The sequence below is a fragment of the Cibotium barometz genome, chromosome 27 (assembly GCF_041138505.1).
Source record: "Cibotium barometz isolate CiBa-2024 chromosome 27, ASM4113850v1, whole genome shotgun sequence".
Classification (NCBI taxonomy): domain Eukaryota; kingdom Viridiplantae; phylum Streptophyta; class Polypodiopsida; order Cyatheales; family Cibotiaceae; genus Cibotium; species Cibotium barometz.
This window is the reverse complement of record NC_141072.1, coordinates 51,205,997-51,350,175: the sequence shown is the minus strand read 5'-3', so window position 1 is coordinate 51,350,175 and position 144,179 is coordinate 51,205,997. Positions and strand designations below refer to the sequence as shown.

The 144,179-nt window shown below is 43.4% G+C and overlaps 1 protein-coding gene across 2 annotated transcripts; it reads left to right on the top strand.

Moving 5' to 3' along the window:
• Nucleotides 1–74,573: 74,573 nt before the first annotated feature.
• Nucleotides 74,574–125,753, top strand: LOC147623498 (uncharacterized). Of its 2 annotated transcripts, none has more exons than XM_086821670.1 (7): nt 74,574–74,873; nt 74,960–74,979; nt 80,680–80,778; nt 80,877–80,972; nt 81,226–81,325; nt 81,431–81,547; nt 125,303–125,753. In XM_086821670.1, the coding sequence occupies exons 1-7, from the start codon at nt 74,630–74,632 to the stop codon at nt 125,563–125,565; spliced, it is 939 nt and encodes a 312-aa protein (XP_086677796.1). In that variant the 5' UTR covers nt 74,574–74,629; the 3' UTR covers nt 125,566–125,753. The 2 variants fall into 2 exon arrangements, with proteins under 2 accessions (XP_086677796.1, XP_086677795.1); XM_086821669.1 differs by having other exon boundaries at nt 74,585–74,873; nt 80,650–80,778.
• The last annotated feature ends 18,426 nt before the right edge of the window (nt 125,754–144,179 follow it).

Genomic DNA, 144,179 nt, shown 5'->3' with positions numbered 1-144,179 from the left:
TCTAGAGTGTAAGGCCCTGTTCACATGTTTCTCAAGGAAGGCGCTCAGCTATGGCGGCAGCAGAAAGATGAGAAACAAGTGCCCTCGATCCTCCCCCTTTAACGTCTCTCCTGTGAGCACCGCCACTTCGTACACGTGGCACGATCCAATTGGACCTGTCTGAAAAAAGATTCCTTCCCACCAAGTCTTTCGGCCACTTGCTCGTTAGGCCTGACATCTAGAGTGTAAGGCCCTGTTCACATGTTTCTCATAACTTGTTAGTCTTCCCTTATGCTAGACAATGTGAGAAATGGGGAAAATTGTTCACGGAACGATTCCATTGGATTTACTTGGTCCATCATCAAACACCTTGCGTGTGTTGCATTCGTGTGTGTGCCATGGAAAGCTTAAGGCCCTGTTCACATGTTTCTCATGCCTCTGAGCAAAGTCTTCGTTTTTTTTTCTAACTTGTTAGTCTTCCCTTATACTAGACATTGTGAGAAATGGGGGAAATTGTTCACTTAGTTTACATAGAACGATTCATTGGATTTATCCGAAAACAGATTCGTTCCCACCAAGTCTTCTAGCCACTTGCTCAATTATTGGTCATCCCTGACTACTATCTAACACCTTGCATGTTGCATTTGTGTGTGTGACATGGAAAGCCTAAGGCCACGTTCACATGTTTCCACCCAAAAACACCCCACTTAGGACCTATTCTCATGCCTCGGAGCAAAGTCAGAGTGTAACAATCTTAAAAGCTATGCGCAGAGTTTTTTTTTTTTCTTGTTAGTCTTGCCTTATGCAAGACATTGTGAGAAATGGGGGAAATGTTCAATTGGGTTAATCATCAAGTGATCCAAGGGTGGAGGTTTATTTTCTAATTTTTGCTTTTGAATTTTTTTTGGATTTGGTGTAGATATGTTTTTTTTTTAAAATATTTATTATTTTTGTAAATATGGTTATTGTTTACACTAAAAAGTCAATCATCAAGCAAGAAAAGGGTCGAGGTTTCTTTTACAATTTTGTTTTTAAGAATTTTGGATTTGGTGTACATACGTTTTGATTAACATTCGTTGTTCATGTAAGTGTAGTTATTGTTTATAATAAGAAAATACATACTGGCATCGTGGTAGACACACCTTTGCAAAAGGGGTTTTGCAACTTGTTTTAGTATATATTTTCTCTTTTTTAAATAAATACCAAAATTCAATGCCTAACCTAAAATTTTAAAGTTTTTGCTTCTCAAAATAAGATGGCTGCAAATTTTTGGTGGAGTGACTATTGAAAGTAGGCATTGCAAACCATCCTTATCCTCAACATCTCCTCACAAGCTCTCCTGCTATCCTCATACTATTTTTCCTAGAGAAAGCAGGTGAAAAAGCTCTTGAAATTAGGGACCATTAAGTTTTATTTCAGATTCTAAATAACAAAAAGATACAAGATTGTACCCTTACCATACCATTTCAATAGAACAGTGTGTTTCAATATACATTGTGCATTGAAAGTTAAGGGTGAGAATGCAATAAATTAAACCCCTTAAACTAGTAATTTCATTGGGTAGATTAGGTTGGATAACTATGTAAAAAAAGGACATAATGTTCACCTCCGATATTCAAAACCACCCAAATTAAATAGAGAATATTATTTGGGATGATTAAAGTGGTTTCACTGAAAGGGACGTATTGATTCGATCACTCTTGGTCAATACTAAAAGCAAGCATGTATTGCTCCTTTTTCATTAATACATGTTTTTTAAAAGAGAATAATAATACCAAAAATTATACTTGACAAGCCCAAACACCTCCTAAAGGAGCATGACCACAAAGGGAGTGGCTTTTGGGAAAACACGATCATTGTCATGCCAAAAGTCGCTTGCTTGTGAAAAAATATATTTTTTCGCTACCTTTTGACCCTAAAAGCCCAATTTTTTGGACTTGAGAGGTACCTGGTCCATATGTCTATATGTTGGGCCCTTTGATTCATAGTTTTGTAATGGATACATCGAAGAAACCATTGAACTTGCTTAAAGCTTTTGCCTAAAGTATGTATGCATTGTGAAAGGTGTCATTCAAAATGATGGGCATAGCAATTGGATGTATTAGGTTGCATTGATACATTATAAAGTTTTGTTCCACCAAAATGTAGAAGAGAAAAGTTTAAACGGTGGGTTGCAATTTTATTAGTAAACAAGGGATTTTATGCAGGGTCCTAGCATCATTTGGGCTTGAATTGTGGTGATATTTCCAAATGATTTGAATCCTACATCAAATCTTGGAAGATTTAGAGTAGGGTCGAAATGAGGAGCAAGATGCACTTATGGTTGGGTGGTGAAAAAGAGCTCTATCCCCTCTCTGGCTATGGTGGATGCATGATATTGGTATCAAAGCCGCGTCTTGCTCCAAAAACTAGATAGGTTTTTCTTTGTTCAAATCTAATCGTTTTTTGGTTCCTCTTCTTCTTGGCTATTTGGATAATGTTGACACAGAAGGAGATAGGGAGTGTGTTTTTGCTTCAACGAACTGTGAGAGGGAAAGGTTGGAGCAATGTGGGCAAGGCTAGCATGATAGCACTAGCGCCGCTAACAAGAAAGCTTGTTTACTAACTTCAGTTGAGTTGCTTGAAGTGCAACTCAGCAACTCTTCATGGCAGCAGAAGCAGCTGGCTGACATGGCTCAGCTGTGCCAAACGGGAGTAGAAAGGCGGCCGTCATTGTGATGGAGATGCACTACAACAGTAGAAGAGATACTCCTGCTGGCCATGGCCCACGATAAGCTCTGAAACCCTAGCATAGCACCTCAAAAGACTCTCATGGTGGCCTGTCGTGTGGAGGCACAGTGAAAAGGTGAAGGTAGGTGGTCATCATCGAGCACTCAGAAGGCCCTCATCACCCTGCATGTGAAGGTTGCCTCATAGAAGCGGGAGGACAATCGACATCACACGGATGTCCATAAAAGTATACATCAAAAGGAGAGCGCACATGCCAACATCACAACCAAAACAAGGTACCGACACCGGCACAGCACATGAGGGCGCATAGGCATGCGTGATGAACGGCACGAGCCAGCAACAGCCGATGGACTCCGACAGAGCGGAGGTAATTAGACGACATGACGATTGATGGATGGACAGCAGAGCAGACATCTCTCTTGAAGCGGCAGCGCCTGACCTACTATTTGGGCTATGTGGGCCTTGTGTCACGTAACCTACCGTGGCGAATGTGTGTGCCCTGTGACTAGCTGTGTGGTTGGTCGTGTGTGCCTTGTATTGTCAGATGTGGCGGGCCAGGCCTCTTGTGCACCTATGTGCTGTCGGACTGCCCACACTAGCTAACACCACACAAGGTGAGTGTTTGAAGCAACATCGCTCATGGTAGTGCTCTCCAACCTAGCTTGTGGAGGCATGTATTGGTTGGCAGAAAAATTGTGGAGGTGGCCACGGCATCCAAAACATTCGGTGACTAGGTAAGCGGGTGGTACCAACCATAGCAACACACAGTCCGCCAAAGGAAAGGACACCCACAATGATGTAGCCCGTCCTTGATCCCAAGACGATGTAGTTCATCCTCGGCATCGACATTGCAGTCGGCCGGTGCACTCGCAAGAGAAATTTGGTAATCCGACACGTGTTTATTTTCACATCATTCTTTTTGCATCTTCGTCATTTGCACTCATGGCATCGAGTGATAGCTCAACTTTGACCTTAGGGGGTGTTCCAGGATTTTGTCACCTTTCTCCGGCTTTCAGCCGAGCTTGCTCGTATGTGTCAAGGAATACATGCACATTAGACAAAGGCCATTTGACAACCCCACTTAGCATGCACAAGCTTGACAGTTCTCATGGTGCGACCTAGACCTTACCATTATCCTTTGATAACCCCATAGATCAATCCGTAGCGGCTGAAGATGACCCACATTTAGGAGCAGACGATGTAGATCTAAACAATGCCCAACAAATGAACTTAGACACGAACAAGGACCTCTTAGACATTGAGGAGGAGGAGGATGTCGTAGATGCACAACCTGATGAGGTTCCCCCCCGCACATAGGAGGTTTCACATGAAACCCTCTTGGAGTTGTTTAAAAGAACCCAAACTTGAGAGATATCTTGAAAGTCCTTTGAGACATACACCACCATTTGGGGGGCCAGCCAATAGCCCCACCATTCCTGTTGAGTTCCCTCAATCGAGTAGAGTGAATTTCAACTCTACTCGACGAGATTCCGTGCGATCCGCACGAAGGCAGTCCATGGCGTCTACCATGTAGTTTGGAGCGGCTACGAACATGTTAAAAGATAAAGCACGAGTCTTTGGGGGGGAGGAAAAAGAACGTAATAAGGATGCAATCAATATATTTTTACAAAAATGGTCTACCCTACATAACCTTAGGCATACACTTGAGGAATATAGAGTAGTTAAGACCAGCTCGATGTTGTTGGGCAAGGCATACAAATGGTGGACAAGCCTAGCCGCCCGATAGTGCTAGATATCCTCGCACTTGAGTCAAGTTTGAGAGAACATTTTAGAAGGAATTTTGAACAAGCTTCTTCAGAGGTCATAGCATGAGTGGGATAGATGCTACATGGTGTTAGAGGATATGCTTCAAGCAATCCAATTGGGAGAAATACCTACCACATTAGGAGATTAGTTATAATAGTTTGAAACATTTAGCGAGATTCATGTTGACGTATGGTTTCTAGCCAAGATCTCCTGTAGTCGTAGGGCTAAAGAAGGAGAAAATTTAGTCTATCAAGGATTTACTTGAGGGCATGCAAGATATGCTAAATGCAACAAGAGATAGCATAAGATCGTGTAAAAAATGTATGCTGCTAACAAGAGCTGTAGAGAAGTGACCTTTGAAGAGGGTGACTTTATTTTCTCAAAAGTACCTCCAAAGTCGGACTCTCAAGATAGAAAGTGTTAAAAGCTTTCCTCTAGATATTGCAGTCTATTTAAAATCCTTAAGAAGATTGGTAGCGTAGCATAAAAACTTGAGTTGCCGAAGAGCTCTCCAGTACATCCTGTTTTTCATGTCAGTAGGATACGAAAAATAGTGGGTCATTAGTATAACATAGTTATTTCTGACAACTTGTGTTGAAATATGTGGTGCCATGAATTCAAAAAATTGAAAGGGAATTGCAGGCTTGGTTCAAGGTCTTTTCTTCAAGTTACATCAAAGAAAACTCCAATGGATAAAAGCTTTATCCAAATTTGGCCCGGCTTCAAATTGGAAATATTTTCAGTTTATTATTTTGGTTTGGCTCAGAAAATTACAGCAATTCAAAGTTGCGGGATTTTCAAATTTGGTCATTTTATGCCTTCTCGAAGCTTAAATTTACTCTCGATTCTCAATATTTTTCTACCAGACAACCTTCTGACGTTTCAAGACTACTTTAAACACTTTGGTGATTGCGTTGGATGGCCACACCACTCTTCTAATTACCACGTGAATCGTGATTCAAGATCTTCAAAATCATTACCACAAATGAAAAATCATATAAGTATTTCTAACTTTTTCCTATCTTTTATTTCTTTTTAGCATTCATTGGCTGATCTACTTGCACTTCCATCTATTCAAGAGCAACTCACAGCTTTACAAGCACAATTGGTCAAGGAATGAACTCATAGACTTGCATTAGAAGATCAATTGAAATCACGTAAGAACCATAAGCATGACATTGAAGGCGATAGTGATGAAGATTCTATTCTTCGAACCGTGAAAGCAACTCTAGATGCTCAAAGAGCTCGAAAAGAATCTCCAATTAGTCGCAAAGCTTTTTCTTTTCAGAATTTTGATGGAAAGAAGGATGCACGCATTCTTTTGGCTTGGATTAGCCAATTCGATGACTATTTTTCGAGAGAGAAATTTTTCGAGAAAGGCAAGGTCAAGTGTGATGCGAATCACTGGATTCATAATGCTGCTTTATGGTGGAATGCTACCAAGAATGGTAGGTATAAACCTCATACTTGGGAGGATTTTCAGCACAAAATTAAGAGACATTTTGTACCTCCTCAATACAAGGCTAAAGCTCGACAGCATTGGGATACTCTTAGGCAATTGAAAGGAGAGGATGTTTAGACCTATATTGAAAATTTTTGGAATGCTCTCATTCAAATGCAACTATAGAAAAAGTGCATGAAAAGCATCTTAAAAGGAAGTTCATCTCAGGATTGGCTCCAAAGACTAGAGCGGAGGTTAATATGTTTCATCCTCATTCACTTTCCTCTGCTAAATCTCTTGCTTTAAACTGTGAAAAGAAAAATGGTTTGCCCAGGTTCCAACAGGAGAATTGTACTTCTAAATTCTCCAAAGATTCGACATCTTCAAGTGGTTTTAACAACCGTTCTTCATTCAAGGGACCTTTTAACAAGGGTTAAGATCAAAGAAGCCAGCAATACAGCAACAACAACAACAACAAGCCAATGGCACGGCTTAACATGGTGGATGGAGATGAAGACACTAGCAATGGAGAGATGACGATGATGCTTTACGAACGACGACTATGAGCCAGAGTCTGATGGTAACGAGTTCAATGGTAAATCTGATCAAGAAGGTACTTCTAACCTTGATCCTCATTCTTTTTCACCACATACTTTACTTAAAATGAAGGAAAAAATTCAAGATAAAGAAATCACAATCTTGCATGATGATGGTCGCACACACGATTTTATTTTTGAACGTCTTGCACATGCTCTTCATCTTGACATGATTCCTTCTTGTTTTAAAGTAAAGGCTGCTTTTCAAAATCAAAAGTATAATTGCACTAAGAAAGTAAAGAATCTTTCTTTTTCTATTGCACAATTTTCGGATCAACGTACTGTCTTAGTAGCACCTTTACATGGTATTGACATGATTTTGGAAATGCCTTTTTGACATGAGTACACACCACAAATTGATTATGCAAAGCACATAATGTCTTTTATGCATCATGGAAAGAATGTTTGTTTGCAAGGAATTTCTGAGGGTAAGGACCAACCACTTTTGAGCCATACTCAAGCAAAAAGGGCTTTGAGAAAGAGGAAGAAAACTTTTCTAATTTTGGTTAACCAACTTAGTGCTCAAGAACCACCTCCTAGGGATACATCCCATGACTTTTTCATTTCCAAATTCTCTGACTGTTTTCTCAATGAGTTACCTCCTGGACTCCCTAGATCATGTCCTGAAGATCATCACATAGATATTATTCCAGGTAGTGCACCGCCTTGTAGAGCAACTTATAGAGTTAACCCTCTTGAGCAAAGAGAAATTCAAACTCAAATCGAGGAATTACTTTCTCGGGGACTTATTAGACCAAGTAGTTCACCATACGGAGCACCAATTCTTCTTATAAAAAAGAAAAATGGTACTTATCATATGTGTGTAGACTACTCGGGGGGGTCACTATATGTAGAATACCCCTATCACGTGCGTTCAAGGCCTTTATTTTAAATCCCTTATCTGTGAGTTTTTTAATCTATATAATATCCCCTTTTCTTTATGAATATGTAATTTTTTTAAAAAAAATTAAATCATATCCTTATATAAATATATTTCTGTAAGTTTCATAAATTAAAAATATGCTTCTGTTGAACGCACGTGATATTCACATTTTTTGTGAGTGACCCCCCCGAGGTAGACTATAGGTTTCTCAACAAGAATACTATCAAGAATAGATTTCCAATTCCTAGAGTTGATGATCTACATGATAAATTAAGAGGAGCCAGTATCTTTAGCAAAATTGACCTAAAATCTAGATATCATCAAGTAAGAATGGCCGAGCAAGATATCTATAAGACTGCTTTTAGAACTCAGACTAGTCACTTTGAGTTTTTAGTAATGCCATTCAGTCTTACTAATGCTCCTACGACTTTGTCGTATGATGAATAGAATCTTTCTAGAACATCAAAACTTTGTGGTTGTCTTTTTCGATGATATCTTAGTTTTTAGTAAATTTGAAGAAGAGCACGAAAAACACTTGGAAATTGTATTTAATTTGCTCAAGGAAAATGAACTTTACATTAATCCCGAAAAGAGTAGTTTCTTCCCGAGTGAGATTGAGTATTTGGGGCATATAGTTTCTGCTAAGGGTATACATGTAGATCCCAAGAAAATAGAAACTATTGCAACATGGCCACGTGCCAAGAATCTTCATGAATTACGATCTTTTCTAGGGTTGTGTAGCTATTATCGCAAATTTGTCCGTAATTTTGCATGTAAGGGGCACTATCTCATTGAACTTCTCAAGAAAACCAATAAAAACTTGTTTGTAATTTTGTCCGTAATTTTGCATGTAAGGCACACTATCTCACTGAACTTCTCAAGAAAACTTCTCACTGAACTTCTCAAGAAAACCAAACCTTATGAGTGGACCAAACTTCAAGAGAAATCCTTTCTTGCATTAAATATGCACTTACTCATGCACCTGTGTTACAATTACTTGATTTTTCATGTCCTTTCTTTATGGTTGTAAACTGATGCTATTGGTAAGGGCATTAGTGTTGTATTAATGCAAGACGGTCATCCTATTACTTTCGAGAGTAGGAAATTTCGTCTTGCTGAATGTAAGTATAGCACCTATGATAAGGAGTTGTCTGCTGTAGTCCATGCATTGAAAATTTGGAAACATTATTTGATGGACTCAGAATTTCTTATAAAGACTGATCAGCAGAGTATCAAACATTTGCTTTCTCAACCACTTATTTTAGATAGACATATTAAATGGACAGCATTTATTCAAAGTTTTCAGCCTATTATTCAATACCAGCTTGGTAAAGAAAATGTAGTTGCTGACGCTTTGAGTAGAAGAATTTCTATTCAAAATACTTCTGTGATTGGGAATACATCTTTTGATTCTATGTGTGACACTTATGACTAAGACCTTGACTTTAGTGATATTTTGTCTAGATTGAGGAACAATCATTGGACACTTGTTGCTTTGAGAGTATTCCTACGATGATGGATATCTTTTCTTCAAGAAAAGATTATGCATTACTCGACCCTTTAGACATTCTATTTTAGAGATATTACATCAGCCACCTTATGCAGGGCATCGAGGTGTTTCATCTACATTTCAAACTATCTCTAACGATTTTTATTGGCCTAAAATGAAAAATGATGTAGCTAAATTTGTGTCTGAATGTGATGTTTGTCAAAAAGCGAAAAGTTATAAGGGCAAGAAACTTGGTTTACTCATGCCACTTTCTATTCCTAACAATCCTTGGGAATAGATTTCTATGGATTTTATCACTGGTTTTCCATTGACTACTACGAACTATAATGATATGATTTGGACCATTATTGATAGGTTTAGCAAACAAGCATATTTTCTTTCTTGTAAAAAGACTCTTACTGCACATCAAGCTGTACATTTGTCAAACACATTTTCACACATCATGGTTTACCACCACAGGTGATTGTTTCTGATAGAGATTCTAAGTTTTGCAGTGATTTTTGGACTACATTATTTGATAATCTAGGCACTAAATTGGATTTTCCACTGCATTTCATCCTGAATCTAATGGTCAAACATAAGTGACAAATAGCACAATATTGGATTTACTTTGTGCATACGTTTCATCACAACCTAAACAATGGGATAATTATATCCATATTTTGCAATTTTCATATAACAACACATCGCATTCATCCACTGGAAAGGCACCTTTTGAAATTGTGTATGGCAAAGCTTTACCTACTCATATCACTCGTTTGTCACACACTATTGAAGCTGCAGATCAATTCACTATTGATTTCACTTCCATTCATGATCATGTTCGCAAAGCTATTTCTAATGCACAAGAGAAATACACTAAACAAGCTAATAAGAAAAGGAAGCACATGGTTTTTCAAGAAGGTCAATATGTTTTGCTTCGTATTGAAAAGAGACATCTTAAAAGTGTTGAGACTAATCCTATTGTTAAGTTAGCTCCTCTATTTTATGGTCCTTTTAAAATTACTCATAAGATGAATGACCTAGCATATAGGCTCTCGCTTCCTTCTCATTGGAGAATTCATAATTCTTTTCATATTAGTCTTTTGAGGCCTTATAGGGGACCAATTCCTACACATCCTATATAATATGAGGAAGCACCCAGTCTTGTTGACCAAGTAGAAGAACTTCAACCTGAGGCTATTATTGACCACCATGAGACCACTACTACTCGCACAGGTACTGTACATAATAGATATCTTTTGACCTTCAAAAATCATCCTCACGAAAACCCTTGCTTTCTTCTGTTTGTATCTATCGCTTGATGGCAATATGGCTACAACACTTTCTTATTGATGTTGTGTTCTTCTTGCTAAATGTTTGCTCTTGCAGTGCTCTCCTTTTGCTTCTAGGATCCCCTTGACTATGTGATGTCTTGCTTGGTATGCACTTGTTACGTGCAATGCTGAGGTGTGAGTCTCTTATGCTTACTATGCTTGCCCACTCTACTATAGTTGTGCAATGTCTTACAAGCCCGAACAGCCTATTGCACTTGCTTTAAAATGGGCTTAAGAAATGGGCAATAAGATTGATAAATGCTACAAAAATAAGAGAAGTATGGAATCATAAAATAAAATTGGCCTTAACTCTTACTAAGAGCCATCCCTAGGGGCTATGATACCATGTTAAAGTTGAGTATCTAGGGTGGCTCATAGCAAGTTGGATACACCATTATTTAAATGTATAATCAAAGGCTAAATACAATTATTGTAAACTTAATGGACACTTAAATGAGATAGACACATTGTTTGATTCAATTGCTCTCTTGAAATACAATGATTCATGCCTCTTAGGGTGTATACAACCTTTGGTAGTGTGAACATGGTTTCCCAAATGGCTAGTTCCTATATGATTCCAAGGAGACAAGACTACCCCACCTATGCAATCCATGTGATCTCTTACATATTCTCTTTGGCTTCACCCACTCTTACTTTCACATGCCCTTTTATGTCACGTAGGCTGTAACGCCTGTGGACCGACGGCGGGGTAGACCGGATGGCCAAGGACGTGGCCATCCGGGGTTCAGTGGGAGAGGACGCCCATGCGGAGTCATGGGCGGCCAGGCTAGTGTGGACGGCAGGCCACACACTATATAGCCTGGGGGATGAGGGGCAATCCTCATTCTTCCTCTATGTGGCTGGGTGGTGAGCCAGAGGCCATCCCCTCCTGTGGTAACACCCGTAGTGGTGTTACAGCGATCTAACATTGGTATCAGAGCCAGGTTACGATTTGCTTTGTTTTGCTTCTCGCACAGGAATTTTCTCCGGAATCATAAGAGCTAAGTCTTTTGATTTCATTTTTTTTAACACATTATTTATCTTGTTTGTTGTGTGTGTAAGAAGCAAGAAGAAGGAGATAAGAGTGTGTGGAGTATTATCTTTCTTGGATTCAATTTCTTGCATTAGAGGAAGATAATGTCATGTTAGCAAGATATGTATTGCTTGAGGAAGATAATGTCATGTTAGCAAGATATGTATTGCTTGAGGCAAAGAAGTTGGTGTGTATGCACCAAATACTTGGTCTTTTGGGCCAAGGAGTAGATAGTTTGTGTGTGTGTGCGACAGTCACACATGGAAGCCCTTTGGAAAGAAGACAACGTAGGGCATGGATTAGTGTGTGTGTGTGTGTGGAGCATACACACAACTCCTCTTTTGAGAAGAAGGCGTTGTGTGTGTCTGTATGGTGGCGTAGCCCACCAACTCGCACCAAAGGCCATAATTGCCTTAGCAGCGTTTTTGGGCAGCGTGGAGGCTAGACCCATGACGAGCAGGTCAGTGCATAAATCGCACACACAAAGGCTAATCGGTCTCTCCCTTGGCCTCTCTGTCGTAGTGATGCAATACTACAGAAGTTGCTGGAGATGCAGAGAATCCATGGTCAAATAGTACAAGAAGAAGAGGGGAAGCTATGCCCAGCACAAGTGCGCAACTGTGTGGGGTGGTGTGTTTGCAGCAGAGCATGGTAGACGAGCTTGGATAGTGTTGCCCTTGATGATTGTGGGCTGCAAAGCCTGTAGGGCAGTTGTGGTCTGCAAGAAGAACCCATTTCTCTCTCTCTATCTCTCTCTCTCTCTCTCTCTCTCTTTGTTTTCTCAGCAAGGGCTGCGTGCAATAAACGTAGACGCACCAGCTGGTTTAGAAGAGAGAGCATTTGCTGCTAGGGCACCGTGGGTGCAGGCAAGCGAAAGTAGGGGAGAAGGGGCAATAGGCCTAGAGCTGCATAGACGTTGGCCATAACATGACAAACACTAGGGCTTGAGAGGCGACCTCCACCTGGGAGCTGGTGAAAGCAAGCAAGCAGCTCACATGGCAGGCACGCAGGTATCGTGTTAAGTAGAGAATGGGCAAAGGGCACTCAGCCTGCGTAGTTGTCACGCTGAAATGAGCGTGGTATGGCTTGCCTTGAAACTGCGCATCACTGCCAGCAGATGCGCAACAGCAGGAGCGAAGGTTTGTGGCTGTAGGCTATTTGGAGCAGCGCCCTAGATGAGCTGAAGGACCCCCAAGCTATGGCCATGGAAGAGACTAGCAGAGCGGAGAGCCGTGCAGCAGTAGACCGCAGTAGTAGTAGCAGGTCGGGAGCAAAAGGAACACCACGCAGCTCGTGAGCAAAGGCAGCCGAGCAGGTCAACACATGTGTGCACATATTCGGGGGCTGCAGGAAATGAAGGTCGTGTCCCACCTGTGCCGGGCTGATGTAGATAAGGAGAGCTAATGTAGCTTGCCACCGTGTGGTCATAGAAGACCCTCAAGGAGATAAAGCTGGCGTGGCGCAGCAAGAACATAGGGCCCATGAACCTTGTTAAAAAAAAATATTTCCTTCTTTCATTATTAAGGCTTTAAGCTTAAGCCTTGTTTCCACCACTCAGCACGTTCATGCCTAAGTTCAATCACAATGTGCCATAGAGCACTTTACCAGCGTGGGTGTAGCCCATTTTTGCAACGACTATTCTTGGCGCTTGATTTTTTCTTCTCTCGTGTTGGTTTAGCTCTTTTAAGGGCAGTTCACGTAGTAGAGATGTGCCGTTGCGCACATAAACTATGGGATGGGTAATGTACGGCTATGATGTTGGACACGAGACGTGGGTGTGATATGACCAGAAAGGTGCTATGCTTTCTTAGTCTTCAATTTGCGATATGTGTGCGTAACGTGTGCGTAGTCGAGCATTGATGCTCATGCAGTGTCGTAGCACACTCGGTTTGCTTCCATTGGATAGCCCACACCTATTCGATGTTCCATCCACAATGTGTTTCATCTATGACGGAGATAGGCCAAGCTGAACCATGCAAACCCATGCGCCATGTCGGATGCATCTCAGTGGTGCCGTAGAGCACCCCCATTTGACGACGGTGCCATAGTGCCCTTCCGTTTACAAATTAGTTTGTGCCATAACACATTCAGTTGTGCAACTGTGCCGTAGAGCATATGTACCTATCTGCTTATATTTGTGTCGTAGCGCACTCGTGGCCATGCCGCCATAGCGTACGCATGCTTGTGTACGTGCGTAGGGGTCAAGGGAATATACACAATCTTATTTGAACGTAAACAGTTCAAATCAATGCATGCTCATGTGTTCTTGCATAACCATGTGAGAGAGCATGTTGTGTGTGTTCACACGTCATGGCAATTTTTGGGTAGCCATGCACTCGACATACTGTTTGTGCCATTGCAATTAAGATGATCCTATGTAGATTAGGGTATCTTAAATTGTGACAAAACACACAAGCCAAATATATAAAATTGGTATTTCACGTGATATTCTGACCATCTCGGTGTAGAAGCTGGTAACCTTGGGCGTAGCACCCAAGGTGCATATCACGAGTCGAATATCATGCATGGCTGGACTTGTCTATAATTCTTTACACACCCTGCAGGGCGACCGTACTGTCCCCACCACACCACTTATTTCCTCTAGAGAAGTAGACCATGGCATCGAAGTTATGCTAGGATCAAAACCTATAAGCAAACCTGCTTATAGATTAAGCCACTCCGAGGCACAGGAGGTGGAAAAACAATTAACGAAATATTTGAACAAAGGCTTTATTCGGCCTAGTTCAAGTCTGTGGGCATCGCCTATTCTTCTGGTAAAGAAGAAAGACGAATCTATGCGGATGTGCATAGACTATAGGGCTCTGAATCAGATAACGATTAAGAACAAGTATCCAATGCCACGCATGGATGAGTTGTTTGATCAACTCTATGGATCGAGATATTTCACAAAAATAGACCTGAGATCTGGGTATCATCAGGTTAGAATAAAAGCAGAAGATGTTGCGAAGACAGCATTTAGGACCCGTTTCGGGCATTTTGAGTTTTTGGTTATGCCATTTGGGCTAACCAATGCTCCAGCGACGTTTGTGATGCTGATGGACAGCATTTTACGTCCATATCTGGGAAAATTCGTAGTAGTTTTCCTAGATGATATTCTTGTGTACAGAAAGACACGAAAAGAACACATAGAGCATTTGCGTCTAGTGTTCGAGTTGTTTTGCGAGAGCACAAACTATTTGCAAAGAAGAGCAAAAGTGAATTTTTTGAAACAGAAATTCACTACCTTGGCCATATTATATCCGCCAATGGTACGCGGATGGAGCCAGAAAAAGTAGAGGCTATTCTTAAATGGCCAGCGCCGAAGAATCTCGAGGAAATGCAGATTTTTCTTGGCATGTCGGGGTTCTACCGACAGTATGTGAAGGACTACGCGAAGATCGCAGTCCCTTGAATGACCAGTTACGGTCCAAAACAAAAAACATTAGTTGGGGGGAAGCCCAACAGCAGAGCTTTGATAAGCTCAAGGTGACCGTAGGCAGCTGCACCTATTTTGACTATTGTCGATCCAAATGAGCCGTTTGTTTTGGAAACAGATGCTAGTAATGAGGCCATTGGGACTGTACTTATGCAAAGGGGACGCCCAATTGCATTTGAGAGTAAAAAGTTAGATCGTGCGCAGCGTAACTACTCGGCTTATGAGCGAGAGTTACTAGTGATAGTTCATGCGCTGAAAAAGTGGAGATACTATTTATATGGTGCTACTTTTGAGGTCCGGACGGACCATGAAAGTTTGAAATGGCTTTCAACTCAAAATGAATTGAAGGGTAGAAAAGCTCGGTGGGCGGAGATTCTACAGGAGTTTGACCTTTAGATACGTTACCAGAAAGGTAAGTATAATGTGGTAGCAGATGCACTTAGTCGCATGCCACAGATTAATGAACTTAGTTTCACAATCTTCAAGAATGATTTCTTGGAGTCACTACGTGGTTTATGTGAGCACGATCCATCTTTTATAGAGGTCTGGGATGCGTTGTACGCGTACGCACTTCTTCACAGACGCGACCACCTCCCTCGTTGGCACATATTGCTAGTCCGGAGAGACTGGCCGAAGGTGCAACGGGAAGGGAAGGGAAGCGAGAGTTAGTCCGGAGAGACTAGCCGTGTCTTCTGGGTATAGTTGGGAGCCGAAGAGCTCTGACGTAGGCCCTTCATCACCTTTGACTGCCATGGCTTCAAAGGGGAGTGATAAACTTCGTCAGGGGGAGAAATATGCTAATTACTCCATTGACGACGGGTACTTACTCTACAAGGGTAGAGTATGTGTACCAACTATTGGTGACTTTCGGGCCCAAATTCTTAAAGAAAGTCGTGATAGTCCAAGTGCAGGTCATCCCGGGATTCAGAAGACCTATGCACTAGTAAAAAAGACAGTTTTATTAGCCTAGTTTGTTTAAGGACGTCCAGACTTATGTGCTGAAATGCAGTAAGTGCCAGGTCAATAAACATGAACATCTTAAGGTTGGAGGACTACTCCATCTGCTGGAGATTCCTCAAGGGAAATGGGAAAGCATTTCCATGGATTTCATTACCGGTTTACCCAAGACGAGTCGAGGGAATGACTCGGTGTGGGTGGTAGTGGACAGGTTAACTAAAATGGCAAAGTTTATTGCCACGAAGAAAACTGTTAAAATGCCAGAGTTGGCAAAACTCTTTATTGAACATCTCTACAAGCTATATAGCCTGCCCGCAGATATAGTGTCGAATAGAGATAGAAAGTTCAACAGTCATTTTTGGAGGGAAGTCTTCAAAAAGTTGGATACTACTCTGAGTATGAGTACGGCAAATCATCCGGAGTCTGATGGTCAAACCAACTTCAGATGTACTCTCAGTTTTGGTCTCATAGGCCACTATGGCCTCTTAGAGACGTTAATATATCATTTCATTTCATTTTCTACTGCGCTCCCTCTCTCGCTCCTCTCTGCTTGTGGGAAGCACTGCAGAGTAATCTCGAGGAATGGCTCCGAGTCTCCATGAGAAGCTCGAGGCCCTTGTTGCGTTCTTATGTTAGTAAGAAGCAATCTAATTGGGAAGAGTACTTGCCCTTATTGGAGTTTGCCTATAACAGCTCCAAACACTCAGCGAAACACCATTCATGTTAATGTATGGATTCCAGCCGAGATCTCCGATGGCTGTAGGCCTAGAAAAGGAGAAGATTCAATTTGTCAAGGATTTCCTTGAAGATATGAATGATATGCTCAGAGCCGCACGTAAAAGCATTCGTAACGCTCAGAATCACGCTAAAACTTATGCGGATAAAGGACGTAGAAAGGTGACCTTTGCAGAAGGTGACTTTGTATTCCTCAAGGTTCCTGCGCAGTCAGAAACCATGAAAACGGGAAAGTGTGATAAACTTTCTCCAAGATATTGTGGTCCTTTTAAAATCCTTAAGAAGATTGGGGACGTAGCTTATAAACTTGAGTTACCGGAGAGTTCTCAACTCCATCCTGTCTTCCATGTCAGTAAACTAAAGAAATCAGTTCACGGGTTAGAGAACACAGTTTCTCCAGAGATTTTGGTGGACTTGATAGAGCCACCAAAGATACCACATGAACCTGAAAAGATTCTAGAGTATCGTAACAAACAAACCCGACATAAAGTGTACCAGGAGGTACTTGTTAAATGGACAGATAGGGATGAGGAGGTAGCTACCTGGGAACGCCGTAGTGCAATTTCCAAGACGTTTTCCTAGTTTGTTTTCGAGGACGAAAACTCTTCTTAAGGGGGGGGCAATGTCACGTAGGCTGTAATGCCTGTGACCGATGGCAGACCGGATGGCCAAGGATGTGGCCATCTGGGGTTCAGTGGGAGAGGATGCCCATGTGGAGTCATGGGCGGCCAGGCTAGCGTGGACGGCAGGCCACACACTATATAGCCTGGGGGATGAGGGGCAATCCTCATTCTTCCTCTATGGCTGGGTGGTGAACCAGAGGCCGTCCCCTCCTGTGTGGTAACACTCGTAGTGGTGTTACAGCGATCTAACATTTTACTAGGATGATTTGCAACCCTTCAATTTATGCTTTCTTCACTCACTCTACAGAAACCTGAAAATTGTACATACCTGCTCTCTTTCTTTTGCAAGTTTACCTTCTTCTCTTTGATTTTTCTCAATATTTTTCACCTTCTCTCCCCCCTTTGCTCTGATACCATTGAAACCACTGGGATCATGGCGAGACAGACCCTCCAACCAAAAACCAACTAGTTCATCTCTTCAATTAAATTACCATAACCGAAATATCAATAAATAACATAAAAACATAACATAGCATAAAGAAACAAGAGAGACTTAGGTGCAATCTATCCTCCCTCAAGAAGTGTCGGCTTCCTTCCACTTCTTGAGTATTTATGCTTTATTATTCAAAAATAGCCCATAAGCCAAAAATAGATGCACGCTTATGCATGGGCTTGCCTTTTACAAAAAGTGGGGTTGCATTTAATACAAGATTAGCTAGAGTGTTCCTATCTAAACACTAAATGATATTTACAAAAGAACCCCAAGGGCTAATTCACGTGCAAATAAATAAATCCACACCCAATATAACAAAAACAAAAGTGGGCGGCTCAATAGGTCCATGCCCGAATACATCAAAATGGGCGGCCAAATACAAAACCTCGTAGTAAACACTATGGCAAAAATATCAAAACCAACAATAGCTCACATCATATCGCCGCCATCACACCAAACTCACCAACCTACAAGGTTGTCCATTCAAACACACTACGAGTTAGCAACACATGCCACAAGTCCACGACGATAGCTCATAAGTAATAAATCCACACTTAGTTCCAGCTATCCCTAATTTCATATGTCTTACACATGGAAATATTTGGAATCACCCAAGTGCCATGCTTTAAACATAGTGGTAATTAGGCATCCCCAATTAACCACAGAAGGATGGACGGACAAACCGTGACAATAGTCATCTACCTGCAAGGAAGAAACTGCAACCGCATAGGGGAGTGAGAAGCCACTCAAGCGGCTTGCAAAGGTGCTGAGAGTAAGAAACAAGCAGAGAGTTTCGCACACACTACACAGGCTCCAACGAGTTCAACAAAGCCACTCACTGTAGAGGCTAAAATTGCACGAAAGGAAGAGCTTCTCCAAAATTGAGGGCAGCACACACACACACACACACACACACACACACACACACAGAGAGAGAAGAGGTCCATCCGCCATCGCTCTGCAAGAGAGAACAAGACACTTGTTTTCATTGAAATTATGTCCATTGACAACTTATCTCTCTTAAGGGTATGTTCACACCACTTGTTAAGAGCTAATGCACCTTAAGTGAATCTTGTACACACAGAGCTCGGGGGCTTCACCTCAAAAAATGTTAGTGTACCACATGAGTTCAACAGGAGAGGTTTTTTAATTAGATACATTGAGAAAAATTAACACGATTACATTAACAGGAAGGGTTTTTTAATTCAACTTTTAAAAAAAATCATTTAGTTCATAATTAAAGAGGGGTTGTTTTATTGGAGAAAAATTTTTAGTTAAGGGGTTTCTTTAATACCTCTTGAACGCACGTGATACCTAGGGTTTTCTAGTAGTGCACCCCCCGAGACACAGAGGCACTTACTTGTCATTCAAATATGAGCATGTTGCATGGGTGTTTGTAAAATACACCACAGATTATCCAACTTAAATTCATACACAAATTCTACAACCATGGTTATCAATTGTAAATTTAAAATGGTGTCAAACCAAATCCAATTGTTGTAAGCGGCCAAATGAGCACACAAATCAAAAACCCTCACTACCCACTATAAAACCAAAATCCATTTTTTTGTAAAATCTCTACTCCCTACAAAACGTGTTATAAACTAGCCTTTGAGACCGATGATGTACTCATGCTGAGAATAAAATCATAGCTAAAGTAGCTATATCCCTACACCTTAATTAACCTCTGAGCTAGAGAGTGTCCAAGTAACTAAGGCCTTTGAGTCACCCGGCCAAGTTAAAATTGAGGGGGGAAGTGCCAAAGTAGCACATGATGTTATGTGGATTAAAGTAATCAGAGCACATAGGGGGAATAAGGAAAAGTGAAAAATATGCACATCCAACCACCTTGAGTAGCCCAACAGTATGGGGTGTTGAAATATGTGGTGCCATAAAGCACAAAATAAGGTTTGGGAGTGAGTGAGAGAAGCATAAATTAAAGGGTTGCAAATCATCCTAGTAAAAGGGCATGTGAAAGTAAGAGTGGGTGAAGCCAAGAGAATATGTAAGAGATCACATGGATTCTCATAGGTGGGACAGTCTTGTCTCCTTGGAATCATATAGGAACTAGACATTTGGGAAACCATGTTCATACTACCAAAGGTTGTATGCACCTGCCTATATAAGAGGCATGAATCATTGTATTTCAAGAGAGCAATTGAATCAAACAACGTGTCCATCTCATTTAAGTTTCCATTAAGATTGCAATAATTCTATTTAGCCTTTGATTATACATTTTCATAATGGTGTATCTAACTTGCTATGAGCCACCATAGATACTTAACTTTAACATCTTGGTGGAACCGATTGAACCACCGTCTCTTCCACATGAACCCGAGAAGATTCTTGGATTTAGAGATTGGAACACAAGGCATACTGTGTAGTACCGAGAAGCACTTGTAAAGTTCAAGGACAAAGACGAGGAAGCGTCCTTTTGGGAATGCATATGTCACGTAGGCTGTAATGCCTGTGAGACTGACGGCAGACCGGATGGCCATGTCCGGGGTTCAGTGGGAGAGGACGCCCATGCGGAGTCATGGGCGGCCAGGCTAGTGTGGACAGCAGGCCACACACTATATAGCCTGGGGGATGAGGGGCAATCCTCATTCTTTCTCTATGGCTGGGTGGTGAGCCAGAGGCCGTCCCCTCTCGTGGTAATGCCCGTAGTAGCAGCGTTACAGGTATCTAACACTGGTATCAGAGCGTGGTTCGATGGGGTCGTCAGGGTCCGCGCGTGACCGGAGGACCGGAGCCCACTCAATGGTTTTCAACCATTCATCTCCTCATCCTTATCTCCAATGGAGAGTGTGGAGGGAGGCGGCCAAGACAGAATTGGAAGGGAAGAACTCTTTCTCTCTCTCTCTCTCTCTCTCTCTCTCTCTCTCTCTCTCTCTCTCTCTCTCTCTCTCTCCCCGTCACACACATCAAGCAAAACGCAGGTAAGCAATTTTTGTTTTTTTTCTTTTCTGCGTTGAAATTGTCTGCGAATCAAATTCGTTTCGTAGAAAGAGAAGTCGCCTCTATACTGTGTGTGGGGGAGGTGGGGGGGTGAAGACCAACCCCATGACTTGTGGGCAATGCAACGTTTGGGCTTGCCTTGGAAACGCCAGGAGCAGTACCGTTGACTGGAATGATGCCCACCACTCGTAGTCCTGCATAGGCGGCGATTGACGGCATTGCGGGCAAACCTACGGCTGCAATGCCACCACTCGTAGTTCTGCAGCCGGCGATGGCGCTGGTGTTGCTGGGCGGGTGGATGGCGGGCGGGCGGAGTTGGAGCGCCATGCGGAGACCCGGCCAGGTGTGGATCACCCCAGGCATAGCCAGCAGCCCAAATGGCCAGCCCAGGCAGGCGGCCAGCCTTAGGCGACCGGCCCAGGCGGCCAGCCCAGTGGGGGCGGCCAGGCGAGCGACCAGCCTAGGTGGCCAGCCAGGCGGTGGTGGCGGCCAGAATCGGGCCCGTTGTGGACACTCCCCACGGGCAGGCGGCCACGCCCGAAGCGGTGAGGGCCGGCCCGGCCCGTTATTTTTTTTTTAAAAAAAACACAAACAATGGTACACCCCACGAAACAAACCCAACACGGCCGTCGCGCCGTGTGGTTGTAGTGCCCGTTTTCCACGAAAGAGACCCATCGCACACGGCCGTAGCGCCGCGTGCTAAGAGAGAGAGAAATCCCACGACCGTAGTGCCGAGTCCTTCGAGAGAGAGCCGTTCTATGGCTGTTGTGCTTAGTGAGTGAACACTTCTATGGCCGTAGCACCTAGAGGAAATTTCATCCAACACGTGTGCAGCACTGCACGTGTGCACCTAGAGGAGAAAACATACGGCCGTGGTGCCTAGAAATTCCTAGGCCGTAGTGCCTAGAGCAAGTGGTCGAAAGCCATTGTGCCTTGTAAATTGTTTGCAAAACAAAAACCGTCTCCTCGACCGTAGCGTCGAGTAACTAAACTTGTACAAACACGTTCTTACCTTGTTTTTTCAAGTGTGTTTGTTTTTCAGTTTACTACTTGCTCGTGTCGTCGACCTTCGTGGTTCTAGTTTATTGCATTGTTTACATTGCAAGTAAATGAAAATGTCTGCCCGTCCCAATGTGTCCCCACCCACTAGTCTGGTAGGTTTTTTTCAGGACTTCTCTCCTCGGTCGCGGGCCTTATCCCGATCGAGTTGGCTGGTCGTAAACGCCAGGCCGTCTCCTATTCGGAGGGGCGCTCTCCGGGCATGTCTTGTGACCCGCAGGCACCTTCCATGTCTCACGACCCTGCCCTTAATCTTGGCATGCCCGTGGAGGCTGCCGACCTGGCTGACCCCGCTCCAACCGATGAGCTGGATTATATGGACACTGACGTCGCTGAGGGGGACAATGACCTCTTGGCAAACCACGACTTTAACAAGTACTTTACTGACCCTGCCGACATCCTCACGGAGACGGAGCGCTCTAGTGATTTGTTTAGATATGTTAACACGCAATTGATGACCTTACAGAGGGTCCAGGATGACGTTGTCACGATGCTGCAGGGCATCTCCACACGCCTAGACGTGTTGTCCGCTATTTCAACATCTTCTCCTTTTCCTCGTGATAGACGCCTGCCTGCAACACGCGTCAGCGCAGCCTCACCCATGGTCCCGGGAGGACAGGCCGCAGTGCCTGCTATGCGAGGTCGCCATTAGAGGCAGCCTCGGCGTTACTAAAGATTTGGCGGCGAGGAACGAGAGCGTAATAAGGATTCTGTTAATATGTTCTTAGCGAAATGGTCGGCGGACATTCATGAGCTGCGTAAGCAGCCTAGTCATGTGCAGCCCGTAGAGGCTAGTTTCTTATTGTCTGGCAAGGCATACAAGTGGTGGATGAGTCTTACCACGCCCTACCACTTGGGCAGCTTTCGAAACAATGTTTCGAAAGGAGTTTTTGGTAGGCAATGAAGAAGAGAGAAGTTGGGATGCGTGGGACAAGTGTTCGATAGAACACAAGACCCTCACCCACTGACTACAGAGAGCTCATACTCAAGTTGAAGGGAATCGATGCATTTCAAACATTGAGGGGCTTCAAACGAGGCCTAACAAATGATTATCTTGAGTATGTAGAGCCCTTGCAGCCTAAGGACCTCTCTCAGGCCATCAAGTATGCACAAATCTATGATGACATCAAGCACCGTGGTGTGCAAGATGGGACAGGGAGATCAGTGGATAAAGAAAAAAAGGGGTCGGGGTTTAAAAGAAAGGGGTTTCCGTGGTGAAAAATCAGGGGAGAGGACGGAGGGGAGTCAGGGGGTCGTTGGTCTAAAAAACCAAGACCCTTCAAGAAAAAACGAAGTTCTGAAACCCACAAAAAGGAGCAGTACTTGCAAGCACAAAAGGAAAATCGTTGCTTCAACTGCAATGAACTAGGGAACAACAAATTTGCCCAAAGTTAAAAGCAAGCACTAGTGGCAAGGCGCCTAAGAGCGATGGTAAATCCTCTAGGCAGTTGCACACACGGTGCAGACCTACCTCTCAGTGCCGGAGAGTTCAGAGAGGTTACAGTGAGTCATTGTGACGAGCGTCACGCTTGTTCAGTGACACTTGCTATGTGGCAGCCTAGTGTTGGTCCGTATGACATGGTGCGCATGCATGGCACCATAGGTGGCCGTAGAGTCACTATCTTTATAGACGATGGGGCTAGCCATAACTTTTTGAACTATTCATTGGTCAAGAAGTTGAAATTAAAAGAGACCGCAAGTGATCATGAGTATACCATTGGTTTGGCCAATGGTTATGATAAAAAGGTATGGAATACCGTGGTCTTGGGAGTCCCTTTGATCATGCAGGACTATGAGGCCGTGCTTGACTTCTAGGTCATGCATTTGGCTAGAGCACATGTTGACTTAGGCAAGGAGTGGCTGTATAGCCTCGGTCCTAGCCTAGTTCGGAGTTATTTACACAACACATTACAGTTTGAGTCTGGGGGTAATATCATCACCCTACAGGGAGACCATAGTGTCCCCTTTTCACCACTTATATCATCGCTCGAGTTATGCCATGCGGTCCGCAGCAACCAGGTAGCACAAGTATACGCTTGTTACCTTCTTGTAAATTCTGTTTCCATAGCTGAAACTGAAAGTAATGTTTGCGTAGACAAACATGGAAAACAAAGCCTTGGAAGAGACCTGCTGTTTTCTGAAAACCCTGTTTGGCATGCATGTGGTGATGAAACAACAAAGTCCAAGGCAAAAGAGACTCTAAAAACAAAGTACGTAGATGCTTTGAAAAGTTTATTGCAGGAATTTCAAGATGTCTTTCCTACAGAGCTTCCAGATGGTTTACCACCATCAAGGAAAGTAGACCATGGCATCGAAGTTATGCCTTGGTCCAAACCAATAAGCAAGCCTGCTTATAGGTTGAGCCACTCCGAGGCATAGGAGGTGGAAAAGCAATTGACCAAATACTTAGAGAAAAGGTTTATTCGCCCTAGTTCGAGTCCTTGGGCATCACCGATTCTTCTGGTAAAGAAGAAAGATGGTTCTATGCGCATGTGCATAGATTATCGGGCTCTTAATCAAGTCACGATTAAGAATAAGTACCCTATGCCACGTATGGACGAGTTGTTTGATCAACTCTATGGGTCGAAATATTTCTCTAAGATAGACCTGAGATCTGGGTATCATCAGGTTAGAATTAAGGTCGAGAATGTTGCGAAGACAGCATTCAGGACATGATTCGGTCACTTTGAGTTTGTGGTTATGCCGTTTGGGCTAACCAATGCTCCAGCGACTTTTATGACGCTGATGGACAGTGTTTTACGTCCATACTTAGGAAAATTCGTAGTAGTTTTCCTAGATGATATTCTTGTGTACAGCAAAACGCGTAAAGAACACTTGGCACATTTGCGATTAGTGTTCCAGTTATTGCGACAACACAAGCTATTTGCGAAGGAGAGCAAATGTGAATTTTTTGAAAGAGAAATTCACTATTTGGACCACATTATATCCGCCCATGGTATGCGGATGGAACCTGAGAAAGTGGAAACTATTCTCAAGTGGCTAGCCCCGAAAAATCTCGAAGAACTATAGATTTTTCTTGGCATGTCGGGGTTTTACCGATAGTATGTAAAGGACTACACGAAGATCGCAGTCCCGTTGACGGATCAATTGCGCACAAAAACAAAGAATATATGTTGGGAGGGAGACCAACAAAAGAAGCTTCGAAAAACTTAAGGTAGCCATAACAGCTGCACCTGTTTTGACTATAGTTGACCCTACTGAGCCATTTGTCTTGGAGACAGACGTTAGTGGTGAGGCCATTGGAGCCGTGCTTTTGCAAAGGGGACGCCTTGTTGCATTTGAGAGCAAAAATTAAATAGGGCTCAGCGTAACTACTCGGATTACGAGCGGGAGTTACTGGCCATCGTACATGCACTTAAAAAGTGGAGACACTATTTATATGGTGCCACTTTTGAAGTACGTACGGATCACGAAAGCCTGACATGGCTTTCGAGTCAAAACAAGTTGAAAGGTCGGAAAGCTCGTTGGGCGGAGCTCCTACAGGAGTTTGACCTTCAGATTTGCTACCAAAGGGGTAAATATAATGTTGTGGCGGATGCGCTTAGCTACATGCCACAAATTAATGAGTTAAGCTTTACGGTTTTCAAGAATGAGTTCTTGGAATCACTCCGTGGCTTGTGTGAGCATGATCTTTATAGAGGTCTGGCGTGCTGTACGCGTACGCACTTTGTCACAGCCACGCCCACCTTCCTCGCCGGCACGTAATGCTAGTTCGGAGAGACTCGCCGTAGGTGCGGCGGGTAGCGAGGCAAGAGTTAGTCCGGAGAGGCTAGCCGAGTCTTCGGGGTATAGTTTTGAGCCGGAGAGCTCAGATGTAGGCCCTTCATCATCACCTTTGTTTTCCGAAATGGTTTCAAAGGATGATGCTAAACTTCATCGAGGGGAGAAGTATGCTAACTACTCCATTGACGACGGGTACTTGCTCTACAAGGGTAGGGTGTGTGTACCAACTATTGGTGACTTTCGAGCATGCATTCTTAGAGAAAGTCACAATAGTCCAAGTGCTGGTCATCCCGGGATACAAAAGACCTATGCACTAGTCAAACGACAATTTTATTGGCCTAGTTTGTTCAAGGACGTCGAGACTTATGTGCTGCAATGCAATAAGTGTCAGGTCAATAAGCATGAAAGGCTAAAGATTGGGGGCTTGCTCCAATCCTTTAAGCATTCCTCAAGGGAAATGGAAAAGCATTTCCATGGATTTCATCACCGGTTTACCCACGACAAGTCGAGGGAATGACTCGGTCTAGGTGGTGGTGGATAGGTTAACCAAGATGGCAAAATTTATTGCCACTAAGAAAACGGTAAAAACACCAGAGTTGGCAAAACTCTTTATTGAACATCTCTACAAGCTATATGGCTTGCCCGCAGATATAGTGTCGGACAGAGATAGAAAGTTCAACAGTCATTTTTGGAGGGAAGTCTTCAAAAAGTTGGATACTACTCTGAGTATGAGTACGGCAGATCATCCGGAGTCTGATGGTCAAACTGAAAGAGTTAACCAAATTCTAGAGGATATGTTGCGTTCTTATGTAAGTAAGAAGCAATCAAATTGTGAAGAATATTTGCCCATATTGGAGTTTGCTTATAACAACTCCAAGCATTCAGCGATTGGATTTACACCATTCATGTTAATGTATGGATTCCAGCCGAGATCTCCGATGGCTGTAGGCCTAGAAAAGGAAAAGATTCAATCTGTCAAGGATTTCCTTGAAGATATGAATGATATGCTCAGAGCCGCACGAGAGAGCATTCGTAGCGCTCAGGATCGCACTAAAACTTATGCGGATAAAGGACGAAGAAAGGTGACCTTTGTAGAAGGTGACTTTGTATTCCTCAAGGTTCCTGCGCAGTCAGAAACCATGAAAACGGGAAAGTGTGATAAAATTTCTCCGAGATATTGTGGTTCTTTTAAAATCCTTAAGAAGATTGGGGACGTAGCATATAAACTTGAGTTACCGGAGAGTTCTCAGGTCCATCCTGTCTTCCATGTCAGTAAACTGAAGAAATCAGTTCAGGGGTTAGAGAACGTAGTTTCTCCAGAGATTTTGGTGGACTTGATAGAGCCACCAAAGATACCACATGAACCTGAAAAGATTCTACAGTATCATGACAGACAAACCCGACATAAAGTGTACTAGGAGGTACTTGTTAAATGGACAGATAGGGATGAGGAGGTGGCAACCTGGGAACGCCGTAGTGCAATTTCCAAAAGGTTTTCCCAGTTTGTTTTCGAGGACGAAAACTCTTCTTAAGGGGGGGGGTAATGTCACGTAGGCTGTAATGCCTGTGAGACCGATGTGGCAGACCGGATGGCCATGTTTGGGGTTCAGTGGGAGAGGACGCCCATGCAGAGTCATGGGCGACCAGGCTAGTGTGGACGACAGGCCACACACTATATAGCCTGGGGGATGAGAGGCAATCCTCATTCTTTCTCTATGGCTGGGTGGTGAGCCAGAGGCCGTCCCCTCTCATGGTAACGCCCGTACAGCAGCGTTACAAGTATCTAACAGCATAAGTGTGCTTACCAAAAACTATCCTGAATTTGTTTTGCCGAATGAAAACTCTTCTTAAGGGGGAGGTAATGTCATGTAGCTTGTAACATGTTACGTAGGGCTCGACTGGACATGGAGCCTAATCGTTGTAGAGCAATCGACACGAGTGTCCGGGGCTCAGGGGTGAGGCACCTGGGTTGGAGGACCATGGGCGAGGACCACGGGCGACTGTGCAAGCATGGGCAGGTAGGCCACTACATAAGCCCAATAGTCTGGAGCTTATCCACATTCCTCTATGGTTGGGTGGTGAACAAGAGCTCTATCTCCTCTCCGGCTATGTGGATGCGTAACAAAGACTATCTAATTTGGATGATAACTTTTGCTAATAGAGTTTTCTTACAATAGTGCTAAGCATCCTACTGCTAAGACAAGTCCTTTTATGCTAATGTACAACTATCATAGTAGAGCCCCATGGATGATTAGCTAAGAGAAAGCTTGAGTTGGCATTGCAACTAATTTCTTCCAACAGTAGTAAGAGATATGAGGGTTTGCAGCATACAGAGTGCACAAGAAAGGGCACAATTTTATGCTAAACCAAAGTGACCAGCTTGAATCTTGGAAGAAGGCCAATGGATTTACTTGAGGATTCCAAAATATTCTTAGGTAATAAGGACACAAAATTCAATATGTTATCTTTGAGGTATTTGAGACCTTTTTTTGAACTTCCAAAAGATTAATGGGATGCTTTACAAATTACACCTCCTAGGTGGACACCCATATGGAGCTTGTATGTATTTTGTCTTTCATGTTGGTAGACTAAAAGAGTTTATGTGTACAAGAGATAGCTTGATGTTTCTAACTAGGAGCTTACGTCACTTGAGGATCTATCTGTTTATATTCCTCATGAGACGATTGCGGTTGGTGATTATAGTAGGGAACAAATCCTTATAAATAAGTCAGCTTCTGAGTGAATGATTAAATGGAGAGTGCCTGCACATGAAGTTCTTATTGTTTTTGTGTAGATGACCATACATTGCAAATGCTTGGATATGTTTCACTTGTATGTTTATGCCTTTTATATGGATCTTGGGTGAACACATAGGTAAGTGGAGTTCTTACTTGGGGTGTTCCATGTAGGGTATAACACATTATGTTACAAATTAAGCAACACATTGAAAGAGAGATTCTGAATAAAGATAACCTTTTGTAGGTTTTAAAGTGATATTAACTATAACTTATAGATTTAAACAATAAATAAGGGTGTCTCAAAAAGGTGTAAGTGCATGATGGCAAACTTTATGACAACGTCTTTGGACTTTGGTAAAAGAGAGAGAAACACTTGTTAACGAAATACGGCTCACTTAAATGGTTAATCAAAATATGTATGTACCTTTTTTATCATACTTTTAGGAAATCTATCTATATCAGGTAGAGGGCCTCTTGGTGAGAAAGAAGTTATGCATCAGGAAAGGCTGATATAGCCACATCAATTTCATATGTTTCACTTGATTTTTGTTTTTATATAAGGTATATCACATATGTTGCAACTTAAATAAACAATCTAAAGAGATATTTGGACCAAGACTACCTTTTATAGGCAAATATTTAAGTGATGTTACTATAACCAAAAATAAGAGTGACTAGAAAAGGTTTCAAAAGTAGATGTAAGGTAAATTGCATTATGTTACAACTTAAACCACATGTATGAGAGATAAATTCTGAACCAAGACTACTTTTGATAGGTTTTCAAGTGATGTTATTTCAATTATTAGACACTTACACATCCAAACTAGAAAGAAGGGTGATTGGCAAAGTTTTGGGAAGTGCATGGTAAAGTTTATGTCAAAGCCATTGGGCTTTAGCCGAGGAAATATAGATAATTATAATGAAAATGTGCTCATTTGAATGGTTAGTCAAAATGATTATCACTTCTCTTTTTCTTAGTTTTAGGAAATCTATCTATCTCATGGAGAGGGCCTCGAGGTGTAAGATATACATTAGGATAGAGAGGAGGCCAACACAACCACATCATTATCTTATGTTTCACTTGATTTTTACTCTCTTACTATATTGATTCCTAGATGTAAAGGCACACTACATTTCATTGCAATGTAAAGAACATATGTTAAACAAAATATTCAAAAGAGATTTTGTTTGAAGCAAGTTAACTTTTTGTAGCTGTTCAAGTGATCTGATTTCATCTATTAGTTACTCACACATCCAAACCAGAAATAAGGATGTCTAGAAAAGGTTTGGGAAAATCGACTCACTTGTATAGCTAGTCGAATTTATTCTCTCTATTAACTTACAATTAGGATATCTATTATATGTGGGGGCAAATATTTAACTAGTTAAAAAAACGTTGTTTTTGCTTAATGTGGATGTGGATAGCAAAAATAATGTGGACGAAGTTAATGTGGATAGCAAAGTAACTCACTTTATTTTATTGAGGAGGTGGGGCAATATGACCCCCCCCCCCCCCCCCCAAAAAAAAAAAAATTTGGTCTACAAGGCCAACAACGAGGGCACCCACAAGCCAAGGCCAAGAAGAACAAGAAGGCACCACCACCACCACCTGCAAGAGAAGAAAGCCTCCCCAAAAACAAGACGTGGGATTCACTGAGGTAGGAGCACTTGCTGCACGAGGAGGTTAAGACAAGGGTGACCTGAACATGGAAGTGGGAGACGATTCACCGTTGTTGGAGCACTTGCCTTCTTGAAGTGAGCTTTGGGTGGCGTAGATCTCACTCTCAATAACGCAGGATTTTGTTCTCGCCATCTCCACTTTCTCTCTCATCTCTCTCTCTTCGTCTACCGAAAGCATGTACGCAGACGACCAACCGGTAGAGCTGGGGCCCTCCTCGTCAGATGGACGGACGAAAGGGGAGCATGTGCACATTACATCTGTGTTCAACTTGTACTATGTGTGTTGGAGAGAAGATCTGCATACCCTTACCTTTCTCTACATGGTATCATGGGGACCCTCGAGCCTGTTGGGGGGCTCTACCCCTAGCATTCTTCCGATGATGATGACAACCCATAGCCTCTAAAACACCACCCTACCTTGGCTAGATGGTGTCGACAATCCTTCAGGACTCAAGAGGCCGTGGACCGATCTCCCTCCCCTAGCTGTAGCCCATGACGCAATCAATAAGCTCGCCATGCAAGCCATGCTTGAAACAGTAGCCCAAAAGGCTTATGAAGAAGATGTAAGGATTTGGGGTTGAGCTAAGGTTTCCATAGAAGCTGTGTGCACAGAAATAGAGATGAACAGAGAACAAAGGAACAAGATGACAATTGGTGCAAATACCAAGTATTGTATTGGTGCAAATACCAAGTATTGTATTGATGTATGTACGACTGCGGGTGTTACAAGAAGTAAGCCTCTCTAAATACAAGGAGAGGTATAGGTACTAGTTACAACGGATTCCATAACAGACAAGTGTCCAGTGAGTGGTTGTTACATGCAGTTAGTATGGTGTAGACCATACTCCAACACTCCCCCGGTCTAAAACCGAATAGTGGTTTTGTGAGGGAATATGCACAGTGTATTCTATAATGTGCAAGTGTGTTTACATTGTTTGCCCGGATCAAAAGGGGCATGTAAGTGTAAAATGAGAGATGATGTGTATGTTGGAGAAGACGTCAGTAGTAGCTTCATCTTCATCTTCACGCGTGAGAAAGAGGGTGCGGTTGTGTGACAGTTATGTCACGAATAAATTGGAGAAGATTAAAGGTTAACAATGCTTCCGGGGCCTCGTCTTGTGGTTGGGGAGGGACGAGTCACCTAAACCAGATTGTGAAGTCCGCCGAGCGCGAGTGTTGCTCGTCTGGTTGGCTCTCAAGATGTTGATGAAGTTGGCCATTGTTAAGGCCGAGAATGGGACGGTCGTTGAAAGACCATACACATGCAAGAACCAACGAGGTTCAAGTGAGAACCCATAAAACCAGAGTAGATAAGAATCAAAAGATGCGAGCTGGCTACACAGCTTACCTTTGGGTGTGGGTGGGGATTGGTTGAGTTGGGTGTCCATATAGAGATGGACAAGGCTGGATAGAACATCGGCGGTTGAGCATGGAGTTGAAGCAAGATGATCAAATAGGGGAATTTTCACCCCTTCCTTGTATGCAGAAAGCGAGGTGTCGATGATGATAGATGGCTAGGCTTGATAGGTTCTAGTCCCCCTTACTCGGAATAATAATATCATCATTACACAACAAAGTATATCACCTGCTGCTGCTGAAGGATGGAGTGCCCAAGGTACCCGATACGAAGGATCAGATTTTAAGTTCTCTAAAGAGACATATCTTGGCCATATTAGTAAATCAAGGACACAATCACAGAAACATAAAGAAACCTCTTCAAAGTATGTCATGGTGCCTCTGGGGTAGGGTCTCCTTCACGCAGAGACAAAAGTGGTTTTAAAGCCTTTCAAACGCTTGATGCAAAGGCAGTATTCATGAGTAGATCGACGGTTCACGGTGGAACCTGTTGTGTTGTGAGCACACAGTGGTGTTGATAATGTTGTAAAATGAGGGTGGGACCTTCGAACAGAGGTCCATCATCTTCATGAGATGCTGATGTCCCCCCAAGATGTCGAGGGGGGGTGGCTGGATGATAAGGCTAAGGGGAAAAATATACCTGGGGTTCTACCACATGGAGGCAAGATAGAAAGGTCCATCAAGGAAACTGCCAACGGGATATGCTACAGGACTGTGGACCTCGCTGTGTAGTTAAGAGGCCGGATGATGTGCTTTGAAGCATGAATTCCCATTTGATTGAGGGGACAGGTTTGATCAAAGACCCATCTGCCTATGTGTTGAAGTAAACATCCTCGTCTGTGCAGGGGAAATCAGAGAGCCCAAACATGGGCATGCAAGATTTCATGCGAGGTAAAGCCTATGGAAGATACACGGAGTGGAGAAAGGGTAGGGGCAATGCATGCCTGGCTTTCTTAGAGAGCCACAAAGGAGTTCTGTTGTCATTAGGAAACCTTTGGACATCTTTTGGGCCCTTTGCTAATGCACCTTCATTAGCAATGGACCAATAGGAAGAGAGGAGTGTGCACATTTGGTCTCCTCCAAAAGTAGGGGGCAACTAGGCTTGTCTCCCTCATTACTACATTTGTGGGGTTCAAATAGTAGGGAGTGGCCGTCATAAATTAGGGAGGTGGAGTGCAATAAGTAGGAGGGTGCCATAAAGCAAGGGGTAGCTTCTAAAAAGTAGAGGGCTCCACCGATTTCAGTCCCATCAATCTCGTGGGTCAAAAAACCCTAAAAAATAGGATTTTTCAAAAAAATATTCAAAAATGCATTTTCCCTCTCAAAACCCAACCCAAACCATATTCTCAATTGCACCAAAATACAATGATTAGCACTGATTAGCAAATTAATCCTCTGTTTTGTGTGCAAAAAACAGAGTATGCGGGGAGCCCAGATCTGAGGCCTTAAAGTTCAAATGAGCTCAAATCCTTTCAAGGCCATCAATAGCAATTAGTCTAGTAGAGGATTAAGCCAAGAAACACAAGATTAGACCAAACATTGAATGCTTAATCTCTGTTTTACCAAAGTCACCTGCAGATTTGATGAAGAGCTTGGATCTCACTGTAGACTTGATCAAATCAAATTCTGACTACACCACCTTGTAGAGCATGCTTGAAAACCCCTGGGGCTAAGAGGAATTAGGCTGATTCACCTTGAGTGAGTGTAGATCTGAGATCTCATGTAGAAAAACGGTGCTTCTTTGTCAGGACTATGGTCCTACGGAAGTCGAACCCTAGCATAAGTTAATAGCTTTCAGAGTCTCGAGAGTATTATTAGTGCTAGCGGGGTTCAGGGGTTAATGGGCGTTAGGGTTTGGTCGATGTGTGTACACATCTAAGTTAGCACGGCTCTTAAGTAAGATGGGCGGCCGGGCTAGGAGGTGTGGACACAGGCCAGGGTTTTGGTATAAAACCCAACGAGAAACCCTAACTCGTCATTATATGGTTGGGAGGTGAACCGACTTCCACCCTCTCTTCTTCTCCACGCCTAGGCTATGGCGGCTTGAGGAAGACGCAGCCGTATATCGGAGGCGTTACACTGGTATCAGAGCTAGCGGCGACCGACGTGACCTGCACGAGAAAGAGCTCAACGCCGCAGCAAAAGAAACGAGCGCAGTCGCAGCGCGCCTGCGTGAACAGCCCACAGCGAGCGTCTCCGCCGCCTACCCGTCGTCCGTACGGCCACCTAAGGCGACGACCAAGGCAGACCGGCAGTCCTCGAAGGCGATCGGTGAGCGATCGTTGGCGCGCCGTTGGCGAACGCGCGAGAATTCTCCCTTACTTGAGTGGCACAAGGGGGAGGCTTCACCATCCAAGGAGTGGGGTTTTGAACCCACCACCTCAAGCTCCAAGGCAAGTGTGCTAGCCACTTCACCTTTTCACTTGTGTTGTTCTTCTCTTCAAAAGAGCTCTACTTATTCTTTCAAGGGAGGACACAAACTACAAGGAAAGTGACACAAACTACAAGGAAAGTGACCTTTTTACCTTCAACTTTCCTTCTTTCAATTTGTGAGAGGAGTTTTCTATGCTCCAAGTTTGGAAGTTTTTGGTGGACGGATCTTCAACGACATGCTACATGCAACACACTTTTTTGCATGCATGTGTTGATTGACGACTCAAGTGGTGATTTCTTCTCGATTTTCGTGCATGCAAGAGGAATTCTTCTACGACGCTTCAATTGGAGTTCGCTTTTGAAGGTAATCCGTTCTCTATTTGTAAGCACGTGCATACCATGGCCTCAGCGGAACCGTCTCATGTTCACTTCGATTTTGAGAATGATATGCATGATGTTAGTGAGGCACACCCTTTGGGTGGTGGTGTGGGTGATTCGCGACAGGCCGTTGCGCCTGATCGGGATGACAACATGACCGATGCCGAAGGGGGTGCGAGTCCAATAGATGATTATGGTTTGGTAGACACGGTAGAGTTTGGGCGTCGCACTTCAAGGGTAGTTGCACTTGAGCGCACTATAACAAATGTCAATACCAATCTCACAAACATGAGCACGCTTTTTACTGAATTTATGGCACGTTTTGCAAGTGGATCGGCGGCAAGTGGAGGGCCTATTCCGATAGTTATGCCTCCTCTTGTTCCAAATCCTATAGTAGAATCTATTGCACCATCTGCAACGCAGGAAGGGGCTATGTTGAAAAACGTGAAGTCGCCTGTGTTTAAGGGAGAGGAGCGCGATCGTAACAAGGATGCGGTCCATACATTTTTACACAAGTGGACGGACTTGCATCGCTTACGCCGCACTCCCGCTGCTGTTATGGTCACTGAGACGAGTCTCACACTTGAAGGTAAAGCCTACAAGTGGTGGATGAGTCTACCTATTGAAACTCACCCTAAGACTTGGGAGGAGTTTGCGGCAGCATTTAAAAAGGAGTTCTTACCGCAAAACGAGAAAGATCGGAGTTGGACAGCCTGGGACAAGTGCAAGATGGAAGGTCTTACACTTAATCAGTATGTGTCCAAATACGGTGAAGTCATTCTCAAGCTAGATGGTTTGGACGACTTTCAAAAGGTTCATGGGTTTGTTAGAGGCCTTGATAAAGAATATCAGGCAAAGGTTAAAACCCAATATCCTAAAACTTTGGAAGCGGCTATCCAAAGTGCCCTTATCTTTGATGACACCATGGATAAGAAGGGCATGGATAGACCGGCCAAATTCAATGGCTCGCAATTTAATGCTAATAAGCGTAAACTTGCCAGCAATTCTACTAAAAACACAAAGAAGTCTAAAGGGTCAAGTGGTCCGTTGTCTCCACAAGACTTTGAACGGGCCAAGAAGGAGAAACTATGTTATCATTGCTTAGGTAGTGATCATGAGAAGAAAAATTGTCCACAGTTGCCTCGCAAGAATAAGGATAAGGAGAAGGTCAAGGAGAAGGCTGTACACATGGTGCAAACACTTCCCTTGGATGCTGATCCTAAGTATTCTGCGGTAGAGGTTTCGCACACTGCCGAGATGCATGAGTGTAATCTCACTGCATCTATGTGGCAAGAGACAGTTGGACCACATGATTTGGTCCGTATGCATGGCTCCATTTATGGTCATCGAGTACGTATTCTCATTGATGATGGTGCCACGCACAATTTCTTGAACTATGCATTAGTTAAGAAATTAAAGTTGCCGGAGACAAAGAGTTCTCATCGTTATGTGGTGTCCACCATTCAGGGGGATGATCACGATGTGTGGGATACTCTAGTACGGCAAGTGCCTGTGTTTGTGCAAGAACACACTATGGTTCTTGACTTCCAAGTGATGAATATGTCTCGTGCGGATGTCATCTTAGGACGGGAGTGGTTGTATGGGTTAGGGTCATCACTCAAAAGGAGTTATGAACATAATATGTTTACGTTTGAGGCCAATGGTAAGCATGTTTTACTTATTGGGGAACGTGATGTACCCCCAACACCACTCATATGTAATGCCGAACTCTCTTTTTTGGAGCATAGTAATCAAATAGAAGAAGTCTATTTTTGTTATTGTGTGTCTCAAACTAGTGGGTTTGATGTGCATGATGTTTCTTCTTCAAATGAATCTTCCTCAGCGATGCCTTCTTTCTCTTTACCTTCTTCTAAAATCTCTTTAAATAATCTTAAGCAACCAGTTAATGCTTTGTCTTTGCAACAACTGTTACAAGAATTTAAAGATATTTTTCCTAATGAATTACCAGAGGGTTTGCCACCTGAACGAGCTTTGCCTCATCGCATTGATGTCGTTCCGGGCACCAAACCAATTAGTAAGCCGTCGTACAGGCTTAGTGCGACTGAAGCAGCTGAGGTGGAACGTCAGCTTGCTGACTACCTTAGTAAGGGCTTCATTCGCCATAGTGCTTCACCATGGGCATCGCCCATTCTTTTGGTGAAGAAAAAGGATGGATCCATGCGCATGTGTGTGGATTATCGCTCCTTGAATGCGGTAACCATTAAGAACAAATACCCGCTACCTAAGATAGATGAGTTGTTTGATCAACTCAAAGGTGCGAAGTATTTTTCTAAAATTGATTTACGTTCAGGATATCATCAAGTGCGTATTAACGCTGATGATATAACCAAGACTGCGCTCCGAACTCGCTTTGGACACTATGAGTTTTTGGTTATGCCGTTTGGGCTTACTAATGCCCCGGCAACGTTTATGACGCTTATGGATAGCGTACTAAGGCCGTACTTAGGCAAATTTGTCATTGTCTTTCTTGATGACATTTTGGTCTATAGTTCGACTTTAGAAGAGCATTTGGAACACTTACGAAAAGTTTTTCAGTTACTACGCGAGAATGCACTTTACGCGAAAGAAAGTAAGTGTGAATTTCTCAAGGATAGCATACAATACCTAGGTCATGTAATTTCTGCAGACGGAATTGCTATGGATGCTAGTAAGGTTGATGCTATTATGCGATGGCCAACACCTCGAAGTAAGGAAGAACTTCAAATCTTTTTGGGAATGGCAGGATTTTATCGCAAATATGTGAACGGTTATGCAAAGATTGCCGCTCCCATGACTAATCAATTGAAAGGTGCGGCAATTACCTTTCAATGGCATGAGGAGCAACAACGTAGCTTTGATAAGCTTAAAGTTGCTTTGGCTACAGCTCCCATCTTGGCAATTGTGGATCCTCAAAAACCATTTGTGATTGAAACGGATGCCAGTGCTAAGGCAGTGGGTGCGGTTCTCATTCAAGATGGTCATCCTGTTGCCTATGAGAGCAAGAAGCTCAATCGTGCTCAACAAAACTACTCAGCTTACGAGCGTGAGCTCTTTGCCATCATATATGCCTTACGAAAATGGCGACATTACTTATATGGTGCGCAATTCGAGCTTGTTTTTGATCACGAAAGCATAAAGTGGTTTATGAACCAAACAGATTTGCAGGGTCGAAAGGCCAGATGGGCTGAGATCCTTCAAGAGTATGATTGCAAGCTACGCTATCGCAAAGGACGTTACAATATTGTAGCTGATGCTTTGAGTCGTATGCCAGAGATTAATTCGCTGCTATTCACAGAGTTGAAAAGCGAATTGTTAGAATCTTTACGAGGCAAATGCAAGCAGGATTCAACATACTCAAAGGTGTGGAATCATGTTCAAATGAGGGGTCCCTCTCACTCAAACGGTAGTGTTTCCAGTTCTTCCACACATGGTTCTTCTTTATCACAAGATGAACTACAGCGATGGAAAAACTTTTCCATCGATGATGGATACTTACTCCACAAGGGGAGAGTTTGTGTTCCATTGGACTTAGACACTAGGCGCCAAATTCTTTTTGAGTGTCATGATAGTCCAAGTGCAGGTCATGCGGGCATTCGCAAAACGTATGCTCTCGTAAGAAAGCATTTCTATTGGCCTGGACTTCACAAGGATGTTACTGACTATGTTCTGCAGTGTTAGAAGTGTCAAGTGAACAAAGCAGAACGTCTTAAAGCTGGCGGGTTACTGCATCCATTAGAGATTCCTGACGGAAAGTGGGAAAGTATCTCTATGGATTTTATAACGGGCTTGCCCACAACGAATCGTGGACATGATGCCATTTGGGTAATCGTGGATCGATTAACCAAGCTTTGTCGGTTTGTGCCTACTAAGAAAACAGTTACAACTCTAGAATTGGGATGCCTTTTCGTGGAGAATGTTTACCGACTTTATGGCTTACCATCCAATATTGTCAGTGATCGCGATCGCAAGTTTAACAGCCATTTTTGGCGAGCAGTATTCAGTAAGTTGGGTACTATGTTGAACCTTAGTACAGCTGATCATCCGCAGACAGATGGTCAGACTGAACGGGTTAATCAAGTGCTGGAAGATATGCTTCGGGCATATGTCAGCAAAAAACAATCTGATTGGGAGTCTTATTTGCCTATTCTTGAGTTTGCTTACAATAGTGCAAAGCATGTCTCGACAGGCTTTAGCCCTTTCATGTTGATGTATGGTTTTCAGCCACGTTCACCAGTGTCGGTGGGACTGGCGAATGAGAAAATCAGTCAGGTTAAGGATTTTATCCAAGACCATATGGATAAGTTGCGCCTTGCACAATTAAATGTTCGTCAAGCGCAAGATCGTTACAAGAAGTTTGCGGACCAGAAACGTAGGCCACTTCACTTTCAAGAAGGTGATTGGGTGTTTCTGAAGGTACCAGAAAACTCCACCAGTTTAAAAACGGGTCCTGTACCAAAATTGTCGCCCCGATTTTGTGGACCGTTTAAGATACTCAAGAAGGTGGGCCCAGTAGCCTATAAACTTGAGTTACCAGCACATTCCAAGGTTCATCCCATCTTTCACGTAAGCCGTTTGAGGAAACGCCTTATGGGTCATGAAAGGCCGGTGGATGATTCTTTCTTGGTAGAATATGTGGAACCCCCAATACTGCCTCATGAACCAGAAAGAGTATTGGATTATCACATGTTACGTACTCGCCACCAAGTTCGGAAACAAGCTCTTATCAAGTGGAAGGACCATCCAGAGGAAGGCTCCACTTGGGAAAACATAAGTGTGATGAGGAAACGTTTCCCCACTTTTGTTTTCGAGGACGAAAACTCTTTTCGAAGGGGGGAGTAATGTCAGGACTATGGTCCTACGAAAGTCGAACCCTAGCATAAGTTAATAGCTTTCGGAGTCTCGAGAGTATTATTAGTGCTAGCGGGGTTCAGGGGTTAATGGGCATTAGGGTTTGGTCGATGTGTGTACACATCTAAGTTAGCACGGCTCTTAAGTAAGATGGGCGGCCGGGCTAGGAGGTGTGGACACAGGCCAGGGTTTTGGTATAAAACCCAACGAGAAACCCTAACTCGTCATTATATGGTTGGGAGGTGAACCGACTTCCACCCTCTCTTCTTCTCCACGCCTAGGCTATGGCGACTTGAGGAAGACGCAGCCGTATACCGGAGGCGTTACATTCTTAATCAGCGAAAATCGATGACTTGCGCTGGTGGTTTGAGGTGTTTCTTGAATGGGCTAGAGCACAGCTGAGTTAGCTATGTTGGGCTATAAGGGTTTGGGCTAATTTTGAGCCTACAAGGAGAGGGAGCTCCTCCATTGGCTGGGGGTGCAGAGGTTAGTTGAAAAAGAGGAAAAAATATTAATTAGCTACTAATCTTAATTAGCAAAGTGATTAGCAAGATAATGGGCTCACAAATTGATGGATTCTAGGCTTGGCTTTGATACCATGTTAAAATTACAGCAAAGTGATGAGCTATGGTGGATCAAATGCTAGAATTAACATCATTAATAAAGAGATTAGATGATAATTAAGATGTGATTAGTGAGTAATTCATACAAAGAGAGAGTGTCAAGGACTATGAGTTTAGGGACTTGAGGCACTGGTCGCGGACTATCAAGTAAGAGGGAAACTTGGTATAGGGTCTAGGTGTGCTAGGAGTATTCACTTGAGGGGAGGTGTTGAAATATACACGTGAATAAGGTGTGTACGGGAACAAGCCCTTAGCAAGAGGCTGTAAAAGAGAATCTGTAAATGTGAGAGAAGCTGAAAAGGTGAGAAGTATCTACTGGGAGAGAATAAAGGGTAGCATGAGGAGATTTAGGAGGTGTGGAGATATTCTGGGAAGAGGTAGAGAGAATCAAGCAAAAGAGGTGGAGTGAATCAAGGAGAAATCAGTGGGATTGGATGCTTGGATGTAAACTCTATAAATTGAGGCATTGGCCTAATGAGAATTTACTGGTTTTTTATTATCCATGCCTACATTAAGCTATCAGTTAATTGCTCACTAATCATGTCTTAATTATTATCTAATCTCTTTGTTAATGATGTTGATTCTAGCATTTGATCCACCATAGCTCATCACATTGCTTCAAATTTAACAAAGGTGCCATTTTGGAATGACCCTAGGGCCATTCTAACCTAAAAAGAGCATCAAGAATGACCTCATTACCACTGTATAGCAAGTGAGCATCAAGAATCGTCCTAGGGATTCTTGCATGGCCTTAGGCACATTCTAACCCTATGGCACCAAGCGCACCAAGAATAGCCCAATCCATTCTGGCATGATCAAGAACATCTAGACCATGTAGAGTGGCCTTAGAGCCCTGCTAAAATAGCCATACATTATCAAGAATAGCTAAAGAGCACCAAGAATAGCTCAAGGGCCATTCAAGCACTCAGGGGGTTCACCTAAAAATATGTAAGTATAGCACGTGAGTTCAAATGAAGGGGTTTTTTAATTCAAAGTTTTAAGGTAAATTTATAGAAATATATTTACAAAAGGGGTTTTTGTAATCGATTTTGAAAAAAAACCCATATGTCTATAAAGAAAAAGGGGTCATTTTATTCATGAAAAATTCACAAGTAAGGGTTTTGTTAAATACTCCTTAAACGCATATTGATACATAATATGGTTTCTTAGTAGTGCACCCCCCGAGTGTTAGAGTGGCTATAAGGCCATGCTAGAATGGTCCTTGGGCCATTCTTGAAGATCTTATTCATGTTAGAATGGCCACTGTATATTCTCTTGAGTATTCTATAATGGCCCTAAGGCCATGTAAGAATGGCCCTTAGGCCATGCTTGATGCATTTGTGCATGTTTCTAGCATGGTTGTGGGGCTCATTCCACGAGCTCTTTAGCATGCTAGGATGGCCCTTAGGCCATTCTTCTACTCTTGAGCATGCTAGGATGGCCCTTAGCCATTCATATGCTCTTATGCATGTTAGAATGGACCTGGGGCCATTGTAACAGGGCCCAAGGCCACTTTAGATACTCATATGCATATTAGAATGGCACTTGGGTGATTCTAGCATGGCGTTGGGGCCACTCTAGATGCTCTTTAGCATGCTAGAATGCCCCTTGGGCCATTCTTGATAGTTTTGTTCATGTTAGAATGGCCTTGGGGCCACTCTAAAAACTCCTAAGACATACTAGAATGGTGCTAGGGAGATGATAGAATGGGCCTTACGCAAGTCTTGATGCTCTTGTGCATGTAGCATGCTAGAATAGCTCATTGTGCTAGGATGTTCCGTAGGCTATTTTTATGCTCTTGTGCATGTTAGAATGGCCCTATGACCATTCTTATGCTCTTGTGTATGTTAGAATGGCCCTAGGACCATTCTAGATGCTCTTGTGTATGTTGAGATGACCTTAGGGCCATTCTAACATGGCCCTACCGGCCACTCTAGGTGCTCAAGAGCATGCTAGAATGGCCCTAGGGATATGCTATAATGGCCCTTGTGTAATCTTTGATGCTCTTATGAATGTTATAATGGACCTAGGGCCATTCTAACATGTCCTTAGGGCCACTTTAGATGCTCTTGAGCATGCTACAATGGCTGTTGCGCCATTCTTGATTCTCTTGTACATGTTAAGATGATCCTAGGGCCATTTTAGCCTGGCCTTGGGGCCGCTCTAGATGTTTTTGAGTGAATTTTTCCCTTGATTATTAACTTCACTTTGATACCAATGATAGGCTCTTGGTATGAGAGATCTCCATGACTCACTTGCCTTGGAAACTAAAGTTAAATGAAATGTGCAAATAAATCCACCATGGAAAAAGAACATAAATCCATGAAGAAAATGACACAATGGAAAAAGCACATAAATCCATGAAGAAAATAATACAATACAAAGCATCGGGTGAAATCTCTCTCTCTCTCATGTGGCTCCACTTTTCATATGTTGGTATTTTTGAGTAGCACATCGAGGCATAAATAGTTATTTCCTTACAAGTTGCCTCAAAAAGTTGGGCCACAAAGAAACAATTAGAATGGATATCCATGCCATGCTGTTTTGAAAAGGACCACCTCACGAAACGTGCCCAATCATTCTAGTTTTGGCACCCATAGTGGATGGAGAGACCTCCCTTGCTAGCCTCAGCTGCTTATCCTTCAGTCGGTTAGGAATTCAATACTGCAAGATCAAAGCTAGTCTAAAGGGATTGATAGTCTAAAGGGAATTAATCCAGTTAAATAAATATGGTTATCTGTAATTGAGTCTATCGAGAATTTCAAGGTTGCGAGCTCATTTATCATAGCCTCACTAGCAACGTCAAGATTTTGGCCGCTCTTTTGTTAGCTTGATGAATCGGCTTCTTAAGCCATCCTATTGTTACTTCCCCATTCCATGAAACATCCCTTGCCTTCTAGAGGTCCCCGTGTAAACATATGTGTCATGATGTCTCCACCCCCTTTCCCTATCTCTGTTTCATGCCACTCAAGATTGTAGATTCAAACAAAAGAGATTGCACATTCATTCAAGAAGCTCAATAAGAAGCCTACTCTCATATAAACTTAACCTAGAAATAAATATCAAGCTAATCACACTCAATCTCATGCAAATCACATGAATATGTGAATAAGTTGAAGGGAAGACACAAATGAATGTAAAGCTAATCACACTCAATCTCATGCAAATCACATGAATATGTGAATAAGTTGAAGGGAAGACACAAATGAATGTAAAGAAGCTCATAATCATTGTGAGAAATGCACTATTAGAACATAGCAAGAGGGAATTAAGGCTAGAAAATAGTTCAAAGTTTAAGATAATGCAATGTGTGGTCCATTAAAAAGTAAAGATGAAATTGACTTACGTACATGAAGTGTGGGCGGTTCACTAGTTTTCTACTCTAAGTTCTTAAACTACTAAATAAATAATCTTAAGGCACATTATTGGGCATACCTTAGTGTCATCAAATGTCAACAGGCTTCTAAGTACTACAATTTTTTGTCATTTTACACACCAAGATGAAACATCATTATACCATCATGTAGTCTAGTTCAACACATTTGCCATTCAGTGATTGATGTAGATAATCAAACCACCTCAGTTGTGTTGAATTTGCAATGTGGATCCATCTCTGGTGGCAGCCTGTCCTTTGATGTTATGGCACCCACCATAATCTTAAATTTTTATTGTTTAAAATTTTATCTTAACTACAAGTAGACACTTCATATTTAAATGTTTATCTAATTAAAAGGTTAATAAAATCGATTTCTTTTCATCTTATTTTTTTCAAAATAATACAAAGTTTATAAACTAAATGGAATTACCAAATCTACCAAAAAACTTCATGTAAAATTGTTTAAACCTAGAAAGAAGGTAAGAATATAATAATAAAAACTCTAAAAGATGATAAAAATTAACATATAGGAAACTCAGATTCTGTATGAAAGAAAATTTGGCTATCCCATATAGTGTATAGGAGGTCATTTATTATAGGTGATCATGTCTATGTAAGGAAGACAATTAATTATTATTTTCTTCATCTTGCTTTCTATGAAAGAAAAGAGGTTATTTTTATCGTGAGCTTTTTAGAAAGCTAAACTAATCTTTGATTTTCGTGCATCCTCGTCATGTCTTGCTTGTGATTCAATTGGAGAAGGCGACTTCATGGAAACTGTGTCAAGGCAAGGCATGAAAGATATGGGTTTGTAAAGCTACGGACCGTGGATTTTAGCACTAGAAAAAGGTAGCACTGGTAAGATCTTCATGGTGTAGCACCGGTAAGAGCTTTTACACCTTGTGCCCAAGTGCTGAATGTCTTGAGCTTAAATCGCATAGCATGCACTTTTTTCCATATATACAATATATTTCTAGTATTTATTTTCTTGGTTTAATATCAGAAAGTTTTCTATCATGGGGCAAAAGAAATTTAAGAAGTAAGGAATTCCAGATTTGTGCTACTTATGATGTTGCCTTGCTCTCTTATTTCCAATACAATATTCAAAGTTTGGAGACTTGGGACAAAGATGTCAGAGTACATCTAACTAAAGGTGTAGTATGGATACCAAGAGATTGTGGACAAAAGAATTGATATTAATGAATATATATTCTTGGATTGTTCAAATAGGAAGTCTTTTGCTAGCTCATGTTTCAAGAAGAGGATTTTGACATTGACTTATTTGAGTACATGGAACAACATCGAGCTTATCTCATTGATCCATGAGCATTTAAGGCATGCTCGAAGAGCTTTTGTCACATTGATTCATGAGAATATAAGGCATGCTTGAAGGGCTTGCTGAATTGATAAGTGCATGAGTAGTTATAAACTTAAGGGAGTGAATGCTAGTTTTTTGTGGTCTGAAATTTTGGCCTAGGTTAGGAGTCCCACATGTTGAGTATTACTAGGCTTATTTACCGTGGGCTGTCCCTTATAGCATGTAGAAGGTCATTTTATTGTAGGTGCTCATCTTTATGGCAAGTTTCAAAGGAAGGCCATTAAGTTTTTTTTCCCTCTTGCTCACTGAGAAATCACATCTTGCTTATGAGTATACTAATGCTTTTACCAATGTCTATACTGACATTTATGCCGACATCTACACCGGTACCTATATTAATGCTTATACTGATGATGGGAACTAGGAACAAAAAATATATATCTCCCCTAAAAAAAACCATCGATAAACGGACAAGCACTTAAAGTGTGGTAGTACAATCAAGGAACTAGAGGCAAGGCACAACAAGGGATGTAGTTCAATCACCCGTAGAGAAGAACAAAGACAAGAGTACTCGGTTCAAGATAAACATACAAATACTATCAAAACAAAAACCTACTTAGAAATACACCTATGGTTATAGCATTAGTCTCAACACACTATCACTTCTGTGAACCCCTCTCAAGGTATAGTCTAGGCTTATAGGTAAAATTGCTAAGTGATATATTTATAAAGATTGATTTTCCAAAATAAATAAGTAGTAATACGGCACCATCCCACAGAGACCAAAGCAATGGCCTAGAGACCACCGTCAAGAATATCCAAGAATCACTAAGTACCTCTTGATTATGATGAGGTTGTAGTCTTTTATGAGCACCTTTCAAGCACAAGGTCCCATAAAGGTGAAGGCTATGGCCCCAAGGCGCCTATATTAGGAGATAAACCTACCAAGATCTAACATGGCAATGGTTACCTTCTTGGTTCTTCTCTTTTTTTTTTCTTTTTGGTTCTAGATTTTTATTTTTTGTGCTTTTTTATTTTAAATAAAATTATTCTCACCTTTGCAACTCACCTAGAATCCTACACACTCTAACTAGAGAAGACACACTAAAGAAAGGTGGAGTACTCATCATACTCTTTTGGCATAAATTAAGGCTAGTGTAAAGATTGAACAAAGACCATGTCTAGAATAGGAACTTAGCAATAATGGTCATCTAAATATTAACTAGAGGAAATTTGAACCAGCTATATGAAACATAAGTAGGCACTCACCACCACAAGAAAGGAAAGTAAGCTACCTTTTTGAAAGCTATCAAGGAAATCACCCACTATGCTCAAAAAGGGATAAATGGTTTGCAACATTATTTCATAAAATGATGGTGTGAGTGCATAATATCATTTCTTTCTCCATCGTTCTACTACAAGTTCTTCTTGAGAAGTTCTTACTAAAGAGGATTCGCTATCTAGGTAAAGCACACTCAAGTCATCATCATGTGGTTATGGGGTTTCTCCTACCAAGGGACTGAAAGAGCCCTTTCCCATATCACCTAAAGTAAGTTCCATAATGCCAACATAAGTAGGATGCTACGGAGAGCATGTGACGCTCACATGCATGACATGGTGCAATGGGGCAAAGCTGTAACAAAAATAAGTTAACAAAGGTAGTTCCACAACATTTCTCTCCTAATGATGCATAAAAATAACACGAATGCATTTGGAAAGGTGGACTAATTAAATTCCCTTGATAGTACCAATGTATAAAATAATTCATGTCCAAGATAGGGGTGCCCCTTTTAATCGATGATTAAAAGTCCATGCTCAAGGACTACACTAAATAAAAGTAATATAAGACATCTCTCTCTCTCTCTCTCTCTCTCTCTCTCTCTCTCTCTCTCTCTCTCTCCCCTCTTTCCTCTTTTTTTGTTTTGTTTTTTTTTGTATGTGTGTTATCCTATTGTACATGTGGGTACAAGACATATTGTTATGGGGGTAGATTTTCCCATCAAGCTTCCTCTCTATATGGGCATAAAATTTTTTAAGGAGAAAAAACGTGAGGGTAGAAGAAAATAGCATGTTTCACCCCTTCCTACCATCCCCTCTAGCTTTCCTCTATTAATGTTAGTTGTTTAGAGGCACATCTCATTACTTATTAATGTTAGTTGTTTAGAGGCACATCTCATTACTTATTATGACATGATTACTTCTAAATTCAAGGGTGGTAGAAGGCTTTCATAAGATCGGATGGGGCTTATGGGTTTTTCCCCATCATGAATGAACAGTGAAGGTGGTGCTTGTTGTGTGGCAAGGTGAGTTTTGTTTGTGTCATGGGCTCTCCTTGGGACGTGAATGGGGTTTGGGTTGGGATATTTAATGAGGCTGTTGTTGTGACCTTTTGCATCATAGAAGTAAAAGATTTCCTAGACATTTCCCTTTCTGAGGTACTTTGGGTATGTTTTAGGGATCCAGATTTACTAGGGTGATGATGGTGAAGGTTGCAACTAGAATCTTCTTCCCCTTGTTTGATGTTGAGTTTTTTAAGCTTGTGAGGACCACTAATGAGATAGGATTTAGCTAGGGTACTTAATGATTCTTAGCGCCAAATCCAATGGTTACCCTTATAGAGGGGGCGAATTTTTTTTTAATCCAGGATGTTTCCTTGGTCGTTGGAGTGTAGACCATTTGTCAATCGGACGCCCGGTCGTGAATTTATTAAGGTTTAAATGTCGTCGCTTTTTAACTAAAAATAACCAAAATTTTTGTATAAGCTTGATCCGGTGTCCGTTTTGGATGCTGCAAAATCCTATATTAGGGTAAATCGCACGCAAATTCCAAATTTGGACTTGGAATTTGAAGATTCTAAGTAGAAAAGACTCATTTAATAAAATCATTGATTTTTATACCATAAAAACTCATGAATTCATCTATTACACGGACATTTCTTTATTAGTGAAGATGGGTATGTTACATCCTTCCCCCCTTAAAGAAATGGAGATGTCCTCATCTCGTCATGAATTGGGAATAATCCTTTAAGACTGTAGCTTCATCTTCCCAAGTTGCATCCTCTTCAGGGTAATCTTAGGCACTTTTATCTAGACACTTGATAACTATATAGAGACCACAATACCTAGGGCTGAGCTTCTTATATTTCCCAAGTGATAGAGAACTTCATTTGGATCGCACTCATAGAAGAACTTTGTCCCCTTCCTTGAAGATCCTTTCAGACCTCTTGGTGTCAGCATAATGCTTTTGTCGATCTTGAGCAGCTTTAATATCCTTTTGGATTGCCTTGGTTTGTTCCTCCATCTCTTCGAGCATTTTCCTAGATGCCTCAACTCTTATGGTCGGATCAGAGAAATTTAGAGGAGATAAGCATTCTTTCCCATAGAGTGCTTTGAATGGTAACATTCCTATGCTCTGATGATAAGATGTATTGTAGGCAAATTCTACCAGAGGAAGGTATTGAATCCATCTTCTTGGTTTCCATCCACAATATGCTCTGATGATAAGATGTATTGTAGGTAAATTCTACCAAAGGAAGGTATTGAATCCATCTTATTGGTTCTCGTCCACAATATGCTCTGAGAATGTCTTCAATCACCTGATTGACTCTCTCAGTCTAGTCTCTGGATGATAAGCTATGCTAAGCAAAGTTGAGTGCCCAGGGCTTAAAATAAGGGCTGCCAGAACTTTGAAGTGAAGTCAGAATCCCGATCACTTACTATCCTTTTTGGGAGACCATGAAGTTTGAAGACTTCCTTGATGAATATTTGAGCAACATCAGAAGCTTTGAAGGTCTTCTTTGGCTGGTATTGGCTGGTATAAGGTGAGCTACTTTGGTAAGTAAGTCCACTACTACCAAAATGGAGTCATATCCTCCTTGGACAGTGGGGAGACTTGTGATAAAATCCATACTAATGCACTCCCACTTCATTTGGGGAATATCCAAGGGTTGAAGTTTCCCACCAGGCATCTTGACCCTTTCAGCTTTGATCCTTTGGCATGAGAGACATTGTGCTTCAAGTATCGAAGGACATCATTTTTCAAGCCTGTCCAATAAAAGCTCCTTCTTATGGCATTTAATGTTTTTGCATAGCTTGGGTGTCGTGCAGTAGGACTATCATGAGCTTCATGGAGGATTAGTTTTTTTAAAGCAGGATCCTTAGGGATACATAGCCTGTGATTGAAGTAGAGGCTTCCTTCATGAGTGGAGTATCCCTTGATTAGATTCTTCTCTTTCTCTGAATTTTCCCCTTCTTCTACTAGCTTCATCATCCTCTCCTGATAATCTAAATCATGAGATGAGACTTCTTCCACCTTGACCAGTATGGGATTATTTGGCATTGAAATTGCGCTTAAGAAAGATTTGTGGCTAAGTGCATCTGCTACCACATTATCTTTCCTAGGGCAGAATTTGATGTCGAAGTCATATTCTTGTAGAATTTCAATCCATCTCCTTTGCTGCATGTTGAGGTTAGGCTGGGTGAAGATCCACTTCAAGCTTTTGTGGTCAGTTTACAAGCTGGAATTTACCCCCAAGAGATAATGTCTCCATAATTTGAGGCAATGAACAACTGCTAAGAGCTCCAAATCATGAGTGGCATAATTTTATTCATATTGCTTCAGCTTGCTGGAAGTATAAGGGAGTGGTCTTCCTTCTTGGCCTAAGACACCACCAGGTGCTAGACTATTGGCATCAGTATTCATTGGTGAAATCAAGAAGTTTCAGGACTGGGGCAGAAGTAATAATGACCTTGAGTTGATCAAAACTGTTTTGATGGATTGGCAGCAGTAGCCACACTATTTTGCAATCCTTCTTAAGAAGATCCGTCAAAGGTGTAGCTACCAAGGCATAATCTTTGATAAAAATCCTATACCATCCCGTGATTCCCAAAAACCCACAAACTTCACGAAGTGATTTAAGGGGTGGCAAAAGTGATACTCCCCTGGTTACAGCGAATGCTAGCTTTGCAATTATCCAGTCCATCCCAAGGATTCCATCATAAATTCCTAATGGCAAGACTCTAAAGTGGCCATGAGTGTGCTCATTACCCAGCTCAAAATCAAGGTTTCCTACAGAGTGACGAGATCCTTCTTTCCCACTGGCTAACTCTACAATCATTCTTCTAGCTGTTTTTTGACCCAAGTTTAATTTTTACAAACACCTAGGAGAAAGAAATAAATGGATACTGCCACAATCAATCAAAAGCTGGAATGGCTTACCATGATGAGTGGCTGGGGTTTGGATTACACCAAATTGTTTATTCGGACCTTGGTGTTCTACTGCCTCATGGATGGTGGCGTGCTCTTCTTCAGCCATTTCCAAGGTCAGTTCTTCACTTATAATACAAGCGGTCCTAGCAACTACTCCTCCATGGCCTCTGCCACGTCCACCGCATTTTGCACCTTGGTGGATAGGGGTTCCACGGCCTTGATTTCCTCTGCCACACCTTGGGGAAATGATGTTGCCATCTTGGGACAGTTGGCCCTAAAGTGTCCTGGCTCATTGCATTCAAAACATAGAGGGCCTTCTTTGGAAGAAGCAGCATACGAGCGGGGGACAAAAGAGTTGCTTTGCCGCCCTCTATTGTAGTAGGGGAAATTTTGTTGGGGTTTCTTGTAGGGTTGATCTTTAGGATTTGCCTCTCAGGGTAAGATCTCTTTTGAGGCTTAGCCTTGTCAGTCCTCATTTCTTTCATAAGGGGCTTTGCTCGTATGAGAGCATCCTGTAATGTGCTTGGCCTCATTGCTTCAAGGGCAAGAATCTAAGGGTTCATTTAACCCTTGGCAAAAACGAGCCACTTGCTAGTAGTCATAGCTGGGGCATACTTCCGAAGAGTGATAAATTTGGAATAGTAGTCCTCAAGAGTTAAGCTGCACTGCCTAAGACTAGAAAATTCATTCATCTTTATGGATTCATGGGATGGGGGAAGATATCTTTCCTCATGGCCTGCTTGATGTCTTCCCACATTTGAGAATGCTCGGTGACTCCCTTTCATGGCAGCACTATTTCCACCAGAGTTTAGCATCTTCGATGAGGCGAAACCGTGCAATAATAGACTGATTTGCTACTCCAGTACCGGCAGCCAGCAGAGCAATAATCGTCCATCACTTCAATCCAGACTTCAGCATCCTTCTCAATCTTTGAACCTTCTCCTTTAAAGGAGGGAGGTTGCATTTGCTTGAGCAGGAGCTTCTTCTCTTGGATATCAGTGTAAAGTGCATTGGGAAGTGGAGGCTGATTGTCCTGGCCATCATTGTGAAAACAATTTTAAGATTACAAGATTCTTACTTGCACAATATATTTTGGAGAGTAAAACATTGAAATCATTTTATTTCCAAATATTTACAAGGACGAGTTTTATTACAAAGATCTGAGACTAATATAATTAGTCTTATTTTCCATCAAGGGAAATTCCTAAGCTTGACTATGACATAAGGGTAGAGCGGTCCACATAGGTGAAGTATGGGGGTTCTGCTATAGTTTCTAAGACTAAAAAAACTGATGGGGTAAGGGTGGTAGACTCTGGATTGGGGTAGGTCCCAACACAACTACTCTATCAGGTAAGTAAGATCTGCATCACTCAGTCATACACCCAGCGATCCTGAGAGGTATGCGACCGTCTATAGTCACAGAGGTGTCGGCCCTAAGAGTACCGAGATGAACCAAAATAAACGGATCATCTTCAACTTTTCGATCCAACGAATCCGCTTTAGGTCGGGTGGGTAAGGTTCCCAATTTGATCCGCTCAGATGAAGAAATATCTCGGCCCACGAGACTCCAGAAATCTCTACCCTATCCTCTTTTGATATACGAGAGAAATGGGGGAGGGACATCTTCTCTAGTATCTGCACCATGGTGTCACAGAACTGGAAATTTGAGGAGTGACTTAGCAGTCTCGAAGATGCATTGGAAAACTAGAAACTTTGAGTAGCCATCTTCCTCTTCTTACAATCATTCAAACATCAATTCAACTTGTTTTTAGTAGGATGTTTTTATTAATTAGCATTATGCTAAGTAAAACATACATTGCAAAACAGTCCTTAAATGGTAAGTCCTAGGAGCTAAGATCGGCCTTGATACCAATTGTAAGGTTCCCCCCTTCCAAAATAGGGGAAACACTTAAGATAGTCCACTAAGTCTTAACTTGGAGAAAATTTCATATTCATCAACACCTTGACTATACAGAGATTCAAGGATACGATTCATAAGTAAGACCTAGTCCTATCCCACAGGGGGAGCATGATCTTCTAAAATCAAATCACCCATAGGGTAATTGATCATAATTTGGGCAACTACTAGTCTTGATTCCTAGAGACAACGCTTTTTTCCTCATCCATGCAAGGCATAGCTGCTGGCCTAGTCTTCTAGAATAGAATTGCTTTAGAACCTATTTATCTAACGTAGGGCTTTCACTTAATCTGTTGGAAAGCTACCCGACTAATCGGGTCCACCCGTCCGTAGGATGGTGCCATTGGGGCATTCCATCCTCCCACTTTCCACCCTACTCACGCGTCAATTTCGTTTTTTAATTAATTCTACCACACTGTTTGACATAAATAAACATGTTCCTTAATTAAGGCGCTTTTCACAAGGTCTGTTAAAACAACCTTTTTCCACAGTACAATAAGCCAAAGATAAGATTTATAAAAAAAGTTTATATATAAATCAATTCCATACAAGCCAAACCTGCTCTCTTATTCTTTTCCTTTATACTACCGATGATCTAGAATTCGGCCTTCCAGCCTCTACATGCTGGGCAAAACCCTACGGGACCATACACCTCATCGTCGGCCTCTGGGTGGCGAGGACTCAAGCCGGCGTGTCGCCCTCTCACTCTCTGTCGCTCGATCCTCCCACCCCTTAGAGGGATGTCTACGCACTAGGGTGGGCTTATTCACCGCACTAGCCTGGGTCCTCAGAACTAGACAACATCATAATCTCTCACCTCAATCTCGGCAAACCTTATTCTCCCAATGGTATGAGGGATACCTTGGGCCATTCCCAGGCTTTGCTAACAATGCCACCCGGCTACACAAGCATGGAACAGAGTAAGCATTGAAGCCAGGAAAAACTCGCACTCTTTCTCTTAAAGATAACAATTTCAATACAATTCATTAAATATAGCATCACTTCAAATCGTAGCTTCATACAATTTTATTTGATTATTTTAAAAGGAAAAGATACACATTTTTATTAACATTAATATTAAAGAAAAAAACACTTCTTTAAAAGATAACCAAGCTAACCTAGCCACCATTTCCTTGAGGAGCTTGTAACAAGAGGGTTGGGGCCGCAGTAGGAGTATCTTCTCTAATCTCATTGTTGCGCGTTCCTCCCAAGGTAATATTCTAGTGTTTCTGGGATGGGGCCATCTTGGACATTGCCTTATAGGGCTCGTTGTCACGGTCGAAATGCTCCACTCAAATCTCAACTCCGAGATCGTTTTCTCACCGTATGAGCAAAAGACCACAATGTAGCATGAACCCTCTCTAAGGCCAAAACCTCTTGCTAAAGTCCACGCAAATGGGGGGGGATTTATGAGATGTCCTTAACAAAAAAGTTTTGTTAAAATAGGGGAGAAGGGTGTTACTATAAGTCTCTTCACACACAGGGGGCACGCGGGGGGGGTTGGGGGGGAGGAGAAGAGCTAAGGACACTGCCTTCTAAGAAGGGGGGGAGTACAGGAAAGTTACCTTATCTGAAAAGTGGCAGATGAGGGGGTGTTGAGAGGGGCGGCAGGCAGAGCAAGGAGCGACTACACTACAGCAAGTACACTGCGCAAGAACAGAGGGGAGTACAGACGACGACATGACAGAGTATAGGCTATGTAGAAATGCGTGTTGCTATCCATGGAGCACCCCAGGGGTTTATAAAGTGAAAAGATGCAGGGGAGAAGAGAGCTTGAGCTCTTGCAAGCACACACACACTCACAAAACCCTAAAAGAGAACACACAAGGTGAGAGGCTGAAAATCTTCTTCTTCTTCACACAACACTCAACACACCATATACAAAGATAAGAGTACACAACCAAATACATACTAGGGTTCTCTATAGTGTGAACCCAACTAAATGGGCTGGCACTATAACTATGCCAGTCTCTAGAATGGCTATCACATAGCCTGTTATCCCACTGGCCGCATATCACCCATGATCTCACCAACCATGCCAGTGGTGTAAGTGTGGGGCCTATCCCCCAGGCGGGTCATCATTGTCCACCGCCTCACTAGATGAGCTCGATATCTCAACACTCCCCCTCGAGCTCAACTCCATCTCATGTACACCAAGTGAAGCCCTGAATCTGCGGAGCTTCTCTGTACCCAATGCTTTGGTGAAGATGTCAGTGACCTGATCCTGTGTGCTGACATAAACAAGGTCAATGTCTCCTGCAAAAACCTTCTCTCTGACAAAATGGTAGTGGACCTCTATATGCTTTGTGCGAGCATGAAAAATTGGATTCCTGGCCAACTGTATACTGCTAATATTGTCATAGAAAATGACAACTTGTCTATCCAACTGATAGACCCAAATCTGCAAGTAGCTTTCTCAACCAAGCTACCTCACATGCTATCATAGCAGCACCTCTATACTCGGCCTCTGTACTAGATAGAGCAACCGTAGGCTGCTTCTTGCTACTCCAAGTCACAACAGCACTCCCCAAAGAAAACATGAAGCCACTAGTAGATCTTCTATCTGAGATACTACCAACCCAATCATCTTCTGTGTACCCATGTACACATATCTCGGTCCCAATTTCATAAAATAGTCCACAATGCAAAGTAGACCTCACATACCTTAGTATGCGTTTCAATGCATCCAAATGCGGCTTCCCAGGAACCTGCATAAACTGACTCACCAACCCAACAGCATAGCTCAAATCTGGCCTGGTGATCGTCATGTAGATCAAGCTTCCTACTATGCGCCTATACATAGTAGGGTCCTCCAGAATCTCTCCTGAATCTGCTCTCAGCTTGCCATTCTGATCCAATGGCACTGAGATAGGCTGGTGATCGTCATGTAGATCAAGCTTCCTACTATGTGCCTATACATAGTACGGTCCTCCAGAATCTGAATCTGCACTCATCTTGCCATTCTGATACAATGGCGCTGAGATAGGCTTACAGCCTGTCATACCATACATGGACAACATGTCCAAGCCATACTGTCTCTGCAGTAATCCAATACCATGTGGTGACCTAATCACCTCAATGCCCAAGAAATATCTGAGCTCCCCCAGATCCTTCATCTCAAACTTCTGTCTAAGCAAGATCTTTACATCAAAGATCTCTGCATCATGGTCCCCCGTAATGATCAGGTCATCCACATAGATGACAACAAGCACAACCCCTCTATCACTGTGTCTCACATACAGCGAGAAATCTGCATTGGCTACATGAAAGCCAATAGTGACAAGATATTCAGAAATCTTGTCAGACCATGCTCTTGGTGCTTGTTTTAAGCCATACAAGGCTTTCTTTAACCTCAAACATGCAAGGCTTGTTTTAAGCCATACAAGGCTTTCTTTTACCTGCAAACATGCTCAGGGTGACTCACATCCTCATAACCAGGTGGTTGCAACATATACACCTCTTTTTGCAAATCCCCATGCAAGAATGCATTCTTTACATCCATCTGATATGTAAAGACCATTGCTTTGACGCAGCCACTGCTATCACAACTCTCACTGTTGCCATCTTGGCAACTAGGCTGAAAGTTTCCTCATAATCAATGCCATATGTCTGCGCATATCCTTTGGCTACCAATCTAGCCTTGTACCTGCTTATGCTTCCATCACTGTTATGTTTTACTTTGTACACCCACTTGCATCCAATGGCTTTCTTGCCTTCAGGCAATTGCACTAAATCCCAAGTCTCATTTCCATATAGTGCATCCATCTCCTCATCCATAGCTTTCTCCCAACACACATTTCCAACAGCCTCATCAATGCATGTGGGCTCTATAACCTGTACAACTTTTGCCATGTATGCATAGTGATGTGCCACATAACCATCATAGGTAAACCTCTGCACTGGATTCTTCACTCTCCCAGATCTTCGCAGCTTTGCATTCAAGGTGTTCTCAAGCTGGTATCCCAAGATCCTCATCAAGGCTTATCTCTGAGCCACTAGACTCTCCATCAACATGAGAATGCCCTGCAAAAATGTCAGGCATACTAAGGGGCTCAACCACTTTCTCTTTGCCTTTATGTGATGTACTAATCACATTTGCAGGACTGGTATTATGACACAGCCTGCCACTCCATGGTCTATCAACTAAACCACTAGATGAGGACTCTCATGGTCCACTCAAAGACTGTGATTGCTGACTTGCATTCTGTGCAACCACATTTCCACTCACATCAGTCCCAACAGCTTCTTTTTCAGCAGCATACCAGCTAATCATCTCATAAAAAACAACATCCCTGCTTACCCTCAACTCACGTGTAGCAGGGTTATAACACCTGTATCCCTTTTGCTCAAGGGAATACCCAATAAACACACATTTTTTAGCTTTTGGATCCAGCTTAGTTCTCATCTCATCTAGCACATGCACATATGCAATGCATCCAAAGACTTTCAGATGAGACAAATTAGGTTTTTTGCCAGTAAACCTCTCCTCTGGTGGAGTTACATCATGTATGGCTGCACTTGGAGTCCTATTCATGATGTAAACTACTGTAGAAACAGCCTCAGCCCAATAGCTATGCGGCATATTCTTCTCTCCCATCAATGCCCGTGCAATCTTAGCAATGTGCTTGTTTTTTCGCTCAGCAACTCCATTTCGTTGCAGAGTGTATCTGCATGTAAACTATCCCTGAATACCATTCCTCTGCAAAAATTCAGAGAACTCATTGGAGAAGTACTCTCCCCCTCCATCATCTGACCTTAGGCACTTTTACATGTTTCCCTGTTTGCTTTTCAACCATAACTCTGAAATTCTGAAAATGAGTGAACACCTCACTCTTCTCCTTCATGAAGTATACCCACACTTTCCTTGTGTGGTCATCAATAAATGTCACACTTTCCTTGTGTGGTCATCAATAAATGTCACATAATACCTGCAGCCTCCCATAGACATGGTCTTCGTAGGACCCCATACATCTGAATGCATAACATCTAGTACATTTCTGTTCACATTTCTATCACGTGGAAATACATGCTTTGTTTGCTTTCCAAATTGGCCTGCTTCACATATTTTTTGCATACCTTCAACTTTAAACTTTGGCAGCCCTGTCACAATTCCTTTAGTCTGCATAGACTTTATTCTCTGTGTTGAGAGGTAGCGATTGCGTTTGTGCAATGCTGCATTGATATGGGTGATGGATGATGGGTGAGTTGTGGAACACCTCGATTAAGAGGGGGTGATGGATGATATGGGTGAGTTGTGGAACACCTCGATTAAGAGGGGGTGTTGAAAGATGTAATCGCGGTGATGTGTGTATGTGGGAAAGCACCCTAGAGGTGCAAGATATTGTGGTGAGATAGGAATGCCACATGTAATATTGTATGGTGTGTGAGTGTTGACCAAAAGAGTGGAAAAGGAGTTGCCACACGGGTGATGATGTGTAAAGTGGGATAAGGCTAGAGAGCCTATATCATTGTATGGTTCATTGAGATATGCAAGTGAATAGAATTGAGTGTTGAGTGTGCAATCTCCCTCTCTCTCTCATGGGGTTTTTAGTGTGGTTTAATCCACCTTAATCTTATGCTTAATCTATGTCCTTCACCATGATCAATCCCATTTTAGGATTGTTAACATGGTATCAGAGCTTGGGTGGGCTCTTGGTTATGGTGATTATTATGTATATTATCTTGGTTGTGTTTCTATGATTAAGCATTATTTTCAGTTTATTATTTAAAAAAATATGCACTCATATTATCATTTGGATTTGCATTTGTGAGGATTTGAGAGGATATTTGCAACAAGGAGGTTGCATAGAAGCTGCCCAAGAGAGTTGCAAATGGGGGTTTGCAACATGGAGAGCTTGCTCATCATCAAGGAAGCTGAAAATGGAGATTTCAGCATTATGAAGGCTATGGAGTCTTCATCATCGTCAAGGAGAAGCTGCCAAGAGAAGATATGCTGTTGATTATGCCTCAAGAAGGTTGGTTTTGTAAAGTTTGCCTCAATTTTTTGTTTTGGGCATAGGAGAATGCTCATTTTTTGATAAGGGTTGCTTGATGGGATGGAAGAATCCCAAGGTTCTTTGCTTGTGGAGGAGGTGCATGCTTGTCAAGATAATGGCAAGTGAGATGGTTGCTATGTATGGGATTTGTGTATCCCATGAATCTTGTGTGGAGGTGCATGCTTGTCAAGATAATGGCAAGTGAGATGGTGAATTCAATGGAGTTCACATGTGTGTGCATCAAGAAGAGGATGCACTTGTGAATGTTTGCTCAATGAAGGAGAGCAAAGAAGGGGATGGAAACCTTGGCAGTTTCCACATGTTTATGCACCTATGGTTTCATTTGAGAGACCATGTGAAAAGCACCCTTAAAGGTTCAGCATGTAAAGAGAAGGAGCATGTAAGCTATGTGCTCAATGGGGAGCTTTGGATGGCTAGCGGCATTGGATTAGGCCAAGAGTGAATCTTGTGAAGGGATTAGGAAAATTGCAGCAAATGGAAGGTTTTGAAAAGCCTTAGCAAGCTTAATGTGGAGATGGTAGCTATAATAGAAGAGCAGCATAGATGGCAGCTAAATGGACAAGACAATGGCAGCCAGCAGAGGGAATCACAACCAATGGCAGAGAAGCAAGTCTATTTAAATAGACAATGGAGTACAGTGCTAGAAAAAGCAGATAGCTGCCTTTGTAGCATGCTCCAAGAGCAGATCTGGGAGATAAGTCGACAGCAGCAAACTGTAGAAGCGCCATTACTAGACTCAGACTGCCTGTCATCGCCCAGTAGATAGGCAGCGCAACACAATAGAGCAATGGAAAGACAAGAAAGCAGTGAGGAATAGCAAGTAGACGTCCAGCAAAGCAGTCATCAGAAGAGGTAGTCGTCACCACCAGTCAACAGAACACTCGCAGGCAAGAGGCGGCAGCAGTCCATTCGAACAGTGAAAAGGCAACTCGTGGCAGTGTGGTAGCGAGGCAAACACAGCCACTGTTGCAACAACAGGAGATGAAGGAGGCGTAGGCGGATCAGAAGTAGCGTAAATGAAGTAACAAGGAAAATAGCAGCGTGTCAGACGGCGGACTGATACAGGATGATTGACGCCCAGGACAAGGCGACGGAGACTGTTGTGGAGACCTCATGTGACAGTAGCAGCACAAGTCAGAGGAAGATGGCAGTTTCACGCAATAAAAGAATTCCCATAGAAGAGAAGATGTGGAGTGCAGGTCACCATGGAACTTGCGAGTGCAGGTCAAAGTGTAAAAGGCGATGAAGATAGAAAGATGAAGAAGATCAGTGAAGGAGAAGACCTTCCACATGCATGGAGCCCAATCCTGACAAAAGAGGCGGCGCGTTGTGTATAGATGTCGTGTGGGCAAGCTTGGTGCTATGCACTATTTGCAGACTTTGCAAGATTTGTTTTTTTAATAAATTAAAAGCCTACCCTTAATTGTATGAGAGGCATTTCACACGGTTTCATACACACGTGAGGGTCCGCTGCTTGGCTTTGCCCAAAAGAAAGGCTTTGTAATTTTTTTATTTCACCCAAACATAATGATGGACAAATGTCCACGAGCACATGTGCTCAAAACGATTTTTTTTTTGTATTCACCCATGGTATGAGGGTAACCATGCCCGAGCTCACCGAGAAGCTCAAATTGGTTGTTGTGATGTGTGCATGAGCGATGCACGTGTGAGGTGCATGCGCATGGGTTGGTTCCCACCCAAACTTTCATGTTCAAATCGGACTCAGTGGTTCCGCTGTGAGCGAGTTGGCTCAAAATGGACTAGGTGTCTAAGATGGTAGACACGGGACACATGTTTGGTTGATGACACTCCAATGTATCATTGAGGGGGAGTGTTGAGAGGTAGCGATTGCGTTTGTGCAATGCTACATTGATATGGGTGATGATGGGTGAGTTGTGGAACACCTCGATTAAGAGGGGGTGTTAAGATGTAATCGCGGTGATGTGTGTATGTGGGAAAGCACCCTAGAGGTGCAAGATATTGTGGTGACATAGGAATGCCACATGTAATATTGTATGGCGTGTGAGTGTTGACCAAAAGAGTGGAAAAGGAGTTGCCACATGGATGATGATGTGTAAAGTGGGATAAGGCTAGAGAGCCTATATCATTGTATGGTTCATTGAGATATGCAAGTGAATAGAATTGAGTGTTGAGTGTGCAATCTCCCTCTCTCTCTCATGGGGTTTTTAGTGTGGTTTAATCCACCTTAATCTTATGCTTAATCTATGTCCTTCACCATGATCAATCCCATTTTAGGATTGTTAACATGGTATCAGAGCTTGGGTGGGCTCTTGGTTATGGTGATTATTATGTATATTATCTTGGTTGTGTTTCTATGATTAAGCATTATTTTCAGTTTATTATTTAAAAAAAATATGCACTCATATTATCATTTGGATTTGCATTTGTGAGGATTTGAGAGGAGATTTGCAACAAGGAGGTTGCATAGAAGCTGTCCAAGAGAATTGCAAATGGGGGTTTGCAACATGGAGAGCTTGCTCATCATCAAGGAAGCTGAAAATGGAGATTTCAGCATTATGAAGGCTATGGAGTCTTCATCATCGTCAAGGAGAAGCTGCCAAGAGAAGATATGCTGTTGATTATGCCTCAAGAAGGTTGGTTTTGTAAAGTTTGCCTCAATTTTTTGTTTTGGGCATAGGAGAATGCTCATTTTTTGATAAGGGTTGCTTGATGGGATGGAAGAATCCCAAGGTTCTTTGCTTGTGGAGGAGGTGCATGCTTGTCAAGATAATGGCAAGTGAGATGGTTGCTATGTATGGGATTTGTGTATCCCATGAATCTTGTGTGGAGGTGCATGCTTGTCAAGATAATGGCAAGTGAGATGGTGAATTCAATGGAGTTCACATGTGTGTGCATCAAGAAGAGGATGCACTTGTGAATGTTTGCTCAATGAAGGAGAGCAAAGAAGGGGATGGAAACCTTGGCAGTTTCCACATGTTTATGCACCTATGGTTTCATTTGAGAGACCATGTGAAAAGCACCCTTAAAGGTTCAGCATGTAAAGAGAAGGAGCATGTAAGATGTGAGCTCAATGGGGAGCTTTGGATGGCTAGCGGCATTGGATTAGGCCAAGAGTGAATCTTGTGAAGGGATTAGCAAAGAGGTAGTCGTCACCACCAGTCCAACAGAACACTCACAGGCAAGAGGCGGCAGCAGTAGTCCGATTCGAACAGTGAAAATTCAGTAAGAAAAAAGGCAACTCATGGCAGTGTGGTAGCGAGGCAAACACAGCCACTATTGCAACAACAGGAGATGAAGGAGGCGTAGGCAGATCAGAAGTAGCGTAAATGAAGTAACAAGGAAAATAGCAGCGTGTCAAGTAGCGATACTTTAGCACAGCCTGTGTGTCACCAAATGTGACCAGAGTACATGTACATACACCCAGTATCAACAATACATGTGCAAACCCTGCCTGCACTTCCAAAATACACTGATGCACTGCAATAACTTTCGAGCAAAAATAGTTCTCCACCAAAACTTCCAGAAAACTGTCGGCAGCAGTGATGAAACGGGACTCGTAATGCACCTGAAACGCGAATCTAGCTGAAATTTTTTTGTCTACTAGGTGTCCAATAGGAAATTATACCAGCCCTGTAACTCCGCTCTCCTGCGAAGACATCTCCTCAATCAGAGATATGTAGCTCCCAGAGCTATTGAGGGGGTGTTGTACCTAAACCAAGAAGGGGAAAGAGATGATGGTGCTCTTACCTATGTAGTACCGCTTCCTTTCTTGCTTGTTCTTGCCTCTTTCTTGCCTCCTTAGCTCTCACACACGAACCAGGCTCTGATACCATAAAGAGAAGGTGGGGGAGAGGGAGAGCTTCAAACCCTAGCAAGCAAAACACATACACACAAGAGAGAGCAAGACACAAGAGAGATAGATAGCTGAATTTTCTTCTATCTTCTTCTTCTCTACTCAACCAATATTACATAAAGATAAGAGCACACACTATATGGGTTAGTACTCAACTACTACAACATAGAAGGGTCGATCCATAATGTGAACCCGACTAAATGAGCTAGTGCTATAAGTATGCCGCCAGTCTCTAGTAATCCAAAACACAGCCTGTCATCCCACTGGCCGCATATCACCCATAATCTCACCAACCATGCGAGTGGTGTAGATGCGGAAGCTATCACCAAGGCGGGTCATCAATATAAAGAGAGAATGTGGGGGAGAGGGAGAGCTTCAAACCCTAACAAGTAAAACACACACAAACAAGAGAGAGCAAGACACAAGAGAGAGATGGATAGCTGAATTTTCTTCTATCTTCTTCTTCTCTACTCAACCAATATAACATAAAGATAAGAGTACACACTATATGGGTTAGTACTCAACTACTATAACATACAAGGGTTGGTCCATAATGTGAACCCGACTAAATGAGCTCGCACTATAACTATGCCAGTCTCTAGTAATCCAAAATGGCTCACACAGCCTATCATCCCATTGGCCGCATATATCACCCATAATCTCACCAACCATGCTAATGGTGTAGATGCAGAAGCTATCACCCAAGCGGGTCATCAATGTCTACCATAACATTAGTTGAGCTCGATATCTCAACAAATGGGTGGTTGTTATGGCAATGCTAGAGGTGGAGGTAGCTGCGGAACCCGTAGCACTCCTCTTTAAGAAAAATAATGCCTTATGTGAGGTGCATTAGCAAGCATGGGTCTTGTTTTGGTGGTACCATACAAATCTAGGTGATGAATAGATGGAGCTAGTGTAACTAGCAGTTTGTTACCTCTGAGGTTGATTCTTGTAGTAATGGGCAATGTCGAGTTTGCTACCCTCATGTAGTATGCGCACAACATTCCTCCGTATATGTGGGTCTTAGATGGGGGAATTTTGTGCTTGTGTGGGTTAGTACAGCATATTGGATGCCAAACCAACTCACATCTAGGGTATAGATGTGGTTGTCCTATGTTGTCTTTTCTTACCCCAACTTTCCATTTCTCAATCATTTACTGCATGAGTGTAGCTACTAAGTCTTCTACGTTAGGTGTGGCTTATGGTTCTTTCCCTTTGTCACCGACCATTGAAGATACTATGCCAAATGATACTTTAGATGGGGTCTCTTCAGGGAGATTCCTTGAAGAAGTTCCAATGAAGTCATCGAAATCTCTATAACATGGCTTGAAGTTTTTATGTTTTTCGGAGTACAAGGCTTTATGCAAGGTTGAATCAAGGATTCCTTCTAGGAATCTTCCAATTAGCATTTTCAACACATCAACAGTGGAGGTATCTCACTCTATTGATGTGGTGTGTGATTCTTTCTCTTGCTGCTTGACATGGTAAAGCTGGTCGACTGGATTCCATCAAGTTCCTTGTGTGACGGGAATACTCAATTGTGAATGTGGTCTTCGAGGTGTCAAAATCAACCTTGTCTTCTGGTTTCAACAATCAAAGCCACTATCCCACATTCCCTTCCATGGTGAGACCGAAGGCACTCACCCTTAGGTCATCAGGTCACATGTGTTGCACATTTGATGACACACTTCTAAATGTGTAATGGGGTCTCTAGTCCCATTGAACTTTGGCATTGACTTTGCAATTTGCATTGGTTTGATTGTATTTTTTTGTCTAGGGTTTGGCATCACTGCCCGTTGTGCAGCTAGTATGGAGTTGTTGGTGAGTCCTGTTTTGCTACTATCCCCCTCCCTATTTGGGGCTATCCTCAAAATATCTTTAGTGGTTAGTGTAGTAGGTAAAAGGTGTAGAAGGAGGTCAAGGTAATGACTGGGAGGTATTGTACTACTGGTAGGTTGGTGGCAACATGGCATATATTGGATACTGCCCTTGCCCTTGTGGTAAGTTGGGGTACTGCTGCAGACGATAGTTGTGTAAGGAGTCATATATTTGTGGGATGGGGGCTCCTCCCAGTGTTCGATCTATTCCATAGCTTCCAACTCCCCCTGATGTACGGTTCGTACTGTAGTGTACCCAACAACTTGGGTTCGACCTTAGTAGCCAAGGTTGTTGTGTGACAGCCTAGTGGCAAAATTAAGCTTGAAACCTTTTGCACTATCGGGGTCTAATATTGTAAAGGTATCCATCCTTATTGAATCTGACTTGCAGATTCTGCTCTGCCATCTATCCAACCGACAAAAGATTTTTAGTGATCGATGGTACATGAAGCACATCATGTAGACTCTTTTTCTTACCGTCGGGTATAAGCAATGGGACCACACCTGTATGCTGAATATCATGCTAGGTATCATCCCCAATGCAGACATATCCATGAGAACCTACAACCAACTCATCAAACCATTCTCCGTGGGGTATCATATGATTAGAGGCCCCTGAATCTATGTACCATTTCTCATCTCTGCCTTGCTTAGGCACATTCTTTGATACATGCTACATAGCAAACAACCTGTCTCCCTGATCATCCTGAGCACCACTGGAAGATGCATAATTTCCATGTTGTCTGCCTTTTGCTTTCATGTCTGCTTGCTTCTTATGACAATCTTTGGCAATATGTCCATATCTGCCCACAATAATGACAGTCTTTGTCCCTGTTAGGCTACTCATTTGACTGCCAAGATCCACTACCTCTGCCTCTAGGTGATCTCCCCCTGCCTCTAAAGCCGCCAGATCCTCGCTGGCCCTGCATATTCGAGCTACTCCATGCATTCTGCTAATGTCCATAGGTATTTCGAGTGTCTCCTCGACCTCGAAAAGAACCATGGCCTCTGCCACCTCTGCCACCTCTGCCACACTGGCTAGAGTAGAGAACAGTGTCTCTGCCTTGAGACGAACTAAAACCTGTGTTAAGACCAAGCTTTACTTCTTCGTGCAGCAGTAATGCAAGCAGTTCATCCCAATCAGGGGGTTTTGCTCTTATAGAAATAGAAGTATCAAATGCCTTGTACTCCTTGCCAAGTCTATTTAATGTCACTGCAATCATATCATCCTCTGAAACACATCCTCTGAAACACTAGACCCAATAGTAGCCAGCTGGTCGGCTATGGTCTTTATCTCCGTCGTGTATGCTTGAATGCTCTTGCCATTTCTGGACATATTATTAAATTGCTGCTTAAGCTGTATCTTCCTTGCATGGGTGACATTACCATAATTTTTCATGAGTGTATCCCAAGCATCTTTCGGGGAATGACAACTAGTAATATGCATAGCCATTGAATAAAAAATGCACAAAGAGAACCAATGTAGTACTTTGCTCGCTCTTTTCGACCACTGTCGGCGGTGAGCTCTTCGCTGATACTGTGTTGGATTCCGTTCAGGTAATTCGGGTTTAGCTTCAGTCCCGGTGCATAAATCCCAGTATCCTCTCCCAATCAGAAAATTCTGCATCCTGAACTTCCATAGTGCGAAGTTCTTGTTATCAAGCTTATCATCGACAATTTGGGTGATGTTATCAGTGCCCTGAGCATTTGCCATATTGCAGCAAACAGTTTTTAATCAATACCTGACTCCCCGCAAACCAAGATGTCGTACTGACCAATTTCAACCTTCAACTTTTATGATAGTTTTCTGCAACAAAATCCTTGCTAAAATCACAGTATTTCAGCCCACAAACATGTCAGATACATCCACAATCAAGTGGCACAGGATGTAGGTACATCAGCCAGTTCATAGAGCATGTAGTTGCTGCATACCCTGTGTACATTCAATCTTATTAACTGACATTAGAGAAACATATAGTCTGCAATCAACAACCAATAAATGACCCCAGCAGCCTTTTCTCAGTCAAAACAGAGATATTTATGTGTCAAACATGCCCCAAAACATCCTAGACATTTGCCACTATATGCGGGAGTCCATACATGACCTTTCGGGCACACTGTAGTACATGTACAACAAGTACAAATGCCAAATATCTTCCCGGCTGATAACAGTCAGCCAATATGCAGCCAAAACAAGGGCAATCCAAGCTCAAAAGCTTCCCGAATCATACCATACATATGCCAACACATGTAGAGACCAAGACATGATCATACCGACATTCATACATGCCCTGTCTTCAAGAACCAATGTCATATAACTCTTGTACTGTTCATGTATAGCCAATAATCATGTCAATGCAGTTGATTTTCAGCTCCAAAAGTCAGCATTCAATGCTCTTTTCAGTTCATACAACATCCAACATACATGTGCCCATAATCAGGGTCCACAGATACTATCCAATGTCATAGATTGCTTCAAGAAGTAATGGATGCTTGCTGTCCACAGTTCAGGACAGATTTCCATCCTGTTGAAACCTTCCAAAGCTGAGCATTTGACACTCCAGAACCATTCTCAAATGCATGAGAATAAGGGCATATACATTGTTAGGATGAAAGCCACTAGTGCCCTGGAACCACCTGCTGTTTACTGTAGTAAACAGCCAGTCTGCATAGGTCTGTGCTAAATATCTCAAAATCTGTGAAGAATTTGAAAAAACTTTCTTCTGTAAAGTTGTAGACCACGTCGAAACGGTCAGGAATCATGGGCCGTTTCTCTAAAATCCATTTCTGTAGCAAGATATGGCTTTTGCAAAAAAAACGGGCTGCAGGCCCTCTGATGACGTTTTTTCAGATCTGATGGTGGCCACTCACAGGTGCTCAATGAAGACTTATGAATCTCCCAAACAAGCCACAGCAAGCTCTTGCACAAGCACAAAGCATAAACCTTGATGCATACCTTGACAGAAACAATGGCAGCCTTTCTTCTTCAGTAGAGACTCTTATCTTCAAGCTCAAGATCCAGACTCCTTCAATGCCATGCTCTAGAGAGCCCATTCATGTTGGCTCTGATACCATGTTGAAAGATAAGAGAGACAGAGTGGAGCCAAAGAGGGAGCAGTCAGCTCATCTCATTCATCTTCATTATTCAATCTCTACTACAATGAAAGAGATAGTACAACTAGGTTACGGTTACCACTAACCACCATGACTAACTGTGGTTAGGTCAACACCGACTTATTTAATGTCCCACACATGAGTACAACTGGACACAGCTGTACGTAATGTCGGTCACACACACATACATATGAGCAGTTGAGCTTGAAGTCTCAACAATCTTAGGGTTTTAATAGTGGTATCAGAGCAATCTCTAGTTAATTGTTGTTGATTTTTTCTTATTGTAATTTTTGGTATTTTTTTGAAGTAAATTTTAATATTTACTAATAAAAATATTATTTTGTTGATAAAAATGTTAGTAAATTTACACATGGATCATCGATATGGCGATTCGAACGCGTGTTACTACTATTCAATGGACGAATCGACGTTGCAAGGGAATTCCTTGAGTTTAATGATATTTTTTCCTATTTTTTGTGGTTTAAAATAAGCATTAATAGAAATTTTTACAAAAAATACCACATATTTAACTGTGGATTTTTTTGGTAGAATGGATTCCTTGAATTTTTTAGAGCATTTTTATGTTTAGAAATGTATTTTTTATACATTTTTGCGGGTTTTCCCGCGAGTATGCGTTCAAATTTCCTATCGATTTTCTACTGAAATTCAGTAGGGGCAGCATGTTGATACATGAAATGCTTTCCCGTGTGCGTGGGACCCTCTCCACCTCTCGAATATGATTTTTCTTGTTTATTTTCCTCCTGCATGTGCGAATTTCTCTTAAAAGGGATTTTTAATTAAACATTAATCATAATTAATATTAATTATGATTAAGTAAAGGTTTAATTAAAAACTTTAATCAAAAGATTAAAGTTAAGCTCTTTGTTAACAGAGAGAGAAGGAGGGGGAATTGAGTGGAGAAGATGGGAGGAGAGAAGGAGTGGAGATGGAAAGGAGAGATGATCCCTCTCCCTCTCTTGGTTTTTGGCGCACGTAGGGAGGGGGGGCTGCGTTGTAGCCCGCCGGGCGAAAATCGCCCCCCTCCCCCCCAGCTTTTAAATAAATCTTATTAAAATTGTTTTTTTATTTTTTATGAAATCTGAGGAAAAAAAATTCTCAGAAAATTTTTGAAATTTTTTTCTTGGTGCCTTTTGGCTTTTCATCTTCCGGGAAACCTCATGGCTTTCTACTTTCCCAAAACCTTTTGGCTTTCCGAATTCCGGAAAATTTTTTGACCTTTCACATTCTGATTTTTTTTGTCTTTTCATTTTCCTGAAACTGTTGGCTTTCCATATTTCGAAAAAACCATTGGAATTCCAAAATTTTTTTACCGTTCATATTCTAATGCGTTCGGGATTAATTAAAAATTTTAAAAAATTCTTGAAAATTAGTGGAAAATTAGACAAAGGTTATTTTAAATTTTCAAAAAATATGGGGTTAGTGTTTGGCATGTGGTGTGTCCATTCGGGCACCCGTGACCATTCAAATTCCTTTTTAAAATATATTTTTTGACCTAGAAATTTAAAAAATCCATTACAATTGTAAATTTTCATTAGATTTGAGAATTGTCGGGCGGAATTGGAAATTTCATGAACGATGGGATTCTCAGGAAAAATTAGGAATATTCTAGAAATTATTTTTAGAAATCTTTAAAATTGATATTTTTAAAATATTAATGGTATTTTGGAAAAACTAAATTGCTGAAAAATTGCTGAAAAAATATAGGTTTGGAATGCCATAAGATAGGTTTGGTGGAATTCAAAATTATCATATTTTGAGGCCCTATAAAATTAGGGAAAATTAGAAAAAAATCATGATATTTTTTTTTCTCGAGAATTTAATATTTTTGAGGGTTATTTAATGTTGAAGTACGTTTTCTCGTGTTGACATTAGATAGATGCGGGTTATTCGCATATTATTAATACGATTGTACCTCGTATTAGTAGATATTTTTGTTTGGATTAATTCTAAACGATGTCTTCATGATTTTTTGCCATTGTTTAGCCATTCTTTTTGGACATGTTCCTTAATTTCTTTTGATGGCTATAAATTGCATTCAAAGCGTGTTTCACCTTTGACACTTTTCCATGATAATTTATTTTGCACTTATTTAAGTGTGGTCTATGCTTAATTTCTTAAGCCTACGAGACAAATTCTATCATGGGTCAATTGATCAGTTTGTTTTGGTGGATTTTATTGGATGTTTTCCAAGTTTTATATGGACTCATCAGGTTCTACCTAGATCACTTGTGTCTAGGGGTTTTTAATGAGTGCTACACCTATGTGTTTCACTTGCTTAGTTTGGAGTTAAGTTTGAACAACACCACGTTCATATGCTCCGGATTGATGAGCACCAATTTTAATGCTTCTTTTGGCATGATTAATGACCATTAAATGGTATGCATTGATTTTTATGATCAACTATGATGCTTTTATCCATGGTTTTATAAGGATCTTTTGATCTTTTGGATAATTTCATGTGCTTTGGAGGTAGCATTTGCCTTCATTTTTTGCACATAATTTTAGAGTATATTCCTTGTACTTTTGTACATATTCCAACTCAGATACCTAATTGTTTATGTATCTAGGTGAGTTATTTTTCTACCCTAGGTTTATTGTGTTTATTGGGTAGTTATCATTAGAAAGGCGCCAATAATTCAAAATTCTTTTCTAATGATGTACTCGGAAAGAGTTATTCCTTGATGTGGTCTCAAGAGTGGTCTCAAGAATATAGAGACAGGTTTTAGTATGTGAAAGTCTAGGATAAGCCATCTTATTTCTTTTATACAGGATTTTATTCATTTTTCCTAGACGGCATACTAGGGAGTTTTCAAATTGTTAAGGTATGTATGGGTGGTATTATGGTGGTATGGGACGCTAGTGATTCCTCACATATATTATCTTATGGGATAATTTGGGCTCAAGATTGTTGCTTTGCTTACATCACTTAGCATGTTGACCTCAACATTCAAAGACAATCTCATTTTCTAAAAGAAGTTATAGTGTGGGCATTCTCTAGATAAACTTCTTTTATCTATAGCCTGCATGTATCTCATCGCCGCATTTTCATTTGTTGAAATCTCTTTCTTTAGAGTTCAACGAGTTTATCTTGTTGTGTTCGGATTAAGGAAATTTGGATTTTTCCTTTGTTGGCATTTCTTTCTCTAGTTCCGTACTTTAGGTGATTTATACAATCAACCTGATGGTTTACAGATGGACATATGTGACTCATCGAGATGCTGATGACTCTTTATGTTGATATGGGTAACTCGGGATGTCGATTAGTCCATGTGCAGATATGGGTATGTTGGGGCGCTGATGAATCCTTGGTTCTTGCTGTTATAATGCCATGTTTTCCTACTTTATTCCGAATGGTTTACAACGAGGAAATTACTTTGAGTATGAATTCTTATGATCATCCGCAGTCTGAAGAGCGTATGAATCAGATTGTAGAGGATATGCTTCGTGCATATGTCTCTGGAAAAGCATCAAATTGGAAAAAATATCTTCCAATGATGGAATTTGCCTACAGTTTTAACTATACGGCTATTGGTTTTTAGTATGTTCATGCTTATGTATGGGTATCAACCCAGGGCACCTATTGATGTCGGTCTTAAGGACATCGAGCTTGATATGCAGGAAATGCTACCCGAAGCTCGGGATTCTATCGAGTGTGCTCAGGATAGAGCATGGTTCTATGCTGATAGAGGACGCTCAATTTGGTCTTTTGAACCAGGAGCGTTGGTTTATTTAAAAGTTCTTAAAGATTCTCAGACTTTGTCAATGAAAAAATGCTCGAATTTATCTCTTAGATATTGTGGTCCATTTCAATTTATACATCAGATTGGCACGGTTGCGTATGAACTAAAAACTACCTTCACATGTTAGAGTTTATCTAGTCTTTTATATCAATATATTGAAAGGCAAACTGGGAGGTGAGGATAACATAGTTAGTCCTCAAGAACTCGTTGAAGTCAAAGAATTATCCTATGTTCCACATGAACCTGATAAGATACTTGAATTTAGGGAAAGGAAACTTTGAAGTTGACTAATCCCTGAGGTTAAAATTAGATGGAAAGATAGGGAAATAGAGGATTCGAGTTGGGAGCCGGTTGAGATTGTTCAGTGCAGCTCTTCTTAATTTCATTGCAAAAGTGCAATGTTTTGAGAGAGGGGAAGTATGTTATATACACATTATGTGTGCATATACTAGGAGGCTAACCCACATTAGGCTTGTGAGCATGGGAGCATGGGAACAAGCTCTAGTGGAGCATGGGTTAGGACTAACCTTAAGGGTTAAGGTTAGGGTCAGGCATCCAAGGGTCACACATGGGAAATGGAGAGTCAAGAGTCACTTGAGGGCCCTCCTATATAATAGGGGTATGGGGCATGGGGCACACTCAAGGGAGGCTTAGAGGCTTGGGCTTGTGAGGCCAAGGTTATGTTATGCTCTCTTGTGTAGAGGATCATATCTACTCACTTACCATTTCACACTATAGCTACATGCTATTGGATTGGATTATACCTCTTGATGGTATGGGACATCAAGGTAGAGGTATAATGTATTTCATTATTATTCATGTGTGCATCCCTTGGGCTCGGGGGTGGTCGGGTGGATGAGTTTATGCTTGATTTATGCATGTTTATGCATAACAATTATCTAGAGAGATCTTAGGGTTTTAACAGCACATACATGGCTAGGTGAGTTACGTGCATGTGGAGTTCCTTGTTAGACTTGCAAACGTGCATTTATAAGTTTAGGAATATATGTGGGGATCTGCGAACCTGCGTAGCAATGTGTAAACATGCATTTCCACTTTAGTACATGTGTAGGTAAGTCTGACAGGTGTGTCAACTGTAGTGCTGAAAGTTCAAGGCCATGTGATGGTTCAATTTTTAGCATTTTTTAACATTATGGTCATTGGTGAAGGGAATATTTTCTAACCTTTTCCTAATGAGAATACTAGTGGGTTGACCCGTGCTTCACACGTATATAACTCTCAACTTGATATTTTTTAAATTCCTAAAGTATTAGGAGTCTATCTCTCCTCGAACCTCCAAATTACCTCTCGAACCTCTAAATTCTTGCCTAGCAGCTTCGCGAAACACTTCCTCCTTTATATAATATAGAGATTATGTAGATTTTCCTTGTCAAACGTAGGAATGTACTTGTAAACATGCTCTTGCAGGTTTTGTCTCGACGAGCACATACATAAGCAAACAAGAGAGCAGTTTTCATAATTTTGACTTAAAAATCCAAGTTTTTCTCTCTAATTCATGCTTAATGGTGCATGTTTTTGGGTTTTTAATTTGATAGGATGCTTTAGCTTTTCCTAACCTATCTAATAATATGCTCTATGCAACCTAATGGTGCATGTTTTTGGGTTTTTGATCTGATAGGATGCTTCCTAGCCTATCTAATGATATGATTAATGCAACCTAATGGTATTTCTATAAGGATTAATGGTGAGATTATGATCTATGCAACCTAATGGTGCATGTTTTTGGGTTTTTGATCAAGGATGCTTCCTAGCCTATCTAATGATATGATTAATGCAACCTAATGGTATTTCTATAAGGATTAATGGTGAGATTATGAATAAAAACTTAGAAATTTGGCAAATGTAAGAAGAAAAAGCTTAAATTAAAGGAAATAGAAGTGCACTTAATGGTAATCATGTAACTTGAGCTTGAAGAGTTGTTCCATGCTCCATTGAACCAAGAAAATTAATTTAAAAAAAATAACAACAAACATGAATTAAACAAGGAAATAGAAGTGAACACTTACTTGTAATCATGTAACTTGAGCCATGCTCCATTGAACCAAGAAAATTAATTTAAAAAAAACAACAAACATGAGTTAAGCAATACCAACCGATGGATTTGTATTCCAACTGGGCTATGACAATACTCAAAATGTAAAGTGTAGCAAAAGAGTCTAAGCTAGGGTGCTTCTCCTCCAACGACGCCAAATATATTCTCTGATTTGAGAAAACTAAAGCCTTACAAAAAGAAGAGGAAGTATGCAAGGGCTTGCACCTCTAACCATTCTTAGTAGAGCAATCCTCTCTTATGGAGAGCTAGGGTTCTCAACCTCCCTTGTCATTGTTTGTCACTACAAGGAGGCTTTACAAATGGGTGGGGAGAAGAGAGAGAGAGAGAGCTATGGAAAGCTCAACCTCTACATAAATGCCTCGGTGAGGGAGAGCATGTAGGAGAAAGGGAGAGAAGGGGAGAGGGAAGGGGAGAGGGAGAAGAGATCTTGCATCAACACACCACCATCACTCACCCACACAATCCTCAAGCATGCATGCAATAAAGAAAAGAAAGCATACAAGCAAACTTCAATCATCACAAGAGAAAGAAACTCAAACTTAATTGTTAGAATGTGATGATATCCTTTCTCATTAATCCAAATGTCTTATATACAAGACTCATATTTACAATGCTGGCCAGCTGAGTGGGGGGGAGGGGGCAAAAGCTAGTCTAGGATAATTTCCTAGACTAAGTATACATTATCGGCATTGCACAAGTCACAAGCTCGATTTTGACTATCTTTCAGCATTACACAAGTCGTAAGCTTAGAGATTTTCCATAATCATTTACATGAAGCACATTATACAGTATTAAAAATATGATTAAAAAATGTCACTATACCAATATGGTTAACAAGTGGTGTTAAAGTGAAGCATAATTCACTTTAACAACAAACATATAGCATTGACTTTGAGGAGACATTCAACCTAGTTGCTAGGATGGCAAGCTTGAGAGTTGTCATTGCTATGGTTGCAGCTAAGGGATGGTCTTTACATCAGATGGATGCAAAGAATGCATCTTTACATGGTGACATATAGGAGGAAGTTTACATGGTACAGCCATCAGGATATGAGGATTATACACACCCATATTTTATTTGCACAAGTTGCCATGCCGTAAAGCCTTGTATGGCTTGAGGCAAGCACATAAAGGATGGTCAGACAAGAGGAAGTTTAAGATATTAGATGTCGATTATTGGATTTTAGATATTTAATGTCATTATTGGATTTAGATATTTAATGTCGATTTGTGAAAGTTTGATAGGGGGATTGTGCTAATGGTCATCCATGTTGATGACTTGATTGTTAAGTGACAATGATGATGATATTCATGAGGGGAAGATGCTTCCTAAGAAGAAGTTTGATTTGGGTGAGCTGCAATACTTCTTGAGTATAGAGGTGATTAGATCACATGATGGGATTTGGCTTTTACAGAGGAAGTATGCTTTTTTAAACATGTTGTGTCTAAGTATGGGATGACTGGACCAATGCGAGAATCATTGGAGGAGATTGTCTGGCAGATAAAGGTGATCTCATGGAGGACCCTATTATGTACATGCGCGTTTGATTTACATGACTATCACTAGGCCATATTTGAGCTATTTGGTTGGACTAGTGAGTCAATTTATGCAGGCCTCAAGGAAGCCACATTTAGATGCGGCTAGGAGGATACTCAGGAACCTAAAGTCCACAGTACATTATGTACTTCTCTATGTGGCTGGTATACAGGTATACATACATGGGTTCCCATGTACATATACAGGTATACGTACATGGGTACACGTAAGTAGATTAGATTGGTAGTGTCTTAGTAGACATGAGATCTACTAACGACTTTTGCTCTCTTTTGGGAGTGCTGCTGTTAGCTAGCGCAACAAGAAGTAGGTGAGTGACATCTTCATAAAGGCATTAACACAAAGGAGCTCATAGGTTTAGAAGCTTACTTGGAGCGCAAGGTATCCAGTTGAGCTCGAGGGGGATTGTTGAGTTATCAAGCTCAAATAGTGCAGATATGAATGCCATGCCAGGATGACCCCTCCACACTTATACCACTGGCATGGTTGGTGGGATTATGGTTAATATGTCGCTAGTGGTTTACAAGCTGTAACTTTGTTTACTGTTATTACGCCAGCTCATATAGTCAGGTTCACACTATGGACCTTGTATGTTTTAATAGTAGAGTACTTTCCCTTATAGTATGTTTTAATAGAAGAGTATTTTTCCTTATAGTATGTACTCTTATCTTTATATTATGGTTGTTTGTTTTAATAGTAAAATATGTTCCCTTATAGTATGTACTCTTATCTTTACGGGTTCACACTAGGACCTTGTATGTTTTAGTAGTAGAGTACTTTCCCTTATAGTATGTACTCTTATCTTTATGTTATGGCTGCAGAGACAAGTGTAGAAAAAATCAGTCATCCATCTCTCTCGTGTGTGTGTGAAGAAGTTTGATTGCAAGGAGCTCAATCTCACCCTTCCCCCCCCCGCATTCTTCTCAAGAGCCTCTCGATGCTGCCGTGAAGTTCGTGGACATAGTGAAGGTTGCATTCTTATACGACAAGGGCGCGCTACTTAGATAACCTTGGAGGGGGGTCACCTCATAGCGTTGGAGCTGGTGAAGGTACTAATCAAGCGTGACCAACTCTAGAGGAACAAAAGAAGCCAGAAGGTAGAGGGCTGCAAAGATAGAGAAAGCAGCTAAGCTTTTGCACATTGTTAGAGATTTTCTAATTAAAGTTTTTGACCTTTTGAGATTTTTTTGACATGTGACACGTGGTTTTTTCTCACTAACCCAAAGTAAAACGAGTGATGATGCTGCTGCTGAATGCTGCTGAACGGCGCTTATCTACTCGGAGCACACGAGTGCACCTTACTTGCCGACGGGTGTACTCATGATTCTCAATACAACTGCGACGTCGACACCTGTTGTCTGCTGCCTCCCTCATACACGATGTCAAGCCCGCGCCCGGATGGTGGTGCTCATGCGCGCGCGCTCTGATTCAACCGTCTCCTCTGCCCAAGGACATGAACATGAAGATTTTGCAGGCGGAGCCCTGCGCAACGTTCGAGTTGTGCTCGTGGCCCCCCAGCATGCAGGCAACGTCGGCTCGGTCTGCCGCGCAGCTGCAAACTTCGGTGCCGCCCTTTACTCTTCAAAATGACAAATTTGTTTTGTGAGCGTATATCAGATGCTGATCGTTGCGGTTTTTCCAGGGAAGCAGAGTGCCGAGACGTCTTCCTGGTACGCATAACGAGTGGCATCGCCTTCGACATAGCAGCTAAACTAAACATGGATGCTGTTAGTAGATAACTCAGAGCGGGCATCCTTGGGGAGATCATGCTTTTAGTAGAGTAATTACAGCTAAAACATAGTCTCTTTAATCCAACAAAAATTTGTAAAGAGATTGTACATTAAAATGGAACCAGATATTAACCCTCTCAACGAGGTAAATGAAGGAGGGGCCTCTCTTCATTACCGGTGGCTCCGCTTGAAGGGAGACTACATTCGAGGGCGAGGGGTGAATTGCCTTAATGGGGCCTGGAATGCCAAACGATACTCCCCTCACCTCTGGTTGGGAAGGAGTGACATGCCTCTCTTGATAGCCCTGGAGCTTCCTTGAATGCACTCCCAGCAGCTGTCCCTGTTGCCGAGCTGTTTGTGAAGGCGTAGGTGGAGGCGGTCCTGATCATTGGCTCCACTTTAAGCCTGGCCACAGATGATTCAATCACCGAAGCCTGCAGCTCTTGGGGCAGCAATACCAACCTACTTAAGGATACCTTCCTTATCTTTAATCGTTCATCATCATGTCACAGACCTAATCCATGATGATCATAGCTCATCTGTGATCATTTACCTGTGCTCCTAACTATTGCCACTGCCATATTGCTCCACGTAGTGCTTCAATGTCTCGTCCTTGTGATGAGACCATATGCTCGTCTGCGTGGTTGATATACTGCAAAAGGACTTTGGAAGAGGTTTCACCAAGCCCCTGATGGTCTGGAAGCTCTGGGCCTGACTGCTATTGTGATGAACCACTTCTTGGAGATGGGGGGTTGTCGTTTGGCGACCACGGGATTGCGGGTGCACTTGGTGGGCCACCATCAGAGACTCTTTCTGGTGGGATAAATGAAGAGCCTGTCCAATGCCATCCTTATCATAGTGAATGGTGGGGCCCACCTCTATTACCCATGCCACAGTACCGCAACTGATAAAGTGGTCATGGTTGTGGTCCAGGTTGACGAGGTGCAGGATCCTATGCTAAACCTGCTGACTGGCAGGACAATCCCGTGCTAGGACTGGCAGGGACGGGAATGTAGGGATCTGTGCATGGTGGCGATCTAAACCTCCACTTTTGAAGACCTCTCTGAGCAGTGAGTGAGGAAGTAGCAGCTCTTGCGGAGGCAGACATTGCTTCAGAGATGCGTGAGAGAAAGAGGGAAAGAAAGAAAGAAAGATCTATTAATGTCTACAAACAGACCCGAAGGGCCTATGAGACCATCAATAGTACAATGATACCATGGGTTTACAGTGCCATGGAAAGGACGTGAAAACTGAAACTGAAACTGAAACATGACTGTGTAAACAACCTGATGGCAGATATGGCTATGGCAGGGCATGGAATGTCGTCGGAGAATCTCATGGATCTGTCTCTCTGTGTTGTGGAGATCCTTGGTCTTACCTGGATCGGGGGTGCTTGGCACGTAGGATGGAGTACGCCTGCTCACTTAGGTGTCACATGCGAAAGCTTTGGGAGCCTTCTTTCAGCCCTAAACTTATCGCTTAACCTTGGGTTATTCTTACCCTGGTTAATACTGATCTAAGGCCCAATTCGGGATGTAACAAGTCCTAATGTCATGTGCAAGACATGTGCAGGCTGATTCCCAAGACTAATCCTTGAAGGGAAACAAGATAAAGAGCAAGATTAAGGACCAGATTTTGGAGCTTGTGCTATTGGTTTGGGCAGGAAGACTCTGTGGAGGACAGAGGAGGCGGTTGGTTTCATGGGGCAGCCATGGGCTAGCCAAGACTTTGTGGAGGACAGAGGAGGCTGTTGGTTTCATGGGGCAGCCATGGGCTAGCCAAGACTTGTACACCTTTTTGTATTATAGAATATACTGAATACTCAGCTATCTCTCTCTCTTCTCTCTATCTTCTGTATGCGTTTTGCATCAACCATGTTCCAGGATGGTGTTTAGGGTTGAAAGAAGACTCCCAGAGCTTCCACATGTGACATTGGTATCAGAGCATCAGGCTCAACAAGGCTAAACATTGATTCAGTCCCATATGAAGGTGCATAGTCCAAGGAAAGGAACACAAAACATGGAAGAAGTTCCCATGAGGTTGGTTGGTGGTGTTCCACAAGGCCCAAGGGGAATGGCAGTCTTGTGAGTCAGGAAAGGCTTTCAGGCAACGGTTCCAAGAACGGAGGATGATCCTCCAAGGGGTGGAGTGAGAGTGCTAGACTCAATACTCAAGAAAAGAAGACCAAAGAAAGTGTTAAGGGACAAGGCATGAAGGGAAAGGAGGCAGGATGGAACAAATGCATAGATCTTCATCAGATTTGGCGACTGGGCAAGGTTTTCAGTGAAAAGGTTGCCAAGAAGGGAAGGATGACTAGTTTGAGACTCCAAAAATAAACATTAGGATGATTACAGTCACCCAAGAACAGAAGTTGGAATCCCGTCATCAAGTTTATAGGAGGGGGATTTCGTGTGCAAAACATGTGTAGGCTAATTTCCAAGACTAATCCTTGAAGGGCAACAAGACAAAGAACAAGATTAAGGACCAGATTTTGGAGCTTGTGCTGCTGGTTTGGGCAGGAAGACTTTGTAGAGGACACATGAGGCTGTCCGCCACCTCATGACATAGTATGTCTCTGTTGGTTGCGGTATTTTACGGAATATTTGTCCAGGCCTTGGCGGACAGCATCAAGTCGGCCAGTCCATGAAGGAATTCCAACCCTATAAAAGGGCACACTTGCTCATTGTTAGACTCATTCACTGCTCTAGGGAGTAGGGTCACTATATTAGATGTAGTCCACCTTTTCATGGGACAGCCATGCGCTAGCCAAGACTTGTATGTCTTTTTGTACTATAGAATATAGTGAATACTCAGCTCTCTCTCTCTCTTCTCTCTATCTTTTGTATGTGTTTTGCATCAAGCATGTTCTAGATCCAAAAGTGCTTACTACCTTCATGGTGGGTTGCTCTGGAAATGCATGATGACTTAAGGAGCTAGACCATTTAGGCTAGGATATGAATGTAACTTGGGAGAATGTTCGTTCGCTAGGAACAAGTTGCTTCAATTGAGAATCCTCTTCTATGAGCCGTGAATTGAGGGGTAGAATGAAAGAAATCTCAGATAGAAGTCTAGCTTCACAAGGGGTTTCGAGTTCTTTTTTGTTGAGAACTTGCGTGTTTATGTTGAGGGATCTCCACTAGAGACTTTCCTAGGAATATATTATGTGTGAGGAGAGATTCTGGTGGAAGAGAGGAGTTCGAGACAAGAACAGAAGGCTAACAGTTGAGTCTCGACCGTACCAGAAGTGAAAAGTTCTAGACAAGAATAGAAAACTGACAATTGAGTCTCGACCGTACCAGAAGTGAGTTGGGAATTTTTTTGGAGAGACTTCGGTCAGAGATTGATTGCTTTTTACATCTTATTGGAGAAAGATTCCATTACATCAGAATTGGGGTCTCCTGGTAACTAGGGCCAGTTTTGGTGGTTGGGAGGAACTTCTAACCATTACATCTTTATTGGGGAAAGACTCCAATGTCAAAATCACGAGTATCATGTACAAAGTGATAGTACTAATCTTACATTAGTTTGGTGATTAAACTAATCTAAGGTGGGTGACGTCTAAGCATACTCATAATGACAAATTGTTAAAACTAATTAAGCAGGAGACTTAAGCACAATTAGGTTACAAGATTAAGACTTGTACTCATATAGAGGCTTACGAGCTTGTTTCATGTTTGATTGCTTGAAATGGTCTCCTTTTATATAAGGAGGTACACCTTTTGGTTTGTACATGAATATGGGAGCCTTTGCTATGTGGCTTCATGCTAGACTTTGCTCTTTCTTAGCTACTCATTCTCACTCCTTACTTGTTCTTTGTGCTCAATGGCACCACATTTCTTAACACCCCCCCTTGGTGCCATATTTTTAGGGTACTGCAAGGTAGATGTGAGGTTTACAATATATTATCACCTCCCCTCTCTCCCTTTCTCAGTCTTTGCTCTTTGGCTTCACTCTTTGACTGCTTGTCCTTGCTTGTCGTCGTGTCCAAGGATGCTCTATGAGACCAAAATGTTACATCATGTCCATGGAATATATCATCATGGTACTGAAAGTAAAACTAAAAGAAAATATCCATTAAAAAAAGAAACAAAGAGCCTCAAGCTCTTGCATCAGCCAAGAATATCTCGCATAGGGAGTTGCAACATGGTATCCAATGTAGGCTGATAGTACCCAATGTAGTATTGCGGTGGTGGGAATGATGGCTTTGATCCTCCTAAGGTGACGTGAGCGTGAGCGGCGGCTGGCCTAGTCCAAGGTAACTTCTCTCGGGTGAGGTGGGTCCACGGGATCCACCAGTGAAACCTCCTGTGTATCTCATAGTATCTTGGGCAGCGACATATGTAATGCTCCTTTGCCTCAACCTCTGTGTGGCATAATCAGCATATCCTCTCCTGCTTGGGTCTCCGTATGAGCTCCCCAGCTCGGAAGATGTGCTCACCTCTTCCGATCTCCACTCTAAGGCAGTGGGATGAAACTCGCAATCCACATAGCAAGGGACATGTGAACACTCAGGTACCCGGCTGCTGGATTAATCCATTCTTAGGGAGCGTGAGGAAGTGATCTCTGTAAAAGTGCATCTTTGGTGGGAGCTCTGAAGGTGTGATCCATGTGTAGTGGGTGTAGAGGCTGAGAAGATCCAACTAGACAATCCAGTTGGTTTCCTCATGAGAGAGCTAGAGAAAAGGGGAGTCCAAATTGTACTGAAGGGATGGGAGGAAGTTCGTGCGGAGCCCATATCTTGAGAACCAAGTGGAAACTTGGGCATACCATACTCCACGGTGGCCCTTGAGTGCTAGCTGTCTCGAGGACTCGAGGGCAAACCTTGGGTACTTGTGGGGATCCATGTGAGTGGTGAGATGGAGGTATGTAACGGTTTGGAAGAGTGTATCCACTACCGTTAGGGCTGTCGCAAACTCTGCCTGGATAATCTGGTGTGGGACTAATGGTTTGCTACGGATCATAGGGAGAACATCATGACTCGGGGCCTCTCAACTGGCTGCCAATCCTCATCGGATAAATCTGCGCCCCCCCCTCCCTCCCTCCCCCCCCCCCCGCCCCTAGAAGGTTGCTCCATACATCAAGGCTGGTGTGACCAGGGTGTCAAAAGGCCAACCCTTCGTTCTGGGCTCGTGGAAATGTGCCTGGAAGCACTGCCGCTCAAGGTTGCATATCCCCATGTCACTTTGGCATGTGCTGCAAGAAGTATGGTGAAGCTCTTTCATTTCTGTCTGCACAGATAGTCTGAAAGAGCCCTTTAATGTGTGTGTGTGAAAGAGAGAGAGAGAGAGAGAGAAAGAAAGAAAGGAAGAAAGGAAGAAAGAAAGATATATTCACGTCTACGAGAGGCCAAAGTCGGCCTATGAGAGAGAGAGAGATAGATAGATAGATATTAAGCGTCTACTAAAGACCCAATGGGCCTATGAGACCAAAGTGATACAATAATGTCCATAGCATATCTCATCATGGAATGGAAAATAAAACAGAAACAAAACATAGCTATCTCAATGGGGTGATACAAAACTGTCCATGGAAACTCATCATGGAATACCAACCGAGAGAGAGAGAGAGAGAGAGAGAGAGAGAGAGAGAGAGAGAGATTTGTTTTTCCAGGTGGATCCAGCTTGTGATCACCATTCTCAGGAGGGGTTTAATGCAGCTGCTAATTCCATATCTAGGGAACTTCTCCAACGAGTTCATGTCAAAGAATCACTGCCACAGGCTATAGAAAACTGCTCTATGGTAGATTGTGAATTGCTCCTTTTACATATCTGTCTTGGTGATGGTTGTATCAGATTTCTTTCCTGTTATATTAAGCAATTGTTTGCATGCTCTATCAGGCTGTTGCTTTTACAAGACGCACAGGGAAAATTAGGCTTCCAAGCTTCACCTTGACAGAGTTGATTGTACCAGAACATGAAAACCTTAAACTTGCGGTGTTGATACCAGCCTTATTTGTTATGTTTACTTTTAGAGCTTTTATTCGGTGTTGATACCAGCCTTATTTGTTATGTTTACTTTTAGAGCTTTTATTCGGTGTGCCAACCCAGTTTTGGGCAAGGGCTTGGAGCTAGAAATGTCGTTTGAGGCTGTAAATGAGTTATGTAGGCGTTCAATCTTGCTAGGAGGCATTTTGATTATTTTTCATTCAATGCATTAATCTTATATCAATGATGGAACCATTTGCAGCTCGTGTTTGGGAGAGAGGATTGTGGTCTTCACACTGATGAACTATTGCAATGCACCCATGTTTGTGCAATATCCTCTGGTGCATGGCAGGGATCTCTTAGTACGTGTAAATGCTATTGAGTTATTATGGATCAAATGTAATCTTAGTCTCACTGTTGCTTTCATGGCATCCATCTCAATAAAGTGAATTTTTTGTGTTTGACAGATTTGAGTCATGCAGTGGCAGTGGTGCTTTCGAGATTGTACGAATCGTGGGCCCCTACAGAAAAAGACTTATATGAGGCGGTACGCTTGGATTCAATAGCTCACAAGACATTGCCAGGTTCGATTTTTTTGGTGCTTACCATTAATTGCTGACTTGAAATTTTATGTATGCGTGTGTGTGTGTGAGAGAGAGAAATGAAAATGAAATGATATATTAACATCCTCAAAAAGCCAAAATGACCTATGAGAGAGAGAGAGAGAGAGAGAGAGAGAGAGAGAGAGAGAGAGTTATATTAATCATCTACGACAGACCCCAAGGATCTATGAGACCAAAAGTGATACAAGCGGTACCATGGAGAGAGAAAGTTATATAAATCATCTACGAAAGACCTCGAGGGTCTATGAGACCAAAAATGATACAATGGTACAATGTGTGTGAAAATAAACCCGAAAGGGTATTTTATCCAGCCCAAAAGGGCCTATTTTGACATCTTATTTCAACTTTATCTGCTGGCCGACAGCCACACCTGACCGACCAGTACCCACTCTGCCTAAATATATATGAAACGCATCATTATTCAGATTGCACACGATTACAAGAACCTCTTCTGCTGGTCGCCTACATCAGGGCTACCATCATCGTTTACATCTCGTGTTGCTGCTACTGGTGCAGGCCGCCTACGTTAGGTGCAAACTCTGCGTTCTCTACTGCTGGACTGGCCGCCTACATCAGGTGTACCTTCAGCGTTTTTCTGCTGCTGGATTGGCCTCCTACACCAGTATATATATACACCCATTGCATGGTGTGTGATTTGCTTTGATCTCTCGTATATTCGGTCCTTTGGTCTCTTTTGCCCTCACATGATATCAGAGCTATCGTGAGCAAAAGGATCGAAGATTTTGAGAGCACACAGCATGGAACGATTCTGGAGGATGAGCCTTTTTTACTAGATGTTGATTCTCCTTATTCAGATATGGATCACACGGAGGATGGGACTCCTTATTCACTGAGAGCCCTGTTCGAGGTCTTTCATTGGGAGACGACCAGCCTATTTTTACCTACTCACCCTCTACACCCTTGGCATCTCGTCTTTCTTTTCCGAGCTCATCAGGCGTTACTTCCAGAGGAGGATACATGCCTACAGCTAGTGTGCCAGTATTGGACCCAGATATTCAGCCTCATCTGGAGAGCCCTGCTTCTCATTCTAACCGACAGCCTGGACTTCGGTATGGGACTTTTTCTCTGGAAGGATAGGTACCTCCTCGGTCGTTTCCTACGGTCATCCGATCACTTGGGTAGTTGATAGTGGAGCTACACACCATATGGCACACAATGCTGACATTTTCATCTCTCAGCGTCCCACTAAGGGAGAAGTTCGATGTGGCAACAACACAATGATGCCCATCAAATTTGTTGGCACCGTCTTATTTGACACTAACACAGGTCCCAACCAGGCTACCGTGGACAATGTCTATCTTGTCCCTAATTTAGGCCTCACTTACTTTCTATATCTCCCAGCAGCCCCAACTCGATCGTGGAGTTTACTTCAATGAACGAGTTGTCGAGGTAATTGACGAGACTACCGGTCTTGTTGTTGCCAGAAGTCAAGCTCAGAAGGATGGCTTGTACCGGATGTCTACTTTTTTATCTGAGCCATCTTCTGATGGTTCGGAGTTTCATCGGGTTCGTGCCTATGTGACCCGAGCTCCATCTGACATTGAATGACTATGGCACTTTCGCTATGGTCATCTGCCCTATGACACACTCTACGAGTTATCTCAAGACCAGTTAGTTGTTGAAGGCATACCCAGCTTCAAACTGACAAAGGATGTTTGCCAGCCATGTCAAATGGGTAAGCAATATCGCTCACCATTCCCACAACATTCCACTCATTGTGCTCAAGGAATCCTCAAGTTGATTCATTTCGACTTGAGTGGCCAGTCCCCAACCGCTTCCTTGAATGGATCTCTCTACATGCTAATTGTTGATGATTATTCAAGGTGCATGTGGGTATATTTCCTAAAGCATAAATCCAACGCCTTCCAATACTTTTCCACGTGGGTTCGGTTAGTCACTAATCAAATGGGCGTCTCAATTGGGATTGCTCGCAACAGTGACAATGGTGATGAGTTTATCTCCCATCAATTTACTGAGTTCTTGCAAGACCAGGGCATTCAACGCCAACTCACCTCCACCAACTCTCCCTCACAAAATGGAGTGGTCGAGCGCAAGAACCGAACTGTGATGGATATGGCACGCTCCATGCTTTTGGAGCTGAGCTGCCTGAATGCCTTTAGTCAGAATTAGTCAACACTGCGGTGTACCTTCTTAACCGTTGCCCCACGGTTGTTGTTCCCCACAGGACCCCTTTGAGGCATTTTTTGGCGAAAAACCAAATGTTTTCCATTTCCGTGTCTTTGGGTGTCGTGCATACACTCACACTCCGAATGACACAAGGGGCAAGCTTGAGCCAAGGAGTGATTGCTCATTTTTGTGGGCTACTCTTCTGAATCAAAGGCTTGTAAAGTCTTTGATCCAAGATCAAACAAAGTCTTCGTTTGTCAAGACATTGTCTTTGATGAGCGAGATTTACTCCGCCTTTCGCGCTGCCCATACCAACCGAACAAGAATCTTAGACTATTTTTATGAACCCCATCAATCACCTACAACTTTGCCTCTTGAGGAGGCTTCCTCCTCCCGACAGCCACCTAGGGACCCTTTACCTCGCTGGTACCAATAGACCATGCGTGATTCTGGCATGCTTCCCCATGATACCCCTTTGGATGGTCCTCGTTGGTCCACTAGGACTTGCTCCTCGTGTCTCATTTGCCTCTTTCTTTTCCGCAGACTATGTGGCGCATGATGAGCCAACATCGTGGAAAAATGCTATCAAACCTCCATCCTGGAAACAGGCTATGGAACTAGAACTCGAAAGCATTGACCGTAATGGCAGGTGGTCCCTTATGGATCGCACTCGTTGTAAGGATATTATTTTTGGTTCACATCAAGCCAAAATGGTTGATATCATAGTTTTTCCATACGGCAAACGCATACGGGTACGGAAGTATGGAAAAAGTATGGTTCACACCCCCAAGAAATTCCATACGTTGGATACCATACAACACCCTAAATTTAAGGAAAAACATGCTACATATTACACAAAAAACCAAAGAAACTTGAAACTGCAAAGATTTTGGGATTAGAAAAAACATAAATGATGTAGAGCCAAAATCCAAACGCCGGACTTTATATTACTGTAACCTGTTTACATCATACATGTATGATCAATGATGTATCATGTAACATGTTACATAAGTAGGGACTAGGCAGTGTGGAGTGGGAAAATGCCAAAACCTGTCACATGTAGGCTGTGCCATGTGGACAAACATGAGGAGGTCCAAGCCTCCAAGAAACTAAATAAAACATGAGCAGTGATGAAAAACATAAGTAGGAAGTGGACAAAACATAAGTAGAGAGTGGAAGAATACTAAGTAACCTTAAGGGTTAAGCCTCATCAAAGCTCCCCTTATCCTCAGCATAATCAATGGGCTCCTCATCTGGGGCGCATGTGTGAATGAAAACCCAAAAATGGGCGTTCATGCGTGTAAAAACCTCTTGCATTGTGGCATAGTTCCAGTACCTCCCAAACTCAAAAGCCTCTACTCCGGTCTCAAAGCACATGATCATCTTTGACAACCAAATTTTCCCCCCCCTCATCTTCTCTCATGATCCCCTTTTGGTTTGAGAGGGGGTGTGTGAAAATAAACCCAAAAGGGTATTTTATCCAGCCCAAAAGGGCTATTTTGACATCTTATTTCAACTTTATCTGCTGGCCGACAGCCACACCTGACCGACCACCACCACTCTGCCTATATATATATATATATGAAGTGCATCATTATTCAGATTGCACACGATTACATGAACCTCTTCTGTTGGTCGCCTACATCAGGGCTACAATCAGCGTTTACATCTCGTGTTGCTACTGCTGGTGCAGGCCACCTACGTCAGGTGCAGACTCTGTGTTCTCTACTGCTGGACTGACCGCCTACATCAGGTGTACGTTCAACATTTTTCTGCTGCAGGATTGGCTGCCTACACTAGGGCTGTCTTCAGCAGTTTCCGTTGGCTATATTAGGGCCTCTCCTACTCTAGGGCCAGCTTCATCGCCTACACCAAGGGTGTCTTCAGCGTTTACATGTGGGCTGACATCAGCCTTACTTCAGCCTGTCTTCAGCGCTTACATCAGCGTTTTATCTTCAGACTTATGTCGGTGCTTTCATTAGGTTCCCTTCAGCATTGTTATCTGTGTTTTTTGGGACAGCAGCCCTCTCTGCTCACTTCTTCAGGACGGCAAGCCTACCATCTGCCTCGGATCGTGACCTTCTCTGTCTGCATTATCATGGGACAACAGCCCTCTCTGCTCCTTAGGAGTCTCACATAGAGCTCCTCTACTGGATTTTATCATATCTATATATACACACCCATTGCATGCTGTGTGATTTGCTCTGATCTCTCGTATATTCGGTCCTTTGGTCTCTTTTGCCCTCACACCATGGATATACCGAGCCATGGAAAATTGAAAGAAAAGAAACAATCTAACACTAGTGTATGTACATGTAATCATCAAATGATCATGTATGCCGTAACCACCGCCTTGGTTGGAAGTGATTTGATGGTGGAGGGAATGTTAGCATGTCATATCAACGGAAAATATCTTGGATCTTGTTGAGATATCGAGCTCAACTAGTGCGGATATGGATGACATGTCAGGATGACACCTCCGCACCTATGCCACTGGCGTGGCTGGTGAGATTATGGTTGATATGCCACCAATAACATGCGGAAGCTTCGGGGGAGATCGGTAACTTCGATGCTTAGAAATCAGCACACTTTTCGCAACGAAAGTAACGCACAAAACTGAATATAGATGTGCAGAAAATAGAGAGAGAGAGAGAGAGAGAGAGAGAGAGAGGGAGAAGAGGACACAGTATTGGGTCCCGAATACCCTCTGTAGGGCCCCCACCACGAATGGTGTATTTGCTTTTATTAGAATGATGCAAATCTTAAAATAAAAGATTGAACCTGAACCTTCTTGGCTGAGGAGGATCCTCTGCCCTTGACCTTCAATTCTTCACCCTTTGCGTTAGCTTCTCCTTGGCTGTCTTGGCCCTTGAGTTAACTCCAGCACTTTGTGAATTATGAGATAGTGGAACTGAGTGATGCCCTGGGTATTTATACCCCTTCAGTATGCTGGTCTGCTGATCGGCTGGTTAAATTTCCCTCCACGACTTGTTTTATCTAGCATTAAATGCTGATTTTTATGTGTGTTCACACTGCCTTTAATGGCTGGCCAGGCTGCCCATTAGATGGACTGCTGGGCAGTCCTGCGCAGCCTGTTTGGGCTGCCCAGCCAGGTTGGCTGGCTGCCTATGGCTAGCCCACAGTCTGGCCAAACCTTGAGGCTGGCCGACTGGGCTGCCCGGGCCTGCAATGCTGGCTGACAGCCCCTTCCAGCCCATCACATGGCTGGTGGGCACAGCCGGGGCCTCCCTGGCCCCTTGGGGGTGGGTCTACACTCCCCCATACCAACATCAATAGTCTTGGGGTAGCCCTATGGGCTGGCCCCATCTCTACATGAGAAAACCAACATGCCTACACAGATGTCTGGCATCTGGTCGCCGACCAAACACACAGAGCACGTGACATCATTCCAGAGGGAGACTTACAGCGCGGACTAGCATTGTTTCATGTGCAAGGCAATGCACACCTGACCTTGGACGCATGTGTAGGACAATGCACACCTGACCTCAGACGACTGGAGTGGAACCCTGGCTGGCTCGTCTAGGACCCAGGTCCTGCACCTTCACCTTCTGTACAGATATGTCTACGTGGCATCCAAGTGCAGGATGCACGTGACATCCCCTTTAGCATAACTTGATGGAAGCTGCATAGCCTCCAAATAATCGGTCGGATAGTCGTTGAAAAACTCTTTGTCAAGCCATACCGCTTCGTGGGTCCCTCGGTCATGAAACTTTGTGAGGAACTGTCTTTGCCTTGGGCCTGAGCCTTGCTTGAAGCGGTGCAAAAGGATCTGTTTTGGAACCATAACTTCAACTTCATTAATGATATCTGGTTCTGCCTCGTCTTTTACTTTTGAAGGGATAGGACCTGCATATGGTTTTAACCAATTGACGTGGAACACATCGTGCATAGTCCAACTCGGAGGTAGCTTCAACTTCATTGAAACCTCATTAATCTTTCTCTGGATGGGAAAAGGTCCAAAGCTCCTGAATGACAACTTTGGGCATTGCTTGTTCACTTGTTTTAACCTTTGCTTCATAATCCGAAGATACACCCAATCACCTTCCGAAAACTTCATATCTCTTCGGTCTTTGTTGGCCTGTCGAGTATAGGCCTCCTACGCTTTAGCCAATCTGTCTTTTACTGACTCCAAAATCTCTTGGTAAGACTCCGTCAGTCTGTTCACTTTAGGTACTGAAGACGAGGTTCTGGTCAATAGCGACTGGAATGGTCTTCCAAACGTTGCCTCATATGGAGTCCTGCCAATAGCCAATGCTGAATGAACAAATGGGAAACATCTTTGGCGGTCACATTGGCCCTGCATGGAATAAGCATAACCAATTTGCTAAATATATCAACTATAGTCAAGCACTGAGTATTACGCTTACCTGGACTGGGAGGCAGATTCGTGACAAAATCCATCAAAATATCTTGGAAAGGTCCCTCAGGAATTGGCAAGGGTTGTAACAACCCTATCTTCTTCCCACGAGGAGCTTTCACCTTTTGACAAATATCACAGTGTTGTATATACGAAAACACATCTCGCCTCATCTTTGGTGAATAATATTGCCGTTCCAACTTCTCCAAAGTCGAATTCATGCCCCTATGACCACCAATAATGGCGTCATAGGCGTCATGGAGAAGAGTTGCCCTGAATGACTTCATGACACATAGTCGGCCTTTGTAGAAAAGCCAACCATCGCGTATCAAAAAGTGGCATGGTCCTGTGGCATCCGATGCCTGTTTCCATTGTGTACCGAATTCCTTGGAATCCGCGTACGTGTGCTTCATGTCATTGAGTCCCGTACTAACAAGGTCAAGTCTAGTGGTCTGAACTAACGTTACCTATCCCTTCTGACTCAAAGCATCGGTCACTGGATTGGCCTTTCTTGGAAGGTACTCAATCATACCACCAAATTGTTGGAATATCTGGTTCCAATGGTGCTGTCAGTCACTCCACTGTGCACTTGGCATTGTCCGAATCTAGCGTAATGCCTAATAGTCACGGCCATAAAGAAAATGTTTCCAATGTTTCAAGGCTTGTATAATTGCGAGGAGTTTCCGATCGTAGACCGAGTAATTCTTTTCTGCTGCGGGTAGTAACTTAAGCTATTGGATGACCATTCTGTTGTAATACACCTCCAATTGTGATGTTACTCGCATCGGTGATCACCTGGAATGGCTCGTTCCACGAGGCAAGTGCTACACAAGGCGCCTCTGACAGAGCTACCTTGAGGTTCTTGAATGCCTCTGTCACATGCACTCTGCACTCAGTGCATGGTGACAAACTGGCTCATCATCAGCAGTGCAATAGTTGTACAATATTACAATAGGATGATATTTGTCGTACGCCGTGACCCCATTGTACATCCTCAGTCTAGGAGGCACGAGCTACGTAGGTCATTCCTCAGCCTTAGCGGGTCAATCAATCAATCAAGTCCCTTAACCCACTTGGAGAGAATCATTCATGCATGTAGAGTCAGTAGAAGCCTTAGGGTTTGCATCAGAAAGCACTCTGCATTTTGCATAATATGCATACATATGCCTATGCATCATTTAGAACATCCCAGAAGCCCTAGGGAATTTACTAGGATTTATCTGGTATTTTTTTCATATTTTATAGTATTTATTTAGCATTTATTGTCATTTATAAATATAAACTTTATTAAATGACCAGCCAACTTGACCAACCTCCGGTTAGTATAAATAGGCTTGCATAGGGCTTAGTTTATCATGCAGTCTTCAGTGTGCTAAGAGCTTTCCTCCTCAGCCCTAGGAGTTCCCTTGCCTTCAGCACTAGACTAGTCTCATCCAGCCCTTGGAGTGCTTGAGTTTGCTTCAGCCAACCTTGTTCATCCAACACCTGCAGTTCAGCAGTCCCTACAGCCATAGGCGCCTGCATTCAGCCTCAGTTCAACGCCAAAATTCAGCATACAGTCAAGCCTCAGTTCAATGCCAGAATTCAGCATAGAGTCGAGCGTTTTCTGCATGTGCACCAGCCGCGTACAGTCCTTTGCGTTTACAGATCAACAACCGTACAACCAGCGTTTCTGTCCATATATGCGTTTCTGTCCAGCAGTAGAACAGCCTGCGTTTTTGTCCAGCAGCCTGCGTTTTCAGTCTTGCATCAGTTCTACAGCAGTGTCCAGCCTTCTATGCATCATCCATACATGCAACAGTCATCTGGTGAAGGTAACACAGCATTCATAAGCATTTACAGCATTCTAACATAGCGTAGAACAGTCCACCATCTCCTTTTCTCAGCCTCAGGTGTGCAGCCCTTCCTCATGTCCTTGGGAAGAGTGCATAGGCTCGAGATCAGTTCCTCGAGGTGTTTCTACAGCCGTGTACAGTTCAGCCAATCTCCGATCCTCTGAGATCTTGCGTTTGGCTTATCTACAGTCCACAGTCATTCTCTCTAAGGAAAGAAAGCAAATACTATCTCGTTATCGGGATAGGGGGCCCTTCAATGGGTGATTCGGGACCCAATGTGGTGTACAGTTCTCATATCTCTCTCTCTCATATCTCTTTAAAGTTTGAAGTATTAAAGTGGATTGCTAAACTCACAAAACTCAGGATACAGAAGACGGTGTGAGCATTTGTGTGACAGGATCTTACAATACAAAGACTTCCGCTGCATGTCACATTGGTATCAGATTCAGATTGTCTCCACACACACCGTATCCTAGCGAGGGGGCATCCTTGGATGGTTAGATTGCGTTCCAGCACGACCAGCGACTTCAGCATCATGTCTACAGAAGAGAGTACTCATCAGCCGTAAGACGTCTCCCTTGAAGGAGACCTTGTTCTTCCGCCTACAGCAGACACCATAGCTGTTCTTAGAGCTCAGATTTCATGTGCCTATGGTGTGTGAGAGAGAGTTGAGAGGAGAGAGTGTTGGGTTAAAGGCATTATGCCCACCCTTATAGTGTGTACTAGCCCATAAGTTATAGTACATAGTACACTTAGTACTTTTAATGTACTAAGTGCACTATGTGTACTAGTGCAATATACATGTGTGATAGGGGAGTCACACACTCATCACATTGAGTTGACTTATCCCCACAACTCTCTCTCTCTCTCTCTCTTCCTTCTCCCTGTGTGTTTGTCTCACATGAAACTCTAACCCTAAATCTCCCATTCAACAGGGTACAGTCCAGCCGTACTTCGGAGCAGCAAAAGATGACACCAGCAGAGAGGAGCTATGATGACAAGGGTTGGGCGCTGCTGTTACGCCTTGGAGAAGGTGACGAGGAGCGAAGCGAATTTGCCCAGGGCCAGTGCTACACGTGACGGCTCTCACCGAAGCTGGCGGCTATAGGGGCTCGTTCGTAGGTGTGTTTGATGGACGCCCGCCTGCCAGCATGCGCTTATCCGCACAACGCGTTGCTACAAGCGCACGCACGCGTACACCTGCAAGCGTGTTCGCCTGCTTACGTGTGCTGCCCAGCGCTGACACGACTGCGCACCTGTACTGCCCAGCGCTGACACGACTGCGCACCTGTACTGCCCAGCGCTGACACGCCTGCGCAACTGTACTGCCGAAACGGGCTGAGCCTCTGCACTCGTTTTGTTACGCTACTGGCCAGTCGCCTGCCTGCCAGCCTCGCAAACCTGTGTCATGCACACTGCACACGTTTGCTGTGTGCCTACCTGCTTGCGACTCTACAACTCACGACAGAGTAGAGATTGACCTTCTGTCGACCTTGCTCACAGGCACTAGTTGAAATCACAGGATTGTGTGAAGAGCTGGGTGCTTCCATAGAGGGGAAGAGGGAGAGGATCAAGATGGCTCTGATGCCTTCATGTGCGCTAATGTACCATGTATGATCAGAAATTGATCTTAAATCAAGGGGCTTTTCAAGATTTTATGCTTGTTGAGCTTGGCAAAGCAGTAGGCAAGACATTTATGCCTTGAATCCTTAGAAATCAGCTTGCAGTCAAGGGGCTTTTGCCCAATTTCTGTTTGACTGTTGTATGCAGTGATAGGAACTGTAAAAGTCTGATTTTCACTCATTTGGACAGCCAGAAGAGCATTTATTGCTACTGTACCTGCTGCTAGAGATTTGGTACAGCTCTGTACAAGTTTTGGCATGGCTGCACATTGATTTGAGTGACCAAAAGGCTCAATTTCAGCTGCTGTACTTGCCGGTACAGGTTTGGTACATCATTGGTGAGCACTTGGTACTGTTGTACAGTACTTTGGAAGGGCAACACAACACATTTAAGGTGCTGTCCTAAATCTGCAGCAACCAGATTTTGATGATTTTATCACATACAGTGGGAGTAGAGTTGCATTTTGGGAGAACAACTGTGAGCACTTTGTGTGCTTTTGGTGCAGTGTTTGCACATTTTGCAGGGAGTCAGGCATTGACAGGTTGCATATTGCTATGGCAACCACAGGTGAGAGCTCTTCATTGCTTCACATCAAGAAGCTTGAAGGCTTACATAACTATGACATTTGGCAAACCCAGTGCTATAATGTGTTGCTCCAGAAGAAGCAGCACAAGCCCATCAAAGAAAGGGGTGTAAAGCCCGCTTCTCTTACTGCTGAAGAGTGGGAAGATATGGATGAGCTGGCAAGATCTACTATCATGTTGTATGTGTCAGACTCTTTACTTTTCAGCATTCGTGAAGAGAAGACAGCTTGGGGAATGTGGCAGAGATTGCAGGACTTGTATGCCCAGCAAAGTGCCTCAAGCAAAGTGTATTGGTTGAAGAAACTCATAGGTCTTCAAATGAAGGAAGGGGCGTCTATGGCAGCCCATCTAAATGAGTTTAATGGTATTGTCAGCCAGGTCATTAATCAAAAGTTGGCAATGGACGATGAGTTCAAAGCCACTTTTCTCTTATGCACTTTGCCAGAGAGTTGGGACACATTCAGGACAGCCACTAGCAATTCAAATGCTATGCTGTCATATGCAGATGTTGAGGGTGCTCTTCTTCAAGAGGAGATGAACAGGAAAAACAACTTTGTTGGAAAGTCCAATGCAATGAATGCACGTGGGAGATCCCAGCAAAGGGGTAAAAGCCAAGAACGGGGAAGGAGCAAGTCTCGCTCCAAAAAGGACTTGGAATGCCATTATTGTGGCAAGAAGGGACACATCAAAAAGCAATGCTACAAATGGAAAAATGATCAAAAGGAAAAAGGAAAAGGCAAAGGCAAAGACAAAGATGAAGCCAAAGATGTAAAGCCAAAGGGCAAAAGTGGAGTCAAAATTGAAGAAGTCAATGTGTCACATGCAGGTGACAGTGAGGATGAAGTCCTATTCACGTCTTCACTTGATGCCCATTCACTTCTTACAGGAGATGGTCATGGTATGCACTCATGGATCATTGATTCAGGTGCCTCCTTTCATGTCACAGGTTGCAGAGACTTGTTTGTCAGGTATACTGCTGGCAATGAAGGAGCAGTTTATTTGGGTGATAACCATGCATGCAAGATTCTTGGCAGAGGTGATGTGAGGCTTGTGTTTTCTGATGACTCACAGCTTATGCTCCATGATGTCAGGCATGTGCCTGAGATCAAGAAAAACCTGCTTTCTACTGGACAGCTTGATGATGCTGATTATGTTACCACATTTGGTCATGGAAAGTGGAAAATTAGTAAGGGCTCACTGGTTGTTGCCAGAGGCTCTAAGGTGGACACTCTTTACTTCATGCATGCAGGTGTTTGTCACCATGCTAATGTAAATGCAACCGAGCTGCCGGAAATCTCTATGTGGCATAGCCGGTTGGGACACATGAGTGTCAAAGGAATGGAGCAATTTAGCATTGTTTGCTGCAATCCCTCACATACGAGGTTTTCTCCCCTCTTGCTCGGGACATGTATTCCTTTCGATGATGATATTGAGAGCAGGTTCTCACCTGTGTTTTCTCTCTCACTCTCTCTCCTGTGTTTCCACTTTCCCTTCTTCCGCTGCACATTCTATCATGGTATCAGAGCGCCGGTGAAGAACAGTGTTGGATGCTCCCTCCTATGTTTTTGTGTTTTCAACAAGGTGGACAGATTTGCGTTTTCTCTCAGAGTTGCTCCTGGTCGCCTGCCTCTTCTAGGCGTTTTTTTCTCTGCAGCCCGTGGTCATCCATAACAGGTTTTGATCCCTAAGATTACCCCTTTCCTCACTTGTTTTCTGCTCTGTTTTCAAGGCAGCAGCACCTAGAGTGTTGCATTTTTCTACAGGTAGTTTTCTACAACAACAAGCAGTGAAGAATGAGGGAGGCAAGCCAGCTATATATATGCCCACATGAAGGCAGCCGACTAGGGAAAAAGGTCCTCCACGACTTGGACTTCAGATCTTCACTCACACATGTATTCTCTCAACAATTTGAAACAAAACAACACATACTAGAGCATAAACAACTCATCAATCCAAACCCATACAAAGCCTTTTGTATATAGTTGAGAAATTGAGCTAGTCTTACCCTGAGACATGGGGTTCAAACAAAAGAGAGAAAGCACCAAGAAATAGAGGGATCCTCCACAACAAAAACTCTTCAAGCCTTTATCTTCATTTCCACAAGTATCAACATCAATAGTCTGTGCTGCAGCCACACTCTGCAGGTCTCCACCTTCAAACATAGCAAGGAATAATTGAGCAAAACGTTGGATTTACCCAAGTCCTAATAGAGCTGCAACTCCCAGAGATTCTATTGCATCAACCTCCTACAAGATCCTCTGCTTCCCCTTGCAGCCTCTACTCTGCTCTGCTCTGGACAGACCCAAGCTTCCTAATCTATGCCCGCGTCTTCTTCCCAAACAAAACATTGTATTCACAAGCAAGCTTCCACAAAGCTTCTTCACAATTCTACTGTCTCTCTCTCTCTGTGCTAGATGATGACATATGGGAGTTCTCTAGGGATGGAGACATCATCTTGTTAGGGGACTTTAATGCCCGGACGGGCAACCGCCAGACAGCCTTTTATGATACCTTAGAGGAGATGCTGAGAGAGCTGGACACTCTGGATATGGGATTAGACAGACGCTCACAAGATGTGGAGTGCACAGAGTATGGGAGATATTTGGTAGATATGGGGACTGCACATGGGTTGGCCATACTTAATGGCTTGCAGAGGTTTCCGTCAGCAGCTGGAATATACTAACAGAGACTTTACAGGATGCAGCGAGAGAGGCATATCCACATACTCAGCCTGGCCAGCGTTCTCGGTGTATGCCCCAGAATAGCTGGTATGATGAGGAGTGCAGAGAGACAAGAGCCCGACTGCAGTGGGAGGTTGCTTTGGGAGTCACTACTCACCGACAGTCACGTATTGCCTTCCGGCGCCTTGTGCGAAGGAAGAAGCAGGCCTTCCTTGCTCAGCTAGAGCAGGAATTATACCAGCTGTTCTTGAGCCAGGATTCGAGGGAGGCTTGGCGTTTGTATCATGAGTCCTCCCCTACTTTGGCCATCACTTCTACAAAGGTCTGGGGTAGCTATGCAGCATCTCTATATACAGTTCCTAGACAGACACCTTTTCCTAACCTGCCAGCACCATGCCCACAGACATGTACTTTCTTTACCGCAGAGATGGTAAGGAAGGCCATTGATAGGATGAAGACTGGGAGAGCATATGATCATGATGGATTGGTTGCTGAGCACTTTATTCATGCGAGAGACATGCTGGCAGAGCTTCTAGCAGTGATGTTCAATCGTGCTATGTGTGAAGGCTTACCCGAGACTTGGAGTAGGTCCACCATCGTGCCTATCTTCAAGTCAGGGGACCCTATGTAGCCAGGGAATTATCGCACTATTATGATTGGTCACACACTAGCACGATTGTATGCATCCATTCTTGAGCAGCAGTTGAGTAGATGGGCAGAGAGAGAGGGCATTCGAGCAGAGGGACAAGCAGGGTTCAGGAGAGGTTTCTCTACTCTTGACCACATCTTGACTCTGCGGGCCATTATTGAGGAGGGCAGGTCGCATGGGCGACGGATTTATTGTAGCTTTGTGGACTTCCGCAAAGCATTTGATACAGTGCCCAGAGCCAGATTGATGAGGCGATTACAGGAGATGGGGGTACCCACAGAGCTCATATGGGGGATTATGGCTTTATATAGATCAGTTGCAGGACAGGTACGCACCCCAGAGGGGGTCTCTACTTTGGTTCACAGGAGTGAAGCAAGGTTGCCCGTTATCTCCTTCATTGTTTGGTATGTATGTGGATGAGGCTTCTGACTACATTGAGAGATTGGGGGACAGAGGAGCCCAGCTAGCAGGTACATGGATCCCACTATTGTTATATGCTGATGATATTGTGTTGATCTCTGACTCCCCTGAGGGTATGCAGGGTCATCTGGATGCTTTACATGAGTTTGCACATGATAGTGGATTGTCTGTCAACCTTGGCAAAACCAAGGTTATGGTGTTTAACACCACGCCACAGTGGGTTAGGCGATCAGCTCCCACATTTATATATGGGCCGGAGATTGTGGAGTATACATATCTTGGGGTAGTATTCAGTGGGCCAGTGTTTTCGATGAGGAGAGCAGCAGAGACTAGATTGACTAGAGCACATGCAGCCCTGGGTGGTTTGGAGAGGATTTGTTCGCAGGTTTAGTTTCAGGAACCTCGAACGAAACTTTGGCTTTTTGACACTCTAGGTACATCAACTATGCTTTATGGAGTGCAGATATGGGGACCTTCAGTGGGCCATCACAGCGCAGGTGGGTGGAGAGGTATGGAGAGGCCTTTGGTATCTATGATTGCTAGGATTATTAGAGCCAAGACCGTGGTACCTCATGAGATTATTCGAGCAGAGCTGGCGGCTACCCCTCTAGTGATTGAGGCTCTTACAAGATCAGTCTCCTACATACATGGCTTGTGGGATCTCCCCCGAGACAAATATGCACGCCTGGTCCTTGAGTCCTCCCGACAGTTAGCTTTACAGGGAGACACGGCTTGTTGGTATGGACAGATGACATCTTGGTTCCAGGCACATGGTTTTAGCATGGACAGATTGCCTCCCTTCCAGTATTCTCTGGATGCACCCTCTCTCACTCTCACATGGACAGAGATTACCAGACTCATCCGTCAGGATTTAGTTCAGCTGAACATTAGGAGGACATGGATACAGCCGACTGAGGAGCTGGGCACGAAGATGGCTTTCTACAGAGAGCATTTTCTTCAGCTCACAACAGCAGATGGTTTTGTGATCAGACCCAGTTACATGGATGTACACTTGTCTCATGCAGTACGATGTGCTATCGGTCAGATTCGCACATCCTCACACCAGCTTGAGATTGAGATTGGCCGATATAGAGGTATACCAGCTGAGGCCTAGATATGCGGAGTATACAATGGGGAGCCAGAGACAGAGTTGCATTATATATGCCGTTGTACTGCATACTATGAGATACGTGGTCGTTTCCACTGTTTATTCAGAGAGGGTTTTGGACCACTTTCCAGAGTCATGGGGTACTAGGACCAGAGGTGTTTGGGATTGTTCTTGCTTGAGCTGCGGAGATATAGAGATAGCTTGCTTAGGCGCACAGAGAGCCAGACTCAGAGGCACATTACAGACTTCTTTAGTCCAACCATCACTGCTCCAGATGGACCACAGCAGCAGCAGGACATGGATACCGCCCACACCAGCGGTACACTGATTGATCGTGCGATTGAGCTTGGGTGGTCGAGACGCCCACGACTACGGAAAGCTCCTCCTTCACTTAACTAGAACTGACAACAACTAGTTCTATTTAGAAGGTAGCCATGCAACAGCCTCTTATTCTTAAGGTCCCAACCATACCCAATGGGTGAAAGAGTGTGCACAAGCGGAAGCAAATAAACATGAGAGAGAAAGATTGCAAGCAAGAACAAGAGCTTTATTAGCTTGAGGTTACAGAGTACATGAGCGTGCAAATAGGGCACCGTTGGATGATTGAATGAATAAAAGAGAGCAACTCTTATATACTTGTGCATGAACCAGGTCGGCTGTAGAAACAGGCCGACATGACCTCCACGACAGCATATGAAGATGCATTATTTTAACCCCCCTCTGCATCTTGAAGTGTGCAAAAAAGTCAGAGGAAAACTGATGACGAAGGTGTGACCATGGACACTCAGCATGGCTAGTATTAAGTACACCGCAGAAACTGCACATGTCGGCTTGTTGTCTTAAGAAAACATAATGCCATTGTAAAGAGCAAAAGAAAATTTGCTTGGCTCCAAACTCAAAGTAGAACTGTGAACACACAACATCTAATAACCTCGAACAAATGAACACGGAACACATCCTGTCCATAGTCTGTGCTGACCAATAATTTTGGAACTCATCCGAACCATGAAGGAAACTTGGTTGATCGTGAACTCACCCGGACCATCAAGTGAACTTGCCTGTCGTTATGCTTGGAACTCCGACACACGGGTCCCATGCTCTAGATTTAATATAAGAGAGCTTTTGAAAGCCCCCTCCTGCCCACAAGCCGTTTCTGGAAGACAGCACGTGGGGGGATGCCCTTAGGATCAGAGAAGGACACCATTCATGTTCTCTCCAGTTTGTAAGGCCTTGGGAGAGCTGGGGTTATCACTAGACGAGTCAGTGTCAGTGTCCTGTGACTTGTCTTTGCCCTTCTTTGAAGACTTGCCCTTGTCCTTGGCTTTGCCTTTGTCCTTTGATTGACAATCCTTTGACAGGTGGCCTTTCTTACCACACTTGTAACACCAACTCCGAACTTTCTTCTGCACCGTCGCGAGTGCCTGATCACGTCCAATAGACGATGAAACTTTCAACTTCCCATGTGAAACTAGGATGGATTCCTCTTCCAAGAGGAGAGTACACATATCATCAAACTCGAGGGAACGTGTTGTGATCTAAACCCGCAAAGCTCGGGAAACCATGTCATAATCTGCAGGAAGCCTGATGAGGAGGAGAGCAGCTAAGTGAGAAGAGGTCAGGGCAGTACGCATTGCCAATAATTGGTCATGGATTACCTTAACCTTCATCACACAAACGACTGCATGGAAGTCCCTGCTGTAAACTCCAGAGAAAAGAGCTGACCCAATAGGTTGATAGACCACATTGTAGAGTCCCGTGCATATAGATCTATTAGCTTTCTCCAAACAGAAGCAGCACAATCCAATGTTTGCATGGCGGGGGAGACCTCTGGTGAGATGGAGTGCAGAGTGAGCTTTTGAGTCTTGATTCTCCCAAGCTGAAAGTTCTGCGAGAAAGGCATCCTCCTGGTCCTGAGTCCACTTCCTAGAGCTGGTAGGGCGTTCAGACCTTCGTTCGTGGCCCTGAACAATCTCCCAGAGTCCCTTGTGTGTGAACCAAACCTTCATCTGTAGCTTCGAGTGATCATAGTTTGAACCACTGAGCTTTTCCTCCTTGTTCATGCAGGGGGGACCCATATCTGTCTCAAAGAAGCTATGTCTCAAACAACCTCTATAGCTAAGCAATCCACGTGCTCTCTCAAGCACCTTTCCACAGGATCCAATTAGGGACTAGTAGCCCCCTCTGAAGATGCAGGCTGGACAGCAACAAGAGAAACCCAAAACACACCACTGGGAACCTCCTACCGTAAAGGGGAGGGGATCTTGGAGGGAGAAGAGCTGATGTGCCACTTGTCTGGCAAAAACATCCTTCAAGAACCTTCCAAAGAATTGATGCCCTTACTGAATTTGCAGCTAGAACTCCTCCACTAGTCTCTGTAGAAGAAAACGCAGCCTGGGGGCTGGCCGACAGCAGTAGGAGGGCTTGTAGATCAAAAAACACAGCTAAGGAAGAAAACGCAGCCACTATTTGAAGTATCTACAACCTAGAGAATCTAGGGAAGCAGAAAACGCAAGGCATAGTTGAAGAAGGAGAGAAGCAGAGCAGATTGTGCAACAGCCAGAGCCTAAGCGTGTGATACCATGAAAGAGTGTGCACTAGCGGAAGCAAATAAACATGAGAGAGAGAAAGATTGCAAGCAAGAACAAGAGCTTTATTAGCTTGAGGTTACAGAGTACAAGAGCCAGCAAATAGGGCACTGTTGGATGAGTGAATGAATAAAAGAGAGAAACTCTTATATACTTGTGCATGAACCAGGTCGGCTGTAGAAACAGGCCGACAGGACCTCCACAATAGCATATGAAGATGCATTATTTTAACAACGGGCTTATTATCTTTTCTATGGTGTGAGCGGGCACGTATTTTGGGCACAAAAAAACCTATCAACGGGAAGTTAGCAGGATCCACTACTCGATCTGGATGACCCTATCAGACTACAGGAGCTGGACATTAGTGACACAGGGCTGCAGATATCATCACAGGAATGTGAGGAGGTCACAGTGTATGGGAGATATTTCTTAGAGCTGGGAGCTGCACATGGTCTCGTTATCTATAACGGGATGGCCCTCCTCCGACCCCCTCACCTCCTTCCCTTCTTGCGGCTCCATGCCCCATAACTGTTGGTATGATGACCAATGCCGAGCCACATGCTCCCGTCTCAAGCATGAGGTACGGATTGGGCAAATCACAAAGTGCCAACGGATCTCTCAACGGCCCACCCAAGGCAAGAAACGGGAGTTTTACGCTCGGAAAGAGGATGTGTTGTACCCGACTTTTCTTAGGGCCGAACTGCAAAGGGGCCTGGAGGAAACTTCGAGGAAATCGGTCCCCCCCCACACCTATCACTTGTCGGACACATGGCATTCTTATGCAGGCTCCCTCTATCATATCCCCCATTAGCCACCCCTACCCCTACCCCTACCCCCACCACCTCCACCTTCTTCAGAAAGGGCATGGTCCTCAAGGCCATTCGTAGACTACGTAATGGGCGAACCTAGGATCATGAGGGACTCATTGCCGAGTACATCTCACATGCCGATGATACCCTGGCGCCCCTACTAGCCTACATGTTCAATAGATCCCTTTGTGAAGGATTTCCACCCTCTTGGTCCACCAACACACCATCACCCCCATCCTCAAAGCCGGAGATCCATCATCGAGGAGGGTAGAGCACGACATCAGAGGATTTATTGCTGCTTTGTGGATTTCCGCAAAGCTTTTGATACTATACCCCGAGCTTGCCTCCTACACTGTCTACGGGAGATAGGAGTCCCATCTGACATGGTTTGGAGCATCATCGCCCTCTATGAGTCCATCTCCGAACGAGTGAGAGCCCCAGAAGGTACATCATAGGAGATTTCCAGCACTATTGGGGTGAAATAGGGCTGCCCTCTATCACCCACTCTTTTTGGCCTCTACATTGGTGAGATCTCGAGCTTCATTGACGGATTAGGTGGGGCTAGTACTTTATGTAGATGACATCGTCCTCCTCTTAGATTCAGCCCAGGGGCTTTAGAGATAGTTGGATGCCTTACAGGACTTTTGCTCTCAACGGGACCTCTTTGTTAACCTTGGTAAAACCAAGGTAATGGTCTTCAATGCTTCTGGCCGCTTCACATCCAAATTGAGCTTCACATATAGAGGTGATCCTGTGGAGATTGTCTCATCCTGTCTACCTTGGTGTCACTTTCAGTGGCCCACACTTCACTCCGGCAACACATGCTAGAGTGACACGGGGATATGTAGCCTTGAGCTTTCTTGAGCGGTAGTGCTTCCAAGCACATTTCTAGGAGCCGAGGACAAAGGGTTGGCTTTTTGACACTCGTCACACTAGCCTTGATGTATGGAGCAGTCTTCTGGTGGCCAGATTTATCCGATGAGGATTCGCAGAGCGAGTTGACAGGCCCCTGTTCTCTTGTATGATCCGTAGCAAACCATTAGTCCCACACCAGATTATCCAGGTAGAGTTTGCTGCAGCCACGATGGTAGTGGATGCACTCTTCCAGACAATCACATACCTCCATCGCATCAGTCACATGGATCCCCACAAGTACTCGAGGCTTGCCTTGGAGTCCTCCAGATAGCTAGCGCTTGAGGGCCTCTCTGGAGTATGGTATGTGAAACCGATCCCGTCAAGTGGGAATAGACTCCGTTGGACACCCACACGCGTAATAGCACAACTTAAATTTCACAATATAAAAGAACAACTCAATAACAACTGAAAACTGAAATGAAATGAAATGTTGATCAATAGACACCAGCACTGGGGCCGGAACGGGCCGACCCCCCCCCCTCAATATATGATATATTATTGGGAGTATTTAAAAGATACAATGCTCCATGGGTTCAATGAACCAGATGATGTCCATGTACAACTGAGATGAATACAGTTACCAAACAAGAGACTTGAAGTAGACATTCGAAGGAGAGCGATCCACTTGAAAAGTCTAGTCTCTATGGTCATGTGCATTCACTGGAATCCGCAGAGAGCGCCCCACTGGTGTTCCAGGACCACGCACAAACAGGCCCTCCCGTACTAACGCCTGGCTCTCCCGATCTCGGCACCCATGGACCGTGGTTCTCCAGAGGCTTGGACTACCCGGCACCCAACGGGTGTTAGCAGCAGAGAGTATCCCTTATCAGATTTACATCAAAGTCCTTTGCTTAAATCTCAATCCACTTACCTGTATCTCGCTAGTGGAAGACAAATACCAGAGGCGCCTAAGTGCAGCTGCATAAAGGCTAGAGAAGGACACCAGGGCGCAGCCGCCCTGCTGGCAAGAGAGAGGAGTTCTGTGCGCAGCCGCCTGTTAGGTGGAGAGGAGAGTGTCTGAGCGCAGCCGTCAGCAAGTGGAGCCGTCAGCAAGTGGAGATGTGTCCGGCGCAGCTGCCTGCAAAGTGTCTAAGCGCAGCCGTCAGCAAGTGGAGAGGTGTCCAGCGCAACTGCCTGCAAAGTGGAGAGGTGCGAAGTTTGTGCGCAGCCGCTAGCAAAGTGGAGAGGAGGGCGTTTGGGCGCAGCCGCCTGCTGGCCAGAGTGTGGCGTGTCTGTGCGCAGCCGCCTGTGTCTGGGCGCAGCCGCCTGTTGGCCAGAGAAAGGTGAGGTCCTTCACACAGTCGAATGCCCCCAAGCTGATGAAGTGGTCGCCTATATGTAAGTGTTGGGGAGGGCACAAGCCCCCCCTAGCTTGCATGGAGGCGGCGAGTTTCAAGGTGGGAGGGTGGGTAGGTGGCCATGCACCCACCCCCACACACGAGGGGTTCCCTTTTACCCTCCATGACCCAAACGTGGGTGCCCAAAAATGGGTGCCCACCCTACCAAGGACACCAAGAAATATTTGGGGAGGGTGTCCACTCATTAATGAGTGTGAACCTGCAACCTTATAAAAACAAAGGTTAAAAAGAATGCTGTAAAATAAACAAGTGCAATACACTTACCACCTGTTCACACGCAACAAAACTCGTCAGAAGACAGAGCAAACTTCACGACTCACTGGCAGGCGTCCCCGCTCAGTAAGTGGCACGTCAAATAGGCAAACACAAGAATACAAGTCATGCGAAAAAAGTTCCAAACATGCAAAACATGAATGCATGTGCAAACAGTATCATGGACATATCTCCGTTTCATGGAACAAGTACTAAACATTTCTGTCGGGCACAATGATGGCACGACAAAAAACATAAATCCCGGTCTTCCTATGGAGTGACAGTCCTATAGGTAAGACATAGATCCAGGCACGAGTCTCCCTATGGAGTGACAATCCCATAGGCAAGACAAGGCACAAATACTAGCTCTTCCATGGTGTGACAATCCCATGGATAGAACACAGTCCAGGTCATACATGGGTGGCACCAGTCTGGCTCTCGTCCATACGACACCATCCTACTAACACATGGGTGGCACCAGTATGGCTCCCATCCATGTTATGCAAAAATACTGGCCCCTTCACATGAGACACCGGCCTGGCCTCAAGTGAATGAGAGACAAATCTGGAGATGGACCAAATGGTCGGCCAATTGGTGACATCCCCCCGGGCTTCCAAAGAGTTGTCCTCAACTGAAAAGCCTCAAGATAAGCCTGCAATAGCTGTGGGTAAACAACAAAATAATCCTCGTTTACCCATTTTGCATCAATGGGCTAATAATTATTGAACTTCACAAGGTATCGCCTGGAAAACTTTCCTACAGGTAGCTTCCTCTCCTTGTGAAAGACAATCTGTTCTGGCTGGAGGATCTCCTCAAGCTCATCAATCTCTGGCGGATCTTGTGTGACAGGCTCTTCTGGATCTGTCTCGACATATTTCCGGAAAAGACTCATATGAAATGCATTGTGAATCTTCCAATGACTAAGTAAAGCAAGCCTGTATGACACTTCATTGATCTTTTGAATCACCTTGAAGGGTCCATAATAGTGAGGAGAAACATGGAAAGAAAGTTTGCCATTCTCATCTGCTTCTCCGAAAGCTTTGTTTGAGATAGAAAGTATCTCAAGCTTTGATGATCTGTCTTGACTACAAATTCAGCCCCAAGAAGATAATGTTTCCATATTTTAAGGCATGAATTACAGCCAAGAGCTCTTTCTCATAGATATCCATATGAAGCTCAGCATCATGCAAACGATGGCTCTCATATGCAATTGCATGACCTTCTTGATTTAGGACAGGCCCTATACAATCGCCACAAGCATCACATTCCACTACGAATGACCTCTGCAAGTTGGGAACAATCAATACGGGTCCACATATGATAGAATGCTTGAGTTGCAAGAAGGCATTCTATTCTTTTGGAGTCCATTGGAAAGTGGCTTTCTTCTTTGTGAGATCATTGTAGGCATATGCTCACTTATGGTAGTGCTATGTGTGAACAGGGCTTAACCAAGGGCATTTTTTCCCATGTGGTTTTTCCCCTTGGACATCAAGTGTGAAAGGACACATATAATATTTTGTAGTTCTATATTATATGGATGTGGCACACATGCAAGGGTTGACTTGCATTTTGTGGATACCACACTTTTGGCTCTCTCTCTCTCTCTCTCTCTCTCTCTCTCTCTCTCTCTCTCTCATTTCTGTGTGTGAGCTTCTCTACCCTGCACCTAACCCTAATGTGCAGGTTTGTGTGTGTGAGCGTGTGAGTCCAACACCCAACATTTGGTATCAGAGCTGGGAGCTGGCCCTGGAGTGGTGGCTGTGCAGAATCTGCAGAAAAAACTGTGAAATTCCGTCGACGCTGTGTTTTTTCCGTCGACTGTGAATTTCCGTCAACGCTGTGTTTTTCCGTCGACGTCCGTCCGTCCGTGGCTTCCGTCCGCCAGTTCCGTCCAACTCCTCCACCATCCGGCCGCCAAATACGGGCGGCACTAGTGGGGAGTCCACCACCTCCTCCCGGGCGGCACCTCCTCTGCAGCCGGCGCCGACCAGCTCCGTCACCGTTCCGGCCGTCAGCGCTCGCCGTTCCGACCAGCGTTCGTCCTCCACCGTCGACGTTCCTGCTCCGGCCGTCGCCCGTCGCTAGTCCAAGGCCACCGTCTACACCTCCGTCGACGTTCCGTTCCAGCCATCTGCACCGGCTCGACCCCGTCGACGTTCCGTTCCAGCCGTCTGCTCCGTCGACGTTCCGTTCCGTTCAGGCCGTCGCCGTTCGCCGACTCGCTCACCCAACACCACCGTGCTTATCAATTTCAGGACAAATTGAAAAAATTGGGCATTTTGCCTGCAATTTGGGGGGTTTTGAAATTGAGGTCAAAATCAGCAAATTGAACCTCTCTAATTTGCAAAAATTTGGGGGTTTTCGAAATTGAGGTCAAAATCAGCAAATTGAACCTCTCTAATTTGCAAAAATTTGGGGGTTTTGAAAATTGAGGTCAAAATTGGCAAATTGAACCTCTTTCACTTGCAGAAATTTGGGGCTTTTGTGAAAATTGGCCAATTAGATGCACATTGAAGCGATTGGAGTGCATACAAATTGGGGATTTTTTGATTGGAGCATGTAATTGGGCATTACAGCTGCGATTTGTCGCGTATGTATACACATTGGGTGTAATTGGACAATTTGGTGCAGGTTTACACTTGCTTTGGTTTGCAGGCATACATTTGCTCAGGACATTTGGTTGCCTGGCAGTGCACATTGGTGCTTGGTTTGCTTGCAGATATATTTTGTTGACATGGCACAGAATGCTACAGATGTATTTGGTGTGCTCACCCAGGAGGACAAGCTGGATGGATCTAACTACTCCCTCTGGAGTTTCATGATCCGTAATTTGCTGGTAGCCAAAGGGCTTTGGGGCATCGTGTGTGGTGATGACACACGCCCACATACCATTCAGCCAGCCACGCCTCAAAGGGGAGGTGCTCAAAGAGCTCCTGATGCAGATCCTGCTCCCACACAAGAGCAGAAGAGATGGGACTCTAGAGATGCACAGGCCATGTCATTGATAGCCCTTTCAGTGAAAAGGACTATTATTCCGCACGTTCGTTCATGCAAGACATCGAAGCTTGCATGGGACACATTGGAAGCAATGTATCAGGTACGCAACAAGGCAAGAGTTGCCTACTTGAAGAGGCAATTGGATCTTCTTTCTATGGATGAGGGTGACTCTATGGCAGATCATCTCACCAAAGTGAAAGATTTGCAGGAACAATTGCTCAACATTGATGAGGTTATCCCAGACAGACAGATGGTCACCAACACTCTTCATTCTTTACCGCCTTCCTACTTGGGCTTTCACACCTCTCTCAACCTCTCGATGAGAGGAGGTGGTGATCCCGTCACTTTTGAAGAGCTCGTGGGTTTACTCTTGCAGGAAGAGCAAACAAGAGCAAACATATCGAGCAACCGTGGTGGAGAAAAGGCATTTACAGCCAAGGATAAGGGTAAAGCAAAGAGCTTTAAGCATGGGGGACAACAGTCTAGCAAGGCTGGTCATGGACAACCCTCTTCTAGTGGTGAAAAGTCTGACAAAGGGGATGCAAACAAGCCCAAAAAGAAGGGCAAATGTCACTACTGCCATAAGCTTGGACACTACATCAGTGAATGTAGGAAAAGGATTGCAAAAGAGAAAAAGAAAGAAGCAGGCAATGCAGTAGTAGTAGCAGACTCTTCGGATGACAAAGCACAGCAATCAGCTAATGTAATCCATGAAGAGTACACTTTTTTGGTCACATGCACTAGTGACACACCAGGTGCTTCAGACACTGATATGTCTTGCATTGCATCTGACAGACAGAATGCATCATGGTATTTTGATAGTGGTGCTTCGAGCCACATCACTTCATGCAAAGATGTATTTCAGCACTTGGTTTATGCTTCAAATGGCCGCACTGTATCATGTGCAGATCATACCACATATCCAGTAAAGGGAATTGGTAATGTCATACTTATTGCAGCCAATGGTGCCAATATATGTATGAAAAATGTATTGTATGTTCCAGGGATAAAGAAAAATCTGCTCTCCATCTCAGCCATAAACGACCAAGGTTTAAAGGTTGAATTTGAAGATGGAAAGTGTTTGGTAAAAGACCCATCAAAGGGTTATGAAATAGTCACTTCTGGAACACGATACAAAGGCTTGTATAAGCTGGACAGCTATGACAAGCGCACTTATGATGCAAATACAGTGGCTGCCCACACTCCTGCTATGCATGATGCAGAGCTATGGCATGCTCGTTTTGGGCATGTAAATTTTCAGAGTTTGATGCTTTTGCAGAAGCATCATATGGTTGATAATATGCCGCCTCTTGAGTCTCCACCAAGACATGTATGTGAGGGGTGTATTTTGGGAAAGATGCAACGGAAACCATTCCCCAAAGATGGAGCTGTTAGAGCTGAAAGTAAATTACAGCTCATACATAGTGATGTATGTGGTCCAATGCGGACACCATCCATAGGGGGGCATCTTTACTTTGTCACATTCATTGATGACTACTCCAGGTTTGCTTGGGCTTACCCTTTGAAAGCAAAAGAAGATGTGTTTACATGCTTTCGACACTTTGTAGCAATGGCTGAAAATATGTGTGCATGTAAAGTCCAAACACTCCGCTCAGATAGAGGTGGAGAATACATGTCAAATGCATTCAAGGATTATATGCTTCAACAGGGCATCAAACACCAATGTACTGTGCCTTATACACCGCAGCAGAATGGTGTAGCTGAGAGGAAAAATAGATCTCTCATGGAGATGGCAAGATGCATGGTGAAAGCACAAAAGTTGCCTCACAAATTTTGGATGGAAGCTATAATGTGTGCAACTCATGTGTTGAACAGGTGTCCAACAAAAGCTTTGAAAACCAAAACACCATTTGAGGCTTGGTATAGCCGAAAGCCAACAGTGGATTATATGCGTACATTTGGGTGTTTGGCATATGCACATGTGCCAGAACAACTCCGAACAAAGCTTGATGACAAAGCAATTAAATGCATTTTTGTGGGCTACAGCAATGAAAGCAAAGGATACCGTCTTTATAATCCAACTACACGAAGGATTTTTGTAAGTAGAGATGTGGTATTTGCTGAAAATTCAGAACAGCCCATGGTCAGCTTGTATAAAAGCAATGATACAGGCTTACAGGACATGTTTGATGGACTTTTACCCATTGCAATTAGGGGGGATTCAGATCAGCCAGCCCCTACACAAGAAAATCCACATGTAGAACATGTGGAACAGCCAGCCATTCAGCCCCCTTCTGTGGAAGAAGTGGAAGATCTTGTCAGGGAAGAGCAAACAGCCATAGACACAGCCAAGTCAGTGCCAAGATGGTTGCTGAAAACTTTGCAAGAAAGCAAACTTGCAGCTCCACTCACAGGTAGAACAAGGGCTAGTTCCAGCCATGCTTTGAATGTACATCGTGGGGAGTCTGCATTCGCAATGGGTGGTCTCTTTGATTCAGAAGAGCCTTCTTCTTATGAAGAAGCACATGAGAATGAGCATTGGTTGCAAGCTATGCAAGCTGAAATTTCTTCTATCATGAAGAATAATACATGGGATCTTGTGGAATTGCCTAAAGGCAAGCATGTAATTGGCACAAAGTGGGTGTACAAAGTCAAAAGAAAGTCTGATGGTACTATTGACAGGTACAAAGCAAGACTTGTGGCTAAAGGCTACTCCCAGAAAAAGGGAATAGATTATGAAGAAACTTTTGCTCCTACTTCGAGAATGACCACAATAAGATCTGTGATTGCATTGGCTGCCCATAAAGGATGGAAAGTGCATCAATTGGATATCAAAACTGCATTCTTAAATGGGGATTTACAGGAGGAAGTATATGTAAATCAGCCCATTGGTTTTGTAGTTCCTGGTGAGGAACATAAAGTATGCAGGTTGCACAAAGCATTGTATGGGTTAAAGCAAGCTCCAAGAGCTTGGTATGATAAGATACATGCTCATCTAACCAGCCAAGGTTATGAGAATAGTCCAGCTGAAAGCACATTATATGTGAAGAAAACCAATGCCGATATTCTCATAGTCATCTTGTATGTAGATGACATGCTCATTACAGGTACAAGCAAAGCACAAATTTCAGATTTCAAAGCTGATTTGAAAGCTGAATTTGATATGTCAGATTTGGAGCCTTTACACTACTATCTCGGCATACAGTTTATGCATACAGATGATGGCATTGTTATGCAGCAAACTAAGTACATAAAAAGTTTGCTAAAAAGGTTTCACATGGATGAATGTAAGCCCATTTCTACTCCGGTAGAACCAGGTGTACGGCTTACTATGCATGATATTGGAGAGCCTTTTGAGGCCGGCCTTTACAGCCAGGCAGTGGGATGCCTCATTTACTTGTGTAACACGAGGCCAGACATATCTTTTGGGGTGTCTTTGTTGAGCAAATTCATGCACAGCCCAGGCACAAAGCATTGGCAAGCAGTCAAACGCATTTTTCGATATCTTAAGGGTACCCTGGATCTTGGTTTGTTCTATCCCAGGGGGGGCAGCTTGCAGCTTTATGCATACAGTGATTCAGATTGGGCTGGTGATTATGATACCAGGCAATCCACCAGTGGGAATTGTTTTTTTCTTGGCAGCTCATGCATATCTTGGTTGAGTAAAAAGCAACCCACTGTTGCTACATCTACTTGTGAGGCTGAGTACAGGGCAGTCTTTACAGCTACAGTAGATTGTGTATGGTTGAGGAGACTATTGACTGATCTTCGTGAGTGTCAGCAGACACCCACCACCATTCTCACTGATAACCAGAGTGCTATGGCTGTGGCACGAAATCCAGTATTTCATGCACGTACCAAGCACATAGAGATTCATTATCACTATGTCAGAGAGAGGCTACATGCAGGGGAGATCAGTTTATCTTATTGCCCTACACAAGATAATGTTGCAGATCTATTCACAAAGGCTTTACCTCGAGAAAAGTTTGAAGCTTTCCGCAAAGCTTTGGGCTTACTCTCATACAGAGAGTGATCTGCTTCCTTGTACACGTTCACACTTCCACTACAGGGGGGATTTGTAGGCATATGCTCACTTATGGTAGTGCTATGTGTGAACAGGGCTTAACCAAGGGCATTTTTTTCCATGTGGTTTTTCCCCTTGGACATCAAGTGTGAAAGGACACATATAATATTTTGTAGTTCTGTATTATATGGATGTGGCACACATGCAAGGGTTGACTTGCATTTTGTGGATACCACACTTTTGGCTCTCTCTCTCTCTCTCTCTCTCATTTCTGTGTGTGAGCTTCTCTACCCTGCACCTAACCCTAATGTGCAGGTTTGTGTGTGTGAGTGTGTGAGTCCAACACCCAACAATCATGTAGAGGGGTGGCTATCATAGCAAAATGCCTTATGAAACGTCTGTAATATGAACATAATCCCAGAAAACTACATACTTGATGTACATTTTGCAACTCTGGCCAATTCCGAATGGTTTCTATCTTGGCAGGATCCATTCTTACTCCATCCTTGGATACAATGTGACCCAAATAATGTATCTCTGAAAGAAAGAACTCACTTTTCTTGGCATTAACGAAAAGTTTATGCTTCTGCAACTCTTCCAACATTGTGACCAAATGAGCTCTATGTTTCTGCTCATTCTTGGAGAAAACCAAGATGTCATCAAAGAATACACCTGTGAATTTGCGATGGGATCGGAATATCCTATCCATCATACGATTAAATGTGACAGGAGCATTGGTGAGACCGAAAGGCATCACCAAAAATTCATACAATCCAGCTGCTGTCCTGAATGCAGTTTTGTGGACATCTTGTGGCACCACTCGTATTTGGTGATAACCACTCTTCAAATCAAGACGGCTGAAACAAGCCGAGCCATCAAGCTTATCCAAATTGTCATCAATACGCAGGATTGGGAATCTATTCTTGATGGTAAGCTTATTTAAAGCTCTATAGTCCACACAAATGCGGAATGACCCGTCTTTCTTTTGAACAAGAAGCACGGGAGAGCAATAAGGTGAGAAACTTGGCTGAACCAAACCTTTCTCTAAAAGCTCATTTACCTGCTTCATGATCTCTTCTTGTTGTGCGGCACTCACACGGTATGCGGGTTTATTAGGTGGAGAACTGCCTGGCACAAGATCTATGCGATGATCCTCGGGCCTTTGGGGAGGTAATTCACCTGGCAATGCATCAGCAAAACAATCGTTGAATGCATGAAGAAAATTCAGCCTATCGTAAGTCATAGCATCCACATTTTGATGACTTGGTACAATGCTATCACGAACAAAAACCAAGTACACAGAAAGACTCTTTTTCATTGCTTTATTAATCTGGATGTGAGATACAAGTGGGATGGAATCCCCTTCCTTGCTGGCATCAATGAAATGCATGCGGTCTCTATGCATAAAAGAAATCATGTTTATCTTGTACTCTTTGCGGGGCTCAAGCCTATGATGCCATGGCTTGCCCAGCAATACATCACATCCATTAAGTGGTGTAACTAAGAAATGCTCATGATCAAGGTAACCCTGGATATCTATGCGCAACTTCCCTATCAGTGGGGTAACCTGCACCTCTTTATCAATAAAGGCAGCTTTTGCTTCAATCTGAGGTCCCATGTTCTCAACCTTAACACCCAAGGTAGTTGCCATTTGAATAGAGATGAAGTTATCAGTTGGACAATCATCAAACATGAATAAGTCGAGCTGATCCTTGATTTGACCCCATGCTTTGCATACCATCCGTTCTTTTGCATCATGTTTTGTGTTTCCCTGCACATTGGGAACTGCATGCACATTAGCCTTGGTTTGGTTGTCCTCATGCTTTGGTTTGCGGTCAGGGCATTGTCGAAACATGTGCTCTTTGTTGCCACAAGAAAAACATTTCCTCTCCTTGGCATATTGCTCCCTTTGCTCGGGGGTCAAGCCAAATTTGTTCTTCTTTGGCCCATGATCTTTAGATGAGGTATTTTCAACTTTACCTCCCTTTTGGGTCTCCTGGAAGCTCTTTTTAGGTGGCTGTCCACCTTTTTGCAGATTTGGGACAGCCTTATCTTTGCCCTGTGCAATTCAATGCCTGAACGATAAGCAAGTTGCAATCCGGAGCGAAACTTCCTCTTTCTTTCATCCTCAGTGATTTGCATAAAAAGAGTTACCTCAAGCAACACTTTCCAAAACTTATTGACATACTGTTGCACACTTTCATTATCTCTTTGCTCAAGTCTATCCCACTTTTGGGTGAGAGTTTGCTCTGCATTAGGTGGCAAGAACTGGGCATAAAATCTGTCCTTAAACTCTGTCCAGGTGTAAATGGGGTCTTTGGTGATCTTTTCAGTGATCCACCAATGAGCAGCGGTCCCCTTCAAGAACATGCTAGCATGGCGTACTTTAGACTTCTCAGTGAAGTCCTCATCGCTAAAAGCAATGTCAAACTGTGCCCCAAATGCTAACACCTTGGAAGCATCATGCTCTCCATGAAAAACATCAAACTTAACAACTTGTCACCTGCTTTAAATTCCTTGAGCTTTCTGGCATGAGGCTCATGGTCCTCTCTTTTTCTTTTCCCCTTATCCAACGGGGCAGCCCTATCTGCATAGGCTCCATGGGCCATCATTGAAGTTTCATGAAGCATGGTGGCATGTGCTCCACGAATCTGAGAATCAGATACATGTGATCTTCCTGCATAAGGCAATGTCTCTCCATGAGACAACTCAGTAGGCAAGGCTCTTCTAGTGGCAGACCTGTCACCCCCTCCTTGGGATACATGCCTTGAATGCATGTGACCATCATGCCTTCCATGAGCACTAGCATACATATACCTGTCAGCCTTTGTGCCTTGTGGAGAAGATGCTTGACGAGAGGTGGCTGTCACCTCTTCCCTTTGCATAAATGACCTCAACCTTTGAGATGCGGGATCTCCATGCTTCAAGCGAGGTGGATTTCTGAATTTCAGCTCTCCATCTTCCCCCTCTTTGATGTCACCTTTGCGGAGGAGGTAGGAAAGTGCCAACTCCCTTGGCTTCTTGCCCACTTCTCGTGCCATGGACTCAAAAGTCATGTCTACCATTCCATCGGCTTTCCTGGCTTCAATGGCACTTTGCACATGGGGATCTTCATGCAAAAATTTCAGCTCTTGCTCTTGTGCCTGCAAAAGCTTTCTCATATGCTCCAATTCAGCCCTCATTGCATCAGGCTCTTCTTCTTGCATAACTGTCTTTCCTCGAGACAGTTGTCCCCTTGAATCTCTATCATTCACCCTCTCAAGGGGCTTGTGCCTTCCCTGTAAAGCATCAGAACCACGAGAGGCACTAGATGGCCTCCTCGAATTAGGCACTTCCAAAGGGTTGCCTTGGCTGTCCATTGTGTTAAGTGTGCTAAAAACGGGGTGTCCAATACACAGGTTTGTTTCCCCACTAAGAAGAGGGAAATAACCGTGCTCTGATACCAATGAAACCGATCCCGTCAAGTGGGAAAAGACTCCATTGGACAGCCACACTCGTAATAGCACAACTTAAATTTCACAATATAAAAGAACAACTCAATAACAACTGAAAACTAAAATGAAATGAAATGTTGATCAATGCACACTAGCACTGGGACCGGAATGGACCGACCCCCCCCCCCCCTCAATATATGATATATTATTGGGAGTATTTAAAAGATACAATGCTCCATGGGTTCAATGAACCAGATGATGTCCATTTACAACTGAGATGAATACAGTTACCAAACAAGAGACTTGAAGTAGACATTCGAAGGAGAGCGATCCACTTGAAAAGTCTAGTCTCTACGGTCCCCTGCCTTCACTGGAATCCGCAGAGAGCGTCCCACTGGTGTTCCAGGACCACGCACAAACAGGCGCTCCCGTACTAACGCCTGGCTCTCCCGATCTCGGCACCCATGGACCGTGGTTCTCCAGAGGCTTGGACTACCCGGCACCGAACGGGTGTTAGCAGCAGAGAGTATCCCTTATCAGATTTACATCAAAGTCCTTTGCTTAAATCTCAATCCACTTACCTGTATCTCTCTAGTGGAAGACAAATACCAAAGGCGCCTAAGTGCAGCTGCATAAAGGCTAGAGAAGGACGCCAGGGCACAGCCGCCTGCTAGCAAGAGAGAAGAGTTCTGTGCACAGCCGCCTGTTAGGTGGAGAGGAGAGCGTCTGAGCACAGCTGTCATTCAGTGGAGAGGTGTCCGGCGCAGCCGCCTGCAAAGTGGAGAGGTGCGAAGTTTGTGCGCAGCCGCTAGCAAAGTGGAGAGGAGGGCGTCTGGGCGCAGCCGCCTGCTGGCCAGAGTGTGGCGTGTCTGTGCGCAGCCGCTTGTGTCTGGGCGCAGCCGCCTCTTGGCCAGAGAAAGGTGAGGTCCTGCACACAGTCGAATGCCCCCTAGCTGATGAAGTGGTCGCCTATATGTAAGTGTTGGGGAGGGCACAAGTCCAACAGCTGGCCGGCCCCCCCTAGCTTGCATGGAGGCGGCCAGTTCCAAGGTGGGGGGGTGGGTAGGTGGCCATGCACCCACCCCCACACACGAGGGGTTCCCTTTTACCCTCCATGACCCAAACGTGGGTGCCTAAAAATGGGTGCCCACCCTACCAAGGACACCAAGAAATATTTGGGGAGGGTGTCCACTCATTAACGAGTGTGAACCTGCAACCTTATAAAAACAAAGGTTAAAAAGAATGCTATAAAATAAACAAGTGCAATACACTTACCACCTGTTCACACGCAACAAAACTCGTCAGAAGACAGAGCAAACTTCACGACTCACTGGCAGGCGTCCCCGCTCAGTAAGTGGCACGTCAAACAGGCAAACACAAGAATACAAGTCATGCGAAAACAGTTCCAAACATGCAAAACATGAATGCATGTGCAAACAGTATCATGGACATATCTCCGGTTCATGGAACAAGTACTAAACATTTCTGTCGGGCACAATGATGGCACGACAGAAAACATAAATCCCGGTCTTCCTATGGAGTGACAGTCCCATAGGTAAGACAGATCCAGGCACGAGCCTCCCTATGGAGCGACAATCCCATAGGCAAGACATGGCACAAATACTGGCTCTTCCATGGCGTGACAATCCCATGGATAGAACACGGTCCAGGTCATACACGGGTGGCACCAGTCTGGCTCCCGTCCATACAACACCATCCTGCTAACACACGGGTGGCACCAATCTGGCTCCTGTCCATGTTATGCAAAAAATACTGGCCCCTTCACATGAGACACCGGCCCGGTCTCAAGTGAACGAGACACAAATCTGGAGGTGGACCAAATGGTCGGCCAATTGGTGACAGTATGCATTAGTTTCCACTTGGTTCTTTGTATATGGGCTCCGCATGGACCACCTACTTCAACCTTAATATATGAAAAAAAAATCACCGTGTAAGGATGTCGTTTTTCCCAGCGCACCAAACGGGGATGACGACTACAGATTCTATGAAGAAGCCCCGTCGAGCTGATGTTGTTGCGCTACATTGTTGAGGGTCGTCTAGAGTTTGTTCTCCTCTCTCTGGCTTAGAGATGGCTGATGCTTGCTCTGCTGATTGGTGCCTCCTCTCTCTTGCATTGTGTGTGAGCTAGGATGTTGATCGGTGGACAAGAATGCACCTCTAGCGCTATTGGACTTGCCGCCTCTTACATGCTTTGCTGTAGCTCAATGGAGACGTCAAGCTTGTTGTGTGTACCTCTGGTATTGCAAGCAAGGCTTGAAGGTGCCAAAGAATGGAGGTGTTGCTTGTTGCCTTTGCTTGTTTGAAGGCTAAAGATGACGTCTGGGCTGTACCGCCTGCCTCTACTGGTCTGCGCAGCTATTGTCCTTTTTCTCTGCTCCGCACAATTCCTCACTAAGAGAAGCTACTGCCTAAGAGCTAGAATGAGTAATGTTGAGCTTGTCTCTCTCTCTCTCTCTCTCTAAACTATACCAAGTGAATTCTAATGAGTATAAGCAAGAGAAGAAAAGAAACCCTAATCAATGTCCTAATAAATCTTCTAATCACTTGCTTAAACTAAACAACCTGTGCTCTTATACCATATTAGCAAAATGGATTAGAGAGGTTAAACTCTTGAGAGCTTCACGATTCATGGTGGATCAAACAAGCACATAGGTATAGTTACCATACGTCTTTAAAACGGGAAGTATTATACGAGTTTTATACTTTTAAAAACCTTTTTTATTTTTGGAAAAGTTTTTAAAATAAGTTTTTTATTCATTAAATTTTTTTAGCTATAATTGTGGCTCGTATATATAGTTTTTGAGCTTAGGAACCACAGATTTCATGTATAAAAGTTAAACTTGTGCATAAAAACTCAAGAGTGAACAATTTAAAGCCTATGGCTATTATACTTCATTAAATCATAATGGTAATACATTCACATGGTCCCAGGCCCCCATGGGTCTGGTGGCGGCAATGCCATTCAACATTAACTTTAATGTTGATTTACGAATGACCATTCAACATTAACCATTCCTGTACATTGTAAACTTTAAAAACCTAAAGAATGATAACTGAAGAACAATCAAGGCGATAGAGGCTAGAGCTAAGAGACAACAGGTAATATAATCCACCATCCATGATCAAAGTCGAATCAAAATGAAGTTTGGGGTAACTTCCAAGGCCCAAGTGGCAAGGGCAAAGACCAAGCAAGTGCAAGTGCTCAAAAACTCAAAAACTATGTAGTGTGAGGATGTTGCATCACATGCAGCAACTACACAAAACACTACACATAACACAAGTGCCAAGTACAAACGAAATAAAAATAATATCAGGACTCAAGATTGGCACTATAGAGTCTACACATCCATCTCAACATCAGATGCCTTAGCCTCTGAATCTGTAGTGTAAGTAGATGAATCATCCGAATCATCTGTATTTGTAGTGTAGACGCTTTTGCTCTAGTATCCTCAACTGTCGCACATCTCCACCAGTCAAATCATCGATGTACTCCCTCCAGTCATCCTCCAACTCCTTTAATAAGAATTGCCCAAAAAAAAATGGAAAAAAAAGCTGGCTAAAAAAAAACACATCCCAAAAACTCGGACATTTTGAAACGTACACGTTTTTTATTTTTTCAAAAAAACGTGTTTTTTTGCAACTATGCACATAAGCATGATCAACAATGGTAAACAGATTAGGGAGCTTAATCAAACTCATGGATCATTAGAGGAGGTAAACAAGCAACTTTATTCATAATGGGGTGTCTCTTATATAGGCTGAATACAAAGCATAAGGGGCCAAGTTAACTCCTATGATTTCTCCTAGATTCTCTCCCGGAATATATCCTAGTCCCACTATTCTCTCCATGATTCTAGATCCCTAGATACATCGTGGGCTGATTGGCATCTACCTAGCCACTTGCAAATGTAGAGATTCCTCAGTAACTAAGTTGCTTTTACAATGATGAAAATAACCTTAGATCATATGACCCTTTCACACATAAATGACTAGGGATATTTGGTGAACATTACCAACACAAGTCCCCCAAGAGCCTAATGGGCAGCAGTGGTGGACCCCTCGCAAGTGTTGTCACCGATGTTGCGGTAGGCATGGTAGGGACCAAAACCCTTTTGGCAATCAGTGTTTGATCCAGAGATGACTGGTCACAATAGCAGTTGGCAAGTTTCCTTGCACATTTTAGTGCTGAGGAGGCGAGGTTGGAATGTTAGCATGAGCAGTGTGTGATGCAAGGCGGTTGTGCAATTTTCAGGATAGTTGGCAACTTGGATGAGGTGGATATGGTCTTTTCCTTTATTGGGATGATTTTTTGTATGGACACCATACAACTGAGGACAACTGTAGTTTTAGTAGGGGAGAATGTGACACATCTTCGAGTAAGCAGTGGACTACTTTTGTGTGCTATGTTTGAACAGCCAGGTTTGGGGCCAATGTAGCAGTGCATTGGGTGCCCAGGAATGCCTAGGTAAGAAACCTATGGATGGGACACCCTTTGGGCACAATATTGAAGCATTTGAAATATTATTTTTCAGGATAAAAATGGCTGGCCAACCTGAATCCAACTTGGCATGTTCTCCTGATAAAAAGGGGGATTTGGTGCTCATCACAATTTCTTGAGCACACTCAAGAGCGACCACCTGAGGGTTGATTGGAGGTGCTGGAAATAGATCTACAGCAAAACGTTGGGCTGAGAGCTAGCATCTAACAGCAGTGTTAGGGATGAGATCAAAAATCACCTTTTTCAGTAGCTTTTTGTACTTCAAAAATTCTATCGTAAACCTTTTCATTGTACATACGTACAGTAGCATTGTTTGCGCTTGCATTTCTATTACACTGCTCTCTATCTCTCTGTTAACACTTGCACATAGTCACGGATGCTTTAAGGGGGGTGGGGTGGAAAAGCCACACTGGTGCCTGGAATGCCAAACTAGACGAGAGTCCCCTCAGGTGGGAGGGCTCGAGGTGTGCAGCTCCTTGTTGCTGCATATGGTTGGAGTTTCTTGTCAAACACTTTCATATCCCGGGAGCATGTGGATAAGGTTCGCTCAAATGGAGGGGATTGTCTCCGCTGGTGGGCTGACGGAAATTGGAATCCTCGATAACCTCATTGCATATATTCGAAACCTCAATCCTACTGATAAGCTCCCATCTCTGGTCAGCGTGGTCACCTGGGTGGTCTGAGAGATACTGGGTCTAGAGAGACACCGGGGCTGAAGTAGGGATGGTCATGATCTGAAAGTGGGCGAACTGAAGTGCTGAGCCGGCATTGTTATCCTCAAAAGAGGAGTGCTAGGCTAGCCTTTGTGGCCAAGGCAATAGTCTCGTGGGTAAAGTGTTTGGTGGGTGCTTGGCTCGACAATGAACAAGCATAAGAATCCTCCACCACGGGGCTCACACTTGGTTGAGTACTTTAGGTACGGTTCGGTACGCATACGAGTACGTAAAGTACGCATCGGGATGAGTACTTTAAATACATTCACTTTTTTAAAATAATGTGTATATAAAAAAAACACATATTATAAATCATTCATAATTTAGTAACACTGGAACACAAAGATGCACGAAAAACAATTGAAATTCAAACATGTATGCTATATAAATGTCAAATAAGCTATCAAATGAGCTGCACAGAATACAACATGAAGTCCTGTTGAAGCTGACATCCTAGTACATACTACAAAGTACAAACGCCAATAGCCATATGGCCGGCTCTCACTCATCATCATCCAAGCCTGAAGATGAGGATGATGAGTAGTCCCCATTTGTGATATGATTCCCATCAAAATCATGTAGTGGCTCCCGCTCCCCCACATCACCTGGTATATCAGTACCCGATATCTCCTCAACAATGGTAGAGGTCCTAGGTATCTCCTTTGGAAGAGTCTGCATCTGGTGCTCTTGACCTCCTCTACTGATTGCTCTTGCAGCTCTCCCTCTCGAATGTGCACCACGAGTATACACCCTAGTGCCACTAGAGGTGGAAGGACGACTTTGTTGAGCTAAAGAAGTGAGGGAACTGGTCGTGAGAGCTTGAGACCGAGCTTGAGTGTCTCGTCTATCAATGGCCTCGAGCTCTCTATGAAGCTGTCTCTCTACCAAGACATGAAGAGGCCAAGATATTTATTATGTGGGGCTGCCTCGTGTCACTCCAACCATCTGAAATGATGGTGCAACCAGACTTCTTCCAACCTTCTTTGATAGGTTGGAGAGAAGTCTTGATCCTCTCCTTCTCTTCCTCCAATATGGTGGTCCTCATCTTGTTGTAATCTAAACTTGTGCACCCAGACACACTGCCTACAGTTGCAACAACGGCAATCATCCTCTTCCACTGGTCCGTGCGTAGTATATTCAAAGAGAGATTGCACTCAATCCCTTGGGGCAAGGCGGCACCTTGGGGCAATTATGTGGCAAGACTTATTTGCTGTACTAATTCTTTCTACTTGCTTCTTCCCTTAGTGCTAGGCTTCATTATGGCCGAGTCTGCCTTGCATCTTCGGAGGTTTGACAGAAACTCAGTATGAAGGGCTTTGTGTGAATATATGCTCTTATGTGTGTGTGTGTGTGGAGTGCGTGTGTGAGAGCATATCTTGATACAGAGTTCTACACCCACTATTGGGCACTGATGACGTTAGTGGGGATGTTGTAGTATCTAGTCCATACTATGCATATAATGGAGTTGATAGTTATATAGTCTTGTGGGTTGACTACCATGAGTATAACATGCACGTTTCTAAAAGGTGAATTTGGGCATGTTCTTGGATTCATCTGGTATATATATTGAGGGTCCAGGAAAGTTTCCTATGATTGGGGGAATTTTGGGCATTCAAGGGGAATAATGAATTCCAATTGAATCTTGAAATTGAGGAAAATTTTAAAAAAATGGGGATTAAATTAGGGATGTTCAAGGGGCTGAATTTCTGAAAATGAATCATGAAATTGAGGGAAAATTTAAAAAAATTGGGTTTAAATTAGGGGGATTTGAATTGGGGATTAAATTAGGGATGTTCAACGAGGTAAATTTTTTTTAATGAATCATGAAATTGGCATTTGGATCTAAGAAATTTGATGTGCAACTTGACATCCATTTGCTTAAACAAAGAGAATAGTCCTCCCTTAAATTCAAGAGCTTTTGAATATCCGTGTATGAGTACAAAACTCTTATTTTCCTTTAGTGGGAAGGATGGTAGGCATGAGAGAAGGATCTGCTTCTCTGAAACCTCTATAGAAACATCCTTTTCCTCTGGAACAATTAAACTTGCTTAAAAATTTGTAGCATCAAAATCCCTACTCATTATTTCTTCTTGTTCTATATCCATGACCATTTCTACATCATGCATTTCTTCTTGATTTTCAATGTCCCCTAAAAATGCTACATGATGCTGGACATTGAAACTGTTAAGAGTGCTCTTTTCAGCATTCTCAATTCTTGATTTTGCATGCAAATAGAAAAGGAAAGCCACATGATGCTGAAGAAGCCTGCATTTCCTACTATGTAACTTGCACTGCTCCATAGTGACTTTCACATGGTCAGGAAGTATATCATACTTTTTCTATAACCTAGCCTTTTCTAAAGATGTCTGTGCCAACATGCCAAGATGTTTAAACCTCATACCTTCATAACATTATTATCTACTATCAATGCCAAGAAAGCTTGCATTTCTTCTTCATAATATTCCTTGAAGTGATCAATGACTGAACTCATGTTAAATCTTACATTGAAGGATTCCCTACTATAGGACTCAAACAAATATTGTGCACCTACAAGCTGCATAGGAAGTCAAATAGTTTCTCTGCTATGTTTCCTCTGTCACACACAGGATCACCTTCATCACAAAAAAATGGGTTTAAATTAGGAGGATTTAATTGGGGATAATTAGTTTAATTAAGGGTATTAAAACTAATTTAGTTAAGGGTTGAGAGAGAGAGAGAGAGAGAGAGAGAGAGCTGTGGTTGCACCTTGGGGCAAGGCGGCAGGTACGGGTACTACGGCAGTAGTAGTACAGTGCAGGTATGGGATACGCAACGGCAGCACAAAACGAGGTGAAGAGGAAAAAAAAAGAGGTACAGAACCCTATCGCACGCAAAAGCGACCCGTTTGGGAATTGTAAAAAAATAGTCCACGTCACCTGATCCGTACGTCGTACGCAACGTGCGGATCTGCACTGTACGTACTGTACGAATCCGTACTAGAACGGAATGCAACTATGGCCCACACCGGCGGCACGTGGCAAGACAGCCTACGATGGCTAGCCAGGTGCTCACTGCGAGGCTTGAGTGGGCCACCGGCCCACCAGCCAGCGGAAGAGGACCTTTTAGAGGTGAAAGCTGTCGTGAGAAGCTTGTGAGAAAGGGAGTGGAGATGGTATGCGCCCTCCAATGGGTGGCTGCGGCAGGCGTGCTGTCTTTCTTTTGTAGCTGAATGCGGCATCCCAGCTGGGCTGAGTTCTCAAAGAAGGAAAATCCAGGTTGCTCATGTCATGGAGCAGGGTCTCTCCACTGCCACTTTCCTAAGTGTTCATGTTGCCAAGCCAGAGGGTAGTTCTCCTGGAGCCACAAACGCCATGAGGGGTCGACTTTGCGAGGGCAGGAGTTGATGTGCTGTGTCATCTATGGTCCTGGAAGCCGACTATATACCCTCTTATGGGGAGCGAGAAAGTGTCACATGCAAAAGCTCTGGGATTCTTCTTTCAGCCCTAAACACCTTCCTAGAACATGCTGATGCAAACGCAAGCAAAGTGATGCAGAAAAGAGAGAGAGATAGCGTGAGTTTCAGTATTCATATAGTACAAAAGGGATGTACAACTTGGCTAGCCTTTGGCTGCCCTTCAAAAAGGTTATTTGACCCTAGTGACTCAGCCCCTGAATGAAATAACCTTAGTGACTCAGCCCCTGAATGACTAAATGACTCAACAATTAACTTGGCATAGCCTTTTATAGGCTCTTCTGATGCAAGAGACCTGGTCGACCTGCAGTCGACCAAAAGAATACTCTACCCGACCTGAACACTGTGTCGGGCACTGTAGCTACGGCTGACAGGCTCCTATTCCATTCCGGGGTTCTCCTGCACCCAACTGAGCTTGGCTCATGCCCAAAACCTCTTTCTTTTCTTGCTGCCTATTAGAGATTAGCTCTTGGATTGAGCATGCACATGTCTTGCTTATGACATCCCCCTCTGCTAAACTTGATGACGGGATTCCAACCTGTGATCCCGGATGACTGTCTCTCTCCTCATGGATTCCCAAACCTGTCATCCTTCCCTTCCTGGCAACCTTTTCACTGAAAACTAGCCGGTCTCTAAATCCACTCCAAATCTGATGAAGATCTGTGCATCTGTTCCACTTTGTCCCCTATCCCTACATACCTTGTTCCTGAACACTTTCTTTGGTCTTCTTTTCCTGAGTATTGAGTCTCACACTCTCACTGCACCCCTTGGAGGATCATCCTCCCTTGGAATTGTTGCCTGAAAGCCTTTCTTGGTATGCCCAAGTGGCACCCGACTCATAGGACTACCATTCCCCTTGGGTCTTGTGGAGCACCACCAGGGAACTTCTTCCATGTCTGCTTGGATTGTGCACCTTCATGTGGGACACCACAAGTGTTTAGCATTGATGAACCTGATATTGATACAAAGTTGCGTGGTCACCACACCACCAAAAGATCAAGACACGGGCAATGGTTTCATCCATGCGCGATGCACTAAGGGCGGGTTGGACAGGCGGGACAAGGACATCAACAATATCTCAGAATCAGCCTGCAGCTCAAATACCAATGTCACATGCGCAAGCTTTGGGAGTCTTCTTTTGGCCCTGAACACCTTAGAACATGCTGATGTAAAACGCAAGCAAAGAGATGGAGAGAAGAGAGAGAGATAGCTGAGTTTCTGTATATTCATATAGGACAAAAACGATGTACAACTTGGCTAGCCTTTGGCTGCCCTTCAAAAAGGTTATCTGACTCCATGAAGTCCTATCCTACTGACTCGGCCCCTGAAGGATTGAATGACTCAACATAACTTGGCATAGCCTTTCATAGGTTCTTCTGATAAAAGAGACCTGTCCGACGGCCAGCAGAATACTCTACCCGACCTAAACATTGTCAGCCAGCACTGTAGCTGTAGCTGACAGGCTCCTGTTCCGTTCTGGGGTTCTCCTGCACCCAACTGAGCCTGGCTCATGCCCAAAATGTATCTTTTCCTGCTGCCTATCAGAGATTAGCTTGACAGAAAGACCTACTCGGATGAGAATATGGTGGGAAGAACCGGGCTCTGGCTGCCTACCACAGATGCTAAGGGGTGCTGCCTACCACAAATGGGGTAGTCACTACTGCCACTGAGATGCCACAGTGTGAAAGCACACAGCTAGGCCTCCTCCTTCGTCCTCATAGAAGATTGTTGGGCCAGCCCTCCACCTGCCAGGCTCCTGTCCCCAGGAAACAGTGTGGGCAGTGGCAGGGTTGGAAGTCCAAAGGCAGAGAATACGCCACCAAACCTGCTGGACCTTCAGGCAATCCCGAAGGAAGTATTGCTGAACGTCATCAGGGCGGTCACATTTTGCGGCAAGCTGTGGGCTTCCTGAGGTTGTGAGGTTGGTGCCCACTGCAAGGCTTCAGTGTGCCATCAACCATTAGAACACCTTGTGGGGGAGGAAGTTGCTAAAGAGGCACTGCTAGAAATCCTCAACAACAAGGGTGGTTGGGATTCCCTGAGCCTGCTAGTGAGGGGACGCAGTGGGGGTACCGTCAATCTGCTGCAGGAGAGTGCGATGCCCCAATCTGGCTGAGTCCTCTGGGATTCCCTGAGCGGTACCATCAATCTGCTGCAGGAGAATGCGACGCCCCAATAGAAGAAGGGAGTGGGGAGATCTGCGGGAGGGGCAGTGGGGTTGTGCCAGTTCCACTCACTCCCCTTGACATGCACCAAGGGTCTGTTCTCCCAAAGCCATAGGTGCCGCGATGCGACTCCCATGACCTCGAGGGGGGGTTGGGGGGGGGGGGGGGGGGTTGGGGTTTCCATCTGCCACTTCCTCTTCTGGAGGTCCTTACCGCGGTAGCAGTGGTAGCCGCCAACAGGCTGCCACTGTGTGTGTGGAGGGCAGGGGGGTGGGTTTTTCATGCTGGTCATGAGTGGGAGCTCCAGCTCTTCTTTCTCTACATTGCCATACATGTTTGGCATATCTGTTGTACTTCCATTTCTTATTTAGAGGAGGATTTGGCCCAAAGATGCATGGCCCTTTTCTTACAGGACGTACGCAGACACAAAGAGATTATTGTGTCTACACTGCAGGTCTCACCTGTGTCTTGGAGTCTGATTTTCTAGGCTTTTCGTTGGCATCACATCTTCCGTCCTGGCATTCTTTTCAGTTCTGAGCTCTGCAGCTAACAGATTAATAGGTGTGGCATCTGTGGTCATGTCAAACGGCAAAATCTTTTACAATGGTGTGTGCTCGTGGGGGCGTATGTATGTATGCATGCATGTATGCAAGGTGTCATGTATGCAAGGTGTGTGCACGCTTGTGTGTGTGTGTGTCTTTTAATGACATTGAGCTTTACAAAAAAAGTGTGTGTGTGTCTTATGTATTTATGTGCGTTTGTGTGTGTGTATGTATGTATATACGAGAGAGAGAGAGAGAGAGAGAGAGAGAGAGAGCGAGAGAGAGATCAACAAAAGACCACAAGGGGTTCATAGTAACACATTGATGATCTGCTAGTACACAAGCCAAGTGACACGTAAGAAACTAAATTTCTCTATAAAGGGGACTGCCTTTGTTGACCTGAGAAGAGTTTCTTTTGATTCTCTGTAAGCCAAAATGAGAGTAGGCCTGCCTTTGTGAAAGGCAGGTCAAAACTAACAAAAGAGATTAAACATAGTAGAAAACCAATTTTGAAAAGAGAGAGAGAGAGAGAGAGAGAGAGTTCTGAATTGTTGCAAAATTTCAGGCACTGCCAATGTTAGTGACGTGGAAAATCTATTGCATCGCTGGGAGCACATTTTTTTGTCATGTAACTACTGGGCGAAGTGGGCTGGAATGCCAGAGTTCAAAACTCCTGAGAGGCTTTTTTTATTTCTTCGCAAGCTTTTGCAACGAGCACGGCCCTCCATACGTGAGGTTGCATATCTTCATGGTTTTTTGACTGTTATAGAGGATCTGGCAGCAGTTGTCAGCAAGATAGAGAAAGGGCATGACGACAACTTGTCCTAAAAACAACCTCACCTTGTACATCGACTTTTTAGTCTCTCTCTCCATTGCCACTTACCCAAGAGGGAAAACGTATAGCCACCTCACTTGCATCATCACTTTCATGCAAAACCGGACCTTCAGCCTCCTCAAGTAGCTCATCTTCCACAACATCACCCTTTTTGCATATATGGGCAAGATATTCTTTCTTTCTTTCTTTCTTTCTCTCTCTCAATCCCTCTCTCATCTTTAGTACATGCTTACTATTCATTTATTTCTCTCTCTCTCCAGAGAGAGATGACAGAGATCAGAGCTCAGTTTCACAGAGAGGGTGCGGAGCGACTGGCTCGCTTCAGAGCACACCCAGGCATGTTCTTCAGGGAGCTGTGGACACCCCCTTCACTGATGTATACCATTTTATACCCCCAGTATGGTACAGGATGGAGCTAGCTAGGTTGCATATCATGATTGTATACTCCATGCATATAGCTTTGCATTCTCCTAGTAATAGAGCTCCATCCCCTGCACACCCAGATTCAGCTTTTTATTCAGTACTTTTTCATTTTGTTGGGATGACAGAGGATACCCCATACAGGTACTCCGATTTGTCTCATAGGCCGAGTTCGGTCTTTTGGAAGACGTTAATAAAATCTTTCTTTCTTCCTCTCTCTCTCTCTCTCTCTCTCTCTCTCTCTCTCTCTCATTTGCACTCTCTTACTGTGATCTTTATGCAATGAAAGTAGAGAGGGACAGAGGGTGGGGGGCAGGGGAAGTGCAAAAAAAAAAACATGAGGAAGAAGAAAACAATTGGGGTTTTTAGGGTCCAATTATCTTTGGCAAGGAATTTGATGACCGAAAACATTTTCCACACTCTCTCTCTCTCTCTCTCTCTCTCTCTCTCTCTCTCTCTCTCTATACACACATATATATGCACGCATTTGTAGTCAGAATTTGGAAATTTTAGGAAAATCTACATCAGAGGGGAGATTATTTTTAACGTGACCACTTCTTTGATGCCCTCCATACTACATGCAAGTTCATCAAGTTGCTCTAATCCTTATTCTTACACCACCAAGTCCAAATTTAGCTCCTATAGAAGGCACATTTTCTAAAACAAATGTAGTTCATTTACAAGATGATGATCTTAAAACAAATGGTACTTCTTAGTACCAATTTTAAAACATTGAAAGATTTTAAGTTATACCCTTGTTTAGAGTAAATGCATTTAGCCACTATCCATACCCTTGTTGAGCTCCACGGTAGGCTTTAAAATCATCTCCTCCACATTAAAGGGTAAGACTTGAGCTTGTTCTTGAATCCTTGGTGGTCTGTAGGTTGAAGCCTCTCCAATTGCATGAGTGCTCTCCTCTTGCTTTGTATCCACATTACTGTGTTGTGTGGGATTGTTCAGACAAGCTCGTCTCTTACACTCATTAAGTTAAGACTTGCTAGTGGCTTTTGTTCTTGGGTTTGGCTTGATGAGGATGCTCATAAAGGTGCAAACCTTATACATGTCAAGACTTACCTGTGGCCATCCTTGTAAAGGGGCAAACCTTGTACATGTTAAGACTTACCAGTGGCTTTTGTTCGTGCATTGGGCTTGATGAGGATGCAAGTAAGGGGTAATCCTTGTACATGTGATCTATGCAACAACGTGTGTAAAGTGGTGTTAATGGTGGTTGGTTTTACTGTGCAACAGACATATTTTCTTAATGGGACATTCAACCACACAAGGTGAGGTCGGTTTTCAATGATAGCATTGCATCAATTGCCTAGCTCCTAGAGCATTATCCCTTGTCTACAGTGACCCTTGGTAGACGAGGTGCATATTGTCGGCATGCATGATTTAATGGCTTAGGATTTGACCCGGGGAGCTCTGAGCTTCCAAGGCTTATGTAAACAGTCTCTTGCCCTTTTCTCTCCTCATCTCCCAGAGGAATTTGAGAGTGAGTCCGTTGGTTCATGGGAGTCACTTGTGAAAGGGGTAGTTGAGATGATAGCATTGGTAAGGTAGGCGAGCACACGGTTGTTGCATTATTGGGGTTAGTTTTGTAGCAATGAGTCCTATTGTGGCTTCCTAATCTCATAGTTCAAATACCTTCTTGTCTCAATCTCAGGTATTCCATACTAGTAATTAGCATGACTTTAGGGTGCCAAACCAACTTCCATATGAGATACACATGCAGTTGGCTCGTATTCTCTCTTCCCATCCCAACTCTCCATCATTTGGTCATTTGGTGCGAAAGTGTTACAGTGAGCTCTTCGATTGTCAGTGGGATCTACTCTTGGACGGATGCTCTATGGGTGTTCTTTTGGCCATTGGGGTGATGATGAGTAACCAAGGATATACTCTGAATTGAGCAACAAAGCTTCTTTGGGTAGAGGTTCGATAATCAGGTGCACGATCCTTGAAGAGCTCGTTTGTTAAAGTCAAGAGCTTATCTTAGCCTTGCTGAAGCATGTGTCTTTGGGTCTTGTCTTGAAGGTGCAATCTATAACTTCCTTATATGGCTGTACTAGCTTGTTCGTTGTATCCTCACTCCATTGTTACGCCGGAATGCTCCTTGCTAAAGGGTGAAGGGAGAGCTCTCATTGCCTAAATGGAGGCAAGAGGAGATAGTCCTTCGTGATGGTTCTCTCGCACAAAGGCAAGAAAGAACGGAAGAGGGAAACCTATAATCACACCTATTTGAACAAGCATCCATCAAGCAAGTAAGAATACGATAGCATGCAAACAAGCAAGAAGAGAGAAGAAGGAGATCTCACAAGAAAACTATTGCAAGGAAATGATTGTCTTGCTTATTGTAAAAAATGACTTACATACAAATGATTTGGTTTTCGTACTAGATCGGCTAAACGTAAAAGTGGTCCTACCTGTATTACTAGTCTTAAGGAACTATGTACGCTAAGTTCGTATACTTTATTTGACATTAAGCGCATGGTAAGAATGCTTTATATGTTCTAGTGTCGTCTTGCAAAAGTTAAGTGTCCATTCGTGCGAGTAAGATGGTGAAGCGCCTTATGGTGGTAAGTAGGGCAACTGAAATGATGTTCACCAACAGAGTGGTTAACATATCCCCCTTTCTAATGGTGATCGCGTCCTCGTGTCACCTAAGTCATTGGTGAAACTACTGTTGGGAAGTGGATGGTGTGGATGGTTGAGGAGACACCATGGAGTTGGTGACTCCTTAAGGTTAAGTAGTTAGTTCGAGACCGATCTGCCAAGCAGATGCACTACGAAGTGATGGGAAGCTTTGGGTAGTCTTGATGGCAAGCAACTTGTCAAGGCGCCATGGAAAGTGATAGGCGATGTAGAGGTTCTTTATGTCGGGTCTTCATGGGTTGTGGGAGTGGCGTTAACTCTTCAACATTGGGTAGTTTGTAGAAGTAGTCCACACCAGATGGAATGAGTATCAAGACAACTAGGTAATGATTCACATGGGTAGATGGCGGTTTGGATCTTCATGACACATTAAAAGAGTACGTCTCAGTCTCATAGCGTAATGTGGGGAGATGCGGTGTCTTCGTAGTGAAAACGTTGGCCAAGGCGAAGTTGGGTTGGTGCGATGAATTGGAGTCAAAGCAGAAGAGACATGCATGAAAGCTTGTTGAAGGTATCTGCAAGGTCGAGGGTTCTCTAGGTGATGGATTGTACCATGGGCCAAATGTGTCCGCCATGGTCCCCACATCCAAAGATGTACCTGGAGGGTTGACATTGACGAGGTTAATTGTAGGTGTATGTGTTTGTGCATGATGTGAGAAGTGAAAATTTTTTCATGTCCGTGGTGGTGAAATAAGCAAGTGACGTGCATGTGCAATGGAAGGCGTGCACGTGTGTGCTTCTCCAACAGAATGACTTCTCCAACTCAACCGCTTTCTTCAACTCTTGTTACTTTTTTTGACATTTACTTGACATCCCGTTTCTTGGGGAGTGAAGATTATTACATGGTTTGGGGCCTAGCATCGGACTTTGTGTATGGCAAGGGTCGGGTCCACAATTGCAATGGAGTTGGACGACCTTTGGATCGATGGATTTTGTTGTCGAGTACTTGGGATACATTCAATGTGGATCAATTGGGTGGTGTGGTCGAAGATGAGTTCACAAAAGATTCCTATTGGTTTGAGGAAGGTCCAAGTGATGGGTCTTGCCATGGACCGAGCTTATGCCCACCATGGTCTCCCCCATCCAAAAATGTAATTGGACGGCTGTCAGTGAATGAGGCTCAATGTAGGGTCGTGAAAGAACCATGCTTATGTGTCTATTACATGTAGAGCCCGTGGGTATGTTGTACGTGGCGTGCAATGGCATTAGGCAAAAGGTGGGTCCATGGTGTAGAAGCCTCTTTCGGTGAAAACTCCAACTACTTTCTTCGACACATATTTGTCTGCTTTCTTCTTCTCTAACACATGGTTTGAGATAGGAAATTAGAAGTTGATGTATAACGAGGTTGGTCAATAAGGCGGGTGGAAATGAGATTGGGTTCTCCATGAGAATGAAAGAATTTAGGACACCCAGGTTGGCAAGAACATTTGTAAACTGGGAACAATGGGTGACTTGCTGGACATGGCTGAATGGATTTGGATGCTTCTTTGAGCCTCTTTTTGAATAGTTGGTGGCTATTCGTCCTGCTTGTTCTTGAAGCACAACGATGGCGGCGGAAAGAATGCAAGCAATATAATGCTTTTACGACTTGGGGATGAAATTCGAGATTATCAAACAATGTCGACCTTGGGCATGCAGCATTGCTCTGAACTTTTAGGCATCTGCACCTCATTTGATTAGCATGGATGTAGGCAAGTTGTGTGACTTGAAGGGAAATACAAAGTGTGGTTGATTGAATCATTGTGTTGAGCGTGAAGACTACCATTTGGGTATATGGATGTAGGCAAGTTGTGTGCCTTGGAGGGAGACAAAGCGTGGTTGATTGAATCATTGCTGAGTGTGAAGACTGCCATTTGGGTACATGGATATGGGATGCCCATTTGATTAGGCAAGATGGAGAATTCTTTGATGGTATCTTCATGAAGTCCTAGCATACCAGTAGCCCTGGAATCATGCTTTATAGATGGAAACAGGTTTGGACTAAGAAGAACAAGACTCAATGAAGAAGACGAGACTAGGCAAGATAATTGGATTGAAGACAAACGTGCAACGTGTTGGTATGGGTTATGGATGTTGTGTGTAAGGATGGGATCCGCTGTTAAGGCGCTTGATAAGATGCGGGTGAGACCATTGGGGTGGGTGCGATCATCGAAAGGCATTGGTTCACGGTTGGGTTTGAGATGAACCACAAGGCAGGAAGAACTGTTCGGCCTATGTGCATAAGAGTGTCGGTGTGGCGAAATGATGTGGTGTCATTCGCCATGATGTTTGTGCATGAAGGTTCCTTGTGTGCAATGGATTAAGCCCTTAGGTTTTGGGTAAGTGCACGATTGTTATGTGGGCAGTGTCGTGTTAGTGCCAGGTGCATGTGTATGATGGTGTAGGGAGTGCATGGTCGGAAAGAGTTTTGGACTATCTGAAAGAAGTTTTTTGACTTTTCGAGAGGGTATCTGTAAACAACACATTTGAACTAGGTTTACTCTATGTGGGGGGTGCTCTACCTAGTAAACGAGGAGCCCAATATAAGAAGTAAGAGGAGGGTGAAGATTATACCTACACTTATCGATTGTGAGGAAAAGTGTGCACGCTGGTGCTGCGTTGATCGTTTCTTGTCAGAATGCTAGTAATAGTCGGATGAGGGCATCTTCTTGTTTGTTGCTTCTTGTCTTGGCGCGACGGTGTGGCCTTATTAATGTCGGGGTCGGGGTTGGTGTACCTTGTGGGGGGGTTGCTTGCGGTTGTGAGCCGGTCTCCTCCTGGTCCTGCAAAAGCCTACTTCACAATAACACTTTCCTCATGAATATGGCATCCTTAACATGTGCACATGTGCTTGAAAGATATCTTTATGAAGAGCACTCTCCCGCTCTTGCTCAATCTCTCTTCTCTTTCTCGCAAGCTTTCCTAGTATCCTCTCAATGTCTCTCACACACAAATCAAGGAGCTAGTCTATGTGCATGTGCTTACCATATTGACGGTCCGGAAAGAGTACATCAATAACCACTAAAAGATGCAACGTCTATGTGTATATAGTTCCAAAACAAAATGCACAATCCATCATTGCAACATACTATTTAGGAAAGGCATTAGCTCATGAGCATGATCAATCACTATCCTTGAGAGTTCATAAAATATCATGCTCTCTCTATACACCCCTCCTTTTCGTTCATAAAAGAAGATAAGCATGTAAACCACAACTGAGTGCATTAAATGGTTTAACACATTGGAAGGACACAGGTCTTTTGGTCTCTTTGTCACACACACCCTCCCCTTGCTTTCCATCACACGAATGCGCATGCACGCTTGACTTTCCTGCTTTCACACACACACACACACACACATATAGACGTGCATGTACATAAAAGAAGATAAGCAAGCACAATGGATGGCATTTAATGGGTAAAAACCTTATTCCCTCTCTCTCTCTCTCTCTCTCTCTCTCTCTCTCTCTCTCTCTCTCAAACACACATACCCACACTCGCATATCTGAATAAAAAAGGGGCAAGAAGGCATGCAGTTGCGGTAGTGTTTTATTTTAAATTTATAGTTTTGGACAAAAAAGGGGGCTTACGCGGAAGGGGGAAGATTGTTTTTTTAAATGTAAATAATTACTAATTAATTAAATCCTTTTTTTGAGTATGTATTAAAAAGGAGTAATCAATCTCTGCAATCAGCAGTTAAAAAAGGAGTAATCAAGCTCTGCAATCAGCAGTTCCTTGGTATCCCTCAGGGCACTTTGAATCTGTAGAACCAAAAGAGCTTTTTAGACCCTCCACATTGTCGAATTGCTTATTATGAAAAACATTCATGTTTCTACCAATCTAGACATTCCATAAAAATGTAGATCTGATAATGTTCCATACTTTGGTTGAGCAATTGTATGCTTCACCAAGAAAAAATCTCTTTCCAATTAAGATTACAGGGATGAGTGAGAAAGACACACTAATTTAAGAGTGTCAAACTGTTTTGACACCAGGGCAAGAAATGAAGAGATGGGGGATAGATTTCAAAGCACTCATTCCAAGTTTGCATGCATGAGCATTGGTCTAAAGGACCTGATGCAGGATAAGCCACATCAAGCAAGCGATTTTTGTTGGTATGTTTTTGGACCATAAGTTGGAAAATCTATATTCCCAAGCTTGATGTAGAGAGGGGGCTCAACACTTTTGAACCGGGGAATCAGTAAGAGACTTTCCTTTCCAGACTAGATAAATGCTTTTAGAAGTAGGGGACCTTTTAACTGGATAAAGTGTTCTTCCTTGTTCTGCCAAATGGGCATTCTTTGTGTCAAAAGGTTGAGGTGCTCCTCATTGAGCCTGTAGGTTTCCTTGAGTTCAATCCCGGATTTCCACCCTTTGTTATTATAATTCCAAACATCTCCCCAAGTTGTCAAACCTTTCTTGGAGACCTTAAGAGTAGGCCCCTGTACATCGTTGTGGAATGTAGTTTTGGCACATGATGGAAAACCATATGGAGTCCTTGTGAAAGAGACATGCTTTAGTTCTAAGGCTATATATTACACTCACCTCACTACTTTCCATGTCCATTCTGGGTGGCAGTAGGTGAGTTTATCGATACTTTTGACAAGGAGTGAGATACTTGACTAACTTTTATGGAGTACCTATGTCCTTCTATAGCCAAGATATGTTGAGACCATTGCCTACTCATCTAGCAAAAGGTTATGTTTTAGGAAGCCTAAGTGAGGGGGAAGATCAATGAGAGATCAACCGAGTTACGTTGAATCAGATCTTTCTTGTTCATCACTATGATTATCTGATGATGAGCTTTCCAGATAAGATATAGGTTATCACGTTATAGTCCAAGCATCTAGATTCTATAACTTGAAGAACCCATGTATAGCAGACACGCAACCTCGATATGGATCGAATTCTTTCACTTGCTCACTTGTACCCTTGCTTAATTTCAACTTTAAAATTGTTTCTTTAGTTTAAAAACTTACATTCATAGAATTAATTCAATGACCTTATGATGACTGAAATAAACTAGTTTCTAATTACCACACTCAGGGGAACTTTAAGGCCATATTATTTTTCAGACTTAGTAATGTCCCTATCTGACCATGAACTACTAACCTTACAATATGCCGATGAAGTATGCCAAGTACTCTTACTTTACCTTTCGTGAACTTTAGGTGAGTTGTAGGTTATATATATATATATATATATATATATATATATATATATATAACCTACAACTTTAGGTGAGTTGTAAGTTATATATATATACATATATATAAAGACCAATAAGATAACTATCGCTATGTAGAATCCTAATAGGACTCTTTGTTACTCGTGGGATGATATCTTGAGGTCGATACCTTGATTCTCATGGGATAGGATCTTGTGTCGCCAATAAGCTAATAGAATAAAAAGGCTAAGCCATCACCGTAATCAAGAGATTCGTGGTTGTCCTTAGATACTCGGCACAGGCCTCCTCTGCCTTTATATCAAGTGTTGATTGGTACATCAGCTATGCCTAACATTGATCCTGTTGATGATCAATCCTCAGTTAATTACACTTTTTATAACAATTGCATTTGACGGGGAACAAGCTGTGTTTTGGTAATGGTGATGTATGTGGTCACTTATGCATTTGACCCCTCAGTTGTGCTATGTCTTGGAGACTTACCTGTATGTAGTGACGTTTTACTTGTTGCTAAGATGTATTACTTATGATGAACCAGCTTCTTGTTTAAATCACCTCACCTTTGCAGCTCATTGACATGGATGCTAATGAAGTCAGATTGTTACATTGTCTTCTGCTTGGTTGCCTTGTCACACACTGCATAATTCAGGGTTCCTCTACCTCAATTTGTGTGGGATTACACATCTTCTTTATTTTGCCATATTGAGTGGTTGCTTTATACTCTCATAGTCTGGCTAGATGTATGCCCTACTACTCCCAATTGACAGATTGTTATATCAGCATTTTTGGCCAAGTTTACTAAATTAGCCCATCTCTATTTATTGATTCCACCTTGTCGGTTTTGTCCATTGACATAGGTTATTTTTCAAATGTATTGGCATTCAGTGGACCTTGAGAATTGATACATTGTTGTTGTTCACAGTGCTCACATTCTCTGGCTCTGAAATAGTCCTATGCCTAGCTGACATTCAATTTCCCATATTTCTCTACTGCCATGGGTCATGCATTACTTGAAGAACATGCTTTTACTTCTGACATCAGATACCCGTTGCCTCTAGATATGCATCTCGTTTGGCTGATATAGCCCTTTTTGCTTCCGCATTACCTCAAGAGTCATTTTCTCCTTTTGCTACTTTGGAAGCTAATAGTGGGGTTCCAACCATGCGTTCAGTTTTTAGCCTATTGCTGACCATCAACAAATTCAGTAGTTAATTTGCTCATGATGTTACAACATGCATTTGATGTTTCAGACATTGGGCTTTTGCACTATTTGGGTATCCAATTCATACCAATTAAGGAGGTCCTCTTGCTATATCAACTTTTGATGCTACCCCTTATTAGCGCACTCTCGGATGCCTTCACCTCTATGTAATACCTGTCTTCTATTCAACATCATGCAGTGTCAGTTTAGCAGATTTCAGCATTGCCCTAGTACTTGGCATTGGCAAGAAGTGAAGCACTCTCAATCTTCTTTATGCTTGTCCGCCTCATAGTCACTGGGCATCATGATCTAACACTAAGGTTTCACATAATGGTAACTATTTTTGACAAAAGCAACCACTTCAGGTTGTGATCTAAGTACAGTAGCATTCACAACTCTTCAGGCATGTGTTGGTTCCACCATCAAAATTGGTAGCTCTTGGTACTGCTTACACAGGCCAATATGGCAGGTGGGTTTTCCCAGTTTCTGCCACACTCTCTACACGTTCACACCATTCACTTTAGGGGGGTTTGTTAGCCTAGAAGTCCTTAGTATGAACAGCCCTACACATGGGCACTTTTTACCTGGCTGAAGGGTTTTTTCCCCGTGTAAACACACTCTTGTGTGTTAGCCACATCAGCACTAGGGCTAGGGCTATTTGTACTCTTGTAATCTTGTACTCCATTCATTCCTTATCATTATCATCAAGTACTTTCCAGCTTTGCTTCTGGTCTCTCTCTCTCATTCTTCAAGCTCGATTTGACTGCGTGTGCATGTGTGTCTGGTGAGTGTGCAGAAGCATCTTCTCCCTCATCCAACACTTCTCTCCCACACTTGAGAGCTTCCCTAGTAGCTGAGCTTAAGCCCCTAGAGTCTATTTGTAAAAACTTCCTATCGGGAGGTGATGCATACATTTGAGAATGCCCAGAGCTGCATGGAAATACTATATATTACTGAAGGAAGAAGGTGAATTGGGACTCCCACACATAACTGCGCTTGCTGATAATAGGATGGCTAGTAAATGGTTGGTCAAAAGCTTGCTCAACCCTAAAGAAGATTGGGCCCAACTCATTCACATGGATTCCTCCCTTTTTATTGTTCAAGGCTTCCAAAGATGGAAGAATCTTCCTCCTCTCACCTTGTTATTTAGTAAGATTAAAATTAAACCTAAGGGTAGTATGCTAATCAAAAGAATGTGGACCTCATGGAACAAACTCAATGAGAACATTTTCCACCATCAGAAGTTACCCATGTTGTTCTTTGCTTACCCCACATGTCTAATGTGTCCATCATTTGAATCTAATTCAAAATCATCTCCCTTGTCTATGGCCTGTAGGTTGAATCCTTCTCTAGGATTATGTTAGTATCCTTTTCACAAGTGAAGCAATATTTAATGGAATAGAATGGATTGTGTTATTAGATTTATTTCCAAGAATTCCACCACTACCCATAGGATGTACATGGCCACTCTCAAAAGATCTATGTTATCAAACTATAAGTAGACATGGTTCCTTGCCTAGTCATGGACCGTCTTAGCTTTACACATAAAAGGTCATCCTAAGATCATCTCATAAGAGTCGGGTTGTTTGGTATAATCCATGACAATGAAGGTATGCTTCACTTCAACACTTTGATCTTAAGATCTTGTATAATCCCAATAGGCTTGGCAATTTTTCCATCGACCATCTTAACAACAATGTCACAAACTTAAAACCGAGCTCTACCCATCTTTTCCCAACACTTTCTAGTGATTAGAATCACTCATATGCCACCGTCCCATCACTGTGATTCCTTTGGCAATGAACAAAAAGGGTTCCATTAGTCTCATCACTCTCAAAGTATTGCCCCAATTTGTTCAATGGAATTTTGACTATAGATTTAGTATGGTTATCATCAATTTGAGGCTCTAGCGCACTCCCATATAACGGATGTGACTTATGCATGTTTACGAATGGTGGTAACCCAACAATGTGAAGTTCCCCATTGAGGAGAGATTTCAACACAACAAAACGTTTTGGGTTTCCACACAAACATGCAATGATTGTTGTTTCTATTTTGGAAGCCATGAATTTCATCAATTTGGGGAATGTTCAACGGAGTAACTGTTACCTCTCTGCTATATGAGAACACTGGTGAGGTTGGAATCTCCACCTCTATGATGAGTTCATGGATCTCATAATTGAAAATTCTCCTAAAAAGATCAAGATCCATGCTTGGGATAGGTGAGTTTTGATTTTCTTTCAGGATGACACAAGGAATGTCCAAAGATTTGTTGGTTTTAATGGGTTTCAAATTGTCAAGATGAATAGTGTGTGAGACTCGCACTAGTTTTGGTTTCAATTCTAACTCATCTTGAGTCTTTGTAACCATATCCTTAAGCTCATGAAGTTGTTTCAATTCCTGTATAGGGTTAGGCTATCAACCAAGTTTAGTTTGTTTGATTTTTTGACTATTTGGGTCTCATCTTTTTTAGTCTCCTTTGGTTTTGTGAGAGTCAGTATGTGTGCTAACTGAATTAGAATCCTTAGATTGGTCTCATTCATGTAGATTGGTTCATTGGATGATCCCAAGTTTACCCATTCTATTTTCTCAACAGGTTTACTCTCCTTAAATAAAGATTTGTTTCTTCTATTGCTCTTCTTCTTTTTGGATCCTTCTCTACTGAGGTAGCTTGGGGTTTTATGTTCTTTTCTAACTATTGGAGTATTTTGAGCCATGAGGCTTTTTATTGCATTTATAGATGGATTAGGGTTCCTTAATATTATTTTTTGAGTTTAGTTTCTCACCCCAATCATGTTGAGGGGCATGATGGTGAGACCATTTTGTTGATTTGGAGGAATGACTAACCTCATAAATCCTTGATCCACTGATCTATGCCATAACGATTGTAGGTTGCCGGGAGACGTGCTAGTGGATATAGCTTGAGGGGGACTGTTGTGTGCTTGTAGGGACATTCAGTGATTCTATGTGGTTCTTGATAATGATAGCACTGAAGAGACATTCTCTTAGTGGTAGCATTGATATCTCAACCACTTCCTACCATAGCTAGCTGGTACATTGGCTTGACTCCTCCAACATCAACTACATAGTAGTAAGGCTAAAGGTATATAGAGTCTTCAGTGATATGAGATGTGGTCTCAAAATCGACCTCATACTCAGGATAATCAATTGGTCCCTCAAAACCTATTTGATTAAGCACTGTAATCCTTGGAGGTGGGGGTTGAGGTCCTAAAACTAGTGGGGATAAAGATACATTTTGTGCATTGTAAATTCCCTTAGAGATAGGTTGTGTTCGATGCTCAATGGGTGGGTTGAGATGTGGTAGCAAAAACCATGCTGGTAAAGTCAATTGGGGCCTAGAAGCATTAGTGAGAGCTTGTAGGTGTGTTTGGCATTGTGAAGCTTTAGGACCATAGAATCCACAAAAAGTGCAATTTCAATGTACCATGTTTGTAGGACTAGACACATACTTGTTGTATGGCCTTGTTGGTAGATTGAACACCATGTAGCTCCTTGGATAAATATGTGCATTCTCTGGATATTTTTTGGCTTTCATTCCCTCTTAGAGTGCTTTCATGAAATATGTGAAGTTCATCTATGCTAAAGTATTACCTTTAGCTATGGGTTTGACAGTTATGGTGCTATGCCTAGTAGCTTAGGAAGCAATAGATTTGGAATCAAATTCTCTGATCCCTTTGATCATGAGGTTATCTTCCAATTGGATGGCATTAGCTATAACTTCATCCCATGTGGTGATCATCTCTAATGACCAAGACATTATAGATCTCCTCATGTTTTAGCCCGTGGATTAAAATGTTAGGCAATTGATTATTTGAAACGCATTCATGAGGGGTGAAACAAGAGTTCAAATGTTTAAGTTAGCTAATGAAATCTCTATTTGAATCTTCTTTCTCTCTCCCTTCTTTGTGCAACTATGAAGTGTTAAGGAAACCCTACCCTAACATGTCGTGGGAATTTGCCTATTACCGAGCTCGAGCAAGGCTCAAGAGCTCCACTGTATCAGTTCGACCATTGTTCTCCCCCACTCATTGTTGTCACCCCGAGATGGTTGCTCTAATCCAATGGGTAATGCAACCTCTCTTGTAAAGATCACGTGGGATCTCTGCAGAAGACGATCACGTTGGTAGCCTAATCAATCAAGCAAGAGGGAGAGAAGAAGCAAGAGGGAAGCATGAAGAAACAAGTGATTAGCACAACAGGTGATGCAAACTCTGTCACGAAAATCGTGTGGGATCTCTACAGAAGACAATCGCGTTGGTAGCCTAATCACTCAATCAAGAGGGAAGCATGAGGAAACAAGTGATTAGTACATCACTCCCAAACCCAAACCCTAAGCACACCACACATGCTAGATTAGAGTTGCAAGAGAGAGGTAGAGAGAGAACACTCCACTTCTATCGCACAAATGGGAGAATGAGTTACAAACAAGAAAAATTGGCTTTCAGGCGAGTGTTGCCTTCATAGTAGCCTTGTGCTTGTTACAAGTGGGGTTGAGGACTAGCCAACATTGAAGCTTTGGCTTAGGGTGGGTTTTTGTTGGCTTAGTGGGCTTCTTATTGCGATTGGGTTTTAGAGATGGCCGTTTGGGGATCCAGAGTTCTGTGTAGCCATCATAGAAGCCCTAAGCTACAAGACGATTCTTGGGTACCCACCATTGATTGTCATGATAAAGGTAAGAGGTCGCGATGCTTGCGGTGTGGGTGGTCAAGGATGTAGAGTTGAGGGGGGATTGATAATGGTGGATGGTGTCAAGAGAGGCCTTTTGGCTTTGGTGAGGCATGGTGTGTGGAAAGAGGGGAGACTTCGAGTGATAAGGATGGGGCGTGAGGGGAAAGTGTAGTCAAGGGTGAGGGTGTGTGTATGTTTTCTTCTTCGGGACACAAGAGGATAGTGACCTTTTTGCCATTGATTTCCATGGTGGCCGTTTCTTTGCCGCCAATTGATTTGGCAACAATGAGTGGCATCAATCCACTCATTTCCAATTTTTATTCCTGCATCTATAACATGAAATCTACACTCCAACTGGTTATTTCCTATAGATACTTTAGGAATGAAATACCCAACACTCATTAAACGCATTTCATGTGAAATTTGAATGTAAGTGTTTTCTTGTGTAAGTGTGGATTTTCCAAGAGTTTTCCATACCTGCAAGAAAATGGGATTGTTGTGGACCATGGGATATATGTGGGCTTGCCACCATTGTATATCATTCGTAGTTGGGAGTCCAATCCATATTCTTGGTGGGGTTAGTTCTAGTGGAAGTTTGGGGATAGTGGAAGACTTATCAGTTATGGTTGGGGATGTGAGAGTACCCTGTGTGGAAGAAGTTGGTGGGGATAGAGGATTGGATTCGATGCACTCCCCATCCTAGACAATCATTCTTACCTTGCCCTTAGGAAGCTGGAGGGTAGCTGTGTTAGCTGAGTTAATTGTACTTGTAGCGTTTTTGACCTAGCTTCCTCCAACGATGACTACTTCTTTTGTCTCACCTATGGGAACCACATAAAACTTACAAAAGCCAAGGGGTTATACAGTTTGTGTAAAGGATCCAAGGCTTTGTATATGTTGGTTGCTAGGCAATTACATTTTGGCATGGGCAATTTTAAGAGACAGTTTTCCTAGGGAGACCCATGTTTCCCATGGCAAAAGATTGTGGCTAGTTGTGGAAGATAGTAAGGCATGTTTTCGTTGCATATTTCTACCAAACGAAAAACCTATCTAGACTCTAAGGGTGGTTGTTTTAGGTTGTGGAGGAGCTACAATTAAACTTAGGGTGTTAAGTGAGGCAATGGATTTGTAAGGTTCATGAAGGGTCTGACCGTTTTTGGGAGCATGAATTGCGTGCCAAGTTTGAGATATGGGAGGGTGTCAAGTGTAGCAAGGATTTTCAGCCAGTCATGGTCCACTTCGTCCTCACTATTGACAGAATCAACCGTGCATGGAACCCGTGCGTCATCAAGGGCTTGCTGAGAGGAGCATCACAAACAAAGAGATCATTGCTCTTGGTGGTGGTCACATAGTCTTTGGAAAAGGAAGCTTTGGCCATGGTATGTGAGTGCTAGGTATATAAATTGACTTTGAGCATTTGAGACCCTTTGCAGTGGTAGAGATGATGCATGTCTCAGTCATGGATCAGTTGTGTTTGTCGCATGAAATATCTACCCAAGATGTCGTCATATGCGGCATTACAAAAGTCCATGACTAGAAATGTGAAGTGGAATGTCGTGTCACATACTTTTACCTTGAGGTCATGTGCTAGGCTCAGGGGTTTTGCAGATTTGGTGGGATTAAGGTGTAGTTGGCCCTTATTTTCCTAGCATGTTCTTGTGAGGATGCTTACACCAGCACCTCCATCTAGGATGCCTTTGACCACATGTCCGTTATAAGAAATGGGCAAGGCTACATTGGTGTCATCACCTTCAAAGTAGCAGCTCAACGCATTTACTCGAATTGTTGGTATGCCTTTGGGTTGTGGGTTGTGTGGTGATGGAGTTGTTCAGGAATGATGGGGCTTAGATTCATTTGAGGAATCTAAATTAGCTCCCTTCTCCATAGAACCTTATAGTTTTTGTTCCATCCAATCCCTTAGGTCATTCCATAAATTTCGACTACTTTTTAACAAGGTGCCAATGGGCATTTGGATTTGGGAGGAAAGAAAGGCTGAGAGGTTGGCCAAGTCGCGTTGATGGGGAGATTCTATAGGTATGGGGCCTTGATCATAAGGTGGACCAAAATTAGTATATGGAAGTTCAATGTGGTCCTTATTTAATAGGGGTGGAGGTCAATATTTGGGTGCCATAGGAGGCTAAAATATTTTAGAAAATTTTGTGTGGGCACAGGCACCTCGTGAGTCTCTATTGGAATCTGTGTCACTATTTGCATCAAGTTATTCAATGCAAACACGGGATTTGGGCTTGGCTGCCCATGGAACAGGCACTCAGGGGGTTCACCTTAAAAAATGTTAGTGTACTACGTGAGTTCAGCAGGAGGGGTTTTCTAATTAGATACATTGAGAAAAATTAACATGAGGGGTTTTTTAATTCGACTTTAGAAAAAAATTTGTTAGTTCATAATTAAAGAGGGGTTGTTTTATTGGGGGGAAAATTTTAGTTAAGAGGTTTTTTAAATACCTCTTGAACGCACGTGATACCCAGAGTTTTCTAGTAGTGCACCCCTCCAGAATAGGCACTAGAGGATTAGGAGGAACATGTGGGGCAAGATTCTTGTTTGTCAACATTATGTTAGCAAACTTACCTTCCTTAGCTTTTAACATAAGTTGGGTCCCCAGCCTTACCTAGTGCAGAAGGTCAAGTTCTATGGAGGACGGCGCGCACTCGAATACAGGGTCAAAGTTCAAAAAAATAGGTAACGGTTCTAGTTGAGCCTGGTATTAATCTACCAATGCTTGGGCCTCCTGAAGATGTTGCTCTCGAGGATGGCATTGAGATATGTGAAAAACCGTTTTTCCCGTTTAGTGAGTTTTTGGTGGGTTGCATGGGGGAATGGCATTTTGGCACTCTCGGGGGAGGATGATGTGGTCTTGGTTGAGCCAGCGAGGATGCTAAACCGATCATCCCCTAGGCCAATGTGCTTAGAGCGTTGTTTCTTTTGGGATATAGCCTTCTTTAGCTTGGCCTGCAACCGCGTGACGACATTCAATGGGACAGTGGATATCTTCCCATGTTGAACTCCCAACACATTGAGGGATGGCATGCCTTCGACTATGGAGTGAGAAACTGATTGCAAGGGTATTCCTTGAAGTAATGGTTGATTCCACAACCATGGCATTGTGGTTGCATTGGCCATGTTTCTTTTGAGGGCATTCAACCACTCTATGGGGTCCTTGGTAGAGGAAACACATAAGAGGTGGTTTCCCTCCGGGTGCACCTATAGTGTGCACAAATGGTTTAGGGTCCATGTGAGGAACTAACAAGGGGAGATGAGGAGTTATGGGTGCCTCAGGGATGGCAGCACACATGGGCTCCATAGGTTTAGCAATGGACCTGGTTTAAATCTTTCCATGAGCAATAGGGTTTGCCTGGAGAGGCAACGGTTGGAATGGAAAGATTGGCACTGGAGAAGGTCATGATAGCGCGTTGTGTGAGTAGTTAGTTTGGGGTGGTGCCACTAGCAAGGCTTGGGGCTCAGGAGGAGAGCAAGGTGATGTTACAAATGAGCTTTGGGTTGTCATTGGCATGGTACCAATTGCATGGAATAGCTTTCTCGCATGTTGTCATGGAGAAAGATCGCCCATTTGCAAGCCTGATCAAAGGTGGAGGGGTCCTTGACTAACATGTGGTCGTGTAGTCTTGGGTTGTACAAGCCCAAGAGGAAACAGTCCATTAAGTGCTTGTCACTTAATTTTCCCCTCTCTTCACACAACGCAAATCATGGTACTTGATGTGTGCGATGTAGTCACATAAGGTTTCCTTTGGGTTTTTCTCCAATTGGAACAGTTGAATGATGGGGCTCCATTTGCGCTCGTAGGGTACAAAGCCAAGAATGATGGCCTCTCTTATTGCTTTGAAAGTGCCTTTGTGCCAAGGGTCCAAGGATTGGTACCATTGCACTGCCTTGCCTTCAAGGCTGAGTCCAAGGAGATGGACTTTGGTTGCATCGTTGAAAATTTCAAATGCTTGACAGATTTGGTTAAAGACCTGTGTGGAATACGTGGTCTCCAACTCCTTGGAATTTCGCCAAAATTTTAAAATTTTTGCCCACATAGATTTTGTATGTGATGTTTGTGGGTGGAAGTGTTGTGACACTCCTCTTCCTAGAGCTTGTGCTAAGCTCGAAATGTCAAATTATGGCACAAGTGGAGGTGGTGCAAGGACGGGGGTGGGAATAAATCTGTGGATAGAGAAGAAGGTACATGAGTGGGCTCACGGCGTATGTCCACTTTGGGGTGCATGTATGGAGGGGCCCCACTAGATGAGGGCTCTTCAAAAATCGTTTCGCCCTCACGGCCAAACGTGTGTGGCAGGGTGACCACATGTGAATGTGCAATTGGGGCTGGGGTGCCATCGAATGGAATGGAGGTACTCGGGGCATGTAACCATGACCGAAAGGTGTCCATGGTGTGCAAGGAAGCTTAGAAAAGCTTCAATGGTGTGCGTGCAGGCCCGAAATAGGAGTTTTGGCTCTCTTTTA

Coding starts and splice junctions, on each gene's coding strand:
- LOC147623498 (XM_086821669.1), top strand. CDS start 74,630: ATGATTCTCAATACAACTGCGACGTCGACACCTGTTGTCTGCTGCCTC. Junction 74,980..80,649: donor AGTGCCGAGACGTCTTCCTG/GTACGCATAACG, acceptor TTGTTTTTCCAG/GTGGATCCAGCTTGTGATCA. Junction 81,548..125,302: donor AGCTCACAAGACATTGCCAG/GTTCGATTTTTT, acceptor GCAAAATTTCAG/GCACTGCCAATGTTAGTGAC.